Source organism: Bombyx mori, chromosome 17 (genome assembly GCF_030269925.1).
Source record: "Bombyx mori chromosome 17, ASM3026992v2".
NCBI classification, from domain to species: Eukaryota; Metazoa; Arthropoda; class Insecta; order Lepidoptera; family Bombycidae; genus Bombyx; species Bombyx mori.
Genome location: NC_085123.1, coordinates 270374 through 392269, shown reverse-complemented (window position 1 = coordinate 392269; position 121896 = coordinate 270374). Strand labels below are relative to the sequence as shown.

The 121896-nt window shown below is 40.7% G+C and overlaps 1 protein-coding gene and 1 long non-coding RNA gene across 7 annotated transcripts; one reads left to right on the top strand and one right to left on the bottom strand.

The window, feature by feature from the left end:
* Positions 1 to 592: 592 nt before the first annotated feature.
* On the top strand, positions 593 to 104815 carry Alstr (allatostatin receptor). Of its 4 annotated transcripts, none has more exons than XM_062673201.1 (5): positions 593 to 862; positions 66855 to 66933; positions 93590 to 94450; positions 98458 to 98613; positions 104097 to 104815. In XM_062673201.1, exons 3-5 carry the CDS (start codon positions 93626 to 93628, stop codon positions 104199 to 104201), a joined length of 1086 nt encoding a protein of 361 aa, XP_062529185.1. In that variant the 5' UTR covers positions 593 to 862; positions 66855 to 66933; positions 93590 to 93625; the 3' UTR covers positions 104202 to 104815.
* LOC110385396 (uncharacterized) lies at positions 35547 to 46124 on the bottom strand. Of its 3 annotated transcripts, none has more exons than XR_002430676.3 (3): positions 45012 to 46124; positions 36286 to 36615; positions 35547 to 35853 (listed from the first exon to the last, which is right to left on the bottom strand). It is a non-coding gene; the product is annotated as an uncharacterized LOC110385396 (long non-coding RNA). The 3 variants fall into 3 exon arrangements; XR_009975302.1 differs by lacking the exon at positions 45012 to 46124 and adding an exon at positions 40888 to 41854; XR_009975301.1 differs by lacking the exon at positions 45012 to 46124 and having other exon boundaries at positions 36286 to 40876.
* Positions 104816 to 121896: the final 17081 nt, after the last annotated feature.

The following is a 121896-nucleotide window of genomic DNA, read 5'->3' as shown; positions in this document are numbered from 1 at the left end:
TCTTATGTTTAATGCAATTCTAAAAGATGGAATTTGTCATATCATGTTTAAAGTTTCTCGGTTTATGTGTATAAGTACAAGACTATGGTTTCAGCATAATACGTAATAATAATAATTTCATCATCATCATCATCAACAGCCCACAGTCATCCACTGCTGGACATAGGCCTCTCCCAATCCACACCACTGAGCCCGGTCTGCGGCTCTCCTCATCCACTTCTTGCCGGCCACCGTGCGGAGGTCATCGCACCACCTAGCCAGGGGGCGTCCCACGTTACGTCTTCCGTTGGGCGGTCTCCACTCGAGAATAATAATAATTTATTAATCATATACTCAATTCCCTTAACGCTGATCGTTAATGTTAAAAACTCGAAAATCCTATGTAGACAAGTGATGGAAGGTTTTATGGAGGCCCTTAGTTCTCCCAGAAATGATGTAATTTGCGAATGCGATTGATTGATGACAGTGTAAATAAGGTCCGCGTAAAATATTCACGAGCCATACAACAAAGCTCATATTTAAACCAGTGCCGTCACTCTGTGAATGCGACTGTTTTCCGGGCGACCTCAGCGCAGGTTTTCCACCATCCACATTTCAGTCATCGTTTGAGAGTCGGAGGGCGCACACGCGGCGATCATCTCTCAACTCTCGGAGCGTAACACTTTATTTTAGTTCAAATAAAATATAATGTTGTATTCATATTTTAAAGTTGTTTGATTGGTTTCGTGTAGAGTCAGTCAGTTTTTGTTGTTGTCGTGAGTGTTGTGTTTTGTTGACAGTAAGTTAAGTCGTAAACTTTTTTATTCGTGTTTAAGCACTTGACCCGCGTTTACAGCTGACATCTTTATACCGGGATGTAAATGTGAGTAATTAATGATTTTTAAGGCCATTTTATGAGCGTTTGGACTTAATGAAACGTATTCATTTAGAGAGGACATTGATACATTTTCAGGGCTACCGTAGGAAATTCTATACGTATTTTGATAAGCTTCATCGTTGTAAAAATAAGGAATTTCCTACTGTTTTTCAAAATGTTGGGCACAGAGAAGGGATGCTCATTATAATTAAATCTAAATAAAATAAAACAAAAATTACGTCGAGTGTGCAATGGTCCCCTCAAACTACTCCTCTTCTACTGTTTTACTGCTGGTAGGATCTCTTTTGAGTCCGCACGGGTAGGTACCAAAAACCTGCTTATTTCTGCCGTGAAGCAGTAATGGGTTTCGGTTTGAAGGGTAGGGCAGCCGTTGTAACTATACTTGAGACCTTCGAACTTATATCCAAGGTGGGTGGCGCATTTACGTTGTAGATGTCTATGGGCTCCAGTGACCACTTAACACCAGGTGAGCTGGTCATCCACCAATCTAAGCAATAAAATAAAATAAAAAAAGGTTGCATAATCCCTATTTCAAGTACTGGTGGTCAGCATATTTTAAACGCACGACGAAACAGCTCTTACTTATCAGCTGCTTGAATTTGAGTACACACCGAAAAAGGTCTATGGAATTATAGATAAACCTGATCTCACAGGTAGACTGGTGCCAGAGGAATCCGCCATATCCTTTTTACCAGCCCACCTGCAGTAGTGCCTACCTGCAAGTCGTCGTGGCCTAAAAGATAAGACGTCTGGTGTATTCATTCGTATGTAGCGATGCACCGGTGTTCGAATCTCAGGCGGGTACCAACTTTTCCAATGAACTACGTACTTAACAAATGTTCACGATTGACTTCAACGGTGAAGGAATAACATCGTGTAATAAAAATCAAACCCGCAAAATTTTATTTTATTTATTAAATTTGCGTAATTACTGCTGGTAGGACGTTTAGTGAGTTTGTACGGGTAGGCACCACCACCCTGCCTATTTTTGTCGTGAAGCAGTAATACGTTTCGGTTTGAAGGGCGGGGCAGCCGTTCTACTGTAAAAACTGAGACTTAGAACTCATGTTTCAAGGTGGGTCGTGGCATTTACATTGTGGATGCTCCAGTAACCATTTAATACCAGGTGCGCTGTGAGCTCATTCAAATAAAGCAATAAAATTTTAATAAATAAAAAGTCGTCAGAGGAAAGTTAGTTCAAACTGTGTGAAACTGCTTTGTGCATAGAAACCTTCATATTGCTGAGGTCCTTAGATGACCAAAACCACGATTGGCAAGGGTAGACGGCATCACCTTACCGAGAAGAAATTATGTGTTCGAAGGGTCTAATGTGGACAGATCTCTATACTCTCGTATAGAATTTAACAAGTAATACTGCCTCACTCACACTTGGAGTTGAGTACTTGAGTACGGCGCACTTGTACCAGTAATAATTGGAGCCCATGGGCGTCTCAAGACGAATGCTATCACGAAACTTGAGACATTCAGGTCTATTTTGTATTGTATAAAGGCTGCATCATTCTTCCACCGGAGCACATGGATGAATGCGGCAGATGGTCGTACCTGACGTGTAGGCTTACCATCCGCACTTGAAGTCGTCGTGGCCTAAAGGATAAGACATCCGGTGCATTTGTATGTAGCGATGCACCGATGTTCGAATGCCGCAGGCGGGTACCAATTTTTCTAATGAAATACGTACTTAACAATTGTTCACGATTGACTTCCACGGTGAAGGAATAGCATTGTGTAATAAAAATCAAACCCGCAAAATTATAATTTGCGTAATTACTGGTGGTAGGACCTCTTATGAGTCTGCACGGGTAGGTACCACCGCCCCGCCTATTTCTGCCATGAAGCAGTAATGCGTTTCGGTTTGAAGGGTGGGGCAGCCGTTGTAACTATACTGAGACCTTAGAACTTATATCTCAAGGTGGGTGGCGCATTTACGTTGTAGATGTCTATGGGCTCCAGTAACCACTTAATATCAGGTGGGCTGTGAGCTCGTCCACCCATCTAAGCAATAAAAAAAAATCTCTTTTTATTTCGTGCAGGGAGTCAAACCTCATAAGAAGTGTCCACGCCTGAGGTGCGCGCAGGGTATGTGGGACTTGACGGTCTGCAGATGTTAGGAGCAGACCGTGGGCCCAAAGATGTGTTAAAGCTCAATTCCACTGTTTTAAGGCTCCACCCCACTCCCTCCTAAGCCACTCCCCTTGCACTCTATCATCCGGCGTCCAATCTCCGTCTGGGTTCGGGAGCCGGGCAGAGTAGTAGAGGTGTTCTCGCGATTAACACTACAACCAGACTCGCGGCGTCACCCTGAGGACGTCCGACAAGTCGTCGAGGCGATTGTCGACGAATACCGTCATGGTCCCCGTGGCCCCTACGATAGTCCGTCAGGCCGCCCGGGCGATGTCGCTGGTGTTTCGGGATACCCCGCTGGGTCAAAACCAGTCACTTTCCACACTAGCAAAAATTAATAATGACATAAGGAATAATTTTGAAAAGTCTGCGGGTTTGTTTTCATTACATTTCATTACATTTTATTATTTTTCGGTAGTAGATCGCGAACATGGCGCGTAAGGCAAGGCACGTATTTCTATTACAAAAGTTGGTACCTGCCTGCGGGATATTAATTTCAGCACCGCTGTATCTCTCGATCCACCGGGCGACACACTCGACACTCTCTCCTATCTAGTTATATTTTTGCTAAGATGACTTTAACAATTATTATGGATGCGTGCAATGTTTGCATGCGAACGTAAAGTACGTACTCAGAACTTGGGGTCACATAATAGAGTATATTTAATACGCTTTTATTAGCTTCATATAGATATAACGGAACCTTTGATCATGATTTTAACCCCCTTCAAAACGTTTCGGATAATCTCGAAATTTGTAAGAATCCTACGATACTTTTTTTTATTACCCTTGTAGGCAGACGAGCATACGGCCTACCGGTGTGTGGTTGTTGTCAACCATGGACTTCAGCAATCCCAGGGGCAGAGTCAAGCCGCTACCTACATAACAGGGAAACAGGGATACAGGAAAAAAAATCTACTTTTGCAAATATTATTAAGTGGTCATTCAAATTAACAAAACAAAATGGCAATTCAACCGCCGTCTTTGTCGACTCTTGCAAGAATTTAAAGAAATTTTATTGCATTCTTTCATTCACCGCACGGGCTGGTACTGGATACCACGGTCCTCACAATTTCCGCTGCTCATCAGATATTACTTGCGGTTCGCAAATAGCCTTTGTGAAGTAGAATGGAAACTTGTGAATCTCTACAGGTAAGTTTGTAGTTAACCGAAGCGACTAGGTTGGACGTACGGACGTTTGTCAATTCTTTTTTAATGAATACGATTTCGACTATATAAATCAAATTGTAATATTTTTTACTAATATTTTTACTTGCTTTGGAATGGGCTACCTTGCTCGGTGTTTCCTGAGCGCTATATGGCCTTCTTCAAACGAGGCTTGTGGAAAGTACTTAACGGTAGGTAGAGGCTTGGGTCTGCCCCTGGCATGGCTGACGTCCGTGGGTGACGGTAACCACTCACCATCAGATGGGCCGTATGCTCATCTGCCTGCAAGGGCAATAAAAAAAAAAACAAAAAAAAAACTGGCACAATTATGTTAATTACGGTTTATGGGGCACACTAGTGAACCCGCCCTAGTAACTAATTACCGCCGATTGTTATATGCGTCGTGAGCTGCCCATACGTTACAGTAAAATTGATTGGATTGAACTTCGTGGTCATTTCTCAAAGTGGATGGCAGCTTTCACATCGCACGTCCTCGCTTACGAATGATACAAACACGACATCTAAATTCACAGCTCACCGTTACGTAACAAATTGGAGTTTTAGAGATCAGTTCCAATATAAATGTATACAGATATTTCTATCCAACCCCGCCGTCATTTCTGAATACATCAAACGGAAGTCTTGAAAAAGAAAAAAAAACGTAGCCGATGACACGGAAAAATAAATCGTGTTTCGTTTCCGATATCAACGCTTTTCGCGTTCGAAGCCATTTTTTTTTTGTCTTTGGGACATTTGACCTAATATCCGACATGATGATAAGGTGTACTACCGACAAACGGTTTTTGGGTGTATATGAGATGACGAGCTCACCTCCTACGCCGTTTACCTGATGCTGAACGGTTACCAGAATCCGTAGACGCCTTAAAGGTATTGGATTATGTCAAAAAGGATACGCGAGGAAAGGTTCCGAATGTCGAAGCCAAAAGTGCCAAGGAGTCGAATAACGGCAAGAAAAAGAAGACAACATCTTGAGTGCAAAAATGAAAGTACCAATTGCTTTGATAAAGCTTCACATTGCACTGGAGTATTTAATAGTAAGACAACGGGCGTCGGCGTGCTTGGCCTCACAAAACGCCATACCAGTTAATTATTCTCTAAACTTAACTTATATATATTTTATCACGGCTACCCCACCCAGCCCTCATACGAAACAATTGAGATATATGTAGATGGGTGAAAACATTCACTTAACATGAGCTGAGCCGTGAGCTTGTTTACCCAACAATGCAATAAAGATGTCGCTTTGAGTCTGTGAAATATGTTAGTGCACGCCTTAAGCAACTGTCTATCAAAAAAAGGATAACATAAATCTAATTAATAGAACTCCAACATTTTGTGAGCCTGCAAGGACCACTGTTGAATGTTCCTGTCGCGAACAGATCGAATACTAAGGCTATTCCTTATTCCAATTCTGGACCTCATGTTTCAAAGTACGTGGATGGTATATCGTTTTTTTTATTGCCTCATGGTAAGTGGTTACCGTCGCTCATGGATGTCAGCAATGCCAGGGGCAGAGCCAATCCACTGCCTACCGCTTAATACTCTCCACAAGCCTCGTTTGAAGAAGGACATGTCATAGCGCTCGGGAAACACCGTGGAGGGGAGCTCATTCCAAAGCCGGATGGTACGTGGCAGAAAAGATTTCTGGCAACGCACTGTGGATGACCGCAGTGGCTCCAGGTAGTATGGATGAACTCTACTCCGGTGGCGGGCGGTGCGATACTAAAAACGTGATGATGGCATCATCTCAAACAGTTCCTCGTTGTGTTATTATTAAACAATTGAATTTGTATTTCTAGTAATGATAGCAAAATAAACTGTGAGCAAAGCCTGGATTTCAAACTTAATTGACCAGAGGCTTAACTGAGCAAAATCTTTTTTGTATTTGCATATCCAATTTGAATATTAAATTTAATGTTGCATTAATTCTGAGTAAAATGACGTTCTTGACAGGGTTTCAGTGATGAACATATCAGAAGATGGCTTCTTGTATACAAATAATAATATTCTCTGTCAAGAGCGGCATGTGTAAATAAATGTCTCCGAGTTCAAAGGCTACGGAATCGTATTGAGAGTGTGGATTATATTACAAAGCTGATACATTGATTGAGTTCAAACCTTTATTGATATTACTGGTGGTAGGACCTCTTGTGAGTCCGCATTCTGCCTATTTCTGCCGTGAAGCAGTAATGCGTTGCGGTTTGAAGGATGGTGCAGCAGTTGTAACTATACTTGAGACCTTAGAACTTATATTTCAAGGTGGGTGGCGCATTTTCGTTGTAGATGTCTATGGGCTCCAGTAACAACTTAACACCAGTTGGGCTGTGAGATCGTCCACCCATCTGCTTAGATAAAGAAAAACACGAACACTGTGTTTTTCTCACTTTTCATTTATTAAATATTTGTAATTTTTCCCAAAAGACCGGTGAGACTGACGCAATTCGCAGGTTTAGAGATAAGCTTAAAAGCGTATAAACAGCAATCTTCGAAGTAAATGCGTATTATCTTTTCATTCTTAATGTATATTGAGTGGCGGCGACAACGCTCGGACCATTCATTTTACTGTCTTGCGTCCATTGAAGTGCTGTTTATCTTTGCATATTCATATTTTTATTGGATATTATTTCATCATTGTCATTTGATGTTTGGCAATATAATTCGTGTCTTTACAGGGACGTAGCATTAGATGCAGCGTGTTCAGTGATTTTTTATTGTGTTTGCGTACGGTCAGACTAGCAATATTATCAACTCCGGTAGACAAGCTAACTTGAACGTTATTGAACTTCTTTCATTAAGCCGAAGTTTCAAATGAAGATTCCATCTAATTCTCAATTGCAATGGAATACCTTCTGGTCGTGCTCTTCAAGTCAGAACGTATGATTTCGTTCCGTCAGAAAAAGGCAGAGGAGTGAACCATTGTAAGCGTTTTACCCAGTGGAGGGCTCTTGAGTCCGTCCTTCGCAATAAATAATACCCGGCATAAGTCCTTAAGGGGTCTCGGGAAACGACCTATGAATATATTTTGTTTCTTTTTTATTATTATGTGAGGCAGGCAAAAACTTTTTCTAAATGTTATTATTAATTCATATTTGGAAAATTAAGTATGATATTTACTCGACTTGGACAATGGAGGTGTTTGATTGTAATAGTTTATTTGTTCACTCATGGCAAAGACTTCGGACATTCCGCATTCTCGTGAATTCTTCTAATTTTCCTCCAAAAAAATATTTTTTTTATTGCCTATGTCGGTGGACGAGCCCACACCAGGGTTTAAGTGGTTACCGGAGCCCATAGACATCTACAACGTTAAGGCCGCCACCCACCTTGAGATATGAGTTCTAAGGTCTCAGTTACAACGGCTGCCCCAACCTTCAAACCGAAACGCATTACTGCTTCACTACAGAAATAGGCAGGCAGGGTAGTGGTACCTACCCGTGCGAACCCAGTAAAGTTGAGTCAAGTTGCATAAAAATTTATGGATCTCGACCAAGGTTCATTGTGAATTCTGTTAAACGTATAAAATACAAAAAAAATCGTAAATTTCAATTATAAACGTGCGTAAGTCGTCGTGGCCTAAAGGATAAGACGTCCGGTGCATTCGTATGTAGCGATGCACCGGCGTTCGAATCCCGCAGGCGGGTACCAATTTTTCTAATGAAATACGTACTTAACAAATGTTCACGATTTACTTCCACGGTGAAGGAATAATAAATAACATCGTGTAATAAAAATCAAACCCACAAAATTATATAATTTGCGTTATTACTGGTGGTAGGACCTCTTGTGAGTCCGCGCGGGTGGGTACAACAACTCTGCCTATTTCTGCCGTGAAGCAGTAATGCGTTTCGGCGGGCAGCCGTTGAAACTATACTTGAGACCTTAGAACTTATATCTCAAGATGTGTGGCGCATTTAGGTTGTAGATGTCTATGGGCTCTGTTGTGTATTGAAACTTCAGAGTACCGTTGACAACTGTTTATTAATTACTGTCAATATACCCTCAACATCTTTCCCTTTTACAATATAAGTGTGTTACAAGATAAACATAAAATCAGAGGTTAATTATTATTAATTGCATTCTGCTTAGTTCTACTACGAGTAGTAGGCGGATAAATATGAGGTGATGAAGGTGATGACAAAGTACTCGGTTCGTACACTGAACCATCCTCATCCACACTCATCTCATATTCTCCCCCACTTGACTCGTCTGATACGATCACTATTGTGCCGCGCCGACCATTCTTCAGCTTTTCCACAACATTAGGTTTCTCATCAGGCATATTTTTAATTAAATGTCGGCGATTACGTCGATATATACCTAATTTGTTTTTTACAATGTATGAACGCGGTGCAGATACCTTGCCTACGACAGTGCCGCGCATTCGTTCATTATTATGTTCTAACATAATTACATCATCGCCGACACTTAGCTCCGGCTGCTCTTTACAATGTTGGTCATAATACATTTTACTTTTTAATTGTTTTTCTATTATTGTTTTATGCTGTTGCTGATCATTACAATTATAACGTTTTAACAAATCTGGATGAACTGGTAATCTACAATTTAATCTCCGTCCCATTAACAGTTGTGCGGGAGAATTCAAATTTTCTCGCGACGTGTTATTATAGCTCAATAGATTCAAATAAAAATCTGTTCTACTGTCTATTGATTTTTTTAACATTTTCTTTATAGTTTGTACTGACCTCTCACTCTTGCCGTTTGATTGTGCGTAATACGGTGATGAAGTAATATGATTGAAGCCCCACTCTTCTGCGAACTTTTTCAAATTTCGAGAAGAATATTGGGGACCGTTATCGCTAACAACCGTTTCCGGAATGCCATAGCGAGCAAAGTTCTGTTTTAATTCTTTTATAACAGAGTTTGACGACGTATCTCTTAACTGTGAGACTTCAATAAATCCCGAATAGTAATCCACTAAAATCAAGTAATGTTTTTTTCCGTACTCGAATAGATCATTACCAACTTTGTTCCATGGCAGTTTCGGAACAGTTATCGGAATCATGGGCTCTTTACTTGGTTTATTTGAATTCTCCTGACAAACCTAACATTTTTTAATATATGATTCTATGTCATTCGATATACCTGGCCAGAACAGTACCTCACGTGCGCGTCTTTTACAACGATCTATCCCTAGGTGGCCGTCATGAATTATTTTTAACATTTCAGTTTTAAGCGAGTTAGGTATCAATACCTGTTTATCTTTAAAAATTACTCCGTCAACAGAGTACAGCTCGCACTTTTTCCGTATCTACTTTCATTCCGTCTGTCATCCCACCGCTGTCACCATGTTGTGTATTGAAACTTCAGAGTACCGTTGACAACTGTTTATTAATTACTGTCAATATACCCTCAACAGGCTCCAGTAACCACTTAACACCAGGTGGGCTGTGAGCTCGTCCACCCATCTAAGCAATAAAAAAAAAGTATTATTAATGTGCATATTATTCGTCTATCAACATTTTCGTAGCGCTTATAGCGTGTCCAGCAATAACAATGGGATGAATAGCATATTGTTATACAAGCGTACGCCGCGTTCACGACTCACTTCCCGTTCTAAATTGGCATTAATTACTATTGATTGTTTTGTTATGTTTAATCAAGTTGAAAGTTTTCCACAGTTGCTAATGGACAGCAACACAGCACGACAGGGAACGAGTGAGCCGTTGTCTAACGAGCGATACTTGTTTAGATTCATGCGCTCGCCTTACTGCGTAAACTAATTAATCTAATATATTAATACAGTATAAATGATACCTTTGTGTTCCAATAACAATATCTAGTTTAGATTGAATATTTTATTTTTATCTTAGTAACACTAGCTTATTTCATAACAGTATAATTTTGACAACATTCTTTAATTCCGCTTATGAGTTCATAGAAATATTCAATACATATTTTCGTTATAATGCTATTGATAGAGCTCACGGTCCACGCGATGTAAGTGGTCACTAGAGTCCACAGATAATACAATGTGAATGCAGCCACCTATTTTAACTGACTGACCGTTCAAATCGAAACGCAATACTGAAATACGCAGGGCGGTGGTACCTTACCGCACTATAAGCATTTATATAAGCTATGAACAACATTCTGTCAACTGATGACGACACCCGCTCAATGAAAGAACCTACGTTTGCGTTGGTCGGACCAAATAAATATGGTTTTATGTTCTGTGCCTTGCAGTGTGTTACTAATGTTTGAGCTTTCAAATCTAACCTCCTGAATCCATTGAAAACAAATATGTGTCGATGTGTGTCGTATATAATGCAGCCGAGACCACTCTACTGATTTTATTTATTTATTTATCGCCCGAGAGTCGGAGATGTTAGGGTTGAAAGTTTATTTTTATTTTTTTATTGCTTAGATTGGTGGAAGGACTCACAGTCCACCTGGTGTTAAGTGGTTACTGGAGCCCATAGACATCTACAACGTTAATGCGCCACCCACGTTGAAATATAAGTTCTAAAGTCTCAGTTTAGTTACAACGGCTGCCCTACCCTTCGAACCGAAACGCAATATTGCTTCACGGCTGAAATAGGCGGGGTTGTGGTACCTACCTGTGGGGACTCACAAGAGGTCCTACCACCAGAGATAAACTATATTGAACGAACTGATCGTTCAATGATTGAGAATATAAAGTTATAGTGTTGCTCACAATATACACAAATGAGAAAGAAAGAAAGAAGCATTTCGGGAGCAGTTAGAGAGATATGGGCGCAAATGTGTATGAGCTTTATATCAAGATAGAGCCTAGTCATTCTGAATTCATTCACGACACATCGCGAAAGCTCATCGGATTCCTGCTGTAAGCTCGTGTAGACATGCAATAAAAGCTTTCGATCCATTCCTAGTGACCTGGTTCGTCTCATCGGCATCTTAATGAAACATTCTAAAAACTTTCCTCCGGAATACGATATTGTTTGTGGAACATCAATCATTTGATTTATCGATCATATAAACATAAAAAGCTGAGAATGAAGTTATTTTAAAAGTTCATATTTTTGTTAACACTAAAATAAAATTGGAATGCTCATTAACGACATTCTGAATTTGTTCAAAATATAATATTGTGAAAGCTCGGATTCCTTTTATAAGCTCGTAAGATATGAAAATAAAATCTACTAAAAGTTTTGAAGTTTCATATGTTTATTCCTGTAGATGAATGAGTGGAGAGTCAGTGAATATGGATGAACGCTCTACCTGGTATAAAGTGGTTACCGTAGTCCATAGACATCACCACATAAAGCCATCAACCACTCAGAGGCATGAGGTTAAAATCTCAATTGTCTCATATAGCTGTCTCGCTCTTCAGGTAGGAACGCGTGGCTAGTTCACGGTAGAGAGTGGCAGGATGGAGATACCTGTATGTCCTCAGGATACGTCAGCGCGGGCTATTAACCTACTAGCATAGTATTATCTTAATCATTCGCGAGTCGCAGACATAATTAGAGCCACGTTTACGGGTCGATCTCGCGTGTACCGATGATGACCGAGCTTTGTTCGGTTTTTTTTTTATAACGCCATCTTGTTGTGTCTTTAAAGCGGTTAGTTGCCCTCAATTAAGAAAAATAGTATTATTATTCGCCAATAGATGTCGGGGAGAGTTGATTATTGAAAACACGAATAAAACAACATTTTCTGAAAATAAATCATAGCTAGATGGATTTATCGCCCCCGAAATCCCCTGTAGGTATACTAAATTTTATGAAAATCGTTGGAGCCGTTTCAGAGATTCAGATTATATAAGAATTGCTCGTTTATTTATTTTATTTTTTATTTATTTATTTATGTACACACAGAAAAGGTTTAAAGGTATAATAATATATAAGGTTATACTTATTAACAATTTACAATAAGTTGAGGCCTCTAATTATTTCAATAATTTCATTTGTATCTAATCATGGAATTAAAGATAACAATTTTTGAGATTTGCACAATAATATGATTTTTTTGTTTTTTTTTTTTATTGCCTTTGTAGGCAGACGAGCATACGGCCCACCTGATGGTGAGTGGTTACCGTCGCCCATGGACTTCAGCAATGCCAAGGGCAGAGTCAAGCCGCTGCCTACCGCAAATTCATTTAGCTCCGTTGTCATTTGAAACTCCATAAAGTGATACTAAATTAAAAAAGTCAAACTAAACGAACACGATCTTCTTAGCGGGTCGCGGTTTTGATCCGGTAGTACAATCAGGTGGGGGGCAGCCACACTTGTGTTAAGTCCCCCTGGGAAGCCCTCGGGCAACTGTCGATCGCTGGTAAGTTTTAACAAACTGTCCTCTTTTGACTAAGCCCTTCAGCTCACCCTCCCGTCTTAGTACATCTAGAGTCTTCGACCCACCAACGCTAATTGAATACAAAAAAATCCTGCAAAAGAATGAGGTAAAAATACGTCTGAAGGTTTTAGTGTTATCGTGTGTGAGCTGCACACGTTTATTTGTTAAATAATTAAACTTATTCGATTTTGAGGGAGAAAGCTCAGCTGGTGGTCTAGAAATAAAACTACGGGATAAACACATACGAATTCTTTCAATACTTTTGTAGTTTTTGTTATCATTGTTAATGACAGATTAACGAGGCAACGAAAAGCTCATGAAGTGACGTCATGACACCACCTGGTCCGAAGAATTAGTTTTTTTTAGAAATTTTGCGTGAAAACCACTTCTTGAATTACCTATTGACATGCTGGAGTAAAGTTCTGTAAAATGCCACACTTCTGATTGGACATAGCACGCTAACAGATGTTCGATAAGTCGAGTGATGGCCCTCAAATAAAAAAACCAGAGAGCTTTATCTGGCTTCGATGATAACACAGGATCAAGGTTCGCCTTAAGCAAAACCGGTAACATGTACTCACGAACGATTGCCGAACCTAACAAATGACGTCATTTATACAAAACAATCAACATTTCGGCCTCAGGTCCAAAAGGTGACAGACAATATCGATCATGATACGTTGTCAATGATTTTAAATAATCGCTAAACATCAAGTGGGCTAAAATCGAATATTTTTCTCAACCACATTAAGCACTGACTACCTATCGAATCCGTGGTTGATAGTCAGGATCAGAGTCGCCACGAGACTAGTAAGGCGATTAGGTTGATTAAAAAAATCTTATATATTTTTTATTTTTTTTATTGCTTAGATGGATGGACGAGCTCACAACCCACCTGGTGTTAAGTGGTTACTGGAGCCTATAGACATCTACAACGCAAATGCGCCACCCACCTTGAGATATAAGTTCTAAGGTCTCCGCCTTTCAAACCGAAACGGATTACTGCTTCACGGCAGAAATAAGTAGGGCTGTGGTACCTACACGTACGGACTCACAAGAGGTAGGACCTCCTTTTCTCCGAACTCATTTTTTTTTTTTTCTAAATTATTCATAAACATGGTCAGTTACTAGTATAGCGCACGTAGCGGGATTGATTCCACTGCACGGTTGAATTACCGACGAGCTATTTAACGTTTTGTCTCGAATAAGATGAAGGCTAACCGTTGTTTCATTTCAATGAGTTTTCATATCTTTCAGGCGAGCAAAGGCGTTCATATTAATACACGCTACGTCCATGGACCACAGCAATCGTTTCCTAACTAATTCCGAGGGCGAGCAGTCGTCCGATGCTCGTAGAATATTCATCTTTCCGAATCAACAGAGCAAATATTTTCATGAATACGCTCAGACTCTTCATGAACTTATTGTTAGTTTTCGAACTCAAAACTTTGCCGCCCACGTGTTTAACTAGCTGGTGACGTCAAAACCGAATATAATGTTTAATAATTCGGATTTGAATGTTTTTTTTTCTGATAGTAGGAAAAATATTTTTTTGACTAGCTGATGTTAAACGTCTTCTGACGATGATGAATAGGGGTAACCTCTGAGCTGTAATGTACGTAAAGCACTGTTTATTTATGAGGCTCACAGTTAGTGGTCTTATCGCAAACGGTACACATTATTAGTGCCGGTGTTTTCAGATGGTTATCCGGTAGCTTTCAGGAAGACATGTGGCAAATTCGTTATGCTTCTCAATTAATTGCAATTTTTATGAACTGTCAAGTTACGGTTTGCAATTTTTTGCCACCACCACCCTGCCTATTTCTACCGTGAAGCAGCAATGCGTTTCGGCTTGAAGGGTGGGGCAGCCGTTGTAACTATACTGAGACCTTAGAACTCGTATTTTTTTTTTTTTTTTTTTTTTTTTTTTTTTTTTTTTTTTTTTTTTTTTTTTTTTTTTTTTTTTTTTTTTTTTTTTTTTTTTTTTTTTTTTTTTTGCTTAGATGAGTGGACGAGCTCACAGCCCACCTGCTGTTAAGTGGTTACTGGAGCCCACAGACATCTACAACGCAAATGCGCCACCCACCTTGAGACATAAGTTCTAAGGTCTCAATTATAGTTACAACGGCTGCCCCACCCTTCAAACCGAAACGCATTACTGCTTCACGGCAGAAATAGGCAGGGTGGTGGTACCTACCCGTGCGGACTCACAAGAGGTCCTACCACCAGTAATTACGCATATTATAATTATGCGGGTTTGATTTTTATTACACGATGTTATTCTTTCACCGTGGAAATCAATCGTGAACATTTGTTGAGTACGTATTTCATTAGAAAAATTGGTACCCGCCAGCGGGATTCGAACACCGGTGCATCGCTCAACACGAATGCACCGGACGTCTTATCCGTTAGGCCACGACGACAGGTGGTGGCGGTATCTCAAGGTGGGTGGCGGTATTTATGTTGTAGATGTCTATAAGCTCCGGTAACCACTTAACATCAGGTAGGTGGGCTGTGAGCTCGTTCACCCATCTATGCAATAAAAAAAATCATTTCAAAACTTATCTCGGATAAAGAAATAGACAGATAATAATAATAATAATAAGCCCATTTTATTTCCAAAACACAAATAGAAAAAAAGAAAAAAAGAAAAAAACACCTTATCAAATAAAAATTACAAAATTAAATATAAACTTGTGCTTGGAACCCCATTCGGGTATAGGCCTCCTCCAGCTTGCTCCACTCTTCCCTATCCTTGGCTTTGTTTCTCCATAGAAAATAGACAGATAAACAAACATGTTTTTGTTTGAATAACATACGAATAGGAAGCTTCAGTATTAAATGATGGTCATATCGCAACTTATGAAAAGTATTTGTATTTGACAAGCTCTATGTAAAGGTAAGTGAAAACCAGAACACTGAAAAGCTTTAACAAAAACCGCTAAAAATTCATTACTTAGTTAATTCATCCAAGAATTTTTCCATAAAATCCAGAAATCTAATCTCGTAGCGAACCAGAGCTCTCCTTTTCACGTTTTCACTAATTACGTTTTTCATAAGACTTAATTAAATATCATAATTGTCTTTTTACTTGTTCATGAGAATAAACACTATACAGTTGGAATAGAATAGCTTTTCGCCTGAAAGCTTATCAGACCATTATGTAGTTTTCTTTCAGTAAGGTTTGAATCTTGGGTGGCGTTTGCTGCGCCTTCGAATGAGACGCCTTGTGATTTCGTCTTTTGTTTCTCAAGAGGACAGGTTCTGCGAGCGTTTTCGTAACTGAGATTTTATCATTCGCTTTGTTTTTCGGCATGGGGCTGACGGCCGGCATAGTCAGTAGTAAATAACAAATAAATAGCTGGGAACAAATCACGCTCGTTCATCCGGTCCCAAATTAGGAATCATTGTGTTATGGATGCCAGAGGCATACATACTGCTATATTATGTTCGTGTAAATATAATTGATAATAATCATCTTCATCTATCTTTCTAAATATAAAAATGAATTGCTGTTTGTTAGTCTCGCTAAAACTCGAGAACGGCTGGACCATTTTGGCTAACTTTGAAGTTAATAACTTAGTGTTAATGAGTCTTGAATTATGTCTTAAATGATTTGTGAAAGTCCAGAGAAGGTTTAAAATGTTTAAAATAAATATGAAAATGCTCGGAATTAAATAAAAATAAAAATTTTGTTTTTCTTATGATGTCCCCCCCATCGGACACATTCCTTTTGTTTGTTGTAAGTTTATTTTATAAAAAAATTAAGGTCTTTTATTTATCGATTGAGGCACTATGAAGTCTGCCGGGTCAGCTAGTTTATAGATGATAAACACCCAGACAGAAATCTGCTCATCACACGAATGTTTGCCCGCTGTGGGAATCCCATGGCGTAATAGTCAGGGCCGCTAACTATTGCACCACCGAGTCAGTCAGTAGGTTCTATTTGATTCTCTACTAGACCTATTGAGGACTCTTCTCAATCTTCTTTTGTAAAGGGAAATAATTTGAAGAAATCTCTATAATATCTTTGTGATCAATATGTAAGGGATTGGTTTCTGATTTTATTGTACGCTTAGAGATATTAACAATTTAGTAATTCGTAAATTATAATACAGACATGTCATACACCACAAAACCATTAAAACTTCAGCGAAGTGCGTACCGCAGTTGTACCTGATTCTCAAAAGCTCTCCAACTTTTATAAGATGACTTTCCATTGATTCCAAAATCTTTTAACGTACATTCTGAAACTACTATCGGTACTCGGAATTTTCTTCGACATTTTCAAGGGTTCTAAAGTCTCTTCCGAGAGATCCCATCGATTCGAGGATATTCACAGCGAAATAGCTTGTGCTTTAACATACTTTCGGTCCGCAAATAAAGCTTTTTTTTGTGTTGACCACATGACGGTCCAGCGATATCATGAGGCCATCATATGTAGTGTCGGAAGCTTAATTCGATGGTGGATGTATGCATTTGTTTTTTTGGAGATAATTACACTCAATGAGATTGGTAATCTACTATCCGCCTATTGTACATATGTGCTTTTTGACTGTTTTTTTTAAACGTAAATTGTGTTGGTTTGCAATAAAGTGTATTCTCTCTCTCTCTCTCTAATCTGCCAACAACATTTTTGACAGATTGATAATATGCAGAATAAGTGACCGATATTGAAAGCACGTATTCATCTCCCAGCTTGCGGTTATAGGGTAGTAATAACAACCCCGTGGCCCGTGGATTGTTAAAATACATCAATTCCTAGCATCGTTTTCAAAAGGTCAAGCGCTTAAGTACTACATGAAAACTGATAACCCATTCACATTCACTAGTAGAGTCAAGTTCCCTCTTGACCTTTGTCGTTTTTAGTTAAGTCTAGTTTGGACTTTCAGTCTGAGCCAGTCATTCATTTCTACAACGTAGCGGCACGGCCTTTGAATTACTTCAACACAGCAAAGTTGTGTACCGCGCAAATCGCCCACAGCCATACCCTTTTTTCAGTCGACTGTGTTTATATTATCGAGGTACAGTTTATTTTCCTGAAAAAACAAATTATTGGAAACGGATTCTTTTACCTTAAAATCCTTTTATGTGAAGTATCACATTGATAGAAAATGTAAGTTATCCATTAAAGCAAACTAAATCCTATCAAATGACGGTCCGAGATTTCTTTGAGTCAAAAAAAGAAGTCTATCAAGAAAAGACCGGAAAGTTCCAGAAAAGACGTTGGTTATTCATCCAAATATATATTATCACTTTCAAAATATGTTTCAGAAACAATATTCTTACGCCAACGAATATTTTTTTAAACGCCTGTTTCAGAATTTTATTGAGATCAGTTCTCGCTGGGATTCCTCTTTTATGTCTTGCACCGAATGAGAATGGGTGCCACGAACTGGTATATTGAGTTATAGAAAAAGAAATATGTCGACTGGAGACATATCTGGTAAACGAGGTGATTGTTCGGTGGTGTTTGTTGAGTTTTTGGTCAAAAAATTGTACTCAATGATACTGTAGAGGAATGATACCCCGCCCCGCTTAGCTTACCAGCCAGTTTTAGTAATAAGCCATATATGTTAATCAATATCGACTAAAATTTCAAATCTCGTGTCTAGCCACGGTCGATCTTTCTTTTGTGCAAGGGGAGGCGACTGTAAGCCATGGTCCTTTGATCACCACTGACCTAGCGGACTGCAAATCCCTAATCCAAGATCAACGGTCATTGACGATTGCCACTGCAGTCAGAGTCCCATAGTGTGAGAACACGAAACACAGTTTGACAAGAAGCGAGATGCGCCTATCTTCTTCTATTCAAAGACGAGGTTATGGGATGTGACTTATTAAAGCGTCTCGTCCTAAAAAAAATTACTTATTTACTTTTCAGATATAAGTTATTAACTTACGGAATTAAATCAGATATTAATGAGACTATTTTTGGACATTGTTGAGACATGTCATTGCGGATCTTTGAGCCCGTACTTTGGCTTTTCTAGTCTTTTTGAAAACTGCATGTTTATATCGCTAATACGCGATCGCCACTCAATAATTAATCTCTTTCAGCTGACTTTATATTTTTAAATAAGTTTTTGGTACGGCTCTCAATTCAATTATTGACATGACAGTTTACCGCTTTCTACGATTCAGTTTTAATCCAATTATTATCCTTTAAATCAATATTTGACTAGTTTTAGCGCCTATTCAGCAGTTTGTACTTCTAAACTTCGAACTAATTATTGACCAACTAATTAAATCGGTCTAGAAACTTACCAAAATAAATTTTCGTCAAAACCAATTAGTTAATCTACTAACTTTCAACGTAAGATCAAAATTAAATGGAAGGTTTCATTTATTTATTAATGTTTGCTTTAATTTTATTTGTCTACATAATATGAATAGCCTATTTCATTATAACGAAGTGTTGCCGTGTCAATTGCATTGATAATGCTATAGATAGATGCTTCAGAGATAAGATAATCTGATTCCGATTTGAGCAACCGACGCGCGTGGACGTGCTCATTGTTCGTTCGATTGCCCGACCTCGGTTCGTGGCACATCTGGCGTCCAAGTGTTTTGTCGGAAGTGACTACCGGTGATAATAGATCATTGTTCGTGGCACATCTGTGGCCCAAGTGTTTCTCGGAATTTGTACCTGCGCCTAATTGCAAGGCATTGCCGCCCGGGAACTGTGCAGGTGTTCTATTCACTCTAATTCTATTCTATTTATTCTATTCACTTAAATTTCTAAAATTCCTAGAATCGCTTCGGCCAATTTAGTGTTACCGACACAGGGGCCTCGCCGCAAGGCGAGCGCGTGTTTAAGTCTCGGGGCAGCCCCCCCTGGGCAGTCCGAAGAAATTGAGTTTTCTCCAACCAACACACTGCTCGCGGAATTCTTAAGCGAGAAATACCCGGCCCTCGAATCAGAATTTTCAGCTTACAAAGCTAAACGCGCCGTGAACTGTTCTGCCGTGCCCGCCGCACCCGTCGTTTCCGCCACGCCTGCCGTTCCCGCGTCCCCTGCAAACGCGCGCAAAACTCCCGCGCCGTACACCGCAGCCTCCGTCGCGCCCAGCACACCCGTGTCCCCCATACTGTCGCGAAAAACTCCCGCGTCTACCGCGGCAGCTTCCATTCTACCTCAGCGATCATCTGCGGCTTCCGTCGCGTCCGCGGCTCCCGCGCCTTCCTCCTCGTCCTCCGACTCTGACTCGGATATGGAGGTTGACCTCGTTCCCGCCTCATTAACAGATGGATTCACCCTCGTGCAAAAGGGTAAGAAGCGCGCCGCGGAGTCCCGAGCTTCCGCGGCCGCTAAAATAAGCAAAGCCGCGAACGCGTCGCGCCCCCGTCCTCCGACCCCCGTCGCTCCCTGTCCCCGTGCCACGCCGTCGCCGCGCCCGGTGGCACAAACGAGAAATCAGGCCCCTCCTCCGTTGATTCTTCAAGAGAAGGCTGCTTGGGACCGTGTCTCCCTGGCCCTTAAGGCCAAGAACATAAATTTTGTCAGTGCCCGTAACCTCGCGAACGGGATACAGATAAAAGTAGCAACACCCGACGACCATAGGGCCCTCTCAAGCTACCTCCGAAAGGAGCGTATAAGTTATCATACGTATACGCTCCAGGAGGAGCGTGAGCTCCGTGCAGTCATACGTGGCATCCCCAAGGAGTTAGATGCCGAGCTCGTAAAGGCCGACCTACTCGAACAAGGCCTACCCGTAAACTCCGTGCACCGCATGCACACAGGACGCGGGAGGGAGCCATACGATATGGTTCTCGTCGCCCTCCAGTCTACCCCCGAGGGTAAGCAAATCTTTAACGTTCGAACGGTCTGTAGGCTTTCCGGAATCACCGTGGAAACCCCTCATAAAAAAGGCACTCCGAGCCAGTGCCACAACTGTCAGTTGTACGGGCATTCTTCCCGTAATTGTCACGCGCGTCCTCGATGCGTCAAGTGTTTGGACGATCACGCCACGACTCTTTGCATTTGCGATCAAAAAACCGCGACGGAACCACCTAGCTGCGTCCTGTGCCGAACACAGGGTCACCCCGCGAATTACCGTGGATGCCCCCGAGCCCCTAAAATAAATCGCCGCGTCGCGCGCCAAAACCGCCTCCGAGCTTCCGGCCCTGACATCAAAGCCACGGCACCCTCTGTGCCGAAGGCTAAGCCTGCCTTCGTGCCGGCGCCGGTGCCCAGCGGCTCGGCCTGGGTTAAACCGTTGCCGTACACGAACACGGCTGTAGCTCCCTCCCCCGCGATTCGTCCCGCCCCCGCGATACGTCCCTCCCTCGTGATTCGTTCCTCCCCCGCGACCAGCACTCCGACCGCGTCCGACAATCTCGCTCTAGCGATCGACTTTTTTCAGTCGATCAACTTTGAGCGTGTTAATGCTTTGGGTGACGCCATTCGCGCCGCCTCCACTGCACAACACTTCATCGCCGTTGTGCAGGAATACGCTGACGTATACGCGTCGTTAAATACGTACGTCCTCCCCTCACTCCGCCGGTAATCAATGGCGTACATAAGTAGAATAAAGCCCCTATCCGTAACGATAGGATTTTTTAACGCTTACGGTCTCGCAAATCAACATGATCAGGTTTCTGACTTTTTGCGTGACCATCAAATTGACATCTTTTTGGTGCAGGAGACCCTGCTTAAGCCCGCGCGCCGCGACCTTAAAATCGCGAACTATAACATGGTTAGGAACGACAGGCTCACTGCTCGTGGTGGTGGTACCGTCATTTACTATAGACGAGCCCTGCACTGCGTCCCACTCGACCCCCCCGCGCTTTCTAACATCGAAGCATCAGTATGCCGAATCTCACTGACTGGACACGCGCCGATCGTTATCGCGTCCGTTTATCTTCCACCGGATAAGATCGTTCTAAGCAGTGATATCGAGGCGCTGCTCGGCATGGGAAGCTCTGTCATTCTGGCGGGCGACCTAAATTGTAAACACGTCAGGTGGAACTCACACACCACAACCCCGAATGGCAGGCGGCTTGACGCGTTAGTCGATGATTTCGCCTTCGATATCGTCGCTCCGCTAACCCCGACTCACTACCCGCTAAATATCGCGCATCGCCCGGATATACTCGACATAGCGTTATTAAAAAACGTAACCCTGCGCTTACACTCGATCGAAATAGTTTCAGAGTTAGATTCAGACCACCGTCCCGTCGTTATGAAGCTCGGTCGCGCTCCCGATTCCGTTCCCGTCACGAGGACTGTAGTGGATTGGCACACGCTGGGCATCAGCCTGGCTGAATCTGATCCACCATCGCTCCCGTTTAGCCCGGACTCTACCCCGTCTCCTCAGGATACCGCTGAAGCCATAGACATCTTAACGTCACACATCACCTCGACATTAGATAGGTCATCTAAGCAAGTTGTAGCGGAGGACTTCCTTCACCGCTTCAAATTGCCCGACGATATTAGGGAACTCCTTAGAGCTAAGAACGCCTCGATCCGCGCCTACGATAGGTATCCTACCGTGGATAATCGTATTCGAATGCGTGCCCTACAACGCGACGTAGTCTCGCATCGCCGAAGTCCGAGATGCCAGATGGTCTGATTTCTTAGAAGGACTCGCGCCCTCCCAAAGGTCTTACTACCGCTTAGCTCGTACTCTCAAATCGGATACGGTAGTAACTATGCCCCCCCTCGTAGGCCCCTCAGGCCGACTCGCGGCGTTCGATGATGATGAAAAAGCAGAGCTGCTGTCCGATACATTGCAAACCCAGTGCACGCCCAGCACTCAATCCGTGGACCCTGTTCATGTAGAATTAGTAGACAGTGAGGTAGAACGCAGAGCCTCCTTGCCACCCTCGGATGCGTTACCACCCGTCACCCCGATGGAAGTTAAAGTCTTGATCAAAGACCTACGTCCTCGCAAGGCTCCCGGTTCCGACGGTATATCTAACCGCGTTATTAAACTTCTACCCGTCCAACTCATCGTGATGTTGGCATCTATTTTCAATGCCGCTATGGCGAACTGTATCTTTCCCGCGGTGTGGAAAGAAGCGGACGTTATCGGCATACATAAACCCGGTAAACCAAAAAATCATCCGACGAGCTACCGCCCGATCAGCCTCCTCATGTCTCTAGGCAAACTGTATGAGCGTCTGCTCTACAAACGCCTCAGAGACTTCGTCTCATCCAAGGGCATTCTCATCGATGAACAATTCGGATTCCGTACAAATCACTCATGCGTTCAACAGGTGCACCGCCTCACGGAGCACATTCTTGTGGGGCTTAATCGACCAAAACCGTTATACACGGGAGCTCTCTTCTTCGACGTCGCAAAAGCGTTCGACAAAGTCTGGCACAATGGTTTGATTTTCAAACTATTCAACATGGGCGTGCCGGATAGTCTCGTGCTCATCATACGGGACTTCTTGTCGAACCGCTCTTTTCGATATCGAGTCGAGGGAATCCGCTCCTCCCCACGACCTCTCACAGCTGGAGTCCCGCAAGGCTCTGTCCTCTCACCCCTCCTATTTAGATTATTCGTCAACGATATTCCCCGGTCGCCGCCGACCCATTTAGCTTTATTCGCCGACGACACGACTGTTTACTATTCTAGTAGAAATAAGTCCCTAATCGCGAAGAAGCTTCAAAGCGCAGCCCTAGCCCTAGGCCAGTGGTTCCGAAAATGGCGCATAGACATCAACCCAGCGAAAAGTACTGCGGTGCTATTTCAGAGGGGAAGCTCCACACGGATTTCCTCCCGGATTAGGAGGAGGAATCTCACACCCCCGATTACTCTCTTTAGACAACCCATACCCTGGGCTAGGAAGGTCAAGTACCTGGGCGTTACCCTGGATGCATCGATGACATTCCGCCCGCATATAAAATCAGTCCGTGACCGTGCCGCGTTTATTCTCGGTAGACTCTACCCCATGATCTGTAAGCGGAGTAAAATGTCCCTTCGGAACAAGGTGACACTTTACAAAACTTGCATAAGGCCCGTCATGACTTACGCGAGTGTGGTGTTCGCTCACGCGGCCCGCACACACATAGACACCCTCCAATCCCTACAATCCCGCTTTTGCAGGTTAGCTGTCGGGGCTCCGTGGTTCGTGAGGAACGTTGACCTACACGACGACCTGGGCCTCGAATCAATTCGGAAATACATGAAGTCAGCGTCGGAACGATACTTCGATAAGGCTATGCGTCATGATAATCGCCTTATCGTTGCCGCCGCTGACTACTCCCCGAATCCTGATCATGCAGGAGCCAGTCACCGTCGACGCCCTAGACACGTCCTTACGGATCCATCAGATCCAATAACCTTTGCATTAGATGCCTTCAGCTCTAATACTAGAGGCAGGCTTAGGGACCCCGGTAACCGTACTCGTCGAACTCGACAAAGAGGTCGACGTGCAACCTAACCCATGCATCAGCCCGCTGAGTTTCTCGCCGGATCTTCTCAGCGGGTCGCGATTCCGATCCGGTAGTAGATTCATTCGCGAAACAATTGCTCTTGAGTTGATAGGTCTCCTTCGGAGGCGCTCGGGCAGTTGTTAGCAAATCCCGCCCCTCTTGGCTGAGCCTTTGCTCGCCCACCTGTCCTGGTGAAACTGGAAAGGCCTTCGGGCCACCAGTAAACTTTCAATCATAAAAAAAAAAAAAAAAAAGATAAGATAATGCTATAATATATAGATGACTAACAGTTCTACGGGCGTTAACCTATCTAAGCAATAGAAAAAAAAAAAATACTAGCGTTTCTTAAAGCATAAATCTGTTAATGAGTGAAGTTCTACGCTCTGTTTAGAGCTCCCAACATTTTACATGCCAACTTGGCTTTAAACAGCGCGTGACTTTTATTTATTTTTTTATTGTTTAGATGGGTGGACGAGCTCACAGCCCACTTGGTGTTAGGTGGTTACTGGAGCCCATAGACATTTGAAGTCGTCGTGGCCTAACGGATAAGACGTCCGGTGCATTCGTGTTGGAGCGATGCACCGGTGTTTGAATCCCGCAGGCGGGTACCAATTTTTCTGATGAAATACGTACTCAACCAATGTTCACGATTGACTTCCACGGTGAAGGAATAACATCGTGTAATAAAAATCAAACCCGCAAAATTATAATTTGCGTAATCACTGGTGCTAGGACCTCTTGGGAATCCCTTGTATCTCGGGGTGGGTGGCGCATTTACGTTGTGTATGTCTATGGGCTCCAGTAACCACTTAACACCAGGTGGGCTGTGAGCTCGTCCACCCGTCTAAGCAATAAAAAAAATAAAAAAAGATATAAGTTCTAAGATTTTAGTATAGTTACAACGGCCGCCCTACCCTTCAAACCGAAACGTATTACTGCTTCACGGCAGAAATAGGCGGGGCCGTGGTACCTACCCGCGCGGACTCATAAGAGGTCCTACCACCAGTAATTACGCAAATTATAATTTCGCGGGTTCTATTTTTATTATACTGTATATATTTTTATTATAGCTGACCCGGCAGACTTCGTAGTGCCTCAATCGATAAAAAAATACCTTAACTTTTGTATAAAATAAACAAAAGGAATTCGAATCCGTCCGACGGAGGACACATCAAAGAAAAAATGTGAGCCGTCACGGGACGCCTGGCAGATGTGAAACATCGACATTATTTTGTAAAATTAATATGCAGAAAAGAACAGATTTTGATAGGAACTAAATATGTCATAATCTATATCTATACTAATATTATAAAGAGGAAAGATTTGTTTGTTTGTTTGTTTCGAATAGGCTCCGAAACTACTGGACCGATTTGAAAAATTATTCCATTCCATTAGAAGCCGACATTGTCCCTGATGAACATAGGCTACTTTTTTCTTTTTTTTTCTTTTTTTTTTTTGTTTCATGTGTGATTTAATGTTTCCGAAGCGAAGCGAGGGCGGGTCGCTAGTGATGAAATAAAATGTTACGAAAAAATAATTTGTTTTCAAGTAAAACACAGGTTGTGTGTGCGTAAGTGTGTGTAAACAACACTGTATAGTGTATCAGGATCGTCTGATGTGAGTTTACTCAGCACGTTTATTATTATTTGGTGTATTCTCTCAACTTGACCGTTTCCTCTCGGCTAACCGGTAGTTATTACATAGTGTGTTATGTTTTCTTCGTTACAGTATGTTTTGAAATCATTAGAAGTAAAAGCAGCATTACGATCTGTTATAATTCGCTCTGGAGAACCGAAAGTTTCCTGTTGCAATCTGAGTTTTTGTAGTACTTCTTCCGTCGATAAAGTTTTGGTTGGGTAGATCCACGTAAATTTTGTGAAACTATCTACAACAGTAAAAATGTATTTGTAATTCTTATTCGTAGATGTCAAAGGACCAAGATGATCAACATGGTAAGTAGACAATGGAGTGTCCCCTTTATCAAGCGGGTGTAAATATCCTTCTTTCCTTCCTTTTTTATGCGAAATTAATATGCATTCCACGCAATTATCAATAATTGATCGTATCTTCTCTTTGCTATTTTCAATGTAGTAGTCTCGGTTTAGTAATTCTTCCGTCTTTATAATTTCGAAATGGCCTTTCTCGTGACATTTTCTTATTATCTCATTTATCATCTTCTTAGGTACAACAATAAGTCTAGGCCCATCTTTAACTTTACACAATATTCCATTTTCTAGTACAAAATCTTCATAAGGTTCTCTTTCTAACAACTTCTTTAATAGTTTTATTTTCAGGTCATCATCTTGTGCTCTTTTCAGGCGTGCAGTAGTTTCGGTAAGTATCAGGCTAACAGGGTATCTGCTCAAAGTATCATGTCTCATCTGTGTTCCGGATCGGTGTTCAATTTTGTAATCAAATTCTTCCAGGAGGAGTGCCCAGCGAGCAACTCTATGAGGTAAGTCTTTTTTCTGTAGCGTCATGGTTAAAGCAGAACAGTCTGCTATAATTTTGAAACGAATTCCAAGTAAATAAACTCTAAATTTCTTTATTGCTTCTACAATTGCTAAAATTTCCAGATAGTAGCTGTGATATTTCTTTTCTGCAGGAGTAGTCTTTTTGCTCATGTAGTATATCGGGTGCAGCTGGTTATCTTTTGGGCTTCTCTGCAATAAAACGGCTCCGTAGCCATCTATGCTTGCATCTGTATGTAACTCTGTTTCGAGATTCGAATCGTAAATGCGTAAAACTGGTGAACCACACAAAATCTGTTTTAATTTTTCAAAAGCTCTTTCGCAGTTAATGTCAAAATCAAAGTTTACATCCATCTTGAGTAAATCAGTCAGTGGCTTTGCTATGATTGAGTAATCTTTAACAAATTTTCTAAAATATCCAGTTAAACCCAAGAATGACCTTTTATATTCTCCGGCTTCTTGAACCTTGCAACAGCTTGTATCTTCTCAGTAGAAGGTTTTACATGGTTATCACAAATAATATAACCCAAATATTGAATTTCTCTTTGCAGAAAGTGACATTTCTCCCAATTAAATTGTAACCCATATTCTTGCGCTCTTTCAAGTATTTTTTTCATCTTCTTGATTCCTTCTTCTTCTGTTTTAGAAGGTATTATTAGGTCATCTAAATAAGCTAGGACAGTGCCATCTAGAATAAAATCCTGAAAGATATCATTAACGAATCGTTGGAATACGGACGGCGCTGTGCACAAGCCGAATGGCATTTTATTGAATTCATATTGTCCTTGTGGTGTTACGAATGCAGTATACTTCTGGCTTTCTTCGCTGACATTCACGTGTAAAAATCCATTTTTCAAATCTAGTGACGTAAATAGTTGTACTTCTTTCAGTTTGTCGAGTAGGTATTCTATAAGCGGAAGTGGAAATCTTTCTTTCGGAAGTGGTAACTTCCATTTTTCTTTTTCGCTAATACTATCGGACTTGCAAATTCTGATTTACTTGCTTTTATTACATCTTGATCTAACCATTCTTCTATCTGTTTATTTACTATGTTTAACTCTAGAGGTGAGAGTATTCGGGGAGTCTGGTGAATCGGATCCTCATTGGTAAGTATAATTTTAAGTTTTACATTTGATTCTTTCGTCGTAGTCTTTAAATCATCATAGTCTTCCAGTAATTTCTTAATTGTGTCTTTATATTTCATCGTCTTAATATCATATTTGTCTGTAAGTTCTTCTTTGTAATCATTAATCTGAGTCAGGTGTAATATCTTCTTCACTGAAATTCCATAAGCGGAAAATGCAATTTCAATTTCGTTCAATATCGGATTTCCGAGTAAAATATTAACCGGTATTACGTCATCGTCTACCACATTAATCTTTGTTTCAAAAGTCACATCATCCATTTCAATTCTAGCTGTAAAAGATGCTTTTGTGCGTACTTCATGCTCGGCTATTCCTGATAAATTAAGTGTATTGTTCGGATCGTAGTCATTATCCTTTGACAGTACTTCTCTATAATAGCATTCTCGAATTAAATTTGCATCGCTTCCGGTGTCAAGAAAAGTAGTAACTTCAATATCATTAATCTTGGCTTTCTTGTATGGCTGACGAAGATTCGAAGTAAAGTCGCTTACATCTTGGATTTTAAGTGTCTTCTTCATCGTACTCTGACATTCGTTTGATTTGTGTCCGTATTCGTTACATTTGAAACATTTTATTCCATTTGTGCATGCCGATGATTGGTGGCTAGAATCACCGCAGTTGTAACATCTCTTAGTGTACACGGGCTTGCGTCCTGTAATCGTCGTGGGTGTAATCTGAGCAGCAGCCTTATGGTGCATCTTTTCCTTTATTTGTGTGTATACTTCCAGTTTCTTTCGGAATTGTTTCATGTCGGTAGCTCCGTATAAAATAGATTTGTTTGTTTCAGAGTCACGGATACCATCTATCACGTATTCTATGATAGCTTCGTCTTCAACTTTCCCATGCATAGCCAATTCCTACATGTGTAGAAAATACTGTTGGTAAGTCTCACTCGTTTTCATCTTGCGTGATGCAAATTTTTTGTGGATGGTAGCACTACTGAGTTTTGGGGAAAATTCTTCTTTTAATAATTCTTTAAGTACGACCCATGATGTTATCGAGCCCAACGATCGCAGAAATAACTTTGCTGTACCAGAGAGGTCTTTTTGAATAAATAATTTTCTCTATTTCAGTCCACTCCATTAACGTAGCGGTATCTTCAAAATCACTTATCCATGTCTCAATCGGGTAGGTATCATCTCCGGTAAAGAGCGTCATAGATTTCTCTAAGTCATAAAAAGAAATCCGTGGTTTGTTTCCAGAGGTAATATCGTCTGAACTGGGTTTTGTCAAATCTTCATTGTCTTTCTGATTTCGTCGTGCCATTCTGTATCAATTGTTTCGTCTTTTATCAACCAAAATAATAACCAATCGTCTTCATAAATTTTTCTGAATAAAATAATCGTCGTTCCCTCAAATGGTAAAATTCTACCAAATATCGGGTATTTTTTCCAGTATGGCAATATTTTATTTCTCTTCTTGATTGACACAGATGATGTTTGACAGCTGACATATGACGCATAGACAAAACGGTAAACAACTTCTTCCGTCAGGTTGGTACTGCCGTCGCTCCGTCGGTAAAACAGTACACAATGGCGTGTCTTAATTACCTTGCTTGGCGATTATGCGGCATCTAATATTCGCACTTTTACACCGTACACCATGTTTTCTTCATATCCCGGACGAGCCCCCATAAAAGTTGTGGGATTTATGAATGGTAGGGTGCAGATTACCGCAGAAATTCACACAAAATAAAACAATCTTAACGTCGTACGATCCTTTACTCCTTCTTTTGACAACTGACTCATCATTTAATTTTACTTGACAGTGACATCTATCAATATTATAAAAGTGACATAAAAAGAAAATAAGAACAATCAGAATCCCACATATATACCATCATATAGCGTGGCGACGCGTCGCCACGGCATGCGTCGTCACGCCAGAAGTCGGTTTTACGTGCGGCTATAGATGTTTCACATCAAAAAACAAAATTGTTTTTGTTTTTTTTAATTCCGTGCATTTTCATATTTATTTACCTTTTTGAACCTTCTCTAGACTTCCATAAATAATTCAAAACCAAAATTATCCAAATCGGTCCAGCTGTTCTCGAGTTTTAACGAGAATAACGAACAGCAGTTCATTTTTATATATACATAGATACTACAATTACTGCGATAGTAGAAATAGAAATGTCGACGCCAAGCATCACAATATCTTCGGAAGGCTGCAGAGATACTCCTTCGAAATTCGTATTACAATTTAATTTAAATTTCTCCCCATTCGAACACTCACCGCAGAGAATTCTCAACTTCAGACATAAGTTTTGATCGTGTCTCCTGTACTCCGACAAAGACTGACCGATATACCGTCGTACACATCAAAGGGGTCTAAACCTTTACTATCGTACACAAAGGCGTCTAGTTACTAGTTAAAGAATTAGAGGACTGGAGATACGCCGAATGCTGGATAAATACAAGGGCTTAACTCGCGAATTAAATAATATTAACTTCAAGCCATTGAAGATATACCTGATTTGTTCACTGTTAATAGCGATCCAATTTGTCATGGCTTCGTAACTTCGCGAAAAACTTCGAGAAACTTCTTAATTATATATTGGAGGAAAACGACAAAGGGAACATTTTCCACCGAGCGGGTGAAATTGCTCGGCAGACCGACGGATCAAATGGTATTTATTGTTCGGAACACGTCATGCAGACTTATCTTAAAATTGTTGATGGAGATATTTAGGCTTCTGTCAATTATGATGACTACCCCATAATATTTCTCTTAAATTTTAAAAATATCGACAAAAGCCAAGTTTAAAAACATCTTTTTTTTTCGTTTTAATTAACATGTACCGTCCTCCCATAAGTTAATACAATACTTTAACAGCAAATTCGGTGTGAAATCCGTTCTTTATTCTTTGAGTAACTAGAGAAGGGCAGATATTCCAAAAACTGGTATTTTACAATGTCTAACCTTTTTTTACGGAGAATTAGGGATTTATAATAATAACAGCTTAAGTACAGGACCCTTTTAGTTGACGAGAATAGGTACGTTGGAAATCAGGCCCATTCGGACCGGTCTCCATACTGTTTGATAATGATAATGATAATGGTGATGATATTTGGCGTGAATGAGTTGTAGTTGAAACGGTAACTAACGGTAGGCACAAATAAAAAACAAACACATGGGTTTTAAATGTATATCTCCCACGGGGCTATTTGCGGACAGCGGTAAAAACAAGGCTTGTTTATTTGATTTTTTTTGTATTTAGCAGTGGTGTGAGACCGGATGAACGTTGCTTTTGGCCGTCGTCAGCTGAAATGGTTTGGCTCTGCTAGTTTACTAACAGATTCTAACAAAAAAAAAAACAAAAAAGTACAACAGCTTTTATCTTGTAACAAAATTAATCAAGAATATCTAATCTAAAAAACACAATCGGCTTTTATAGGTGAATATATTTAATCAAAGAGCTCTTCTTCGTAACCCCGACAATTTACATGGATTCCGAAATCAATGGAAACAGCCTGTAGATTTAGTTTATTGCATCTAACCCATTACTCCTGACTGGTTGAATTAAAGTAAAGTACAATGAAGGCCGGATAGAAATGGAACAGTAGGGTAATGGTAATTTGTAACAGCCGTTTGTGAAGTATTGCTAAGAGGGGTAGACTTTGTCCATTCTACCGTGCCATGTGGATTTCGCTATCCACTTTGAAGAGAGTCTCCCACCCTTTAAGCCGGAATTGGATTTTTAGGCGGGGCCATATGTACATATCTTTTCTTCGTATTCTATGGACTAATCAAACACATATATTTACGCCAGTGCATGTTATATTATGATAGCTTGTGTCCTCACGTTGTTAAAGAAAATACTTCTTTAGCACCGTTGTGATCACACGACGAAGTAGAAATGAAACAAAAAAGCGACACTGAAAAGAAACATTTTTTTAGTGGAATTTTGCTTTCAAAAGAATGAGATAAGAATATTTCCGAAGATTTAATTGAAAGTGAATGATTCGCAATTGGAGACTTGTCAGTGGAGAAACTTAATTAAAAAAGCAGTTATTATTTTCCAGTAATTGGAATGAAAATACAGCTAGCTATACGACACCCTAGTAGCTATTTCCACTCGCCCTTATTTTTGTATCCTGATGTTCTACTTTGATGCATAGTAATCCCTTTGTTTAGATCAAATGAAACTCTTAAACTAAATTATAAAGAGGACCGCTGTCATACGCCGCCATCTGTGAAGCCGTACAGAAAAATCCTGAAGATTTCACCTATACGGACATATTTTGGTCTTGCCTTCTTCAATTACCTAAATTTATTGATTTTGCGGGTTTGATTTTGGTAACAAAATATCTCTTAACAATGGAAGCGAATTCATGGAAGTAATTCCATACGCAATAATAAAATAAACATTTGCCCCAGAATCTCCATAATTACATAATGACATGAAAACGGGTACACCAGAAGTTTTATACAAACACACTACACGTGTGTAATTTCCCGTCACTTGTGCGCACGACTGCTCACGGTAAGCAATTAAGGATTTATTGACAGATCGACTATAACTGACATTAATAGCGCGTCTCCACTGATAATATCACAAGTAATATACGAAGTTGGCAGACCTACAGTTCGGCCACTTTGGCATTCCGTGAAAGACTTCCATTGTTCCCCAACTAACTTGTAAATTGATTCTCAAACTTTTATTACTCACAGTGGAGTGCTAGACCGTGGTCCAGTTTCTTTTCATAATCAGTTTCTAGTCAGTTTTTATTAATAACTTCAATAATTTTATTTTACGTAAAGACCTCTGCAGAGGACCCATTTGTCGCGGGTCTTCAAATGTTAGTCCTATCTTTGAAACTTACGTAAATTGTGCGTCCTTATGACATTAAATACAAAAACATTTCTAAATAAATCCCTCATCTCTTATCTGCTATTGATAAAACATTTGTAAATTTAACTCGAAAGCCTCCGCTATAAAAGCTATTTAAAACTTAATCTAAATTTCAGCATTCACATTTATCTAATCCCTGTTAACCAGTTTAACTTCAATAAAATGGATGTATCGCTTGCGATGACGTCAGGACCAGAGTATGTTTCTTTAAAGACTGGTAGACTGGCTAAGTCACGTTAAGTGGTTATCGGATCGAAACAAGTAAAATGTGTGTGCTTATATTCTCATTGAGATAGTTGGTTAAAGAGGCTATTTTATTGTAACTAGAGGTTCCGCAGTAGTCAAAATTCGACTATAATTAATTGGAATTGTAACTTTGTACACTATTATGATTGTATTTTATGTTTCTATAATCTCAAATTTCGCCAAGACTACACTATAAAAATATTAACAAAGACAAACAATATTTAATCTCAATTTGACAACAGACGTCAAGAACAAAAGTTTGACAATAAATAGTATGCATGCGTGTGTGCGTCAAATGCATGGTATGTAGTGTGTGTAATGTTTTCTTTGTTGATTTAATGTATCTTTTATGTATTATTTAAAAATATATATTAGCATTGTGCACTTCTTCTCTATAAGTGTGGAAAATTTCATACTCCTCCGTCCACGCAATTTTCGTAAAAAGGGATACAAAGTTTTTGCTTCACGTATTAAACACTACCAATCGAGTACATGTCTGTCTCGTTGCGAACTGGAAAGATGATGGTAACCACATGTGCCGACGCACAATGGCGCCTATCAATTTGAGGGTGTGTTGGAGAGATCAGCTAATTTGATTTGCTTATTGTCAGAGTAATTAATTGATGGCAGCCTGGCCTCTCTATTTTACTGGTATTCATTAGCCATGAAGAGCCAATCCGGATAATAATTAGGACGTTGAGTTCGCGCAGGCTCTTAATAAGGTGGGCAGCTTTTTCCATGAAAATTTATCCTCTAGAGATTAAAATGTATTTCCGTCTAAATTTCTAAAGTAAATTTAATATAAATATATTTCTTGGTATTTCAGTAAGCTGGAGTTTCTATAACGTAACATTATTAGAGGGACTAATGAGCACCGGGCTGTGAGATAACTCGCTTACTGTACGAGTATATAAACCATCCCAGTGCCAGTACGTCGGATGTTGTATTGTACTGAATTCAAAGGTTTGATTTGATAAGGTCAAACAAATAATTCACGAATAGAATTTAAATAAGCGAAAGGATTGAATTTTATAATGTTTAAATGTTTATATTTATATTTTAAATTTGTTTATTTTTCACAGTTTTCAACGTTAAGGCGAATCTCTTTATTTCTTAGCGAGTTCACGGTCGACGTAGTGTCAAGAGCTTACCGAAGCTCATCGACAATATTATACCTAAATATGACTTGAGAAAAATATGAACTTGCGAAAAAGTGTTAAGTTATGTAAATGAAAATTTCCTATTTTTTTTTTTAAAGTGTGTGCGATCTCTCGGTCTGTCTGGTATTAAGTAGTTACAAGAGTCCTTTGACATCACAATGTGGAGGCCTACTCGTCTAGAGGTCCAAGTCTGAAGTGCCTGGTATTACGGCTAATGCGGTCTTCGCACCGGGAGGGATGGCTGCCAGTTCATGTACCCTATCAACTGTCACATTACTGAGAAACCTTTATTGAAATAATGTTTAAAGGATAGGTGCTTCTTTGATAACAGATTAAGTTGAAACAGAAAGCGGCTTGACGGTGGATGTAGGTATTATTTAAAAAATATAATTATTGGTGCTATATAGGTACATATGTATTGTGAGCCCATATGAATAGATAATACAATCGCGCCTGCATCTCACAGGTCATAGGCACGGATCCGGTTCGAAAGATGATCTCTTTTCTATTCTTCAACCCGTGTCCACCCCATTCTTTTTGGTCACATGTCTTCCGCATCCAGTCCTCGCCAGCTATTTTGACCAAGCCATCTGTCCACTTCATTGATTGCCTAGCCACGTTACGATGTCCAGTACGAGGTCCCCACTCCAGCATATTTGGGTCCCACCGATTGGACCACAGTATGACGGTATGATATAAAATTACAAAAACAAAGTTTTTAGTTAATTACTTTGTATGACGGTTGACACACATGCTATCCGCAGTAGTATGTAAGATGAGCTGGTGAGCAAGTGCATGCCCCAACGGATGGCGTATGACTGCGTATGACAACCGTGCACATGGCAACAATATGGGCGGCTTCACAAAACGCTCTTCCACTAATAAACGAAAGTGAAATTTGTATTACAGAGCCGGCGCTCATAATAATATATGCTCGGTTCGTATGTAAAAAAGCCATATAAAACCACTTACAGCAGTAAAATTTGTGTAATTCGTGTCTCCAGTGCGCGCGCCCTTAGCTGAGAGTTCACGATATTTCTCGATAACATTTTTATGTTCCAAGCTCGTGTTTTATCTCTCAGTCGGCGGTTATGAGTTGAAGCTTCTGTATTCAATTTTGCATCGTTCAAGGTTAACTGTACTTAAAGGTTACAAGGTTAAAGATACTTGATTTAGTTCAATACAGTTTCATTAAATAGTACTTTTTTTAGGAGATTAATTTAGAGTATTGATGGCGCTACAATGTGTTTGCCAAATATGCCCACAGCAGGTTGCATCTGCGCTCATACCTGAACGTACACGGTAGGTGCTACAACAAAACCATAACAAACCATATAAGCTTCAAGTCAACAGAATAGACGGACGGAATTTACCAATCCCAGAAATACTAAGATCCAGCTAACATGCTCTTATTAGCTTGAACTGTATCTACTCGCATGTAATGGAATGTTAGAACATTCTTACCGACGTCAAGACGTCTGACTAACTTTAAGATCGGCACAAATTTCAAGAATCCAGAGTAATTCCAGGCCTTCTGAGTCGGTCTCTTCATTGCTGAAGGTCGTGTCTAATTTGAAATGTTGACCACTCGATGCACAATGCTTCCCAACGTCTTCTTCTCCTCGGCGGTCTTTATAGCCTCGGTTATTGGCAGGCGGGTGAGCGTCTTTACCAGATCAAATCAGCGGGTAAGTGAGCGTCCGCGTGATCTTCTCCCGTCAACCTGACCAACTACCATCAGCTTACTTAAGTTAACTATGATAACCAGTACAAGAAAAAAATTGTTTGCGTTGTTATTGAAGTGGGCCTTTTATTAAATTTTTATCTCCATAAATTGTTTTAAGTAAAGATTTTCAAGTTGCAGATATTAGCTCTTTGCATCTGTATGGTTCTTCCAACGATCTAATGTCTCAGAATCTGAAGGCTTGTAGCCGTCTGTTTTGGTTAAACTACCAGGTACTGAGCTTGGTTAAACGAATAGTTTGGGTTCAGTTTGTAATGTTCGCTGCGGTCCATGAAACAGGACAGCAGTTTCCTATGTAGCCAGCAATGAATGTAGCGTCGATGGCGTAGCTCACGCTGTGGTTTCTGTGAAGTAATAAAACAATCAAAAGGTCGTTCAAATGAAGTCCCCTTGTGAGTGTTCCCGCAGCTTAATGACGTATCTTTCTGCAAACGAGTCTGAGTGTCCTTCGCGCGTCCGCCCTGTGCCCCTGGGATTACTTTTCTCTTTCAGCTCGTCGACGTGAATGAATAAAAAAAAATCCTTATTAAATGTCAACACTTTGCATGTGTTTAATTAATTTGATTGCGACACGTGCTCATAATGTGTGGAATGACGAGTTAGCTTTGATAAACGAGACACGTGCTTCAGCGAATATTCACGGAAGACAGCTTTTCGGTACAATCGAAATAATTATGAGCACGAGTATGACGTTACGACTCGGTCTCTTGCCTTATTGCCTGAAGTGAACGCGAACACTGATGAATATATTCTACATATTATTACTGATCTCTTACTTGACGCCTTCCCGAATAGAAGTCGACAGGGACAGCTGTCTTTCCAATTGAGCACAGCTATGTGGATAGCGACGGTCCGCATTCCCCCAGCTCCTCGTCTAGAATTGGACTGGAAATTCAAATTCAAATTGATATTATAAATGTTTGAATGTTTGTAAGCCGGCAATTTTTAAAGTTTATATTTATTATAACAATTTTTTATGTGATAAAACATGAGAAATATCAGCTGTTTGATGCCGATGGAGATGAGTAGATTGCGGTGCGCAAACCACGCTTATCCTTAAGGGTCCGGTGCGTAGGGTGGCTGCAGCAAACTGGGAGCATCCGATTCTGGAACAAAACCATACGATCTTAAAATAGTCAAAAATATGATAATCTAATTTAATACGCTTACATACATATTATTCTTTTTTTTTATTGCGTGGTCCTGGCTCACCTGCTCACGACCCACCATATGTTAAGTGGTTACCGGAACCCAAAGATATCTACAACGTAAATGCCGCCACCTACCTTGAGATAATAGTTTTAAGTTTTCAGTTTTTATAGTACAACGGCTGTCCTTTCACAACCTTTCAAGCCGAAACGCATTACTGCTACACGGCAGAAATAGACAAGGTGGTGGTACCTACCCGTGCGGGCTCACAAGACGTCCTACTACACGTGAAAGTCAGTATTCAATTAAATATACCTTTAGAATAAATTTCAATATGAAAATATTCAAAGTAATACGCGGGCTGCTCTATCTCGACATTTCTAATAGTGAAATTACGTGATTCTCAGTCGCGTCGTGTTTTTTCGTGTGGAAAACGTAAATTTCATTGGTTGAATATCGGCCGTCGCTCGTTTACCCTCGCGGAGGGGACGGATTTGCATAATGCTATGTACATATTTAATTCAAGTTAAATTTGTGTCTCCGAGTGCCATATGTGCGGATTGGGTTCATAATTACTTAAGCTGTGCCCCGCGCAAAATGAATACGTCGGAGCCTCCGTCTATACGCTTATTTAATAAAAATTGTGTTTTATCTATGGGTTATGTCATTATTATTTGAGTTTTGTAAGGGATTTCATGACCTGGTAACTAAGGCCTTTAAGTCAGATCTTATTTATATTCTAATTTTTATAAAAAATAATAATATGGAGTGAAATGAAATGAGATGAGATGATATGGGATGAAATATAATCTCAGTAAAATTGTGGTCATTTACTGAGATTTTTTCAGTGGACTTTTTGGAGGATCCCGAGAAGTTACGTCCAGCGGCTTTGTTTCATTTTCCCACATTTGTGCACTTTCACAGATATTAAACAGTTAATAAACGACCATTATTACATACTTAAACCTGAAGAAACACTAAATAGACAAAATAAAACAAATCACACAACTTCACTCCTCGCGTTTCCGCCAAAAAATCCTTATTGTTTGACATTCAATTTTGATACAGCATATTACAAACGTCAGTTCATGGAATATTTTAAACATACTGAGTACATAGTGACTATGATCTTTTATTTTCTGTTAGCAAATCCCACCCCTCCTGGCTGAGCCCTTGCTCGCCCACCTGTCCTGGTGAAACTGGATAGGCCTCCGGGCCACCAGCTATCCCTCAAACATAAAAAATAAACTTTAATTTAAAATAATGTTTTTAAATAATGAACGACTTCAACACTTTAGAAACATTAGCGTGTAATAAAAATAAAGTTACACATTTATAATTTTCCGCCATGAAGCAGTCCACCGCGGCAATGTTCCGTTGTGAGGGCTAGCTGTTATGTCACGCTATTGAGACTCCGACCTCATCTTTACGTCTCTAGGGCTGTGCTGGTATTCATGTCCTGACCTTCCATCTTTGATATTTTATTTTTTATTGCTTAGATAGGTGGACGAGGTCACAGCCCACCTATTGTTAAGTGGTTCGCGGACCCCATAGACATCTACAACGTAAATACCGCCACCCACCTTGAGACATGATTTGCAAGGCCTCACTTTTAACAGTACAATGGCTGCTCTATCCTTCAAACCGAAACGCATTATTACTGGTTAACGGCAGAAATAGGCAGGGTGGTGGTACCTACCCGTGCGGACTCACAAGACGTCCTACCACCAGTAAAATCCTACCACCACTGTCTAGCGGAAAAAGGAAAGAAATAATTGTTTCGGTAGAATTACTACGGGTGGGTGATGTAATTTTAATAATGTAATGTTAGTAATGTTTACAACTCAAAATACTAAAGCTATTATTATTAATAGTACTGTTGTAACAAAATTAAAATATTAAGAACAATGGAACACATGTTCCAAGAATCTGTTCTCTCCGTCGAAACATTTATACCGATTTAAAACACAAGATTGCTAGTTTATTCTCGACGCAGCATCGCATTTCTCCAGGGAGTATCCCTTCTCAGTTCTTTAGTAGATACGAGAACAACTATTAATATGAGATCCCGTAATAGTCAATTTTATTTACTGGATTGTGTCAAATTTTGATGAAAACCCTGGCTGGCTTCATTTATTCGTTTTAGGCGGACTATTAAAGAGGTCATAAATGACAAAAAGTTTCCGTAATGTCTGTAGTAAGGTCGAGGAAGTATTTTAGTAGCTCATAAATGGTAAGCTCATTTTGATTGATTTCCAGGGAATGGGGATCTGGGATCAGTGACATGATCGCTTAGCAAATCTAGCCTTAGGTGACGGCTCCATATCAGGCGTTTCTCGCGCGATACTTTAAACTGAGTAATTGAAGTGTGGGGTCACGAGATATGATGTTTTGTTTTGAATCTCAAGGAAGCAAACTCCTAACCGCGCGGTGTGTCCTGCGAGTTTTTAGTGAGTTTTCGTCGTAAAAAATATTCTGGGCAAACAGTTTTATATGTTATTGGGTATTATTGTTCTTTTTGTCGTACATCCAAACATATCCGAGTTGATGGACTTCATTTCTTATTCATGAACACTCAGATCCAAAGGGAACATATGGTAGGTTATATTTTCTAAAAGGTCTAGAGGCAAGAGCTATTTAGTAGTAATTTTGAACGGAACATTATGAGGTGTATTTACGAGTGCTGACGTTGTTAGCATCTTTACCGTGTATTGCTGTTATTGCATGTAGCGGTTAGCCTGCTTTATTTTCTGCTAATATTGTAGGATATTGAATGCAGTGACGCACGCAGTTAGCCACGTCCTGGCTTCTACGATATTCGGCAAAAAGTGAAAAGAATTTTTTTTAAAGTATTTTGCTGTAGGCAGCGATGACCGCTATCAATCAAATGGGAAGTATGCTCGTTGGCTTTGAGGTCATAAATGAAGCTCAAATTTAAAAATGTTATTAATACATTTACATCAATCCGCAGAGTTACAGAATGGAATCTCTTAAGGACTCTTACGGTGGATTTGATTAAGAGCTCTACATGATATTTTCTTAATCGTAGAGTTCTACTTGAATAGAATGTAGCGGTACTGTCAAGAACAAAAATGCCAAACGAGTAGTCGACATATAAAAGTGTACGTATTTACAAAGCTTCTCTTATAATACTTTTTGTATTGATCCGCATTTCAAACAGTATATTTTTGTCGTAAATGCGCACACATGCACACAGTCCATCTAGTTTTAAGTGCTTAGTAGAATTCGTACATATTATTACAGGTTGCATCCGGCTTTGGAATGAACTCCCCTCCAGGATTTTTCCCGAGCGCTATGACATGTCCTTCTTCAAACGAGGCTTGTGGAGAGTATAATAATAGGCAGCGGCTTGGCCCTGCCCCTGGCAATGCTGAAGTCCATGGGCGACGGTAAGCACTCACCATCAGGTGGGCCGTATGCTCGTCTGTACGTTAGGGAAATAAATAAATAAAAACGTAGTCTTAGCTATTAACCTAAAAGCAAACCTTGAGTGCCCGTGAACATTATGTGTATTAGTACAACCTCGAGGAAAAATTACAATGTAATACGGAGACAGTCTCGAATCTAATATGTATATTCAGATTGAGAGGCACATGGCACACTTGACTCGATACAAGCTCGTCTAGTAACAAATGACAGACACCAACGGTATTTTGTTCGTTTCCAACATGTTTCAGATGTTGTTTGTTATTGAAGATTGAGTTTAAACAAGTGAATTGATTTTGCGCACGAGAATAGAACGACGCGGTGCGTGGGCGTGATCACCCCTATTCATAGTTCGCATGCCGGTAACTATGAGCGCTTTATACCGTAGCCGCTTTTATATGTATCGAGCACATGGCTGGGTGAATCGGTCCAAAAAAAGGCTTTTGTGCAGTAAACTGCAATAGAAAGCGCAGCGTTGAAGAGTCACGAATCCCCATGGACGAATGATTCTGTAAGGGATGTGAGGTATATGCATCATCCCGACAATCTTTTTGTTTGAACATTACCACAAATTCGCGCCAGATGCAGACGACTTGAATTCTGTCAAGTGGTAGCCTCAAATCCTATCGAACCTTTTACAACAAAATTAAAAATCTTCGGAGGCCATGCCATTGCCATCGTTACTAAAAAAAGGAACAATCAATTGTTCAAGAAAATACTTCTATTTTAAGCAAGAAAGGTGTGATGACGTGCTAAACAAACATATCCTGCGAAGTACCTACCTAAATTACATCAGACCGTGAGAGCAGGTCGAGGAGAGTGCCACTTGTTTAACTGTCGTGTTTTGAATGTGAATTGTAGAAAAAACAAAAATAGTTTTTTCCCCTTATGTGCTGATCGTCCAGTGTATCACCTGCAGGCGGTACTGAACCACGAGCTGCAATTAAATGTATCCAGCAGTAGCTGCAATCTGTAAGCCGATATTAAAGTTATTCTTTTGTGCTCAGTATTTAGAGTTTGGAGAAATGATTTTGAGAATTTTGAGAAGAAAAGAAAGAAAAACAAAACAAAACCCATAGAATAAACCTGACTGAATGACTGAATAAATGTGAATTTGATACAATTAAAATATTTCCTCCATCTTCAGTCAACGGTACAGATGCGTTCTTTGATTTATTTATTAAATCGAAATTACGCAAGTGATTGTCCAAATAAACATCGACATGGAATCATAGTTACTTAACCTTAAGCTAACTCTATCGAAGTATCGAAGTACGGACTATAGTTCGAAGTCATTTTTTAAACAATTTTGTTCGTGTTAGAGGGTTCGACTGCGAACAATACAATATTGTAATAAATCATGCGTCACGAGTTATTTGTGATTTTATTCCTACGAATACTGCGAAATAAAATTGTTATTTTATATAAAGAATTAGTATTTTCTTGAGATTTCTCGGATTCTAGACATAGTTACGAAACATTTCAGTTTAACGCAGACTCTTAGGGAATTCAATACTTCGGGAATCGTGAAATGTAGGTAATATAGTGCTTTTTAATTAAGCCCATGTTCTTCGCAAGTCCCTATTCAAAGATAAATAATATTAAAGTGTAATTTTCATTCTATCGGACAGGTGAGATCATGGCTCACCTGGTGTTAAGTGACAACTGGATATGGGGGATATCGCACCTTTAGAATTAACTTAACTAAAATTTTGAAGAAAATAAATTTTATACGTTGAACGACTTTTAAACATGAATGTAGTTTGTTTAAAATGTAGTTTAAAAACTTTAACTATTAAAATAAAAAATTAAACTAAAATTTTAGTCAAGAAAAGGACAAATACAATTTCCGTCTCTTTCAAATCAAACGCATACTGTAAAGTATGAAAAATTATAATTCTTCAATAACATTCTTTTTTTTCGATGGGTGGACGAGCTCACGGTCGACGTGGTGTTAAGTGAGTATCAGGGCCCATTGACATCTTCAACGTAAATACCGCCACCCACCTTGAGACATAAGTTCTAATTGTCAGTTTTTACAACACAATGGCTACCCCACCCTTCAAACCGAAACAAATTACTGCTTCACGGCAGAAATAGACAGGGTTGTGGTATCTAACCGTACGGACTCACAAGACATCCTACCTACCACCAGTTTACCAAAAAAGCGTTTACAAAAATCAAGAGTTTTAGTTAATCTAAAACTCTATAAACTCTAAGCGCTACACACTTTGATAATATATGAGCTCGAGGTCTCAATAACACGCATACCTTGTTGTTCATCGCAGTCAATAAGTAATTACCACAGACAGGTAGGTAACATTGTCACGGCCCAGTTTTTAATTTACGTCGACGTGGCTTTTGAGACACCTCAGAACGAACATTAATCAAATTAGCGATCCATTAATAAGGGAGAAAATCAAGAATACCTCGACATGACGATAAATCAACTCTCAAACGCTATTAATTCCGATACTCGGGCGGGGCACTTAGACAGAACCGGAGATGAAATTAGCCAAGTTCCGTCAAACGGCGAGATACTGTTTCACAACAACCGACTCGAAGAATTAGTAACTACGGAGTTAGGCGGGGACACAATATAAATTGTACAGATGGTACAAGACCACGAACTTGACTTTAGCATTATGAGCTTAAGGCTCCTGTTAGCCGTCGAATTCTGCTTTTGATTTCGAGATCGTCAGCCGGAAGAACGCATTTTATTCCTTATAACCTTAAGCCGCTGAATTCAAACAAACAGGGCGTTTCAAAAGATTTTTTTTGATGAATTATCCGACTCTGAAGTGAACGCAACTAGTAAGGACGATACTTGCTGAGCGCTACATGTCCTTCTCAAATATGAAAGGTGACTAATTAATATGAGATAGGCAGCAAAAATACACAGGAAATCACATGAACAACCAATCAAAAAATTTAAATTTACATTCTGTAATTACTACTTGATTATGGTTAAAACTAGGCACCGAAGTCGCCATTCGTCTTGTTGGGCAAATTGTATTAGGTCTCACAACGCAAGATTGATTTAGGGCTGTCACGTTAGATATAGTCAGAGACATTAATTATAGAAAAAGACGTTTTTTTTTCCGAGCGGTAGGCTATTAGGTATACAATACTCGTTCCAAAGACATTGAGAATTTACATTGTCTTTTAAATTTTGTAGGTAAAGCTCAGTCAGTAATGATATTTATGATTGGATATATTGCAAGCTCTTAGTACCAGAGTCTTAAGCATTTCTACCAACAAGCAGTTATGTGGTTAGGTATCTGGTCCTAGAATGTAATTAAAATATTAAAACATATTTATTTGTCGCAGTCTGCATGTAAGTTGTTCTTGTTTCGTATATATATTCTTTTTTTTGGACCGGGACTCGAACCTTGTATTATGAGATAAGCGGCGTAGAAGAAATGTTGAACTACTCTTCAAAGTCACCAAGCATGAAAGATTAAGCAGCCTATTAAGCGACCGTCCGAGCGAGGCCCGAGACAGAGCTCGAGAGAAATTGGGAGGGTGACCACGATCAACACTGTAACCTAGCGTGGGGCCTTCATGCGGCATGCACAGAGTGTCGCTTGGCTTTGAAATATTCCAGATGGTCTGTATCACAATTACGGCACAATCGTATTTATAGTAAAAATTAAAACTATAGTAGAATTATTTTGTCCGTGCAGTTTGAGTCATAAAACATAGCTCAGCTAGGGCGGTGAGCATGTAGCGCGGGCGCAACGCGATTATCCATAAAAACAAATGAGTCATCGAAGGCAGGTACACGGCGGCGGGGCGGTATACGAAGGGTGGTTGAGACATTTATGTTATGAGTCATTTGTTGTACCTACCTGCAAATTGTAGTACATATGTCGAAGAGAAACGTGATTTGGGCATTTGCTCTCTGAATTTCTTTAGTGACACATTGGCTATTCCTTTGTTTTGTACCAAAACGGCAGAATTTATTCAAATATTTTGCTTGTTAGCAAAAGTATACCAGCACAAGCACGTGTTATTATCAACAATGTGTTAAAAAAATTCACTGAAATGAGAATAGATTCCGAAAAGTTACAAAGTGTTAATTTCTGCCTTTCTCGTTAACTTGCTGCGGCAATATGTGGTGTAAGTGTTCGATTAGTGGTTTTTTCTTTTATTTTTATCACTAGCCCACAAAATTACAAAATTAAATACACTATCGATAACGCTTATCGACAACAATAATGCGCATCACTATGCCCGTGCATAAGGCTCGTGAGTGGAAGAGAGAGCGAAATACTCACTTCACTGCTCCGATTATTTATGACCCAAACTGCACGGACAAAATAATTCTACTATAATAATTTGTGCAGGAGTTGCCGCCCCTTTCAACATGTCCTCCGCCTGAAGAACAATAGATCAGAGCGTGGCCATCTTGTGTCTTTACCACTTCGACAAATAAGATGCGCCGGCGACATGTTGCAGGGGGCGTGGTTTAATTGGCTTTTCACACGGCACTTGGATCACCTGACGTAAAATCGTATGATTTCGGTGCTTGCTCACTCGCCACAGCTTCAATTTCGTCGAATCCCGGACCGTCGAGGGAGAATCCAAAACACCTTTTACTGGTGGTAGTACCTCTTGTGAGTCCGCGCGGGTAGGTACCACCACCCTGCCTATTTCTGCCGTGAAGCAGTAATGCGTTTCGGTTTGAAGAGTGGGGCAGCCGTTGTAACTATACTTGAGACCTTAGAACTTACTTATATATTTCGAGGTAGGTGGCGCATTTACGTTGTAGATGTCTATGGGCTCCAGTAACCATTTAACACCAGATGATTATCACTTCTGTGGTCTAAAGCAGTGAAAAACAAACAGCGGATTCTCTAATTTTCGCGTCGATATTCAATTAACTTTTATCAATACAACATACCCGATGTTGCCAAACAGTTTCAACAGTTACTTTTAGAAGTGTAATATCGTAGTGGGATTACTCCAGACAGTTCTCAAAGTATAATTTGTCTAAAACAAATTATAACAAAGTTTTATTGTCCTTGATCCAAACTTGACGTGCGATTTTAATAAAAAGACCTATTTTGGCTGGAAGGCCACTTATATTAAGTCATTACGTCAAAACGTGGACTGTTTGTGATGGTGAAGTTTGTCGGCCACAGATAAAATCAGATTTGTAAAAGCAGTACATAACTTGAGGAGTCTAGACTCATTTAATTTCCAATAAATTCGTAATTAGGAACATTTTTTTCTTTACTTTTTTTTATGGAGCCGTAAGCGTGTTACTTACTATGAAAATTTAGCCGTTAAACTTATTAGGCAGTCGATTTACAGATTAGTTAGTTAGTTAGATTAGTTAGTTTATCGATTGGTTGGGGGGAGGGGTGGTCAGCTCAGGGATATCGTTTTTATTTGAATTTTGAAAAACAATTTTTAAGCAGACGTTTCGAATAATTTTGGTGCGGCCACAAAAATTCTAAGGCACCCTGCTTTTAGAATCCTTTCTCTTTTTAATGTAAGCGCGTATTCCTCATTGGTCTAGCGGTTAGTGATTATGACACTACAGCATCGTGAGGTTCTGGTTTGATTATCTGTAGGGTTAGCGATATTTGTTCTACTTATATTTAATACTAGAGATCCACCCTCGCTTCGCTTCAGGAACCTTAAATTTTATTATTGACGACGCGGGGTGAAGCTACTCTAAAAAAAGTAGTCTAAGTAGCCTAAGTTACTCCTTATGTCATCACCTACCTATCAGTGAAAGTCCCGTCAAAATCGGTCCATCAATATTACAAACAGACATTCCAACTTTATTTATATGTATAGCTACATTTCCAGCACCAATAATCCATTTCATAGCTGATATTAACGATACGCTGCTTCTTAACACAAGAAGCTATGAACTGAAACCTCATTAAAATTTTACCTGTAGATTTTCAGGGAAACCGACAGCCATACGTAGCTTAGTAATACGTTGAAGTGTGTATACTTATATATTACAGCATAGCATAGCATAGTATTAGCATAGCATAGTATTAGCATAGCATTTAGTATATAACATAATTAATAGGTCTAGTCTCGTATGTCGCCCTAATAAGGCGGACCACCCAGAAACATAAGCTTCTTCATAATTGTAAACTAGGATTAAGATGATTATTAAACATGGAATACACGCAAGAAGACGTTTTCCTTTAACACCTACCAAAGTAAAACATTACAACGTAATGTAGCGATACGTAGCGTTAGGTGCTCAGGACCTGTGACCTCACTGGACAGCCACACGTGACATTGCTCAGATGTAAATTCACTAATGTCATTAAGGACGGTTCGAACGAAATATGCTTCTCTTTTGTCTGTAGGGTAAAGCCGAGATAGATGCCCCACTTTTTGAAATAGTCATGTAATTTTGAAAATATTAATTTTATACGAATAATTTCTATTAATGTAGTTAGCTCAATCCTTTATGTTTAATTAGTATAAACTTTTTTTAACCTATCAAATACAGATTTTGCAGAAATTCGTTTTTTGTAGAACCTTTTTTTGGAGGATAGATGCCTACCTGTATGGATAGTTGCCCCACCAAGAAAATACTGAGTAGGATAGATGCCTGCAGTACAGGATAGATGCCCTTTATACCGTGTAAACGAAAAAACCAAACCAAATATTAAGAAGTTCTATTCCTAACAGAGCAATTGTCTCCAAGAAACATGGGTCATAATAATAAAAAATACATTTGTATTTTTTAAGTCTTTGAATGTTTATAATTAAAAGATAATTCTCATATCATACAAATGATCATTAATTAAAAATTTTTTAGTTTCAATATGCATTATCCTATTTTTTATTAAATTAAATTTTACAAATATTTATTCAACAAAGATATAATTTCTTAATTGTTTATAAAATATTCACATTAAGTGTCAATGTGTACATTGCCAAATCATATTTTTTTATCCACAGATTCGGTAGAATCTGGCGCCAAGTTCCGTTCAAAAATCCCGTTGTAAACGGAGCGCCAGACTACCGACTGTGTTTACTGTGAGCAGAACAGTTTTTTGAGGTTGCGAAATTTTATTTAATTCTACGGTACTTCTGGTTCCTAAATTGTATATTATATCAATCACTCACAACTTTATTTTACTGATATTAATTAGTTATATCAATTACAACAATTAATCTACTTGAAATTATTAATTTTATCACCACAAACTATGGCTCGCTCAAAAATTTCGATCCTGACTTTTTTCGATGTAAAAAGTGACATGCCACAGACTATAAATATTCGAGAATGGTAATCTACGGCCGCCAGGGTGCGCTGGAATTATTCCTATTTGTAATGGATTTTATGACCTGGTAACTGAGACCTTTAAGTCATGTCTTATTTTAATTTATATTCATATTTTTATGAAAAATGATATTATGGAGTGAAATGAAATGTGATATTATGGAGTGAAATGAAATGAAGATGATTAATTTGAGACATTAATCAAAAGGGATGAAATGAAATGAGATGAGATGATATGGAATGAAATATAATCTCAGTAAAATGGTGGTGGTCATTTACTAAGATCTCAGTGGACTTTTTGGAGGAAACCGAGAAGTTACGTACAGCGGCTTTGTTTCATTTTCCCACGTTTGTGCACTTTCACAGATATTAAACAGTTAATAAACCACTATTATTACACATTTAAACCCGAATAAAACACTAAATAGACAAATTAAAACAAATCACACAACTTCACACCTCGCGTTCCCGCCAAAAAGTCATTATTCCTACATAAACTGTAGCTTCAAGGGGATAGTTTGCAGTTCTTATTGAACGGTTTATACATTAAATAACGTTAATGTTGTTACTGTTAGTATTTTAGTTTAAGTACTGCCGAAGCAAGTACTGTTGTTACTGTTGGAGAAACAATTTTGTTTTGTAATGTAATACCGAAATACTTTACGAGATGGCGTTACAAAAAATCCCTTCCCAAAACTATAAAACCGTTGTGATTGTCTACGAATAATAAATAATATAATAACTAATATTTATTCGTAGGTGATTGTTTAAGATGCTATGAATATTTCGGTTTTGATTTCATCAAAATAACTTGAACTTTACTACTGAATTCCGATGAAAATTCTAATTAAGGCTGAGTTAAGTTCAGCTTTTTATTTAAGCCTCTTACTGTAGTTTTTAAATTACATTTATGCGGATTGATGTTTCAAGGCTTTCAGATTTTAATTTTAAATTCTGAAATAATTAAGAACAGCGTCATCTACCCTTCACATTTGAAACAAAATTTAATTCGGTTTAAATTTGTAAAAGTTGATGTTGATTATTATTACACTGTAACGCAGCGTTCCGTTTCGCGGGGCAACAGCAGCCAAAGGGAATGTGACTCAGGTCCGTGCCCGACGACCCATCCCGCGCTACCCGCGCCCGCGCATCTGTTGCATCATTCGCACCCCCAATTATGGCAATTAGTGCGCGCCAGACTTTGAAGCGAAATACACGCGTCCCCGGTCGATACCGGAACTGACAACCCGAGTCTCATGCCAGTCGGGCACCTAACATTAAACTGGCAGCCCAAGCGCGGGCCCTTTAACTAGTATTTCGGAGTGAATCTACGTAATTACGACACGTACTCGTCGTCAGTCACGGCGTCAATCCGATTTTCAAGACGTTGAAGAAGAAATTGGTTCAACCGCGGGACCGACGCCAACATTTACCGCAAACAACATGGCGTCATTACAAGAAAGTCAAATGGCAGCATTCGAACGCCTACTCGACCGAGTTTTTGAGCATAAAACTCAACTCGAATCATCAGCAACACCGACGTCGGAGCCGACATCGCCGCCTTCCTCGACGCCCGCTCACCATTCTGGGAACTTCGCGTCATGCACGGCGCGGTTCAGCGGAGCGCCCGGCGACTCACTCGACGGTTTCCTTGACGCGGTCGAATCATACAAAGATTGTGCTGACGTAGGACACGCCATCGCGTTACGAGGACTCCCGATGTTACTAACCGGAAATGCAGCCGTGTGGTGGCAAGGCGTTAAAGCTAGCATCACTTCCTGGGACGACGCTTTATCATCGTTACGAAGCGCTTTCGGTGATTGCAGACCGCCCCATCGAGTCTACTTAGAGCTCTTCAAAATGTCGCAAGGACAAAGAGAGAAGACGGAGATCTTCGTTGCCAGAGCACGAGCCCTACTAGCTCGACTCCCACCTGGTGACCTTAGTGAGAAAGTTCAAATTGATATGCTTTACGGCCTTCTACACCGTCGTGTTCGTAAAAGATTAAGAAGAGACGAAGTAACTTCATACGACACGTTATTAAAGAAAACGCGCCATATCGAGGACTCCATCTACGAGACCAGTCCGCCTGAATTTATTCATCATCCTCAGCGAGCGACGCCACGTTCATCGGGTAGTACCGTAGGCGAAGTTCCCGCCGGTGCTTCGACTTCGGCGCGGATGACGCCGCGGAAAATATTCAACTCGGGCGCCGCTGGCGGCCCGCCACGCGACGACAGCGCTGCGCCGAGCACCGTTCGAGTCCCCGCGCCTCGCTACACGAACACTGATAATGTATCATCTACGTCGATTGTTAAAAGACTGTTCTGTGTTTATTGCAAAAAGTACGGACATATTCGTGATGAGTGTTTAAAATTAGCGTCAAAAACGAAATTCGACAACGAAAATACGCAACTGTATCCTCGCGTTACGGGTGTGGTACCAAAGGTGTTACTCGGTCTCAGTGTACAAAGTGTAACGCAAGTTATTACGCCGTCGACGCTGCACGGACCCGATCAGTCACATCCGATTTACCTATTGGTAAAGTAAATACACAGCTGTCAAGTTCAGTGAACTCTATTCATCGCGACAGCTCGTTGCATACAGCTTGCACTTCAAACACCGTAAAGTCGTCCATTTATATTAATAATCGTAAACAATGTTTTGTTGATAATGAAAATAATTATTATCCTACCGATTTTAAGGCGATTCTTCCTCCGCGCTTTTTCGGTACTGTTAACAAGGTTAGACTTCAAAATTATTCTAGACTTAATCATAATATAAACAATAATATTAGTTCTAGGAATAGGCCCCTGATGCGTTACTCGAGTGGTACCGAACCAAAACATAGTTATTCCGAGGTACCAAGTGGCCGCGATAGGGTGACCATGATGAACGAAAATAGGGTGACCATGGAAAACGTCGGACATTTTTCGACAATTAATTCTAATGTGAAAAGTGTTGCCCAGAGTAACTCTACTGAGCACCAGGTTAGGTTAAGACCAATTTTAAGTGTTCAAATGTTAGGTATACGAGGTAATGCTTTGTTGGATACGGGAGCTAAGAGTAGCGTTGCTTTATGAATTGCTGTTAAAGCATAACCATCCGTGTGAGGAAACCAGGCGTCGGGTGAGGCTTGCAGACGGTTCCGCGCGCACCCGCCGAGTTTTGCTCACTACTCTTGAAGTAAGGGTAAGTCCCGAAAGGTCAGTAACCCTTGAATTTACTGTTTTTCCAGATGCTCAAAATAATGAAACTTTGCTTGGCATGGATTTTTTGGTGGCAGCAGGTATTGTGCTTGACTTTGCTTCATCCACTTGGCATTTTTCAGGAAAACGGGTTACCTATCCAATTGAATATGAGTGCCCTAAGCCATGCATGTTTGCTTCTACTGCTGACTTCCTGCGTGATGATAAGGGTTCTATGCTTGGCTCCGATGAACGGCAGCAGCTATCACATTTATTGCAGGAGAATGGAGACATCTTTAGGGTGGGGGGAGCCCCAACCCTTTACGCCGAGCACCACATTGATACCGGTGATCATCCGCCTATATCGGTACCGCCGTATAGGCTCACTCCTGTGCTTCAACAGCGAGGAGAGGTTCTCGCAATCGATTTGTTCGGGCCACTGCCAGAAGGAGAGCAGGGGAGCGATGGGTACTCCTGGTAGAGGATGTAGCTACAAGATGGGTAGAACTCTACGCACTTGTTGATGCCACCGCCGTGGCTTGCTCCCGAGTCCTACTGGAAGAGTATTTCCTTCGTTATGGCTTGCTTATGCGTCTAGGGGTGTAACACGTAAGTTCATGCCACGACGGGATGGCCCGTATCGCGTAGTAAAGATAGTTAGTCCTACAACGTACTTCATAGCAGACTTGTCAAACAATGTCATCGGCAAGTATCACACCGCGGATTTAACCCACTCTCCGTCAAATTCAAGTACGGATCCAATTATGCCAAAGAGGCAGAGAGGAAGGCCGCGTCTTCAGACTAACAGTCCCAAGTTGGACTCGGGACGCGTTCCCAACTTGGAGGGGGAGTATGTAACGCAGCGTTCCGTTTCGCGGGGCAACAGCAGCCAAAGAGAATGTGACTCAGGTCCGTGCCGCGACGACCCACCCCGCGCTACCCGCGCCCGCGCATCTGTTGCATCATTCGCACCCCCAATTAGTGCGCGCCAGACTTTGAAGCGGAATACACGCGTCCCCGGTCGATACCGGAACTGACAACCCGAGAGTCTCATGCCAGTCGGGCACCTAACATTAAAACACTAATTAATTGAGCGTTTCATTAGCTTTTAAGCTGAGTGACTATTTATAATTTATTTTTATTAAGTAATAAATGAGCAAAAAATAATACTTAACAAAAAGATATGAAATCCGAACAAAAACAGTTTCACTGTAAAAAATTGCGCCAAGTCCACGTTTATAAAACTCATCTCAATAACATTTGCACTTTACAAAAAAAGAAGACTTCAATAGCTTTCATTCTCTACAAAAATATGTGAAATACAAAAAAATACCAAGAAACCGTCATAAAGATGAAAAAATTAAAAAAAAATTGTTGAAAATTTAAAAATAAAAAAATAAAAATTTTATCGTGCTTGGCGCGCGTCATTGAGTACCCCAAAATTTTTCGGAAGAATTTCAACCCGAGAAAAAAACCATTTTGCTTTAATATACAGTGAAAGCTGAAAAAGTTACCCAGGTTGTCTTTTTCGCTCTTGTTAGCGTTTTATGAGAAATTGAGACAGAACTACGGTAATTTTCAACAGCTCTCACTATATACCTATGGGCTATTATATGCCAAATCGACCACTTTTGCGTCCGACCCCTTTAGATTCAGCTGAAACTTTAATATTCTTTTCTACCCTTTGAAAAACATCTTTGAGAATTTTTTCAAATGTTTTGAAGCCAACGTATACATACGTATCGACTCGTAAGTAGTTTGTATTTGTATAAGCGAACACGAGAGGGTGTTTAGTTCAAATCATAAAAGATGAGTGGGAAATGAAAAAAATTCAAATAACATACGTATGAGATGTCGATTTTACTTAACTTTTGTAAAACTTATTATGAAATAATAATTCATTAATTACATTTATGCATTTCATAGGTTGACCTACTTATAAATTTCTAAACATTGAAAGGATGTTCATTTATCCTGAAAATTTTGGGGTACTCAATGACGCGCGCCAAGCACGATAAAATTTTTATTTTTTTATTTTTAAATTTTCAACAATTTTTTTTTAATTTTTTCATCTTTATGACGGTTTCTTGGTATTTTTTTGTATTTCACATATTTTTGTAGAGAATGAAAGCTATTGAAGTCTTCTTTTTTTGTAAAGTGCAAATGTTATTGAGATGAGTTTTATAAACGTGGACTTGGCGCAATTTTTTACAGTGAAACTGTTTTTGTTCGGATATTAAATTAACACAATAAAGATATCTTTATTATTTTGTCCAATTGAAGTTTAACTGGATAGTGCTTTCAATTTTCCACATCTTCTACATAATTTCTGAAAAACACGTTTCATGTAGCTAGTTCTGAAACATTAAACATTGAATCCAGTGGGATTGCGACTTCGTATTTTTATAGTTTTCAAAACATTCAATGCAGATATATTTACATGCGTTTTAGGTTTATCCCTTAGATTTCTTTAGGGGCAAATCTATTGTTTTTATTCCTTTCATTTTATAGTTAAGTGGATTGTCTTCATCTTCGCTGCTTGAACTGTAAATAATTTGTTTATGTTTTATGTTTTCGTGGCATATTTCTGCTATATTCTGAAATGGCAGAGTATAGAGGGATAGATGCCCCTAAAGGCACCTATACCCCAAAAAATCAGGGCAACTATCCTTTGTGATAAGGATAGATACCCAATTTTTTTGTAAATAAATTATAAACATAATAGCATTTATTTATACCTAGATGCAGACTCAATGAACCAATATATTAACGTAGTAAAAAATATAATGGAATTTTACATTAATTATAAAGTTATACCACGCTAAATACTAACCTTTAAATCTTTGACGTGTTCGTGAAATTCCGCGCGGAGAAAATTACATGCACGAGGAAAATACTTCGTTACCACGCGATTGTCAAATGGTACATAAGGTATAGGGTGACTGTGGTTCCTACTTATGAAATTAATTTTTTGTTATGAGTGCGGGAAGTTAGGTTTTTAGAACATGAGGCATCTATCCCGCTGCGGCATCTATCCAGGTTTTACCCTAGTACTTTCCGTTCTTTTTTTGTGTAAACTTAAATTTATAAATTTCTTTTATTTCCATTGTTCACGTTCTATTTATATGTGATTATGATGGTGGAAACTTGTTTCTTTATCGTTTTAGCTATTTTTTCATATATTATATTGTGTATGTATTGTACTGTTGGTTTCCCAAATAAATCTATACTTATATAATATTATAAAGCTGAAGAGTTTGTTTGTTTGAACGCGCTAATCTCAGGAACTACTGATCCGATTTGAAAAATTCTATCAGTGTTAGATAGCCCATTTATTGAGGAAGGCTATAAGCTATATAATATCACGCTAAGACCAATGCAAGCGAGGCACCAATAAATAATGTTTCAAAATAGGGATTTAAATATCTCCTTAACATTCTATAATTCAAAAATATTTTCACTTTCTACGTAAATGAAGTGGGGGTAAAAATTAGCGTTATGCCAAAGTAATCATTACACGCGCACGGAGTCGCGGACAAAATCTAGTAAATAAATAAAATAAATAAATAGGAACAACCGATCACGTTGTTGTTGAATGCTAGAAACCTAATCAAAGTACTAGCTCGGTGTAATCAAGTGAAGACCTAAAGATTCCATTGATGTATTGTTTTACTGGGGTAGATTCGTATAAGAGCTCACGGTTCTCTTGTTACTAAGAGTGGTAGCCGTAGTTCATAAAAATCGCGATTGGTAAGCTCCCACTCGCGGAGACACATTAGGTTGAAGTTTTTTGTTATTGCTTAGATATTGGTGGAAGAGCTGAGGACTCCCCTGGTCGCCACTCAACTTGAAACATGAGTTCTACGCTTCAGGTTTTATAGTATACAACAGTTGTCCCACCCTTCAAATCGAAACCCATTACTGCTACACGATAGAAGTATCATTGTCAGCGTCCAAGTTATTTACTAGTGTAGTACCAATGTCTGGTGTATCGTATTAATATACCGTTACCGTAATTACCCTAATGGGTATATCGTAAAATAAAATAATTTATATATCATTTTTCAATTCGAGCAAAATATAATAATGAAAACATTATTGAAGCTTTGTTACTGAAATTAATTAAGCCAAATTTACTGTTAATATTAAACTTCGCAGTAAAGGGTGGACCGCACTACCTTTGGCGTCGTTGGTGAACAATAAATAATTTGTTACAAGTAGCTGAAACTAAATATTAAGGGTAATTTACTTGATAAATTCTTGAGAAATGATAAGGGTAATTTGATAATGTTACGCACTAGGGTTCGAGATAAATAAAGTTTCACCAAAGTACAACTTTAAAACTATATTCATCATTTAAAACACTTAAACACTTAACAAACACTTAAAAACTCTCAATTCGCTTGTTCCGCTTCGCTTCAGGTGATCCGTTCGCTGTTTCGCTTAGAGTAGTTCCGATCACTGACTGACTGCGCGCCATCCCTACGACGCTTTTATAGCCGATACCTTATCCTCGAGAATATTCCACACATCTCTAGTAATAGTTCCCGCTATCTGACAATAGATGGCGTTGTACTTCTCTAGCATTCTGGATCCTTCGATATTCGTTCGACTATTCGGCGATAGATGGTGTTACTCTTACATCGTGCTACCATAAAAGTGAAATTCGCCAATTTGATATAATTAGGGCAATTAGTAAGATATACTTGTCTTTCATGCTGCAGACAAAGAATGTTAGTGTGATCTCATTCGTACGGTGTGTAGAGTTTCCAATACTATAAAGACCTGCCTCACGTCCGACGATAGGGCGACGTCCTTCCCCGACACTAAGTCATAAGCTCAACTGGTTATAAATACTAATAGAACAGGTCATCATCATAGTCGCCAGCCTTGACAGATGCTCGCCATAGTTTGTGAAATGAAGCTTGGCGCACGCACTCGTTAAGGGGAGTTTTGGTAAGGTCTGTCATCTGTTTAGTTTGAAGCACACACAGCTTTAGCACAGCTTTAGCGCATGGAGCTTCGTCCATGAGATCTTTTACCATTGACCCTACCCTGAACAACCAGCTTCTCGATAGACTTTGCTGGCCGTCGCGATACGTGTCTAAAATATCGAAGAATCCTGGATTGCACTGTTGACGACAACTTTAAGATATATTAAGTTCTTTTAGGATCGAGGCGTTGGTGCGATGCTCAGTACAAGATATACGGAGCATCCTTTCCCGGCACCACATTTCTAATGCTTCGATATTTCTTTTTTCTCTTTCTTTGACAGTCTATAGAACAGATAGTTAGTGGAAATTCGATTACCTTATTACAAATGCGGCTCGCCCTTAACGTATTGGTTCAGTTTCACTGTAATCAACTATAGTAAACTCAATCAGTAAATTTAATTTAATTTTGGTTCACGAAAGGATGTTTGATCTGAATATTATACTGAGAACTTCGAAGTCTCGATAATTAAATCGATGTTGGAAGGGTCATCTATTACTAAAAGTATCGGCTTCCATCCCTTGGAGCACCCGGGGGATATACAGATATTGGTGCTTCTTGGGTTACTTCCACTCGTCTAACAGCTTAATAGCCACTGGAGCAAGTCGCAGTGCTGTCAATACTATTGACAGTGTCGAGTTCCTGAAAAGCTACAAAGCGCTGGATCCGATGTGGTTTTATTCTGAGAGAATTCGAAATTTCTCTAAATACGTACCTTTTGTTCACAAATATAACGAAATGATGTGGTCTGGTTCGAAGGGCAGAGTAGCTGTCATTCTAAAGGAGTCGAAACGGCAAGCTGGTGTTCAATTAGCAGCAGTTTGACTGTGCTAGTGGTATTGCTGATGTCCATGAGCGATAGTAACTTACCTCTATCAAGGCCGTAGCTCGTCTACTTTCGAAGAGAACAACAAAAACCTCGTATATATTATTACCTTCAAATAAATCATGATATCGTCAGGGTAAAGTACTGATTAATATCACTTTGATTGATTGTGTACAATAATGCAGTTTTTGTGTTTGTGTCACGTTAATTTGGTTTTTCCTGTACCGTAGGTGGCAAAGTGAGCCGCGAGTTCATTTCACAAAATTATTAAGTCTTTGACTACAACATTCGGACCGTCACTCTACAGAGCAATAGCACCCGCTCGGAGGAAGATCTTCCCTCCGTCGTATAGCTACAACTGGTGACCTGCATCGCTGCACTTCATCAATAGCGCATCAAGAACTTCGCTACCACAATTTCCGCATTCTCGCAGATAAAAAACAAGTCATCAGTAGTCGTCCCGCAGCAAGCCAGCATCGCAGCCTCAACAGGACCATCGTAGCCGACTCACCGCGCTTCCTGGTCCTACGGCACGCAACTTCACTCCCTCATCACGACAATACAGTTCATCGCAGCCCACGGCCGGATCATCAACGGTTGGGGTCACACATCTCCGACGTGGCAGCTCTGCATCACATGGACTACTCACGACACTCATGCAACATTCAAGCTCAGCCTCAACTCACCGCAGACTTCGAGCAGCACTGGCGACAATCACGCAGCCTTCAAGCTCAGTTTCGACTCACTGCAAACTTCAAGCAGCACTGGCCCTTGCAAGCTAATCTCAGCACGGACAACGATAATTAAATGACACGACCTCCGGTCTCGGAGGTGAGTGATGTGGCGGGTAGCCATCATACAAAACAAAACACTTGTCAAATGCCTGAATCTCGCTTACGACACTTTGAAGATAAGCAAGTCAGTTCCGCACAGCAGCATTCGGACCATTCGGTCTACCGAGCAATAACATCCGCTGGGTGGAAGATCTTCCCTTTGTCGTAAGCCTACACCGGGTGAGTTAGTTTCCCGTTCCGGTATAAAAGATGTTGTACGTAGAGGAGAATTTTTAAGTTTCAAGTTTGACGGTGAAAATCAAGTGATAGTGAAGTTATCTGGACATCTTAATTTATAAACAAATAAGAATCTCACGACACCGCAAACTTCGTCGGAAAGCGCGTCGGAAGACCAGGATCCTTCGTCATTATGTATGCCATGTCGTTACCATCAGGATTAGTTACACTGGGTAATTAAGGTGGCTCGCCTAACTTATCCATCAAAGGTAAGTTCTGGGCACTAATTAGATTTGTTACCGTTACTTGTTAGTTTATTTTCTTCGCACGTTTCGGATCTGCTTTACTCTTAGTTGGAGACCAGTTTGGACTCATTTTACTTAAAGGTTTGTACCTATTTGAATTGTGTCTAAAGTTAGGGCAATTATGGTGTTCGGGATTATTTCACGATCCAGAAGTGTAGTCTAGTGTAGATGAGTTCTATGATCTAGTTCATTATCAAGAAACCAGGTAGCACTGTCCTAGGCTACGAGCCCTGGCCGCTACTCCGTGCCTTCGATTTTGCAACATGTGTGGTTATGAATCTCCACAGGGAATTCCAAGAGCTTCAGCTCTTTCTGTAATCTGTTCCCAAAATTATATCGTACATATATAAATTAATGAGATCTAAGAACAAATTATTATGTTAATTATAGGCTCTCAATACACAAGAGTATCTTCCATAATCTGGTCTACTGAAACACAAATAATTCAGAAACTCATAAATAGTATAAAACTATAGTATAAAAATAGTATAAAAATAGTAAAATAATATAAGCTCACAGACGTGTGAAACTACGTGCCTACGTGTAAAACTTTCGAAATAAAATGTTTTTTTTTATAAAGAGTTCAGGGTTTTTGCGAGGAGCTTAGGTTTTAATATTTAAGGTAAATGGCGGCAATATACCAAGAGCACTTTCAGAGATCAACTAATAAAATCACAAGGCAGTTGTTTAAGGGGATTTAGTGTTGTACAGTGAATTTATTGGAAATTCAAGTAATTACTGGAAACATCAGAAGGTACAAGGATCCTCCATTTTGATGGTGTCTTCAGGTATTGATCAGAAGAAACACGTGCGTGACTTTCTTGAAAAACTATTACTTTTTATCTGCCTCCTGTCCGTTAAAATGCTAAAATAACCCTATTTTATAATTTAACCCTCCTAGTGGTCTTGATTTAGCATTTCCCGGCTTACTAGGCAAGGTTGGCGGCAGGATATGAAGGAGCAAGCTGGGCAAGTCACGTGTGTTGTACGGTGCTATAGTGCATCGCTCAACCACGAGCGCATCAATTCTGAAATACCTAAACATTAATTAATACGTGAAGCAAAAACTTTGTACCCCTTTTTACGAAAATTGCGCAGACGGATGAATATGAAATTTTCCACACTTATAGAGATTACAGAGAATGTTAATATTTTTTTAAATTATCAATAAAATATACATTAATTTTATAAAAAAACTTTACACACACTATATACCATATGATCAATATATACCCCATGACACAGACCCAATGCAAACATGCATTAACAAATTGGCTTCACGACCTAGACTACGAGCAAACAGAGAACTTACTCCAGACTGTGAAGTAATCTGCTTTTTGTTTTCGAGCCCAATTAAGCAAATAATTATTGTAATAGTAATAATGTGTAATTGTAATAGTAAAATAGTAATAATAAACACGCATAGATGCAGATACTCACACATACACAATACAACATGCATGCGCGCACACGCCCACATATACACACACTCACACAACACACACACACACACACACACACACGCACGCACACACTCGCACACACTCGCACACACACGCACACACACGCACACACACGCACACACACACACACACACACACACACACACACGTAAAATGACCTTCTTAAAATATAACACCTAATGATCTCTCAACACTAGTCCGCAGCATCTGTTCACGACTTAACCTAACCTAATCTATCTTAAGAAGGAGGGAGCCTGGAGATCAGTAATACAGGTCTTTGAACCTAGTACAGACTTCAGCTCTTTCAAAGGCTTACAAAATAAATTATAAGGTTAATTTATTTCCATTTGAATTTGTATGTACCTTGTACCTTTAAGAGAGAAATAAATAAATTATTATTATTATTATTATTATACCATGTATTTGACACACACACACACACACGCATGCTGCATACTATTTGTTTATTGACAAACTTTTCTTATTGCTTATAGTCTATGGTCAAATTGAGAATAGATTAAATATTGTTTGTCTTTATTAATATTTGTCTAAAGTGTAACGGCTGCTCCACCCTTCAAACCAAAACGCATTACTGCTTCACGGCAGAAATAGGCAGGGCGGTGGTACCTATCCGCGCGGACTCACAAGAGGTCCTACCACCAGTAATTCCTATTAATATTAATAAAAATACAGATAGCTCTCAGTTTAATTGTTAATAGGTTAAAGAACTCCACTAGGCGCCGCCCAGCCGACACGACAGTCACCTCGTAAAACTCTATTTTTGTCGGGAATGAAATAAATGTTTTTTGCCGAATATGCTGACGCTTAGATCCTTTGCTCAGGGGAAATTTCGTTTGGCTGGTTCAGTATTTTCGTTTTCAATATATATCTTCTTTTTTTTTGCTGATGTAGTTGAATAGAAGCAGCGTCCAGTCCTACTGGTGGTGAGCACAACGACATCTCAACCAAACATGTACAATGTTAAACATAAAGCACTTGTATATGTTTCCGGTCGAGTAAATAATCTCTTAACTGTGCCATCTAATTATATTGATTAGATAATCTGCTCTTTGTTTTAACATAAATTGTTTTCCGCATACGTTTCATTAAACCTTTTCCTGTCAATAACTAGATCAAAAAAGAAAGAAAGAACTGCTTTTAAGTGTAGAAATTGTAACGTCTTCTGTACGCACGGACACGTTACCAATCAGGCTTAAAAAAACTGAAAATCGATTTGCATAATTATCGATTTTTTTTTGCTTAGTTGGGTGGTGGAGCTCACAGCCCACCTGGTGTTAGGTGGTTACTGGAGCCCATAGACATCTACAACGTAAATGCGCCATCCACCTTGTGATATAAGTTCTAAGGTCTCAGTATAGTTACAACGGCTGCCCCACCCTTCAAACCGAAACGCATTACTGCTTCACGGCAGAAATAGGCAAAGCAGTGGTACCTACCCGACCGGACTCACAAGAGAGAGACTTCTACCACCAGTAATTACGAAAATTATAATTTTGCGGGTTTGATTTTTATTACACGATGTTATTCCTTCACCGTGGAAGTCAATCGTGAACGTTTGTTAAGTACGTAGTTCATCAGAAAAATTGGTACCCGCCTGCGGGATTCGAACACTGGTGCATCGCTACATACGAATGCACCGGACGTCTTATCCTTTGGGCCACGATTACATCAAAATTAAATTAAAAATTATTTATACACTTTAGGAAGCAACACTAATTGATTTGAATTGATTGAAAAACTACTTTATTTCAGAAAGCATTCCAACTTCACCATCCCCATGGACATTTCAATACGGCTCGCTTATGAAGAATATAAATTGATTGATGACCTAATTGAATCGTCGCGAATTGGTCCCCTAGGGCTTAAATTATGTTTGTACAGTCAACGACAGCGATGATTGATCGGCCTTTCATGACGTCAATGATAGCTGTGAACCTGTCAATTTTTGCACTTTGGCTAAAAATGACGGTGTAAATGATTAATATTACACAATACAACGTTTTTGGTCATTTTAACTGTCAGTGTATTTTAAGACCGAGAGATGCGAATAGGCGCGCCTTAAATTCTCGTACCAAAGTTGCTATTTATTTAAAGTAATTACGTAGCTGATACTTGTTCACGAAAGACTGGACTAGTCCATGAAGTGTTAGAACTGTGTAAATCCAGGGAATTTTATAAATGAGTGTAATTTTTGTGAGCCCACGCATATAAATACCGCTACAACTAATTCCGCAGTGCATTACTAATACGGTAACTAACCCGACATCCCTGAGCGGCCCTAGCGTCCCTGGGCGGTAATCAGTAACCGTGAGGACCTAAATACCCTCTAAAAGTCTGACGCGGAAGGACGTGGGAACCCACCGCGATTACCTTCCCAAGAAAACCCCCTTATGGAATCAGTAACAACGAGAGTGAAATTGTTGGGCGACCCGACTAACCATCGGCGCCACCCAGTATCCGGGCTGGATGGTGTGAAATTGGCAACCGAAGCTTCCCCTGGGGTAAATCGACAGGCCTCAGAAGGAGGAGATACTACTGTCGGTACTGCAGCTTCTAAAAGCGAGAAGACCTCTATACGATCGAGTCATCGTATTGGCGCTTGGAACGTCCGAGGTCTGCTGGAGGCGGGTAAGCTGACAATCGTGGAAAAGGAAATGGAATCTCATGACATCTCTATACTAGGCATCAGTGAAACTCACATGCGTGGTAATGGCCACTTCACCACTGCGACAGGGAACACCATGTACTTCTCAGGCTGTGAAGATTCAAGTTTGAGTGGAGTCGGAATCATATTGCCGCCACACTTAAACAAATATGTCCTCGGTTATAATCCGGTGTCTGATAGAATTCTGACAATGAAACTGAATACCAATCCATGTGTGCTGAATGTTATACAGATATACGCACCGACGGCACAAGCTCAGGATGAGTTAATTGTGGACTTCTATGGAAAACTGGAGGAAATACTGAATTCTATACCTAGTCGGGAAATTAAGATAATTCTTGGTGATTGGAATGCCAAAGTTGGCAGTACACTGGATGATAATCATATCAGGAGCACAGTTGGAAAATTTGGACTTGGCATTAGGAATGAACGGGGTGAAAAACTGATCGAGTTCTGCATTGAAAGAAATCTCAGTATTATGAACACGTACTTCCAACATCATCCAAGACGCTTGTACACGTGGAGATCTCCAGGTGACAGGTACAGAAATCAAATCGACTACATCATTCTAGATGGCCGCTGGAGATCCTCAGTATCTAACGTGAAGACCTTTCCCGGCGCAGAGTGCGGCTCCGACCATAACCTGCTCGTAGCTAACTTCTCGCTGCGTTTAAAGGCGCCCAGACGTCAACCACCAAAACCCAATAGTTTGAATCCTTCCGAACAACCAATCTTCCGAGAGGCATTAGAGGCGATCTTGAAGGATTCTCCAACGCACATTCACGCTAACGCTGATACACAGTGGAAACACTTGAAAGGTCATATCAACGATGCGCTGGACCAGATCGCTAAAAAGAAAAAGCCAGAACCGAAGAAAAAATGCTGGATCTCCGATCATTCGTGGGAGCTTATTCAACGCAGGAAAGACTTAAAAACTAGCGGTTTGCAAGATGGTGCAAAGGTTAAATACTCCGAACTTAGCAGAGCTATACGGGTCAGTTGTCGCCTTGACAAGAACCACTTTGTTGAGGGTATTTGCCGTGACATTGAGCGCTTCTCGAACAAGTTGCAGACTGCAGACCTTTTTAAGAAAGTTAGAGTCCTTTCCAGGCAGTTAAAGGCTAAATCGTGGGTCATAAGAGATGCCGACGGAACTGTACTACACGAGTTCGACCGCATTGCCGAGAGATGGCGGGCGTACTGTGAGGAATTGTATACAGATTCCCACTCGACATCCGGGATTAACCCTGAATGGAAGGATCTAGAACTGGAACCCATGATTTTACCTTCCGAAATATCCACCGCACTGGAATCTCTTAAGAAGAATAAGGCTCCTGGAAGCGATCGGATTACAGCGGAGGTGCTTTATGCTATGGGTGACTTGGGTGTTATGACTCTATATAAGATCTGCTCACATATATGGCAACACGGTGATTGGCCGCGGGATTGGTTGGAATCCATTATTCTTCCGCTACACAAGAAAGGATCAACCAAGAATTGCGACAATTATCGAACCTTGTCTCTCATCTCACATGCAAGCAAAATCTTGCTTCACATCCTCAACAACCGCATCCGTTACTACCTTGATTGGCAAATTCCGCAAGAGCAAGCGGGTTTCGTGAAGGGCAAGGGTACTCGTGCACAGATTCTCAACATCAGGCAGATTGTTGAGAAAGCATATGAGTTTGATACGCCAGTGATAATGTGTTTCGTCGACTATAGCAAGGCGTTCGACTGTGTCAACTGGAGTTGTTTATGGAAGGTTCTACGAGAACTTGGGGTACCAAATCATCTCATCGCCTTACTTCGCAACTTGTATGGCTCAAGTCAGGCAGTCGTAAGAGTCGATAGAACAACCTCGAAACCTTTTAAATTTCACAAAGGAGTACGCCAAGGTTGTATTTTATCGCCCATTCTTTTTAACGCCTATGGGGAGCACATAATGAGACGGACCTGCGAGAATTGGGACGGTGGCATTACAGTTGGTGGCGTGAAAATCACCAACCTCCGATACGCCGATGATACTACTCTTCTTGCAGCGAATGAGTCGGAAATGGTTGCGCTTCTGGACCGAATGGAGCGGATAAGCAAGGAGATGGGACTTTCCATAAACAAGTCCAAAACCAGAGTCATGGTGGTGGATAGGTCTGGAAAATTGGAACTCACTGGCGCATTAGACCTAGAAATAGTGGACAATTTTAACTACCTGGGTTCCAACATTAGTAACAATGGCTCGTGCGAGAGGGAGGTGCGCCGGAGAATTGGTATGGCTAAGAGTGCCATGACTCAGCTCGGAAAAATCTGGAGAGATCGCAACATATCCGTAAAGACCAAAACCAAACTGGTACGGACTCTAGTTTTCTCGATTTTTTCGTATGGCGCTGAGACCTGGTCACTGAAATCTGCAGACCGCAGACGCATTGACGCCTTTGAGATGTGGTGCTGGAGAAAGATGCTGCGTATTCCGTGGACAGCATTTCGGACCAACGTATCAATCTTGCAAGAACTCAAAATCTCCTCGCGGCTGTCATCCGAGTGTCTTCGCAGAGTCCTTGAATACTTTGGTCACATCGCACGAAAGGATGGTAGCAATCTCGAGAGGCTCATCGTGACTGGTAAAGTAGATGGGAAAAGACCTCGGGGGCGCAGCCCAATACGTTGGTCCGACCAGATCCGCACCGCTCTTGATTCCACGTTTCACAACGCCCTCACACCGCCAGAGACAAGAATGGATGGAGAAAAATCGTGCGTGCGAAGGTGATACAAAAGGGTGGTCACGACCCTCAGCAATGAGGAATACGATGCAAGGAGGAGGCATTACTAATATACTTCTTTTCAAAGAGCGGTGCAGCTGTTATAAAATGAAAATGAGACCTCGTGACTCAAGGTGGGCGGCGGCTATCACGACGTCATGCTTGTTAGGAAAATAAATTCAATTTTTTTTTAAATCCTTTATTACAAATAAAATATAAGATAGTTAATATGCTACTGCCATCTACAGGAGCGATGAGAAACTAATAACAAGCCATATAATGGCCGACGCCCGTAAACAGAATATGTATAAAAGAAACGACCTAGCTCGCTTTCTCCCTCTTTCCAAGGTCGAATGGTTGCGAGACGCTCTGTCTATTTTCTCACTTTCGCTCGTTCTAAATTGTATCTTTTCTCTCTAGCCGTAACGAATCTGTCGCGAGTTAAACTTTACTCTCAACACGCCTAAAGAAGTTTCACTTCATTAATACATCTATAAAACGCTGTCATTTGTAGTTCTTCAATGTACTTTAATAGGTATTAAATTTAGAAGCTTAGAAGAAACCGTGACCTGAACTTGAACAGAGACGTAATGAGATAGTGAGACAATGTACTTTCAGCACTGACTTATCGCGTCTTACTTACTTGAAAATGAAATACTGAAATTGCTGAAATTGCTTTAGGAATCGAGATAAGCTAGTTAAGTTTCGTGCGCAGTTTGTCTGAGAACTAACACGCTGTGTCTTCGGATATTGTTTAGAAGGTTTTATACGCGCTGTAAACCGGTATTGGCTTCACGAATTGTGCGTTTGTATATTTTATTCTTACTTTAATTTAATTCATAATTTTATAGCCCTTAAACTTAGTAATTTATGTCCTTCGTAAAACAATCGATACACATGAATTAGATCGGAATTGATTAGTAGGGATGTTATCAGAGAACAATGTGTTCTTTTAGCAAGTATTTAACAAGTGTTCCTTTTTATAATACAATGAAGTGATCCTTTTTTTATTATGAAAATGACTTTCTAAAACAATAATAAAGTTACATCGAAATGGTTTCATAGTGGAGAGAAATTGATTAGTGCAACCCGTAAATGGTCATTTTCTTTTAATTTTAAATTTGTGGTTGTGGTGTTTCTAACATAAATAGGTTTCTAACATAAATAGCCTTACTATCGCTCTGCCTAATCGCACCCAGCGTACTGGAACTACTAAGGTTGGAACTGCCACTTTATAAGCAGCAGCGATACGAAAACCATTTCCAAATAATGAAGAGCCTTAATCTTTATTTCACGCAAAAATCCAATTTACTACATCAAAAGAGTTGTTGGATACATCGTCTGTCGTCCACGCACGTCCGACGTCTGTCAGCTCTCACAAATTGGATGACACCCAATATTCTGGACGCGAGCGATTGGATGAGCGGAGTCAATACTGTATTTAGAAATGATTTGTTATTAATGACATACTCGTGTGAAGCGATTGGGGCTATGTGGGCTGTATTAATTGGGGCGTGGGCCAGGATTCTTGACTGGCTTCGTAAATATTTGATTTTGCTACAAATAGTACGCAACATGAAGTGTTTTTCGAGAGCTCATGCTTGAATAATTTAAATTCCCACAAGGGATAAACTAATGTTTTTTTATATGAAAGGGTTTTCATTAGAAGATTTAAAATTGATAACAGGATCTTTGACTACTCGTCACATGGTACTAGTACGTGACCCAGTAAATACTTTTTATAGTTTTTTTTGCGTTAGCGAATGAACTCGTTCATAGCCCACCTGGTATTAAGAGGTTACTAGAGCGTATAGACATGACAACGTGAATGCCGCCATCTACCCTAAAATATGAGGTCTTAGTGTCAAATGAGTACTATCATGGATGTCCCACTCTTGAAACCAGAATCAGCACTGCTTTGGGGCCAAAATAAACAAGTATCGTATCAGATCGGCTCAAAAGACCACCGGTACAAACACAAATTTTATTTTATAATTATTATACAATTGTTCACTGTCTACTTATATGTGATTTTGATGGTGGAAACATGTTTGGGTATTGTTTTAGCTATTTTTTAAAATATTATATTATGTTTATTTTGTACCTTTGGTTTCATACATAAATCATAAAAAAAAACAAAAAGTTATTCATTTTATTTATACAGTACAATACGATAGGATATAAGGCTACCACGACTTCTATTACATTATTTTGATAAATGCAGAGCTACAGTCTCAATTACTTTCTCCTTTCCAGATACTGTGCTCTAGGATCATTACTCAAAAAGCTAAAAGGAGAATCTGGGTGTATAGAGTAAGCTTAACCCGCTTTAAAAGTACAATACTTTAATGAGGTACCAAGCATCTAATCAACCAAAAGGTAACTCTCCTGTGTTGTGATAAGACTCTCCTGTGTTTTACAAGAACAAAAAGTACATACATAAAATACAGATTTAGATAAAATTTGTCCCAGAAACTAGAAACAAAGTTAGTGTTTTGTTGTGAAATATCGACCAATCATTGTGTCGACGGACGCAGGTGGATTGTAACAGAATGTACAGGCTATGAGCTCTACGGCTTAGCTAAATATATATTTTACATAAGAAATTAATCAAGTATGGAATCTGTTGAAAAGAAAGGTAGATTATTTGTTGATGAATGATTGGTGACAGTGGCTACTGTATCGCAGAACACAGAATTAATTTCGTAATTATACGGTTTTTTTACAAAGCCCAATGTCTGCCCAATGGTAAATCATGATAAATAAAAAATTCTCTCTATTGATAAAACTTATTTTTTTTTTACCTTAACTCTCCTCAATTATTAAACCATTTAAAATATATATATCGGTAGATATATAAATAACAAAATAGTATAATACTTATCAGTGTTATCTTTGCCTGTGCATATACACAGATATTTATTATTCGGGGTAACCCACTGAGTTTCTCGTCGGTTCTTCTCATTATGTCACGATTCCGATGCTAGATTCAGCGAACCACTGCTCTTGCTAAGGTAAGTGTTAGCAAACTTTCTCAGGTTGAGCAGGAATAGCCAATTAAGCTACCAGCTATTAAGTAGGGAGAAAAATAGTCGGGGTTTGAATATTATTTGCGTGTTCTTATCTCGTTTGAATGTTTTTAGTACTCGTCTGAGTAACACATATGATTCATGACTGTCTTTTGCGATAAATTCTTAAGTTTTGAAGAAAATAAAAAAAAACTAATCTTTAATTTAATCCTAAAAGCTACTTTCATACAATACAACTGAACAAAAACAAAATTATCCACAAGGTGCTTCGGATTTCACAAATAGGCCCGCTCGCCAAATTCTGATCATGTCCGGTTATTGACACGACGGACGTAATCGAATTTTGTGCGCGATTGTACGTGAGCTTGTTAGTTGGGCCATTCAAAGCGCGTGAACTCTGTACCATATTTCGTTATTTAGTATAAGCGATTTCAAAACTCTTGTCTATGGTTAGTTTCATTTTCAATGACCTCAGAACAAGATATGTGAAATGGTAAATGTAGGTATACGGTAAACGGAAGATCTTCCACCTCGCGGGTGATATTGCTCGGTAGACCGACGGTCCGAATGTTGTTGTTCGGAACTTGTATATATGCAAGCCTATATTCTCGTCTGTTGAGCATCCGGATTAAAAATGTCGTAAGCGAGATTCAGGCATCTGTCAAATATCTTGTGTTGTATGATGACTACCCGCTACATTAAAGTATTAAAATTTAAAACATAATTGGAATTTGTCGTGCACAATGCTTTGCCTTGCAATGCAATGCCTTTTTACTGGTGGTAGGCCCTCTGGTGAGTCCGCACGGGTAGGTACCATCACCCTGCCTATTTCTACCGTGAAGCAGTAATATGTTTCGGTTTGAAGGGTGGGGCAGCCGTAGTAGCTATACTGAGACCTTAGAACTCATATCTCAAGGTGGGTGGCGGCATTTACGTTGTAGATATCTATGGGCTCCAGTATCCACTTAACACCAGGAGAGCTGTGAGCTCCTAAGCCATCTTGAGCCATCAAAGCAATAAAAAATACATGTCCAATTTTCGACAAGTTAGTGTCGCATGGTTTTATTGGCCACGACTATACGTTTGACAGCGGTTAAATGGACGCATTTGGTTCCATGTCCGCTCGGGAAACAGGACGGCCTTTGGATATGCAGATGGATTGGGATACGTGTTTCTGTGTATTTGTTTAAGTTTAACCCAACATGTACTACTATTGTCTGCTTCTGCAGCTCGTAGATAAGGGTAAGGTCATCATTCTCTGTGCTTGAGTTGTACCTAGTAAAAAACCCTACGTTGCTTTTCGCTTGGAGCTTTTGATCTCAACGTCGTCATAGAAATGGTGTTGGCGGTGGGCGGCGCTGACTCTTGTAAATTGCCATCACTCCAGACGACCGCGGACTGGCGAAAGCCTATCTACACCACATACATACAGCATAATGTGAAAGCTCTGGGTTGGAACCTCTGGGTCTGCGGAGAGACTTCGGTTCCCTCTGTATTTTGTACCGCATGTTCTATGGGAAGTGCTCTAAGGAATTGTTCGAGATGATACCAACGTCTCGTTTTTACCACCGCACCGCCCGCCACCGGAGTAGAGTTCATCCATACTAGCTGGAGCCACTGCGGTCATCCACAGTCTGTTTCCAGAGGTATTTTTTGCCACGTACCATCTGGCTATGGAATGAGCTCCCCTCCCTGGTGTTTCCCGAGCGCTATGACATATCCTTCTTCAAACGAGACTTGTGGAGAGTACGGCGTGGCTCTGCCCCTGGCATTGCTGAAGTCCATGGGTGACGATAACCACTCACCATCAGATGGGCCGTATGCTCGTCTGTCTACAAGGGCAATAAAAAAAAAGAGCAATCTTCCGTCAAACGTCTTTTTTACTTTGTTACTCATAAAATGTCAATGCTCTGCCTTTGTAGAAAATTTAACTTACAAAAGTCGAGCATTGTGTTACTTTTATTAGTTAATCTTGGCAATAATGTTCTTTATTGTATTCTTTTCTATATACAACGTAGGGGTAAATACGAGCTATATTACCCCCAAATGAAAACTAAAAAACGAGAATCCAGTCTAGTGTGGGGTTTAATATTTAACTAGCCCGAATCTGTGTCAGATCTATTTGTGGGTCGCTTCGGCACTAATCCATGTGTTTACCCTCGACAGCGTTGTTGCTTTAGCAAGTTTACCGACATGTACTATTTAGGAGATCGTCAATTCTCATCATCAGTCGCCTGTGACCAGAGTAAGCTAGAGTAGACTTGACCAATGACGCTCAAAACATATAATTATTATTTGAACTGAAGTTCTTTGGACTTCTTCGTACTTACGAAAGGCAGGGTCATAGGCCCAGTGGACTCGTAGCGAGTGAAACGCACCCCGAAAACAGTTATAAATAAAAAATAGGCCTGTAGAGTTTGTATAATTAGTATTGATATGATATCGTGAGCCCGCTTGAGTTGATAAGCAGAACAATTATACTCATTTTTGCCGGGAATATTTTTTTTTTGTTTTTTTGAAGTGAAAACTTCTTTAGAATCGTTGTGATTTCAAACCGGATGCAACGGAAAAAACGACAGGTAAGAGACACAAATACAAAAATGTGTAGGATGAAGCCAGCAAAGAATGAGACAGAAATATACATACTATTTAATACAGCGCCATCTGTGAGATTTTTTAATACTAACGTGTGTATGAAAGCTCTTGTAGTGAATTTTAATTTAGGATTATACGTGAAATTAAAATATCAATTCACAGAGGGCGCTACCTTACAATTATTTACTAATGACAAAATTTTACATATACTTAAGACGTTTAGGATAATTGTATTTTAATTTTGGAAGGTTTCACTTCTACCACGTGTGAATTGCGCACATGTTTTTTTTTTTGTTGCTTATATGAGTGGGCGAGCTCACAGCCCACCTGGTGTTAAGTGGTTACTGGAGCCCATAGACATCTACAACGTAAATGTGCCACCCACCTTGAGATATAAGTTCTAAGGTCTTATGTATAGTTACAACGGCTGCCCCGGGCCCTTCAAACCAAAACGCATTTCTGCTTCACGGCAGAAATAGGCAGGGTGGTGGTACCTACCCGCGCAGACTCAGAAGAGGTCCATCAGTTATGTTCGTGGGATTAAGGATGGGATACATGTCTGTATTATAACAAAGACTTGAAGTTCATGCCACAAGATGAGTGACGGAATTATTTAAAATCAACTAAGACTTGACTGTTTATCACGTGCAAAAAATACATTATTGTAGATATTATTATACAGAATATTAAAGCAAGCATCGCGTTTGGCGTCCTGATAAGATCAGTGGACGTCATTATTCCTCGTCAGTAATTCCGACAGCATAAACCAGCCTCATCTACAGCGCGAACTAATCGCCGACTGACAGTGGAGATTAACTGAGCTATTTTGCAGAGTCTGTATTTTTTATGATTTGTTTGACTTGTTAAATCCCGTTACGGATTACAGCTACATTCTCTAAACTAAAAACATTTAATTTTATTTATGAAAAATTACTTGCACGCCTCAAGGAACGTTCGAGCAATTTACTAAAATCTTTTTTCAACGCCATAGAATTAACGTTGCGTAAACTTTTATTAATAAGCAACCACACTTCACACTAGCAACTCTTTAAAATTCTCACTTAGAGTTACTTCTTCCAGACAACTTTATACAAAGACAGTACATTATGGACAAAAAGCCCGGGAATATTCTAATATATTTAATAAAAATAGTAATTTCACCTTTACTGACTACAAGTTCATGTTCCAAGGCGTGTGTGTGGTAGCGTTACGTGATGTCTATGAGATGCCATGATCATTTAACATCAGGATAACCGTGAGCTCGTTTATCCATCTAACCATTAAATATATAGAATAAAAATATATTTACATATATAGAAATATACATATATATGTATGTATGTCAGTTAATATTTCGCGGATCAGTAGTGTGACGCCAAGCAAGAGAAGCATGCGAACTAGCTCCCTCGTGAACGCATCGCGCCTCACTGCACTACTGATTCGATTCAATGTATGTATGTATGTATGTACATAAATCTGTATTTTCGCATCTACATATTAATAGGAAGAAACATCACGGTTCAGTACCCTTTCTTCCTCCTCTAATTGGTTATTTGTTTTCTATTTTTGATAAGTAGCGACGAGAATTGACAAGATTTGTTTTTTTCTTAAATGGAACGTTCTGGAAACAGTTTGACATATACGTAATATTTTGATGTTATATTCGACAAAAAGCAAGTCTTAAGTTGCTTGGCTTCTCGTGTCAGTAGTGAAACTATAATGCGGTTGTGTAGGCCTAAAGGGATATGATTTTAACATTACCGGATCCTGTAGATACCATGTTAGTTTCGCAACCCATCTTGAGAATTTCGGCGACCTCATTAGGTCAAATTGCCAAAGGTCTCTTATGTTCCAAGGTTTAGCAATATGACTTATCCTAACAGACACCTATGATCGTGGAATAACATCGTCCAATGAAAATAAAATATACGAATAATAATATTACTGGTGGTAGGACCTCTTGTGAGTCCGCGTGGGTAGGTACCACCGCCCCGCCTATTTCTGCCGTGAAGCAGTAATGCGTTTCGGTCTGAAGGGTGGGGCAGCCGTTGTAACTATACTGAGATCTTAGAAATTATATCTCAAGGTGGGTGACGCATTTACGTTGTAGATGTCTATGGGCTCCAGTAACCACTTAACACCAGGTGGGCTGTGAGCTCGTTCGCCCATCTAAGCAATAAAAAAAAAATGATAAGCTCGTTAATTTTATAAGTTTAATTTCAAATTCGATAAAAACAATTTACGATTTAATCTAACTTTGAAGCAGTCTGTGACACTGGAAGATGTAAATAATCGGTCAGTTTTTGTGCAACTGACAGTCTATACATATAATTAATTATACATATAAATAAAATTGGAGTGTATTTTTTAAATATTGATATAACCGCTTTTTACTACATGCATATGAATATATGTATATACGGTACATACACCAAAATAACATTTTATACAATTTTTGTCTGTCTGTCTGTCTGTCTGTTTGTTCTGGCTAATCTCTGAAATAACTGGACCGATTTTGACGGGACTTTCACTAATAGCTGATGATATAAGGAGTAACATAGGCTACTTTGTTTAGACTAGCTTCACCCCGTGACGTCACCCGCGGTACGACAATAACCGCGGGTAACATCGCGGGACTCAGCTAGTATGTAATATAAAAAATGCGAGTCTGAGCTGCTGTCTGATCATAACTTGAACTTCGCTAAAGATTTAAGATGCATATTAATTTCGAAGGCTTTTTATTGGATTTTATAATTTACCAAATAAATTAAGGCGATTCGTCGATTTTTTGATGAATCTATTTTTATATTTTATAGCCTCTGTGGCTTTAATGTGTAATTTTTTAGTTTTTAATTAACAACAGAGCACTTTTGTGTAAATTAGATTCACTTCATATTGTTAGATATGTAATTTCTAAAAATAAAAAAAATTATATTTTTCGTTCTGTGATTGGCAGCTTGTTTATTAACGTCATAAATTGAGGAATCTGTAAGTCGATAATATTATGTTCGGTTTTGATACGTGTTCTAAAACTGGCATAGCATTTGTTTTAGTTAGTAGTAGTTAAGCGAAACAAACACTTTTTTATCCTACCTAAGCTGATAAGCCTTGAGAGGCTATTTCAGCGTAACCTTAGCTAGTAAGTGAGATGCCGGGGCTCAAACCAGAGTGATGCTAACAGTGACCCTAGCAAGAGCAATGCTTCGCAGAATCTACCACGAATCGAAACGCGACCCACTGAGAAGATCCGGTGAGAAACTCAGTGGGCTGTGTCTATGGGTTAATTCGCTCGTCGAGCACTGCGTCGCATACGACGGGTTCGACGAGGACGGCGACGGGTGCTTGTGGTACCTAAAAGCACCGTTAATGGATCGGGAGAATCCGTAATGACGTGTAACAAACACTAATGTCAGTTATTAGAGTTAGATGACCCGATGTCGCACAGTGTGTGTTTCTGCCGCGGTGTCGTCATGTGGTCCGGTTTGAAGAGTGGGACAGCTGCTCCATAATACCTTGTTGAACTTGATTTTACTTCTTCCTTCCTCTCACGGTTTGAAAGCCGCGGGAACAGGTAAAACAGTCGAGCTTAATAGATGGAGTAGGATTTTAACGTACAGAAACGTATACATGAGAAACACTGGTAAAATTTTCATTATCATATTATACCATAGTTGCTTTTGTATTCTCTAGGTTTCTTCCGTCTCTCCGTGTACATGTTGTATAAGAGCTTTATTTTTTATCTCGGCTGTTTCTCTATAGTATTTCCTACCGCGTTACGTAAAATCCCAAAAAATTACAGTTCCACCCAAAATCCAAGTAAAACATTTTCCATTTATAAAACAAACACAAAAGCGATGGGAGCGAATTCTTCGTTTCTTTACGAGGCGTCTCTTCCATTTGAGTTGCTCACGAGAGAGCGACGACGAAAATAATGTAATGTCTTTTAGACAAGTTAATCTTTGTATGAGAGTGCTAAAGTATTTTTGATGGGAAAATATTTAATGCGGGTCTATTGATACACGCTTTTTTTCTATTTATTTTTTATTGCTTAGATGGGTAGACGAGCTCACAGCCCACCTGGTGTTAAGTGGTTACTGGAGCCCATAGACATCTACAACGTAAATGCGCTACCAACCTTGAGATATAAGTTCTAAGGTCTCCGTATAGTTACAACGGCTGCCCCACCCTTCAAACCGAAACGCATTACTGCTTCACGGCAGAAATAAGCGGGGTGCGGATTCACAAGAGGTCCTACCACCAGTACTAAACCCTTGTTTCTATTTTCATCTGAATAAATGAGAGATTAAGACTCTCGGTAGGTTAGACTTGCCTTACACCCGAAAATTGTTCAATACAAACTTTACTGAGTTACCGCAATAATGCAAAAGTGAAATAAATTTTCTAATTAAAGCTGAATTCCACATCCGACAGTGAGACTCGGCTACTTCTTCTTTTCGTCAACATCTACTTCTACAGATCGCTAATCGTAGTGATATGTAGAAGTAGATATAGTGACTAGACATTCCTTCAAATTTGACAGAGCAACTTAGAAACTTATGTTACTGTCGTGTGAAATTAAAAAGGCGTTATATCAACACAACTACCATTGACTGTAGTGAAGTGATTCGCAGCGAGCTTCAAAGAGAACCCTTCTCGCTGATAAATCCAATAAGAAAGGATTTGCTATGATGTTTTTAGGAAGTGCATTTGTTTGTACTTTTTTTTTTAAATACTTTGTACAAATCGTTAAATACAGATAGAATCAAATATATATACCCTTTGTTTTTTTAAATAATTTACTAACCAATACCACGTTTACTTTAATTCATTCCATAATAAAGTTATTGTTTTTATTGTTTTGAGCGTGAAACGCCGTTAAACGCGAACCATTTTTACTGCTTCTATTGCCAATTTAACTTTAGTGAAATTCGGCATAACAATAGCAGTCATCGTCAGATAACAATAACAGTGACCCAAATCGGAGTCCCCTTGAAAATATTCAAATCTGTTTCCAGAGAGATCTATAGCACCAATTCGAATGGTGTATAAATTGACGAATTCCAATTACATTTCGTGGAAGAGATAGGACGTCGCGGCAAATTAAGATCGCAGCGTCCCGCCGCCGCGCCCTCTTAGAAATCCGAAACTCATTAAGTTTTCTGAAGCGTTTTCTTTGGGAATGCCCTGAAAGGCGGGATCATTTAAAATCGGCAACAAAGGAAATATGTCAAGTGTGCTTTTCATGGAGGGACGCTTAGCGATGCCTCGTTTGGCTGTGACGTGTCGCGTGTGTCGAGAGGAGACTTACATTTGACTACAAGAGGATGAGGAATACACGAGTGCTCTGACGGCTGACTGGCGTGTATTAGAATTAACGTCTAGTCTATAACTAAATAAACATTAAAAAGAATAAATTAATCTATACTAATATTATAAAGAGGAAAGATTTTTGTTTGTTTGTATTGAATAGGCTCCGAAACTACTGAACCGATTTGAAAAATTATTTAACTGTTCTACTGTAACTGTTAGCTACACTACTCCCGAGTGACATAGGCTATAATATTTTTTGAAAAAAAAACTCCAATAATGTAACCAAAGGTGTAAAAAAAATACCTAAAATCTTCTTTACATCTCGTGCCCTGCGAAAAGTATTAATGATAGAATAAAATAATGTACTACGACTTGGTAGAACACATTATTATTTACAGAAAGTGTCGCGACAGCATATGTCTACCTATTATTGGTATGCCGCAATAAGTGTTCTTTTATTTAAAAAAATAAAACAACGTCAAATATCATTGAAATTTTTGTTAAAAACGCGAGCGGAGCCGGAGCGGGCCGCTAGTTTATTATATACTGATAAAGGCAATGAAACCTTTGAGATTCATCATCACACCAAGCTGGAGTAACTGACATACCGTTATAATCATCGCTCTATGCATCATTGCAAGTCTAATGATAGCATTATAAATAAAATAGATGAAATTTGAATTCAAACATTGTTATATTGTATTGTAACTACAAGTGGTGACATTGTGTAACAGTAGCGTACAAACTTAAATCAGGTTTGTTTCTTTTGATGTTTAGTTTTTTCTGTGGGTTTATTACTACATTGTCAATATTATAAACTACTAGCTGTACCCGTCCGCTTCGCTGGGCATTTAAAATTAGCATTATTATTTCTCACCCCGACAAAGATTCTCATCATTAACGCCCACGCAACTGGTGTAGGGAGTCCAACACTCATATAAATATTAGCCTATCCATTAAGTACATGTATTTTCTACATGTATACAAGTTTCAAGTCAATCGGATGCATGGTTCAGTAGTTATAACGGAACATCCGTAAAAACAACTAGATATATTTAGTATAGATGAGAGCTAATCAGTCAGGTAGTGGCTTTAAAGTGGTTGCTATATCTTATTCACATCGCGACAAGCATGCCTCCGCCAATCTTCAAACGTCAAGTCCATGGCGCGCTTTTGAATACAAGAGTATTCAAAAGTGTATTCATTCATAAGAATGAGTTTTGTTGATTTGTCCTCTAATTGTGTATGGCAAACAGGATGCTAGGTACAAACAGTCGACCCACGCGTATCCTGCTCGGGATTACTCACGTTTGTAGTTGAGAAGTGTCTGACCTTCATAAGTGGCTTATTGAATCGATCCATACGTTAGTGCGTCCCTGGTTCTATACGCTCAATTTTATGTACTTGTCAATAGATTTAATTAAGACGTGAAATGCCTTTACTGCCTTTACTGGTGGTAGGAACTCTTGTGAGTCCGCGCGGGTGGGTACCACCACTCTGCCTATTTCTGCCGTGAAGCAGTAATGCGTTTCGGTTTGAAGGGTGGGGCAGCCGTTTTAACTAAGCTAAGACCTTAGAACTTATATCTCAAGGTGGGTGGCGCATTTACGTTGTAGATGTCTATGGGCTCTAGTAGTCATTTAACACCAGGTGGGCTGTGAGCTCGTCCACCCATCTAAGCAATTAAAAAAAAATGCCGACTGATAACAAAACATTTTAATGCCAATTAAAAAAAATACGGTATGAGAAACTTGCGTCAATACGTAAGTTCCAAACTATAAAATTTAGTGGAAGATCTGCCTGTCACCCTGAAAATATATCTCATGATCGCATTCAAGTTGGTGCCGTTATGGTGAAGATAGTTGTGCATAATCTCACAAAGAGCATCTGTATTTTCATTGTTTTGATACGTCACACACACGCATTTGTATTTAGGTGTAGATGCAAAGTACTGTAGATTTGATTACTGAAAAGAAGACAATTGTTCTAGTGTAATAACAAAAATATGATCACGATTACCCATGGTATCTACTGTCTCATCTATAAACACAAGATCAAGCACACTAGGGATAGACGATATAGTTTTAAAAGCAGTAAAATGTACGTATGTGCGTATGTGGTTTTTATTTTTCGGCGGCAATCTAAAGCGGGAGTAGTAGCAGAGTTTGTTCAGTTTAGTTCCTTTTTACGACTGTTTTAGTGATCGTAAACATGGCTAGTTGAACCACCGGAGCGACTACACTAAAATTTCTAACTCTATTGCACTTTAAGGCACACAGTTCGAGCTCATTCGCTTTTGTTAACTAAAAATTATTACTGTCCTAATCTTATTCGAATTGTTTTATTGAGAAATCTTGCTTCAATACCACAGATAAAGGTTGTGTTTTATTTCATTCCTTTTGTTACAATTTCGGATTGCAGGAATGTATAAAATATTTTTGATGATTCGAGAAAATTTACTGAACAGTTTTATGATATAATAATCTTATATTTGAACATTAAAACAGTACGAAATCTTGTACCCTTAAACGAGCAATTCTTGTGTATATAATAATATGTATATACTAGCTGACCCGGCAAACGTTGTTTTGCCATATATAAGATTTCTAGGGAATTTCTGGTGTAGAAAAAAAAACTTATTGTAAGTGTGTAAGGATGTGGTAAATGAGTGAAAGAGGTATGTAGTGCTGTGAACGATGATGGAATATATAATAAAAATAACAAAACCTCATTATAACAAAAAAAAAATGTCCAAATAAAAAAAATATGTTAGGGGTGGACAACCCTAATCACTTAGGGATATGAAAAATAGATAGTAGCCGATTCTCAGGCTTACTGAATATGCATAAAAAATTTCATGAGAATCGGTCAAGCGGTTTCGGAGGAGTATGGGAACGAACATTGTGACACGAGAATTTTATATATTAGATAATCTGAATCTCGGAAACGGCTCCAACGATTTTCATAAAATGTAGTATACAGGGGATTTCGAGGGCGATAAATCGATCTAGCTACGATTAATTTTCAGAAAATGTTGTTTTATTCGTGTTTTCAATAATCAACTCTTCCCGACATCTATTGGCGAATAATAACACTATTTTTCTTAATTGAGGGCAACTAACCGCTTTAAAGACACAACAAGATGGCGTTATCAAAAAAAAACCTCTTTCATCAACTTTTTTTCATTTCTGAACGATAGCGCTCACAGACTCCGGCCTCACCAAACGACTGTAATTTTACTGGACAACTTTCAAACCAAAGTGTAAATAAAATCAAATGTCTACGAGTATCTCTGTCACCTTACCTTTGTTGTTTTGAGCTTATTAAAATGGAACGCCTCCCTTGTCAATATGTCAATAGGTTCGTGAACATTTAATTAATTGATTCTTACTACGACTTTAGTTTTAATCACGGATTGATAACGACGTTAAGGCTCTCAAAAAATTCTGAACTAATTAAAACAAAAAATAGTGGTAAGAAACTATTTAATAATAGTGTTAATATAGTCAACCCGTAATAAAGTTTGTGCCATTTATCAATACTAATTTTATAAAATAAAAACGTGACTTTGCCACGTTTGCATCTTTTATTTACTAAAGCAATATCTATTTAAATACAATTCAATGTTTCTTTGTACGTTTGGTTGTTCTCTAACTCTTAGAAAACTTGGTACTGTTGTGATAATTTCCATCAAATTATTCAGATATTGCGCTACTAAAAATAAGTAATTACCTAAATGATACACAGATATATCTGCCCACTTTATTGATACATTTGGCCTTCTGTTTGTAGTAATTTATTATATTAATTCATAAACGAAACTCACCTCTCATCTGTATATTGTTTGAAAAAACTTGCCAAACAAGGCATTTTGACTCCTTGAAGTACTAATTATTCGTCTTAGATTGTTTTTTGTAAGTATTAGTATCTACATCTTCCTGTCTTACTCAACAATTCCTGACTTTATTTCTTCCTACCTATGCCTTGAGAGGCTTCCCCCTAAAATGTCGGCGAGCTCACGGGGCTCAAACCAGAAGTGTTTCTAGCATTGGCCCTAGCAAGAGCAGTGCTTCGCAGAATCTACCACCAGATCGGAAACGCGACCCACTGAGAGGATCCGGCGAGAAACTCAGTGGGCTGTGTCTATGGGTTAATTCAGCCGTCGAGCCCTTCGTCGCAAGCGATGGGTTCGACGAAGATAGTGACCGGTGCTTGGGGTACCTAAAAGACCGTTAATGGATCGGGAGGATCCGTAATGACGTGTTTAGGGCGACGTCGCCTGTTTACCTGGTCTACAGGATCGGGTATGTAATTCCCGGCGGCCACAACAAGAGGGTTTTCATGTCGTGCCGCCTTTTCGTAGTGATTCCTGACCTAGATATCCAACAAGTATTGACGTCATTAAGCTATGTGTCTAAATAGTTAGATCAAACAATGTGTTCCGACCTCATCTAAAGGTTTCATTGGACAAATCAGTGTCCCGGAACTAACCCAAATACAGAGTATGGTCGCTATTCGAATTACTTCTGATCTTTTAATTAATTTCAACATGGAAACAACGCCGCATAATATCTCGAAGAGCATACATTCTTTAAGACAAATTGGATGATTGTCGGCTTGTATGCTCTTCTGCCCAAAAGTGCAGACATAGAGATTAATTTTAACGATCACTTGGTAATTTTGTGGACATTACTATCACGTTTCATTCATTCTCGAAAATTTTATTCGTCCTTTCCGAGCACTACGCTGTGCCATATTGTGGAACAGTAAATTTTAATTTTATTTCAAGAATCATAATCGTTTTAGGCAAATTTTAGTGGTCAATTAAGTTACCCTGTTAAAACAAGAACACGTAATTGGTTCACGGTGAAATTATGCCGGAGCGCGGGACACACCGATACGATCTCACAACACGTCCCGCAGCAAATAAACGAAATTATATGCAAATTTATAAATTTCACTACACGATGCTATTCTTTTTGTTATATGGCTTTTGTAGATTTTTTTTTTTTTGGTCAGGAGGAATTCGCCGGACTCCCACCCTCCACTGGAGATGGGGGGTGGGGCATGTCGGAGTCAAACCGACTAAAACCTCCTGTCGCTCAACAACCAACGTCCACACCTCACATGAGACAGAACTCATGAAGAGGCAAAGGGAGGAAAGTGAAGCGTTTAGTGCGGAGCACATCTCTCTCATCACCCTCCCCCTCGGGACGCCAGGCCAGCGATCGTCGGCGCCACGACCACCAGCCCTCTCGGTCGGCAGGCTGTCCGAAGCCCGCCTAGATGGCGCCGGTTTGAATGGGTTATCCTACGAAATACCCCGCTGGGTCAAAACCAGCGTGGGTCGAGGATAGCCGGCCTTCCATCACCCGGATGCTCTTGCGTAAAACTCGTGCAGAGCAGCTTGCACGTCGTCTTCTTAGGCCCCCTTCGCTGGGCCCCAGACCGACATATGAGGGGGACCCGAAACACTTAGAGGGCCAGGGCTTGGGCGAGATCCGCCTCCCTGGCCCCCGCTCGACGGCGGCGGGCTTGTGCGTCTCTCACGCGCCCCGCCGCCTCCTTCTGCGAGATGGTGCACTCGCAGAAGTCGAGCATCGCCTTCCACGACTCGTCGTCGTCGAGCATCGATGCCACAACACTCGGCAACGACAAGTCGTTTCCTATTTTTGCGACGAGGACACGGCGCCACCCCTCCCATGCGGGGCAGGCAACGAGCGTGTGCTCCGCCGTGTCCAAGTCGCAACCACAATGGTAACACCCTGCCGTCGGCTCGGCTCCGATCCGGTGCAGGAACTCACCGAAGCAACCATGCCCAGTGAGCACCTGCGTGAGCCGGAAAGTGAGGCGTCCTCTGTCACGATTCACCCAATCCACAAGAATCGGGCGAATCGCCTCGACGGTCCTACGACCAGCCGAAGGATCGGCCAGCCGCCTGGACCATGACTCCAGCACGGACCGCCGAGATTGGGCCCTCCGCGCTCTGACTACACTGGGGCTGGGACGCGCCACGCCCTGGGCACGAAGGTTAGCCCGCCACTGATAGTCAGCGGCGAGCGCCTCCGCCTCCAGGACCCAAGGCGGCGTCCCAGCCAGTACACACGCCGCCTCAAAAGAGATGGTGCGATAACCACGGATGACCCTGACCGCGATGGTGCGTTGCGGCCGTTGCAGCAACTTCGCTACCCCCACGGCCAGGGACTGGCCCCACACGGGTGCCCCGTATAAGGCCATTGACCGCACCACCCCCGTATAGAGACGGCGCGTCACCTGGTCAGGCCCCCCGATGTTGGGAAGAAGCCGGCTTAACGCGCCGGCCACCCCCAACAAACGAGGGACCAGGTGCTGAAAATGAGCACGGAAGGTCCAACGACTGTCCAGAATGAGGCCGAGGTACTTTAACTGCACCCCGACCCCGATCCGGACGCCTCCAACCACGATATGGGCATCGACAGGTGGCACTCTCCGGGGCCTGTGGAACCACATGGCCTCGGATTTACTGAGCGCCACGTCGAGGCCCAATCTCCTGATTTTGCCAACGACATGCGCTACCCCAGCGGTGGCAAGACGAGCAGACTCAGCAAAGCTCCCTCCCCGGGCCACGACCAGCGTGTCGTCTGCGTAACAAATTACGCTTAGGCCCGGGAGGAGGGCACCCCTCAGCACCCAGTCATACCCGATATTCCACAAAAGAGGGCCGAGTACCGACCCCTGTGGAACACCGCGCACGACCGGGAACCGATGCACGACCCCACCGTGTCCGGTACACGTGACCGATCTGTCCTCCAAGTAGGAGCCGACCAGCCGGCGAAGGTAGAGGGGCACTCCGTGTCTTTCCAGCGCCCCCCCTATCACGGACCAGGGCAGGGTGTTAAACGCATTGGCGATGTCGAGCGACACCGCCAAGGCCACCCCACCCCCGCAGACGGCCTCCTCCGAGAGGGCCCGCACGCGAAGGATCGCGTCCACCGTTGAGCGGCCCTCTCGGAAGCCATACTGCTCCGCCGACAGATCGGGTCCCACCCCGAGCAGATGCTGGATGATGCGGGCTGCCAGAATGCGTTCCAGCAGTTTGCCCACCTCATCCAGCAACACGATGGGACGATACCCGGCGGCAGTATCCGCCGGGCGCCCCTCCTTTCTCAACAGCACAAGTCTGCCCGTCCTCCACGATGAAGGAAACCGTCCCGACTCGAGGCAGGAGTTATAAAGCCTCAAGAGTCGGTCCCCTAGGGCACCAAGAGCCAAGGCCCAAACCCGGCCATGGACGCCGTCCGGGCCAGGTGCAGTGTCCTTTGCGCACATTTTGCGTACTGCCACACGGAGCTCCGCCCCTGTTATATGGGGCACCTCAGCAGGGGCGTCGCCGTCGTATTCCGGCGGCGCGCCCATAGCGGGAGCGACAAATCCCCCCTGCTCCTGCGGGAACAGCGCCGAGACGATGTCCCGCAGCTGCTGAGGCTGGAGACGCTCCGTGATTGGGGGGGCCCATGGGCGCATTTTATTGCGCACCATGTGATAGGGTCTCCCCCACGGATCCTCATCCAGCGTCTCCAGGAGACCCTCCATGTGTTGGTCCTTGGCTCTTCTGATGGCCAGCTGCAACGCCCTCTGTGCGACGCGAAATGCGCCGTACAGCTGGGCCTCTACCACCGCGAACGCCACCGGATCGTTGCGCCGCGGCAGGCGACGGCGGCGATGCCTCGCGCACTGGCACCTCGCCCGAACGCACTCCACGCGGAGTTGCGCGATTTCGGCCGACCACCAGTACACTTGGCGATTGGGAGGTCGAGGGCTAATCCGGGGCATCGACACGTCACAGATGCGACGCATCGTGTCCCGGAACCACCCCGCTTCGTCCTCGACCTCAACTGGATGTGGACGCATGGGCGCCCACGCCGCCGTAGAAGCTTCCATCAGTAGCGCCATATTCAAGCGCTTCAGTGCCCACCTGGGGAATGACCGGGATGCACCACGGGGGTGGTCCCCGTAGGCGACCGCGACTGTGGAGCGGGCGGAGAGATCAAATCGAATATACCGGTGATCTGACAGCGTCTCCGCCCCCTCCAGAACCCTCCAGTCGCGAATAAGGCGCGCGATGGCCGGGCTCGCGAACGTAACGTCCACAATAGACTCGCCCTGCCACCGCACGCACGTCGCAACCGACCCTCTATTCAACAAATAGAGGCCGGCCACGTTCGCCCACCTCTCCGATAGCCTACCACGAGCGTCCGAGCGGGGGGAGCCCCATGCGACAGACTTCGCATTGAGGTCCCCCGCGAGAATCACTGGACGAGGAGCGAGGCGGCGAGCAATCGCCCCGATCCCGTCCAGGAAATGCCCGAACTCGACAGTAGGCCTATTCGGAGAGAAGTACGCCCCGATCACGACGGTCCCTTCCAGCTGCACCGCGACGAACCCTTGGCCCCTGGTCACCATCGCCAAGGGGGGGATCGTCGCGTCTCTTCTTATGACTATGGCCGCCAGGCCGCCATCGTCCCCGAACCAGCAATCATTTGCCGGGGGAACGAAGTACGGCTCGGCGACCACAGCCATGTCTATGGACCACTCCGCCATGCTCTGAGACAGCATGTCCTGAGCTCTGGCGGAGTGGTTCAGGTTTCCTTGGAGGAAGCGATAGGTGCGGTCCATTACTGTTGAACCACATCCATCGCCCCCTCCTCTTCACCGCTGCCCCCACCCTCCGACACTGGCGCCGCAGCGGGGATTGCAACATTGGCCAGTGCTCCTCTGGCCAACCTTCTCTTCTGCCGGCGCCTTGATTTTCGGCGCCGGTTGCGTTCAGTATTAACACCGGACGGGAAGCAAGCCTTGCCTCCCGCCCGGTGGTTTGCCCTACGCCCGGCCGCAGCGCACAGAGCGCAGTGCGGGGCGGCCGTGCAGGACGCCGCTTTATGACCAGGTTGGCCGCAGCGGAAACATAGACCACTGCGGTCAACCGAGCTGGTGCACCTGGCGAGGCCATGTCCGGTGCTAAAGCACCGAAGGCATCGCCAGGCGCGTGACTAAAGCAAGCGTACGTGGGCCGCTATCCAGCCCACGCGCAGTATGCCCGAATTTCCTGATGGTCTCCCGGGCGGGGGAGCAGCCAGGGAGGCGGCCGCCTCCACCGGGCAACGCACCCACACCGAGCTGGCCCCGGTATAACCGCGGCGCGGCTCGCCTACGGTTACATTTTCCAGTGCGCATTTGCCCTGGACAGCGACAGCCGCCATCACCTCATCCCTGGTGGTACAGTCGTCCAGGCCGGTTACTCTTAATTCGGCCATTTTCACCGGCCTGTGCACCCGCACCTCCTCCTCAGGTAGGACCATACGGAGCTTCGCCACCAGACGCTCCGCGATGCCGGCACTATCGGCAACGGGACATTCTAGCAGCTTAGCCCCGTTGGCCGTCTGCCTGCAGCGGAGGCCCTCCTCCGCCCCAATCTCGCCCAGGTCAACTGCCGCACGCGCCCGGGCGATGACATCTCTGTATGTCATGCCCTTGGCTTCAGCGGCTGGCAGTAGGGTAAGAACCACTGCTGCCGACCGAGGCGCGCGCGGTAACTTCTTTTTTTTTGTTTTTCTTGGCGGCTTCAGACGCTCGACCCTGTTGGGGTGCAGCTTGAGCCGCCTTGGCCGCCGGCGCTCTACCCATTTGAGGAGCTGCCGGTGGGGCCTTTCTGGTGCCCCGCCGGGCCACCACGTTCCACCCCTCGTCCATATTTGACGGAGGCGGAGGCAGTGGACAGGACTGGGGTGCTTGTTGTAGAGGATTCGCGTTAGCGCCACCCCCTCGCTTAGTTTTAGCCCGTCCCGGGCCCGACTTGGTGGTCGGAGCTCGTACGGGAGCAGGACGAGCGGCCAAAGCACCCGACACCGCCAGCCGCCTAGTGTCAGCCAAGACCGAGACTTTCGCCTCGAGAGCTGCCAACCTGCCGCCCAGCCTTTCTATTACAGCCTGGACAGTGCGGCTGATGACCTCGTCCAGGCTGAAGTTTGCTGGTTCTGGCGGAGCCAACATCCGTGGCCCTGCGAGTGCCCGCCGTCGCTCGGCGGCGGACGTCTCCCTAGAGCGCGGTGACGGGAGACGCGGCCGCTGTTGTGCCACATGCGGTGGTGGCAGCACAGGCCATCGGTCGCCAGTCAGCGCCGGGGGACGGGGGCCCCGAGGGGCTCCAGTGGCCCAATGCGTCGCTGCGCCGTCATTGGGTTGCTGCTGTGCTTGGAGCTGTGCTCGAAGCCTCGAATTTTCCGCCATCAGCTGTACTACCTGGTCATTGGCAGAAGCAACCGAAGGCAGAACCTTCGAGACCTGCGAGACCACATCTCGCAGTTTTCGGCCAGTGGCTTTGGTTTTGGTGCCGTTGGCCGCATATGATTTGATGGTCTTCATGGCCCTGTCTATGACCAAGGCAGGGTCCTGAAGACCACCCTCTTCCTCCTCCGTCGTCTGCCCGTCTAGTGAAGCGACAGACATCGACACTGATGATGGTGCCGGTGACGGTGCGCCTCTTCTACGGGCGGGTCTCCCTTTAGGGGGCGGCATCTCCTCCGCAGCAGAGGCCGCTTCGGAGACTACCAGCACTTTCTCCGGTGGGGCATCCGCACCAGAGGACGACGCTGGCTCCCCTACCCCCTCACGAGAGGAAACTCGCCACGACTTCCTCTTCCGCCTGATCTTCTTGGCGGTTGTCCCTTTTGGATCAACTGCCTCGCCGTCGCTGACGAGCGCAGAGCGCGTCGAGCCAGCGCTGGCACACCTCGGTTCGACGGGTTTTCCGCTACCCGTCGCACAGCCCCCTTCATCATGGCATTCTTTGCCCCCCCCAGAATACGCGGGGCAGCGTGCTCCCACCGAGGTGGAAGCACGGAGGGATTCTCCACCTAAGGTGGTACCCTCCTGGGGTAATTTTTGTTTTAAGTTTGCCATCATTATATTTGTTCCTTTTTATTTAACCAGGGGTCGGTCCCCTGGGACGGTCCTCACGACTGGACTCCCTCCAGCCGCTCATCTCATCACCGGACACGTCACAAGCTTAAGATTAGGGCATTTTTTATAGAGGTTCGCATCCTCGCGGCCCCTGCTAGGCAGCGACCCCGCCTCCTACTCGGTAGGGATTACGGTATGCTTCTACGAAGCCACGCCGGTAAACCGGTACCCCCCTCTGGAGGGCCTTCCCCTGTAGCCACCAAGAGGCAGCCGGGGACATGGCGACCAGCGACCGGAAGGGAGTGCCCTCCGGTTCACTTCTCATCCACGTGGGTCTACCATTACTGACAGACCCACACGTCTGACCACGTTGTGGCCACGCCGGCGTACCGGTACCCCCCTCTGGAGGGCCTTCCCCTTTAACAGCCAGAGAGCCGCCGGGGACATGGCCTAGCATACAAGAGGGCTCCAGAAGGGAGCCCTTTCCCTCTTCACGCACCCTTTGCTTAGCAAAGGTGGGAAAAGGGAACACGGTGTGCAGTCTTCTTAGTTCGCGGCACCCCTGTGCAGACAACGCTGCTCCACGGTATCGGGGTGCACGCTTAAGCCCCACCGCCACGACAAGGCGAGACCACGTTGTGTGGGGATGGCTTTTGTAGATAAACGACCTTCATGATAATGAGTGGTTACCGTCCATCATAAATGTGGATAATGCCAGGGATAGAGCCAAGCTCATGCATATCGCTAAAGACTCCTCAAATAACGTTTGAAGACGGGAAATTCATTCCAAGCAACCGGAACGTCGCTAAAAGATCTCCGAAAACGCACTGTAGATGAACACAGGTCTTCTAAATTATTTGCAGAAACTCGGCTCCGGTGTCCAAGGGAAAAACAGGAGGGGACTATTGAATATCAGTTCTGGACAAATTTGTAACCAAGTGTGGTATGTTTAATGATAATGTATTATATAATATAATAATGATTTATTATAGTATATGTTATATATTTATGTGCACTGCGACGTAAAGTGTCAAGTAAAACTATTATTTTGTATGTGCAATATAAATAAATGATCAACTCTTTCTAAACAATGTGTATTGACTCTGAATCTACAAACGGTCGTCCCTTGGTTACTTCCCACATAAAGCTTTAGGAAGTTTATCGAAGTTGAAGCTCGGCCTAAAAGTTGGTTAGAACATCAAAGCGTAAGTCGTTAAAAGTCCCACAAGTATTAATTTAATCAGCTTATCTTAAATCTTAACATAAACTTTGTGTCTTCCACCCTTAGCTATTTATCTATCTGGGTATTTTATTATGACCATTAGCAGCAGCATTCAGGATGTTGCGTCTATGAGCTCTGATTTACACCAGCGGGCTCGGGGCCCAGAGATAGAAATCGTCTCCAAAAAAAAAGTTTGACATGTGATCTGAAAAAATTCTTTGAAAATCAATACCCTTGTTGAATCTTCTAGAACATTAAATTCATTATGGATGATAATGAAAAAAGATGTAGAGCTGCGCGATCTCAGTTAAAGACCCCACTAATGTTTCTGCAGACAATTCATGTTCGTCAACGAACTTTTTATCATGATTCGTTTTGTTCTGCTTTTGTTCATACATCTAATCGTCTTCATCGATTTCTTTGTTTTTTGTTTATTTATTTATTTTTTATTACTTAGATGGGTGGACGAACTCACAGCTCACCTGGTGTTAAGTGGTTACTGGGTCCCAAAGACATCCACAACGTAAATGCGCCACCCACCTTGAGATATTATAAGTTCTAAGGTCTCAAGTATAGTTACAACAGCTGCCCCACCCTTCAAACCGAAACGCATTACTGCTTCACGGCACAAATAGGCAGGATGGTGGTACCCACTCGCGCGGACCCAAAAGATCCTACCACCAGTAAAAACCACCAGTCATGTTCAAAGTCACGAAAAAATCTGTCGATTCTTCAGTTATTCGAAGCCCCATAAAATAGAATAAAATAAAGTTAGTTTGAACGTAGAGTCCATACGCAGTCTTTAACCCACTGAGTGTCTCGGCCAATATGTGGATCCCAATTTCGGTCCGGTGGTAGATTCTACGAAGCACTGCTGTTGTTATGGCCAGTGTTAGAAAATTCTCTCAGGTTGATTTCCGTGAGCTCACCTACCTACTATAGCTGGGAATATGTAGGATAAAAATTAGCCGCGCATTCATTGTCCGTGCAACAATTGCGCATGCTGATTGTAAATGCAATCAATAGATTGACGACCATGAGAACTCATAAACATTCATAAAGTCATATAATAAAAATGAAATATCCAATTTTATGAATTCAGGTAGCGTGTATTTCTGTCGTAAAGTCGCCAAACGGGCTGAGTTCACTGGGGGAAAAACGGCTATTGCAATACCTCGATCGAGCCTTAGATCTCCTGTGTTACGGTTGGTTGTGGTGTGAGTGGGCTCCGGTAATGATGTAGCATCATGTAAATTGTCTCTGATGACTACGATTTTTTTTAAAACAAGCCCAGAAGCATCCCCATTAAAATTTTGAAATTTAGAAAATTCCAAAACTTCCATGCACTATTTGCAGTGTTTCTGTACAATTTTTGCTATAATACGTAAAATTGTCTTCGATATTTGACTGAAGAACCAATATTATAGTGTGCTATAATAATTAAAAGGCACCAGAAATATTAAATGCCATGATATACCTTAAATACTACCACCATACCATAAATTCAACCACTCGACAAGTATACCAAAATTAATCGTCTTTGTCTTCTAACCTGAGTCTACTTGTTCATGAACATCAAAGGAAAATACTATGATAAATAAAATAAATTAAATAAAAAATTGTCAAAATAAACTTCCAAATTGTACTTTATACTTATATAAGTGAAATTGATCGAAGCCGTGCGTGCCGTCGGATGCTAAACATATTTTACACAACAAATCGTTTCAATTTATATTCAAATTTAAAACAAACGAACTTCAGAAGCACTTCTAACACAACTAGTTCTAACCCTAGGGCTAAAGTTGTGGTAACTGATTACGAACAATAATGGGAAACCATCTAAAACTACGCACCAGATAGGTATGAAAAATGTATTTTATTTTGCATACCTCTTGTCAAGGGTCTAAAAACTATTTTTTTGGTGGTGGGCTAACTCACGGCTCACCCGGTGTTAAGTGGTTACCGAGCTTAAAGATATCAACAACGTAAATGTCGTTACACCTTGAGACATAAGTTCTAAGTCTCAGCTTTATAATATGTACAAGGGCACCTCGGTTCGACGGGTTTTCCGCTACCCGTCGCACAGCCCCCTTCATCATGGCATTCTTTGCCCCCCCCAGAATACGCGGGGCAGCGTGCTCCCACCGAGGTGGAAGCACGGAGGGATTCTCCACCTAAGGTGGTACCCTCCTGGGGTAATTTTTGTTTTAAGTTTGCCATCATTATATTTGTTCCTTTTTATTTAACCAGGGGTCGGTCCCCTGGGACGGTCCTCACGACTGGACTCCCTCCAGCCGCTCATCTCATCACCGGACACGTCACAAGCTTAAGATTAGGGCATTTTTTATAGAGGTTCGCATCCTCGCGGCCCCTGCTAGGCAGCGACCCCGCCTCCTACTCGGTAGGGATTACGGTATGCTTCTACGAAGCCACGCCGGTAAACCGGTACCCCCCTCTGGAGGGCCTTCCCCTGTAGCCACCAAGAGGCAGCCGGGGACATGGCGACCAGCGACCGGAAGGGAGTGCCCTCCGGTTCACTTCTCATCCACGTGGGTCTACCATTACTGACAGACCCACACGTCTGACCACGTTGTGGCCACGCCGGCGTACCGGTACCCCCCTCTGGAGGGCCTTCCCCTTTAACAGCCAGAGAGCCGCCGGGGACATGGCCTAGCATACAAGAGGGCTCCAGAAGGGAGCCCTTTCCCTCTTCACGCACCCTTTGCTTAGCAAAGGTGGGAAAAGGGAACACGGTGTGCAGTCTTCTTAGTTCGCGGCACCCCTGTGCAGACAACGCTGCTCCACGGTATCGGGGTGCACGCTTAAGCCCCACCGCCACGACAAGGCGAGACCACGTTGTGTGGGGATGGCTTTTGTAGATAAACGACCTTCATGATAATGAGTGGTTACCGTCCATCATAAATGTGGATAATGCCAGGGATAGAGCCAAGCTCATGCATATCGCTAAAGACTCCTCAAATAACGTTTGAAGACGGGAAATTCATTCCAAGCAACCGGAACGTCGCTAAAAGATCTCCGAAAACGCACTGTAGATGAACACAGGTCTTCTAAATTATTTGCAGAAACTCGGCTCCGGTGTCCAAGGGAAAAACAGGAGGGGACTATTGAATATCAGTTCTGGACAAATTTGTAACCAAGTGTGGTATGTTTAATGATAATGTATTATATAATATAATAATGATTTATTATAGTATATGTTATATATTTATGTGCACTGCGACGTAAAGTGTCAAGTAAAACTATTATTTTGTATGTGCAATATAAATAAATGATCAACTCTTTCTAAACAATGTGTATTGACTCTGAATCTACAAACGGTCGTCCCTTGGTTACTTCCCACATAAAGCTTTAGGAAGTTTATCGAAGTTGAAGCTCGGCCTAAAAGTTGGTTAGAACATCAAAGCGTAAGTCGTTAAAAGTCCCACAAGTATTAATTTAATCAGCTTATCTTAAATCTTAACATAAACTTTGTGTCTTCCACCCTTAGCTATTTATCTATCTGGGTATTTTATTATGACCATTAGCAGCAGCATTCAGGATGTTGCGTCTATGAGCTCTGATTTACACCAGCGGGCTCGGGGCCCAGAGATAGAAATCGTCTCCAAAAAAAAAGTTTGACATGTGATCTGAAAAAATTCTTTGAAAATCAATACCCTTGTTGAATCTTCTAGAACATTAAATTCATTATGGATGATAATGAAAAAAGATGTAGAGCTGCGCGATCTCAGTTAAAGACCCCACTAATGTTTCTGCAGACAATTCATGTTCGTCAACGAACTTTTTATCATGATTCGTTTTGTTCTGCTTTTGTTCATACATCTAATCGTCTTCATCGATTTCTTTGTTTTTTGTTTATTTATTTATTTTTTATTACTTAGATGGGTGGACGAACTCACAGCTCACCTGGTGTTAAGTGGTTACTGGGTCCCAAAGACATCCACAACGTAAATGCGCCACCCACCTTGAGATATTATAAGTTCTAAGGTCTCAAGTATAGTTACAACAGCTGCCCCACCCTTCAAACCGAAACGCATTACTGCTTCACGGCACAAATAGGCAGGATGGTGGTACCCACTCGCGCGGACCCAAAAGATCCTACCACCAGTAAAAACCACCAGTCATGTTCAAAGTCACGAAAAAATCTGTCGATTCTTCAGTTATTCGAAGCCCCATAAAATAGAATAAAATAAAGTTAGTTTGAACGTAGAGTCCATACGCAGTCTTTAACCCACTGAGTGTCTCGGCCAATATGTGGATCCCAATTTCGGTCCGGTGGTAGATTCTACGAAGCACTGCTGTTGTTATGGCCAGTGTTAGAAAATTCTCTCAGGTTGATTTCCGTGAGCTCACCTACCTACTATAGCTGGGAATATGTAGGATAAAAATTAGCCGCGCATTCATTGTCCGTGCAACAATTGCGCATGCTGATTGTAAATGCAATCAATAGATTGACGACCATGAGAACTCATAAACATTCATAAAGTCATATAATAAAAATGAAATATCCAATTTTATGAATTCAGGTAGCGTGTATTTCTGTCGTAAAGTCGCCAAACGGGCTGAGTTCACTGGGGGAAAAACGGCTATTGCAATACCTCGATCGAGCCTTAGATCTCCTGTGTTACGGTTGGTTGTGGTGTGAGTGGGCTCCGGTAATGATGTAGCATCATGTAAATTGTCTCTGATGACTACGATTTTTTTTAAAACAAGCCCAGAAGCATCCCCATTAAAATTTTGAAATTTAGAAAATTCCAAAACTTCCATGCACTATTTGCAGTGTTTCTGTACAATTTTTGCTATAATACGTAAAATTGTCTTCGATATTTGACTGAAGAACCAATATTATAGTGTGCTATAATAATTAAAAGGCACCAGAAATATTAAATGCCATGATATACCTTAAATACTACCACCATACCATAAATTCAACCACTCGACAAGTATACCAAAATTAATCGTCTTTGTCTTCTAACCTGAGTCTACTTGTTCATGAACATCAAAGGAAAATACTATGATAAATAAAATAAATTAAATAAAAAATTGTCAAAATAAACTTCCAAATTGTACTTTATACTTATATAAGTGAAATTGATCGAAGCCGTGCGTGCCGTCGGATGCTAAACATATTTTACACAACAAATCGTTTCAATTTATATTCAAATTTAAAACAAACGAACTTCAGAAGCACTTCTAACACAACTAGTTCTAACCCTAGGGCTAAAGTTGTGGTAACTGATTACGAACAATAATGGGAAACCATCTAAAACTACGCACCAGATAGGTATGAAAAATGTATTTTATTTTGCATACCTCTTGTCAAGGGTCTAAAAACTATTTTTTTGGTGGTGGGCTAACTCACGGCTCACCCGGTGTTAAGTGGTTACCGAGCTTAAAGATATCAACAACGTAAATGTCGTTACACCTTGAGACATAAGTTCTAAGTCTCAGCTTTATAATATGTACAAGGGCTACTCCACTCTTCAAACCAAAATGAATAACTGCTACACGGCAGAAATAAGCAGATATTTCCTGTCATCCAACCAAAAATAAATTCCTGCGGGATATAACGCTAGCGAAGCGCGTAACAGATAATAATTTTATAATAGTAAATAATACAACACAACAGCCCTTGTGAATAAAGCCTCACATAAATGTAATCGTATATTTGAGCGGTTTGGACTGGATTACCCTCAAAATGAGGATATTATCATACCGGTACACAGGTTGAATTATGACGCCGATCCCAAGTAGTATCATTACATTCTAGTGCCACAGCTAGTACCGAATTCATAAAGACCAAACATAAATTATATTAATAGGTGATATTAAATCAGTCCGTTAGAATGAAGGTCTTTATAATCCTGTGTTTGTTTCAGGTAAAATTCAGCAATGAAACATTAATATCATTCAAAATGGAGTCAACCGAAGACGAATTCTACACTATCTGTCTGAACCTGACTGCCGAAGACCCAAGCTTCGGAAACTGTAATTACACAACCGACTTTGAGAATGGAGAGCTCCTTGAGAAAGTCGTATCCAGAGTTGTCCCCATCTTCTTTGGCTTTATCGGAATCGTTGGTCTCGTTGGCAATGCTCTGGTTGTCTTGGTGGTAGCGGCAAACCCTGGCATGAGATCAACTACGAACCTGCTCATCATCAACCTGGCTGTCGCTGATTTGCTCTTCGTAATTTTCTGCGTCCCCTTCACTGCTACGGACTACGTCATGCCCAGGTGGCCATTCGGAGACTGGTGGTGCAAAGTGGTCCAATATTTTATTGTTGTGACTGCTCACGCATCAGTTTATACTCTGGTACTCATGTCCTTGGACAGATTCATGGCAGTAGTGCACCCAATAGCGTCCATGTCGATCAGGACTGAGAAGAATGCCTTGTTGGCTATCGCCTGCATCTGGGTAGTAATACTAACCACTGCCATACCAGTCGGTATCTGCCACGGAGAGAGAGAGTATTCCTACTTCAACAGGAATCATTCATCGTGTGTTTTCCTAGAGGAGCGTGGATACAGCAAGCTTGGCTTTCAAATGTCATTTTTCCTATCATCATACGTGATCCCTCTCGCGCTGATCAGTGTCCTGTACATGTGCATGCTGACGAGGCTTTGGAAGAGTGCGCCTGGTGGGAGGGTGTCAGCAGAGAGCAGGAGGGGCAGGAAAAAAGTGACCAGAATGGTTGTTGTGGTCGTCGTAGTGTTTGCTGTCTGCTGGTGCCCTATTCAGGTTAGATATTATGTTGCGTTCACTCTTCTATTTCTACATACTAATCTTAATTTTCATTTCACACTGTTAGAGAAGTAAGTGAGTAACGCGCAAAATACTATTTTTCGGTAAACAATTTATTTTTCAACAATTGTGTTTCAAAAATTTACAGTTTTTATATTGTGTTGAAATGGAAACTATTTATTAAGTTTGACTAGGCGCACTATGAAAACTAGCGATAAATAATTAATTACTTGAAGAACGTCAAATCGCTTGAGCTAAGACACTGTAGTTAAGTTTGACGCGTCATGGAAGTGAAAGATGGATGCGAAGTGTGAAGACACGTGAGGGTATCTGTCGATAGGATCTGGTTACCGAGGTCTCGCACTGATCGCCTGCTGAATTTTTTTTATTGCCCTTGTAGGCAGACGAGCATACGGCCCACCTGATGGTGAGTGGTTACGGTCGCCCATGGACTTCAGCAATGCCAGGGTCAGAGCCAAGCTGCTGCCTACCGATTGTACAGCGGCACCTGACGAGTGGACGAGTGGGAGCATCAGTTGATCTGCTTCCTTATCGATGAACATTAGAAACTGCGAATTTTAATTGAAAAACCTCAAATCATTCAAGGAAATACAGTAAACATAAATAATGCGTAGTAGACACATTTTTTACTGGTGGTAGGACCTCTTGTGAGTCCGTGCGGGTAGGTACCACCGCCCTGCCTACTTCTGCCGTGAAGCAGTAATGCGTTTCGGTTTGAAGGGTAGGGCAGCCGTTGTAACTATACGTAACGGCCGTCTGGTGTAGTGGTAAGTGACATGGTCACTACACAAGGGGATCGCGGGTTTCAATCCCGCTAAGGGAAGATATTTGTATGATAAATATAAATGTCTTTTCCAGGGTTATGGATGTATATTAAAATATATGTATGTGTATAATAAAAATCTTACATTTATATCCGTTATCTGGTACTTGTAACACAAGTTCTTTACGAACTTATCACGAGACCAGTTAACGTGGCGTGATTGTTATTAAATATTTATTTATTACTGAGATCTTAGAACTTATATCTCAAGGTGGGTGGCGCATTTACGTTGTAGATATCTATGAGCTCCAGTAACCACTTAACATCAGGTGGGCTGTGAGCTCGTCCACCCATCTAAGCAATAAAAAAAAAAATTTAATTAAATATTTTACAAGCTACAAGCGCTACTCAGACCCTATAGTAGAATGTTTTTACGAAAGATCATTGCGGAATTGTATAATAGTTAGAATAACATTAATACATTTTCAGTCTCCCATCCCAAATGAAGCTAGAACCGTAGATAAGAAATGTTATTGTTTCAAAATTATCATACTCGAATTTTGAACATGGTTTAAACAATACTGTGTTAGTGTAAACAGTAGGAGCGATAGCGCGACTATATTATTATAACACTTACGTTTTGTAAGCTGTTATTATTGTCCGAGATCGCCTTACAGATATCTAAGGAAGCTTGTTCAAGATATACAAACGACGGCATAGGAACGGTTGAGCCTGATTCAGAGTATATTTTTTTATCTGGTATAAATGAGGAAACGATCTACCAGCCTCTCAACATTGAAAGCACAAAGTTACGGTATAATTTAGCTAAATTTCTGTGATACAAAAACCATGTAGTTAGTTGTCTTTATATTTCTGAGGTCTCGACTTCGAACCTAAAATATATCCAATCGATGTCTAATACATTTTATAATTTCAAATTTATAATTTTGAACAGATAAAATCCGATCGTATCCCTCTAGCGTACAAACGGTAGGACTGTGTCGGACCACATCGGTAGGCCGTGGCTTGGCTCTGCCCCTGGCATTGCTGAAGTCCATGGGCGACGGTAACCACTCACCATCAGGTGGGCCGTATGCTCGTCTGCCTACAAGGGCTATAAAAAAAAACAACGCGTTCTCCACGTAAATGTAAATATGCAAAGTCCAGCCGACTAAAGCTCTACGAATTCCTTCGTAGAACCATTACTTCGTGACTATGTAACAATAAAACTAAGATGCAAATGCTAAGCTTTTAAGCACAAGGCAGTATACTAATTTTATTGTGCTAGTATTCTGCATGAAACAAGTTGCGAACCGTGATACTCATAATCCCAAGCTGCGCACTGAGCTTTTGAAAGCGAGTTCCCTGTTTAATTTCACGTCATTTCATTTTATGACGAAACATGTGGCGTTAATTCATTATATTAAAGCTGTTCTGAATTAAAGGGGGTGACATGCGCAACTAGCCTGAGATTCGTTTTTTGATATAATAAGTGTATTTGTGATGTGCAGACTTAAACATTAAAATTACGTGAAGTGTTTTCAATCCTTATTCAAATGCTTAGTTAAATCGCATCCGTGTCATTCGTCGTTGCTCTTCTAAAATTTTCTGAAAGTTATTTTATTTGCCTTGAACTGATTAACAACAACCTATTTAACATTGTGTTAGTTAATATCAGGGTTACAGTTAATTATTGTTCTACTTATGAGCAGTTCTGCTTTTATCTATATGCAATTTTTATTGTTCCTACCCATTTAATGCCCCTTTTAATGTGGGGTTCACCCACCCTTGAAGCACGTAGAGCTTTTCTGCAGCAGAAACTGCTTAATACGAAATAAATAATAATAATAAAGAGACTTAAATGGTAATTATGAAATGCTAGTGGAATACTTTGTACAAAATGAACTTTGTTCCCTTCTTAACTCTTAAATATTCATTGTTAATACTTATTAGAGTTCGATTAAAGTAATTATTCATTCGCGGAAGCTCCGTTCCGTTCCGTGGAAGTTCCGTTAGTTACTTATCGATAAATTATCTCTAGTTATTGTTCTGCGCTCGGTACTCGGTGTGCGGGGTGCGGGGTGCGAGGTGCGGTGTGTGGGGTGCGGGGTGCGGGGTGCGGTGTATGTGCGCTTAATATGTATTCACACTTTTTTTTTTGTTATATTTCTCCAGATTAATCTTCTGTGTTTCTCCATGTCAACTTCCTCGAGTATTATCGAATTATATTCTATGTTTTACAAAAGATATTTTAATGAAATAAATATAATTTACTTAAGTTACTATAATTTCGATGAACCAGTTTGATTGGAAAATAATTAAAAAATAAATTGTTCCAATCGATTATTATATTTATAACAAGTAAACTAAGAAATATCAAATTTTCGCAAAATATTAAATAGTAAATTCTATAGCGCCATTGAATTTTTTGGTGTATTATTTGTTTGTGTCGTAAATACACAAACAAGATGAGAACAAGTTTTGTTGTAATCTTTATTGTATTTACACTCGTAAATAAGTAAGCTTGAAGTTGAAGGACACTTGAAGTAAGCGGCTACCGGAGCTTATAGACATGACAACTTGAATAACGTTCCCCATCTTCATATATAATATAATTGTATGCTATATCTGTATGCATTGCATTATATGTAATTGTATGGTAGTAAGAGCAGTGCTTCGCAGAATTTACCGCCGGATCAAAATCGCGACCTACTGGGAATAATGACCGTCCCACCTTTCAAAATATAACTCCTTACGGCATTACTTATTTTGCGGCAGAATTAGACAGGCTATTTGTACAGTACCATGGTATTACTATATATTGCACCAAGAGGGTTGGTTCCCTCCCATTTTGACTATTACTGGTGGTAGGACCTCTTGTGAGTCCGCACGTGTAGGTACCACCGCCCTGCTTATTTCTGCGTGAAGCAGTAATGCGTTTCGGTTTGAAGGGTGGGGCAGCCGTTGTAATCATACTGAGACCTTTGAACTCATATCTCAAGGTGGCGGCATTTACGTTGTAGATGTCTATGGGCTCCGGTAATCACGTAACATTAGGTGGGCTGTGAGCTCGTCTACCTATCTATGCAATAAAAATATTTCGGCAATGAAGCGATAACACTTTCCAGTCATGTTAATTGGAAAGCTGTATTCAACAACTACAAACTTGGATCTCACGTCGCCTCTACCAATCCTTTTCATAGTTGGCGTTCCGTTTCAGATAATTCTACTGGTCAAGGCTCTGAACAAGTACCACATCACGTACTTCACGGTGACCGCCCAGATCGTGTCCCACGTGCTCGCCTACATGAACAGCTGCGTCAACCCGGTGCTCTACGCGTTCCTCTCGGAAAACTTCAGGGTTGCATTCCGAAAGGTAATTCATTGCACTTCAGACGACCACACCGCCCGCCTCCAGCTACTTAGATGTCTTGATGAACTCGGACGATTGCAGACTTACCAGCAGAATAATGATGCTCCGTCATTTTGTACATAGTTCAACCAGACCGAGTGGCATAACGGTGTCACTGAAAATTAATCAAATATTATTGGATCGAATTGGTTTAAATACTCAAACTATGAAGGCTGCAACTCACTCACAAACCCCACTGGCGCAGCAATCTGAAGAGATTATTGGCATTGGTAAATGCCATCGGCCCAGGTCTCGTGCTTTTGCTAATGAGCAGCTCCAAGATGATCCACCAGTCCAAACCAGCAGTATCTAAGCCACTTCTGTCTTTGGGAGCATATTTAGAGCTCCACTATATATAGGTACTTTACTAGCGGCCCGCTCCGGCTCCGCTCGGGTCTTTAACAAAAACTTTTCACGATATTTGACATTGTTTTATTTTCTTAAATAAAAGAACACACATATGCTGTTGCGACACTTTTTGTAATTAATAATGTGTTCTAGAAAGTCGAAGTACATTATTTTATTCTATCATCAATCGTTTTCGCAGGGCACGCGATGTAAAGAATATTTTAGGTATTTTTTTTACCTTGGGTTACATTATTAGAGGTTTAGTAAGGATCCCTAACTTTTTTAAAAAGGTTATATATAGCCTATGTCACTCGGGAATAGTGTAGCTTCCAAACAGTGAAAGAATTTTTCAAACCGGTTCAGTAGTTTTGGAGCCTATTCAATACAAACAAACAAACAAATCTTTCCTCTTTATGATATTAGTATAGATTGATTTTTTCCATACGGTGACATACACTAGTTATCTGCGCACTCCATTTTTAACATCAGATTTATCAACAAAACTTCCTCTGAGCGCTGTGTGGCGTGTGCCGCGTCAATACACGCCTGAAGTCCGTCCCCGTTTGATGCTTTTCAATTCTTTGTTACGTGATAGTTACACGACTCGTCCGATCATACGGACGTTGTGTTTCAAAAAACAAAAACACAAAAGCATTTATTGTGAGAACGAATTTACGTGTGCATTTTTTTTATTTGCTTAGACAAGGTGTTGAGTACGTATTTCAATAGAAAAATTGGCACCTTCCTACGCGATTTGAACTTTACGTCAAATAATTTACTTCAGCGTAGTTGCATTGACAAATCTTAATCGATAGAAGTACAGCTGGCGTATTATCGTTTACGCCACGATGACTTCAGGCATCGAAGCATATGTGGTCTAGTCAGTGAGACGCTGTACTTAGGGCGACTACGCTTAGAATATACAATTGGACATTTCTTATGTCGTACTGTTAACATTTAAATTTAGTCTATTTTTCCGCTGTTTGTATAATAACTGTAACATATCGTAGTGTGATAAGAGATTGCTGTACATGCCTGTAACTGGCTTACATACCAGTACTTAATTTTATACATGCTAATTTTAAGCTTGAATGTTTTGTGTATATTGCTGTTGGTGTGTCTAAATAAATAAATAACTTATAAACTTTACCCTTATCAACCTCGGTCGGTGCAAATTCACCGGTTAATGTGGGTGGGCTACATGGCCTTGGAAGTCTGTTAAACTTTGTAAGTTTACTCAGTAAAAACTTTTACATCCAAAACAATTGATTCCATAAATAGTTTTAATGTACTCCACATTGAAAGATCAACCTAAATACGTTTAGAACAACAAAGCCCTCTAAATGTTAGTTTATTCTAAGAATAGATCATTGAAAACTTTGATCAAAGAATCATGAATCAAATTACGTACCTAACATGTGTTCACGAACTAACTCCAACGTGAGTTGGATCGTCTGTAAAAATAATAATCCAACTGCCTGTCTATAAAAACAAGTTTAAACATACTTAGGAACTTGGAGATAGTCCTCACGTCGTGTATAAGTGTTTGAGACGATTTATCAAATTAATTAATTAGGGAACGATGACTTGAAGGTACGAGCTATGTAATCGGGTAGCTATGCGAGTTGGTGTTTTTTAATTACTTCTTATCTTATATTTTTACTTACATTTTTTCTATTTGTGCTTCTGGATTGAAAAGAGAGACAATGACACCTCACTGGCACTTAATTAACAGATTACCAGAACACCATAACATAAGCGTCGGTTCTTATCTTATAGGTTCATTGCATCACGCGGAACTTATAAAGGACGCGGTGAGAAGAGTATTATTATTAATGGGTACGACAAAATTGTTTCTCCTGTTCTCTTAAAACTACATTAATATTAATTTAATAGGCATCTAAGTATACAATACAGGGCTGGCCATCAAATAATATTAGTCAGTGTTGGTCCGCAAAATGCTCTGTAGTAGATGAAATCATCGTACAAAGGGCTCCATACAAAATTGAATTTTAAGATAAAATAAATAATGTTTAAATTGCACTAACATAACATGAGCGCAGTGCCCGATTGTCGCAGATGTGCATGCACGAGCCGCACCAGGCTTCCACGCCACGAAACTATACAATTTGAGATATTTACTTCATGTTCCAGTGTAGGTTGAGACTTGAGACGTGGGAATCCACTTAATATCAGGTGGGCCGTGAGAATGTCAACTCATTTAGAGTGGCGAAGAGTGCCTTGTCTTTTGACATTATTTAGACTTGATGACAATCCTGTTGTGAGTTTTTTTGATTACTTAATGTGAAATGTTCAATCTTTTTTTTTAATTCAAGTACAAATAATTCAGAAGTACATTCACAAGACACTTCGTGCATTCGTACCTTTATTGCATAACGTTGAAAGCCCGACTAGAGCGTTTGAAACATACTCAAAAGTATCGAGTGTCATATTAAACTCTGCTTAAATTTTGTGTTAAAGTCCCCATTCGTTTTATGAACAAAAAATTCATTAAATGAAGTAAAAACTCTATGAGAACGTATTGTTTCACTCAAAGTGCTTCTGAACTTTTCTCTCATTAAGAGCATAATAGATTATATTATGAGCTTTAAAAAAATTAAGTGCTTTTGCAGCTTAAATTAAAGCTTCAGTCGTTTGGGGCAAGAATGTACTGAGGTTTTTAGGAAGATCATTTTCATTTTTTTTTTAAAACATGCAATGTTTTATTCACCTTAAGGACTAGAGTCAAATGGTCATCAGAGTCTTGAAGCAGGAACTTAAAAATGACATTATAACCTCAAATACATCATGGTTACTTATTATTTAGTTGGATATACCAAGCTCACAGCCCATTCATTGATAGCGGTCATTGGAGTCAATTGACATCATAGTCCACCTTCAGACACAAAGTTAATCTCAATACAACGTCTGTTCCACCCTTCAAAGTGGAATAGATGACCTTATGCCCTCGGACAGCGAGAGCCCTTGGAATGCTCTCCAAACACGTCATCTTTAAAAACTCTACAGCGGTAGGCAGTGGCTTGGCTCTGCTCCTGGCATTGCTGAAGTCCATGGGCGACGGTAACCACTTACCATCAGGTGGGCCGTACGCTCGTTTACCTAAAAAGGCAATAAAAATTTTATTCTAGAATCACTTTTCACTAGCACTTAAACGTTTAGGAAGATTGCAAACTTTATAAATTTGTACAAATACAAAGCTCCATTTACACCAGAGCTCGAGAGCTTAATAACTCGAACTTTCGAACTACAGGACGAGCTTATCGGAAACATTACCTTTGTTATACCGACATGAATATTTGAATAATAATTAAAACTTATACAGGGTACAACAATGTTCTTGCAAATTGAACTGAACATTAATTTAACTGTATTCATAGTAATAATATTGAAAGCACGTAAGTGGAATCGTGGTGCAGGGCCAAAGCTCTATAGACGTCACAGATTCTATGTTTCAGTTGACAAGTTTAAGTGATTATTTTTAGCAATTCCTCGTATTACGTTTTGTTTATCTTATTTCTCAGTTTGCTGTTACTGCAATTCCTTTTTTAATCTATCAGTACAAGACTAATATCAAGAACTGACGTCCGAGCATGCGTGAACTATCATTAATATAAACTAACTTTACTCTTACTGGTGGTAGAAACTCTTGTAAACCCGCACGGGTAGCTACCATCGCCCTGCCTATTTCAGCCGTGAAGCAGTAATGCATTTCGGTTTGAAAGATGGGGCAGCCGATGTAACTATACTGAGACCTTAAAACTTATATCTCAAGGTGTGTGGCGCATTTACGTTGTAGATGTCTATGGGCTCCGGTAACCACTTAACACTAAGTGTGCTGTGAGCTCGTCCACCCAACTAAGCAATAAAAAACTAAATGAAACTACAACAAGACCTGTAAGTCTAAGCTGTTACTTAGAACAAGCCGGCTACACTTGCCACAAGCTCGGATAGGACGTCGTCGTAGAAATATTTTCACACCAACCAATGAGCGCGAACCGAGCTGACAAGCCCGGCGGATTATCAGGGTAAAAGGGCGATAACATTGGAGAAAATGTAATCCCGACTAATCTTGAGCATGTCCTTCAATTTCCTCCGTAGATTACACCTTGTTACCGACATCGAAGGGAGCCCGAAATATTGCTGAAAGGTGTTTTTATTGGATATATTCTATCAAAGATTCTAAGATCAAAGATTGGATGTTTTGTTTAGGTTTGGATAAAGTAAATAAGAATTCAGAATCTTTAAATTTTGTCAGTTTCGTCGGAAAGCTTACCAAAGTTTCGGATTTCTGAAAAAAGCGTTTAGTTGCGCGCGAAGGGCAAACAAGCTGATGACCCACTCGGTCAACATTTTGCAGATTTAATTCTTCTTCTATTGGCTGTTCCGCGCATCAAGCTGGTACCTAAAGCTATGGGTAGATTGGTGACACTCATTCGTGTGGGGTCACAATACGCCTTAACTACATATAAACGCTCTTGCATATAAAAATATTTTATTAGGTCATTTTATACGAAATGAAGAATTTGGTAGACGAGAAGAGATCGCGTATAACAATAAAGTCTTTGTATTTTTATTATTACTAGTGGCCTCGCAGTACTCGAAATTCGACTATAATTAATTGAAATTATAAGTTTAAACATTATTATGGTTCTATTGTCAAACACTATTATAATTCGATACTCACAGTATTCGCCAAAACTGCACTGTAGATCAATAATATTAAAGACAAACAATATTATTCTATTTTCAATTCGACCACATGCTTGAAACATTAACAAAAGTTTCCCAATTGACAGTAAACAAAGAGTATATTTTTATGTATGTGTTGTGTCAACTGCATGGTAGTGTGTGTAATGTTTTCTGTATTGTTTTAAAGTATCTTTTATGCATCATTTAAAAAAAATAGCATTGTGCAGTCCTTTTCTATATTCTCTATAAGTGTGGGAAATTTCATACTCCTCCGTCCGCGCAATTTTCATAAAACGGGATACAAAGTTTTTCTTTCCAATATAATAATATAGATGCTCGTAATTTTTCAATAAGTACTTATCTGGACTGATAATGAACAAATTTTTCAGGTAATGTACTGCCCGCCACCGTACAACGATGGCTTTTCTGGACGTCCTCAGGCCACCAAAACTACACGTACAGGCAACGGGAACTCCTGTCACGACATCGTGTGAGGAGCAGGTCGCAGTCGGGCATCGAACGCGGGACAACGGACCACGGCCGTCTGAGCATCCACCGACTCTGTACACGGATTCAATCCTACTTGTAAATACTTTTTATAGAACATATTGTATATATGCATTGAATTTTCATTAGCACTAGTGTTGAGTTGGAAATGTGTAAATAAAGAAAAGCTGTAGAGATGAAGTACGTGGTTAACATTTGAAAACGTTTAGTTAAGTTTGCGGTTGATGTCTAGTTAGATGATCTATGTACGCATTTATATATTTGTAAAATGTAAATAAATGTCTCGGTGATACTGAAAATTTCCTCACACATTTCCGTGTTTTGAGCCCGAATATAGAAATGGCTGATGAAATTTTGAATTGACGTAATAAGTTTTAAACGTTATGTATAATTACGTATTATTAAGAGAAGTACTAGTCATATGCTTAATTAGAATTTGTTATTTAAAAATTTATGACTACTATGTAAGTTAATTTTGTAAGTGTAATATGTTAGTTGTTCAAAAGATCCCCGTTATTAATAGAACAAATGAACCTACTGTTTATGTAATGATGTAATCGTGCTTTGAGCAGTAATCAATAAAGTAAATGTTTTTATAAAATATAGTTTGTTTTATTGAACCACCGTTTGCGCGAGATTAGATGGAGAGATCAGCTATCGACACACGTTGCGTTAAGTGTGAGTTGAGACCACATATACCATCATGCATACATGAAGTCGTAGTTTCTATAACTTTTTTTTTTATTGCATAGATGAGTAGATGAGCTCACAGCCCACCTGGTCTTCAAGGGTTACCGGAACCCATAGACATCTACAATGTAAATACCGCCACCCACCATGAGATATGAGTTCTAAGGTCTCAGTATAGTTACAACAGCTGCCCCGCCCTTCAGACCGTAACGCATTACTGCTTCACGTCAGAAATACGCAGGACGGTGGTACCTACCCGTGCGGACTCACAAGACGTCCTAGTGGCGAAGTACTAGTGGCGAAAGCACGCGTGTTTTGCAGCAGCAATTTGATTCCGATCGAATCTGTGGAGATCGAAGTGTTCATGGCCTAACGAGGAAGAAGCCAGATACGCTCGTATTCTTCAGGAAGGTTCTATTAATAATGTGGATAGACTAGCTCACGATCCACTTAGACTTTGGTGGTTCCCGCAGCCATCTTCAGGCCGGAATTTAATAGTAATCTATTACCATTGAAGTGTTTTCGGAAAATGACATTTTTCTTTGGCTACTTCTGCTAGTACCATTATCTTACTACTAAAAGTAGAAAGTAGTAGAGAGTTAGAGGAGCACCCACATTCGAGGGGGCTGGAGTCAAATAGCTTTTCCGAAAAGGAGAGATCAACGTCATGTTAAATATACTGAGTTTTTTTTTTTATTGCTTTGATGAGTAGACGAGCTCACAGCCCACCTGGTGTTAAGTGGTTACTGGAGCCCATAGACATCTACAACATAAATACGCCACCCACCATGAGATATAAGTTCTAAGGTCTCAGTATAGTTACAACGGCTACCCCACCCTTCGAACCGAAACGCATTACTGCTTCACGGCGGAAATAGGCGGGGTGGTGGTACCTACCCGTGCGGACTCCCAAGAGGTCCTACCACCAGTGATATGGGAGGAGAAACAAATAATTCCGAAGGCTCAACTGTTTGACCAAAAAGCCGACAGATGTCCCGCCACTAGCCATTCTTCTGAACCATAAAAAAATCATCAAAGCTTACATACAGTGTAGATGTAGCGCAGTATTTTCTGTTAAGCCTTTTGGAGCAGTGCCAACCTATTCAGCGTTAAAGTTAACGACTCTTGTAAGCTCGACTCGGGAGCTTTAATTGATAGAGATAGTTCGTTTGGTGGACGTAAATGTGCTATTTGTTCACTTGACAGTATATAGAAGACAATCCCTGTTTCCATCCCAAATTTTGTATCCCTGCAACCTTCCGAGAGTATTGGGATACTTGGGGTCGACATTTCGAGCGATGTCCAGTTTCGGAGTCATTTGGAAGGCAAAGCCAAGTTGGCGTCCAAAATGCTGGGAGTCCTCAACAGAGCGAAGCGGTACTTCACGCCTGGACAAAGGCTTTTGCTTTATAAAGCACAAGTCTGGCCTCGCGTGGAGTACTGCTCCCATCTCTGGGCCGGGGCTCCCAAATACCAGCTTCTTCCATTTGACTCCATACAGAGGAGGGCCGTTCGGATTGTCGATAATCCCATTCTCACGGATCGTTTGGAGCCTCTGGGTCTGCGGAGGGACTTCGGTTCCCTCTGCATTTTGTACCGTATGTTCCATGGGGAGTGCTCTGAGGAATTGTTCGAGATGATACCGGCATCTCGTTTTTACCGTCGCACCGCCCGCCACCGGAGTAGAGTTCATCCATACTACCTGGAGCCACTGCGGTCATCCACAGTGCGTTTCCAGAGGTCTTTTTTGCCACGTACCATCCGGCTATGGAATGAGCTCCCCTCCACGGTGTTTCCCGAGCGCTATGACATGTCCTTCGTCAAACGAGGCTTGTGGAGAGTATTAAACGGTAGGCAGCGGCTTGGCTCTGCCCCTGGCATTGCTGAAGTCCATGGGCGACGGTAACCACTCACCATCAGGTGGGCCGTATGCTCGTCTGCCTACAAGGGCAATAAAAAAAAATTAAAAAAAAGACAAAGTATTGAATCACATTTCATTACATACCGTTGTATGGAATGTCCTTATGAGTGTCAAGTGTTTTAGCACGTATCGGTGTTATTGTTCTACCGGTAAGCAGACCTGAGATTGCGGTGTCGCGATTCCGATCCGGTGGTAGGCTCTGCGAATTCTCTTAGATTGAGTCCGTGAGCTACTCGTCCGGACGTACCTGAAATAGCCTCTCAGGCTACCAGTCAATAGTGAAGGGAAAAAAGTGGTTGTTCCAATGTGATTTAGTTTTGAGGCTTTCTAGTCTTGAAGTCTCAAGTGCAATCTCTCTGCAACTTCGAGCAGCAGTGGCGACACTCATGCAGTATTTGAATACTAATAATAATACATATAATAATAATACAAGCTCAGTCTCAACTCACCGCAGATTTCGAGCAGCACTGGCCCTTGCAAGCTAATCTCAGCACGGACAACGCTAACTAAATGACACGAGCTCCAGTCTCGGAGCGGAGTGGTGTAGCGGTAGCCATCACAGAACAAAACGTATTTCGGAGATGCCTGAATCTCGCTTACGACAATTTCAAGATTAGCAAGTCAATTCCGAACAACAACATTCGGAGCATTCGGTCTACCGAGCAATATCACCCGCTCGGTGGAAGATCTTTCCTTTCGTCGTAAATCTACAATGTCGCAAGCTCCATCTTGTTCCTACAACTCACACTGCGATATCCGCGATCAACACGTCAGTTGGTATGCCTCTACACACCAAAAACTAATATAATATTTTCCTCATTTTGAGTCTGCAACCCATTGAATTAAAGGTATGCGTGCTAAGGCTGGTGCCATGATTACCATCTATGTATAAAGCTAAATTACAATTACATTAGTAATTTAGTTATCGTGTTCTAATGATTGTGGCGATAAGCAAAATTAATTATTTCAATTATAGCACCATTTGATTTGTAGCTCGTAATGTTTGAGTCGTTGAATGTATTGTTTGAGTGAGACTTAAAATTGCTCATTTATTTATTTGATGAAGATAAAAGTCGGAATGAAAGAACAACACAAACAGACCGACGGAGACAATGAAAACAGGGAGGAGGAACTAAACCGGTTCCACACATAGCGGAACTGTAACGAGCATTTAAATTTACTTTTAATTGTTTTCTGATATAAGTGCTACTAGTAGAGACATTTTGACACAAGATAATACATTTTAATCGTACAATTTATTCAAGAAATAGATAGTTCAATCAATATATGTATCCTCGCAAAATAAAATTAATGGATTTTAAACGAAGTTTCACCTGAGGTCGTCTTATAGTTGTGTTATGTATCCATGGCATATCACCGTGGTTTCTAGGGTAGTTATATCGGAGAGTGTTAAAAGTAATGAACAAACATAAACAAAACCCGCAAAATTTTTATTTGCGTAATTACTGGTGGCAGGACCTCTTGTGAGTCCGCGCGGGTAGGTACCACCGCCCTGCCTATTTCTGCCGTGAAGCAGTAATGCGTTTCGGCTTGAAGGGTAGGGCAGCCGTTGTAACTATACTGAGACCTTAGAACTTATATCTCTCAAAGTGTGTGGTGCATTTACGTTGTAGATGTCTATGGGCTCCAGTAATCACTTAACATCAGGTGGGCTGTGAGCTCGTCCACACACATAAGCAATAAATAAAAAAAACTCACAAAAAAGAAGCCACAAAAAAGAAATATCAGGTAATATCGTAATACCGGCGTTGCTCGCGACGCTCTACGGCTTCATATTAAAAAAGTTTTATTCCAAAAACATTTATATCTTAGATATATCTTGTATTGAGTGGAATTCGTTTCCGTTTCGATGAATAAATATCTCAATAAAACTTTTCTTCTGTGGGCTACTCCCCGTGGCTTATCTCGTTTGCAGTAAAGAAACTTCTTCAGAATAAATATTTTATTGACGTAAAAAGATAATTAAGGTATGTACCAGGGAAGCGAGTAGCCGTGTTCTGTATATTATACGACTAACGACCAGCTCCGGCTCCGCTCGGGTCTTTAACAAATTTCAACGATATTTGACGTTGTTTTATTTTTTAAAATAAAAGAACACTTATTGCGGCATAACTACAATAGTTGGACATATGCTATCGCAACACTTTTTGTAAATAATAATGTGTTCTACAAAGTCGTAGTACATTATTTTATTCTATGATGAAAAGTTTTCGCAGGGCACGCGATGTAAAGAATATTATAGGTAATTTTTTTATACCTTGGGTTATATTATTGGAGTTTAAGCAAGGTACCCTAATTTTTTTCAAAAAAGATTTTAGGCTATGTCTCTCGGGACAGTGTCACTTTCTAAGAGTGAAATAATTTTTCAAATCGGTTCAGTAGTTTCGGAGCCCATTCAAAACAAACAAACAAATATTTCCTCTTTATAATATTAAGTATAGATCTGCGACTGGCAACAAGCGGTTTCTGGTGGTGGCGCTTTTTTTTATTGCTCTTGTAGGCCGACGTGCATACGGCCCACTTAATGGTGAGTGGTTACCGTCGCCCATAGACTTCAGCAATACCAGAAGCAGAGCCAAGCCGCTGCCAACCGGGCCTTCTGTAAAGCTGCACTACAATGTGTAATACCGCTAATTTCTATATTTATTTCTGTCGTCACACAATCGTAACCACTTAAAACTAGTTGAGCCATGAGCTTGTTTGCCCAGCGACAGCATTAAAAAAGTTTTCACAAATAACTATCACTAGCGACCCGCCTTCGCTTCGCTTCGGAAACATTAAAACACACATAAAACCAAAAAAATAAAATTAAAAAAAAATTAATAAAAGTAGCCTATGTTCATCAGGGACAATGTCGGCTTCTAATGGAAAAAGAATTTTTCAAATCGGTCTAGTAGTTTCGGAGCCTATTCGAAACAAACAAACAAACAAATCTTTCCTCTTTATAATATTAGTATAGATAAGTTGTGTATACCAGAACATGGATATTTGTGTATTCGACTAGTTCACTCGACTAGTTCACCATTTACTCACTCCTAGTTCGATTATAAACAAACAAAAATCAATAACAAAGCTTCTCCATCGCTCACAGTACGCAACTTAAGACTAAATTACAATTAGATTTTTCTTCTCGAAATATCATCTCAAAGGGTATTGGCTATAACCCGTCTGTCTGTCTGTACAGAATCTTTTATTAGTCTCGCTACTGGAATTAGAAATGAGAGAAAACTTCCCTCGGACTGTATAAATCACTCATTAAACGACGTGTTGCTTTTATGTAATACGACACGATATCGTCTCAGGAATCGGGTAGGATTATATAAAAGTTTGTACCTATTTTTTTAAATTTGGATAAACGTAGATAAAGGTCAGAATCTAAGTTAAGATAATCAGAATAAATTAATTTTACACTGCAATGACAGTGTCGCACGATGAAGACAGCATGTCTATTGATGTGAAACATCTATAGCCGCACGTAAAACCGATTTCTGGCGTGGCGACGCATGCCGTGGCGACGCATGTCGTGGCGATGCGTCGCCACGATTTATGATGGTATATATATATACAGTCTATATGCCGTAGTGTGTACGGTGTGGCGATGCGTCGCCATGCACAATCGACTGTGCGATTCTCTCCCACTCGATCACAATCTGTTCTTTTCTGCATATTACTTTTACAAAATAATGTCAATGTTTCACATCTGCCAGGCGTCCAGTGACGGCTCACACTTTTTTTTTAATTAACGATTTAAAGAAATTTAGAGAATCTCAAAATAAAATAACTACATTATGCCGTGAAAAGCAAATGAATAGGCAACAATTATTTACTTGAATTTGATTTATCTGCAAGTATTTAGCACTGATGAATAGCTTTAACAATAACATTTGTGTTGAAACTTTTGACGTATTGCTGACGATTATAATAATATTAAATTGGATCCAGAATTTATTGTTCTTCGATATTCTTGTCGGAGAAACTTGTTCTCTAAATAACCAAGTTAAAGTAGTACTAGTCAAATTGATAAACTAAGTTGGTATTTTAGTTTATGCATTTGACTACTACAGCTAGTACTTTAACTACATACATAGGTTGCTTTGGACCATAGATCAGAATATAATCAATGTGAAACTGTCGCGTGTTTCAAATCTAGTGATTATTTATCCAATTAAGTTCGAATTTTCACTGTATCCAGGACACAACTGACCATCAGACGAACTCGTCTGCCTCGCAAGATAAAAAAAGTTACTCATCTCAAAAAACATGTAAACTAGTAAAAAAAATAAAACTAAGATAAATATACTACTGCAGGCAGAAGTACTTAAAGGCGATTCTAAGCCTTCAATTTCCAATTGAGAACCAAACAGACGATTTTAATATAAGACTTTCTGGTTATTGACCGAAATTGGTAATATTCCAATTTCTTGAAACAACCACATATGACTATAATCTATACTAATATTATAGTTTGTTTGTTTGAACGCGCTAATCTCAGGAACTACTGGTCCGATTTGAAAAATTGTTTCAGTGTTAGATTTAGTGCCCATTTATCGAGGAAGGATATAGCCTATATAAAATCACGCTAAGACCAATGCAAGCGGAGCACCAATAAACAATGTTTCAAAATTGTTTTTTTTTCTTTTGAGAGCTTCCGCTGCGTGCGCTGCAGAAACGGTTAAAGTTTTGCTAAAATAATGTATGACAGAATTGTTCCCCTTTAAAAAATCTAAAAAAAAGTCCGCGACAGCATATGTTAAGGTTGGCTGACTATAACGTTTTTTATGCTAACCAAATTTGTTCTAAAATATAGCATTATTTGTGAAGGTGTTTTTATGAAGATGATATTAATCTAAATAAATACGTTATTCATTACAAGACCTTGAAAATTATAGATCTTTCTGGATTTCTCCAGGATCAGATCATCAGATCTTGATTTAACATACATAGATAAAAAATTATGGTCGAATTGATAACTTCCTCTTTTAAAGTCGGATGAAAAGCGTCATTTTGGTACCTTAAATGACTCCTTAACATTCTATTATACAAATATATTTTCACTTTCTACGTAAATGAAGTGGGGGGTAAAATTTAGTGTTATGCCAAAGTAACTATTCCACGCGGACGAAGTCGCGGGCAAAAGCTAGTTGAATATAAAATCGCTCCTATAGGCCATGAACTACGAGAGAAAACTAATTTCCTTAGTTTTCCGAACTCTCGTTATATTTAAGTGGCTTCTGTTTTAGTTCGGCGCGTGTTGCCTTTCTCTTCGTACGATGAGTTTCGTGCACACGTTTCGTAAAAGACAATAGAGGTACCACGACGGGGCATGCTAAAATTATTAGTGGTGGAGCCTGTTATGCCGCACGCGTATTGGATACCACCACCCATTCTACTTCTCCTACATTCCTGTGCTTGTGTTTGGATGACAGGACATACATAAGTATTATTATATTAGTCATATGTCTTGAGGAGACAATCAGATCGCCTGTCAAGTCCGCCGCACAGTTCGGTGTCCAGTTAGAACTGTCAAAACGTTATTTCCAGTGAATGTATTACAGCTTAAGCAATCGAAAACTTTTTTATCTTTTTTTCTGGCTGGGCCGAACCTCCTTCGAGGTCCCCGCGTCTAGGGGGCACGTGGGGCATGTGGGGCTGGTCCACGATTGTAAAGCGCGGGCCCAAGGATATTTTTAGGGCCCTACCGCACTAAACGACTTCTTTGCACTCTTACACCCGACATCCGATCTTCACCTGGGGTCAGAACCCAGTCAGAGTAGGCGGGCTACCGCGATCAACACCAAAACTAGACTCGCGGCGGTAGCGATGGTCAACGACCAACGATGTCGACCTGCATATAAGCATATAAATAAATAATAAAGTCTCCAAAAAGCAAAATACATTGTTACGGACGACTTTCATGAAAGATGTAAAATGAAGCAACATACTATGAAATAAAAAACATAATATTTTCCGTTTGCTTCTTTTTTTGTAGTCGGCCAGAAACAACCCTAAAACATTTCATTGCGTATGGTCTTGCGTAATATTAACTTTACTCAACCGTGTACAATATAATCCCAATGTGTTTCAGTCGTGACTACAACTCCGAACAATCTAACAGCTAAAAATTACAGTTTTTACCTTTAAGTAACTTGAAACTAAGAGGATCCAACTTTGAAGATACTTGAGAATGATGATCACGTAATACAGTTCTACGACTCAGCGGTATCAGGTGCTCGTATATCATCAATGAGACGCTAGTTCGCGTCGGGCGCACAGTTATATGTGCGGAAACTAATGTGTGCAACGTGTGTCTTGTTCGCCCGGGTTCGTGCGTGTTCGCGCGCATTCGGCTCGTACTCGGCCGCTACTGCTGTTCTACGTAAATTCAAATACATACTTCAAACTTCTGATACCAGATTATGTTACATATATTTTTATTATTTATTGAAGAGTAAACATATTTTTATTGCCGTATAGGCAGATTAGCATACAGCCCACCTGATAGTGAGTGGTTACCGTCGCTCATGGACGTCAGCAATGCCAGAGGCAGAGACAAGCCGCTGTCCACCGTTTAATACTCTCCATAAGCCTCGTTTGAAGAAGGACATGTCATAGCGCTCGGGAAACACCGTGGAGGGGAGCTCATTCCATAGGCCACGTACCATCCGTATGTGGCAAAAAAGATCTATGGAAACGCACTGTGGATGAACGCGGCGGTTCCAGGTAGTATGGATGAGCTCTACTCCGGTTGCATAAACGGGATATTTGTTAGTTTATTAATGGGGTAATTTTCATTAGCGTCTCATTCGTCATGATTTCGCATGTCGCACATGATAATGAGTGATCAGCAATGCTCACGAATAACAAGAATGCGCAGCCGCTGACTATTTGTGGTAATTCATACGTAAAATAAAACATGGTTGAAGTAGCGAAGGTTATACAATTTCAGTGCGATTTATAACAATGAAATACATTTAAAGCTGCTTCGTAAATGCATCTGCGGCTTGGAATCGTGACCCGCTGAGAAGATCCATCGAGAATCTGAACCGGATGATGTACAGGCTTCACATCAAACTCGACGAGTACGGTTATCAGGGTCTCTATGCCTATTCTTAGTACTGGTTGCGTGTTGCAGGCATGTCAGCAGTGTCAATGGATCAGATGGATGTTCATGGACGTATCTAGCACATCGACGGTGATTAGATCCTGAGCGAGGCGATTCCGAGAAGTAGTCAGCTGCATCTACGATGAGACGATCAACACACCGCATCGCCTTATCGTAGTAATGTTCCGACGCTGACTTCAGGTGCTTCTTTATAGGTTCGAAGCTTAGATTGTCGTGAAGATTGATGTTCTTCATAAACCCCCGTACTAGAATAGCTGTCCTGCAAAAATAGGAGAGAAGGAAGTGAAGGATGTCTTAACGCAAGTATCACCTTGCTACGAAGGGACAGTTCACGAAGATTATGGCTCTGCTGGATATTCGGTATATTCTCTAGCAATGAGAATTCTATTTACCTTAATTTATTTTACCCTTAAAACCTCGAATTTTACGGATATCGACTTTCTTTCAAATTAAGTGATTTTTTTATCTATTTTTGGTTGATAAACTTCTTATTACAGATTGATGTCTCTTGAAACTACTATATTGGCTACGCGAACGATTGTCGTTTTAGTGCCCGAATTGATAAGTACAATTGAATATTCTACGATTCTGGCTTTTTGTCTTTCCCACGTTTGGAATACTTTACGTCACTAGTTCTCTGTAACAATCACCAGCTCATGCCAAGCCGATTTTAAATAAATTTTGTTCGATAGCTCAGTTTTATGATATTTTAAAGATTGAAAGAATTACGGACTTACCGCCAACTGCTCAAAGATTTCACGACTCCTTTTTTTTTAAATGTTGCACAAACTGCGGCAACACGTAGCGCTAGTGTCGCGCTCAGTAGATTGCGCGAGTACCGGGCGGGCAAGTTGGCGGGAGATTTCAAAATGTAAACCCCAAAATCAAACAGATTTAGACATTGATAGTTCGATTTACACACAAATAGATCTCTGCAAATCGACACGTAAACACTTAATTCGTATTTGTAAACTTAAATCAAGCACGATTCAATACGATTCAATTTAACTAACAAATCAACAAAGTATATTGTTGCTTAAATGTTTGTCTTCAGAATGTAATTAATCACGATTTGCGATTTGAACAAACCTACGTCGCACTCGGTATTTATTTATTTATTTTTATTGCCTTTGTAGGCAGACGAGCGTACGGCCCAACTGATGGTAAGTGGTCACCGTCGCTCACGGACGTCGGCAATGCCAGGGGCAGAGCCAAGCCGCTGCCTACCACCTTACTGGTGGTAGGACCTCTTGAGAGTCCGCACGGGTAGGTACCACCACCCTGCCTATTTCTGCCGCGAAGTAGTAATGTGTTTCGGTTTGAAGGGTGGAGTAGCCGTTGTAACTATACTGAGACCTTAGAACTTATATCTCAAGATGAGTGGCGCATTTACGTTGTAGATGTCTATGGGCTTCAGTAACCACTTAACACCAGGTGGGCTGTGAGCTCGTCCACCCATCTAAGCAATAAAAAAAAGCAAAAAGCATACTGACATACTTAGCACTTAGCATACAGTCTGATGTTTTACTATACAAGTAAGGCTACGTGGGCCTTTTCCCATAAAATCTTCAACACCACTGATATGGATCTCCTAAAGAATTTCATAATAATGCTACTTACTTATGTTAAGTACGCTGTTATATAATCCCGCTAACTATTTCCTGTAACAAATTTCAAAAGTAGGTAGTATAATCCCTTAAGTAAAAAGCTTATGATGAACTGTATTTCGAAATACAAGCAAAGCTTATAGCACTATGGTTTATAAATTCAGCGTTAATTTTTGGGGCTTTTCGATACCCAGGATCATTCGGTCCGGATTTTCGGACCTTCCCAGGGCCGGTATGTCGGAGCTCAATAATTAAAATACGACCCTTCGGAATACCTACAGTGCAACTTTTTGGAAGTAAACTTTAAAACATTGATAGGATGTTCGGTATTGTTTAGTGAGCCATTTGGGAATTTGCTTATGTGATAAAAATCAATTACGGCCCCGCCTACACTGATCAGAGCTAAAATAAATTCCGAGTCTCGATATAAAAATTATTACAAGGAAAACATTTTTATTACACACACGCATGTAATACACATAAGGAATACATATTTGTTTTACAGATTTATTAACGCAATCCAATAAAAAACTGTTTCGGAGTTGTTTCCGTTGACTTTGTAGCAAACCTTTATATGTTCTGGTCAGTTTTCCATTCAAAAAGGCACTTTTTTCAATAGAGAAATTCACCGTGCTATGCAATGTTTTAGGGACTATAATAATATATATTATCATGGACTTTATAGCATACCTTACTTAAAAGAGACCATAAAGCTAGAATAGGCGGGACACAAACATTATTCCCTACCTACTTACTTATTCACAACTAGTACGTACATACACGGTGTAATGCTAACATATCTATCAGGTTCTCGTTGTCACCGTACTCCATTTCAATATCACAGGAATATTTATAATAACTAGCTTGCAGGCGGTGCCACTGTCATGCTCGCGTTGTCGCGAATCAGTCGCGCATTCTCAAGGATGGGACAGATCTGTTTATTAATACGACGGAGATTTAGACCTCAAATGTCAAGATGAGAGGCAGCATTTAAATTGTGGTGTTTTAGGACTCTGATAATCATTATAGCAGGTGGACTGTGGAATCGTCCACCCGTATAGGTAATGAAAAAAGGGAATAAATACCGCGTAAATGTGAAAACAATCAATATTCGCAAAGACGGGCTGGAAAATGTTATAAAATGTGTTTTTTTTTCTAACAGTAGATATTTATGGACATACTGTATGTCTTACTACAAATTTTTTTAGAAATAACCTGATATTACCAATATTAAAAATTAACAAGCTTACAATGCCCTACGTGTTCAATACAATAATGCGTTTAGGATGATGTTGCCACTGCCGCGCTTTTGTAGTGCATCCACAATGTTTGCGACATCTCACACCGATGACTTCTTTGCAATAATGAGGCAGAGACGTGCATCGGTATTGCGTCGAGTCAGAGACAGTGGCAACAGTCTTCTGAAAATCATATCGAGGCACTGCTGATTAATAGCCTTTGCAGCAAGCACTTGGAGGAAAAAAAAATGTAACGATATAAAATGTATGTGTTAGATTTTTTTTCTTTTTTTAAGTTACTAACATAGATTATAAGTAATTCTTACTAACAAAATGTTATGGTTTAAAAAAAAAACTCAAATAAAGTATAAATAAATAAATAGCTATCTATGTGATCGTTTGGCTTAAACACGAAATTAATGTTTGTCAGTCCTTGATCAGTCAATCCTTACCGGAAAAGTTGATTCAGGTTAAATAGCAAGTGAATATTATTCATATCAAAATATAAATGAAAAGTCATACCGCATAAACCAAAATACGAGGGATTCTGACGAAGTACCTATTATCAGCAGGTCACGAACCTTAATGGTTTTTAACGAACCCCTTTGGTTAAATAAATCTTGTAACAAAACGCGCTCCTCGCTGCCTTGCGTACCTAATGATGACACCTTTCATACCTCGCGATTTATTTCACGATGTTCTGTAACCGGGCCTGGTAAAAGCAGGTTTTTGTACAAACCATATGGTTTTTATTTATTGCATAGATAGGTAGATGAGCTCACAGCTCACCGGTTGTTGAGTGGTTACTGGAGCCCATGGACATTTTTGGATCACTACTGTAGATCTTGTTTGTTACCAATTGTGACTTCAGTAATAAAGAACTAATACACAGTAATGAAAACACCGTTTATTCCGTAAGATGGTACGATTTATGTGTTTACATAAAGACCGGCGCCGGGCAACTGGTGCAGTGTAATGCAATAACTGCATGCGTGTCCCTACAGACATCTAGAACGTAAATGCCGCTATTCACCTTGGGTTATGAGTTCTAAGGTTTCAGTTTTTATATTACGCCGGTTGCTCCACCCTTCGAACCGAAATGCATTACTGCTTCACGGCAGAAATAGACGGGATGGTGGTAATGGTAACATAAGCAGAAGTTGATGAGAACTGGATCTTAGAGTCACCGTTTAAGTCGGACATACCAAGACGAAGGGCAAACTAATTCAGGCATTCAGTAATTTAGTTTTAATTTGAAACAATCGAATAACTCGAGTCCCGACAGTTGCTAATTTAACTACCTGATTTATAATTGATTGCGCCATAAATAATGTTCTAAGGTACTTTTTGAAATGTTCGTATCCAGGTGCCGCCTTATCACACACCAGTGGAGCTGAGTTCAGCGGTGAGCTCATGTTCTCTTCATCTACGTTCATTAAAATGTCGTGAAAATGTATTGTTTTAAAAAAATACAGGATAACATGTTATTTAACACGATGCTGGAAGCGGAACGTAATTTATGATGTTTTTATTCAAAACGTCTCTCATTATGTTCTTTGTTGTCGTTTTTTTTATTTATAACTTACGATATTTCGCATCCGATTTATTCGCTAGATTTTTTTTATTTTTATTGCTTTGATGGGTGGACGATCTCACAGCCTACCTGGTTGTTAAGTGGTTACCAGAGCCCTCAACGTAAATACGCCACCCACCTTGACATATAAGTTCTAAGGTCTCAGTATAGTTACAACGGCTGCCCCACCCTTCAAACCGAAACGCATTACTGCTTCACGGCAGAAATAGGCAGGGCGGTGGTACCCACCCGCGCGGACTCACAAGAGGTCCTACCACCAGTAATTACGCAAATTATACTTTTGCGGGTTTGATTTTTATTACACGATGTTATTCCTTCACCGTGGAAGTCAATCGTGAACATTTGTTAAGTACGTATTTCATTAGAAAAGTTGGTACCCGCCTGAGATTCGAACACCGGTGCATCGCTCAGCACGAATGCACCGGACGTCTTATCGCTTAGGCCACGACGACTTTTACCCGTGCGGACTCACAAAAGGTCCTACCACAAATTTTTTTTTTTGTTTGGGTCATGTGTATTAATAATCTTAACTTTTCAGTAGCTAAATACAACTTTTGCTAATGGTTTGAATTAGATTAATACAATGAATTATACTGAGCTTTATGAGAATTAATATTATTCAGCTCATCAACAGTCTAAATTATTTTTATTTACATTAAATCCAATATAATTCGTAGAACATATAGACTGATGAGTATTTTTTGTTTTTCTATAATATTCACATTTCTCAACTACATTTGAAAAATAGTTGTCCAACTCTTCATAACATACGGTATCCCCCAAAACAAATACCGAGCTTTTATTAATGGCGTGGGCATTCAGGAACTTGCAACTTTTGTACCGACATAATTATGATCGTGAAATCGTATCGTTGGATATAAAAATATTCATCCCAGTAATAAACACAGATCGTACAAAACAGCAATCCAATTTTGATCTTTACGGTTCAGAACTTAAGACTAAAATCGTTTGAATATTCAAATTGAAATATTCATCTGTGTTGATTTTTTCTAATTACACACTTTTCAATGCTTGAAACTCAGTGTTGTTTTACTGTTTTGAATTCAATTATACAGGTTGTAAAAAGGTTGTTTCCTGTGTCGAAAAGGGCGTAAGTTACTAACCTAAAGTGAACGGAAAATATGATTTATTTCACATTCACTAAATGTACCACAGATGCACGATCGTCATTGCGCCATCAGACTATTGTATAGTACATTTCAGATTTATGAAATATATACTTTATAATGGTACAATTAATTAAACTTAAGTTGCCAAATGAACATTGTTTTCCGTAAGCCGTTGTAGTCGGCAATTATCTCGACACAAAGAGATCAGTGTATATGTTTGGGGGAATATTCCAAATTTTATTCTGCCGGTAAACGATGCAGATACCAGGCTGGCATGCTGACAAGTGTGAGCTTACTTGACCTTACTTATATATATGGGGACTTTCGGAATACTTCAGTTGTAAAACTTAAAACACGCTCATCCACTCGGGTACCATCACCCTGCCTATTTCTGCCGTGAAGGAGTAATGCATTTCGGTTTGAAGGGTGGGGCAGCCGTTGTACTATAAAAACTAAGACCTAAGAACTCATATCTTAAGGTAGGTGGCAGCATTTACGTTGTAGATGCCCATGGGCTCCAGTAACCACTTGACACCAGGTGGGTTGCGAGCTCGTCCACTGTGTCTGTGGACTGCAGTCAACTCTCAACACCAGGTACACTGCGGTCTACCCACCGGTGGGGCTCACGAGGTTGTTCTTCAATATGCAACAGTAAAATAACCCAAAAACTAAGTATAGAACGATATAATCTCGAATCTGCGGCCTCGTGATTTAGAAATTCGACTATCAGCTGTTTGCGTAGTGATATATAATTTTACAGCGTGAACAAATTTTAAGTATTCAATAATATAGTGTGCAGTATCAAATCAACCGATGCCGACGAGAAACTTTAATTAAAAACATCGTCATTTTACTATATTTTAATAATTTAAAAAGCTTTGAAGTCCGCCGTCTGTGTTGACTTTGCAGAAACTCGTCTGACTATCGGCCAGCTTCTAGTTTAATAACAAGGCTATGATTTGAACGTAAAAGTCTAACAATAAATGTTTATTTCATTTCTTTAAAGCCCTTTTTTCGTTTGAGATTTAGAACGTATTAACTATGTTTCTTTAAGTTTAGACAAGTTTTCTTTTTGCTCCGGCGGCTGAGCTTCATTTATGTCTGTCCAGTGTTGAGACTTGGTAAGTAAGCTAAATAGTTATATAGACTTAGCTATAGTTACGCCGTAATCTACACGTAGTCCCGACTGACCCAGGCATTAAAAGGTCAAAGTCTTAGACTCTTAGATTAAAGTCTTAGTCAATATACTAAATGGTACTATAACCACTCACTCACCATCGGGGGGACCGGTCGTTTGTCTGCCCATTAAGACATTAACGCATGAAGGAATATATTCCGTTTCACTTGTACAAAAAGTTCGTGTCATTGCTTCGCCCACCTCATTTGGATAACGAATAACTTCGAGCCGGGCTCCACAATCATGATGGATGTGATTATAAACGTCGAAAACCAAATAGTCAAATGTGTATATTGAAACAGAGAAAATTAGCCTTTCGCGATACACTTTCATGATACACTTTCGTAGCGCCGGCTCGAGTAAGTTTTAAGCTGCTCTGCTTGTTTTAAAATAAGATTAGTAAGTTTCCTTGTAATCAATCGTGGCTGCGTGATGTGTTAAGAATTAAAAGTGATTTTACAGATACGATCAGATAATTATAAGTTGCGTGATATTACGATACAACTTGCAGTAAATGTTGTACGAAAACTATATTTTTTCATTTGATATATTTCCTATGGTGCTGCTATTACCAGTCTTTCATTGGGTGACACGGCTAATCCCAGGAAACACACCGCATAAAAATCAAACCCCATCTAAAGCCGCTTACTTGTTTAGAAACTAAAGCAGCAGGATCAATTCTCTAAACAACTTTGTTCCCTTACATGAAATCACATTTATAATAGTTGGCTACAGCCTTACACGGCATCAATAACACGAGCCACGAGCCACGAGAACGTGATCTGTAACAACAATACAACAATGTAGCCATAAATTACAAACACGAAACACGAGTTTGATTGTTAATCAATGTAGTTGCTTTGGAATTGTTGTTTTGTTCGGCCAAGTTGAGGGTATTCTATTAAACACGGCTAAGTAATAAGAAACGATCGTATAAACAACAATGACTGGGACATTTCACCACAACATAGTTCTGGCGAAGGGCTACAAGGGTAGCCTCCATCTCCAACAAAGGTAGATTCCTAGGTTGATCGTTAGAAAGATGTTGGTGAGTTTTCTACATTGGACAGGTCGTGACGCCCGGTTTCGTCTCCAGGAAATCCAGGATAAAAGTAGATGCCCACTCGTCGACAGTCGAAAGATTCTTTTTTTTTCCTATCTATTCGCTGGTAGGCTAAGAA

Coding starts and splice junctions, on each gene's coding strand:
- Alstr (XM_062673199.1), top strand. CDS start 93,626: ATGGAGTCAACCGAAGACGAATTCTACACTATCTGTCTGAACCTGACT. Junction 94,451..98,457: donor TCTGCTGGTGCCCTATTCAG/GTTAGATATTAT, acceptor GTTCCGTTTCAG/ATAATTCTACTGGTCAAGGC.